Source organism: Micromys minutus (assembly GCF_963924665.1).
Source record: "Micromys minutus genome assembly, chromosome: 11".
Classification (NCBI taxonomy): Eukaryota; Metazoa; Chordata; class Mammalia; order Rodentia; family Muridae; genus Micromys; species Micromys minutus.
This window is the reverse complement of record NC_137980.1, coordinates 24,655,198-24,799,376: the sequence shown is the minus strand read 5'-3', so window position 1 is coordinate 24,799,376 and position 144,179 is coordinate 24,655,198. Positions and strand designations below refer to the sequence as shown.

The window sequence follows — 144,179 nt, the reverse complement described above, 5'->3', positions numbered from 1 at the left end:
GGCCGTCACTGATGCTTTTAAGTGTGAGCTGGTGGTGAAGGGGTTATCAAATCTCTGCATCAGCTGCTTTGATCTTCCAGCTACAGGAGAAAAACAGGAAGAGTTGTGGAAGACAGTGGGACGTTGTGGACAACCTGAAGTACAATCCAATCCAAGTCTGGACTCCAGTAGTAGTAGTGCAGTAGTAGGGGAGATTGAACTCTTCTGTCTGTCTGTCTGTCTGTGTGTCTGTCTGTTCATTATCAGCCACAGACACCCCCCTGCAGATGAGAGGGTCCCCACTTGGCTCTGTGTGGTCCACAGTGAGGATGCCACTCCAAAGGCTTTGAGAGATGCTGCTTTAGCAGAGATACCCCTCACCTCAGAGACTAGCACTATGTCAGTGTTTGAATTTATCATAGGATATAACGAGCAATAATTCTACTTGATTCTTCTCACAAATGTACAAAACCGACACCTTTCATTGCGGTGTGTAAAACAGAATCTGGACAGTGTGTACACACAATCACCGGTTATCCAGAGCGTGCTGCTGTGCTGACAGGCTGTGATGAGAAATAGACCTAGATTCTATCTCGAGGCAGGCAGATCCCCCTGCAACCAAGCTATAAATGTAGCTCACTACATGTGAACATGCTTAAAACATTATAACGTCTTCAGCAGGGATTTAAAAAACATCGCAGTTCTCAACTGGACTTTGTAGATGACACAGTTGTGTTGCAAGTGTAAACAGGTTAGACCTCCTGAAAGAGATGTCAACAGGTTAGACACCCCCCCCCTTGCCAAGTGCCATTTTATTTGAGGCTGAGGTACTCAGCCTAGAACTGAGATAAAGTTATGTGAACACGTAGAAAGGACTCACTGCCGAACCTTTTAACTGGTGGCTGGATAGTCTCTGCTACCCAAGTGTGCTCACATTGCTGCCCCCAGAGTCTGTGAATCATCACAGGGCAACTCAAATGGGTTCACTTTCTAGGAACACTGTGGCACAGCCCCACTGACTGGGTGGTTTATGGAGACACGGGAGTGTTACCTCTCTGCTCTAGGTTGAAGTCTAAAATCAAAGTGTTTGTGGTGCCAACTCCTTCTGAGGGCTTTGAGCAATGAACTCCACTCCCTGATCCTGGCTTGTACTACGGGCCTCCTCCTGGCTCTCTTTCCGTGTGTCTGTCTCTGTGGTTGTGTCTGAACTTTCCCCTTTCCTATGGACATGGGTCACACTGGCTCGGGACCTGTTTTAAGAGCCCACCCTAACTGCGTCTCAAAGCCTTATTTTCACAATACGATCACAATATGGCATGGGAGGTGAGAGATTGGTGGGGCTACAATTCAACCGCAAACAAATGACTCCGTAGGCATAGTTATTAAGAACTTGGAACCAGGGTGGTTACCCTGTCTACACTGATGAGACTCAAGACAGTCACGTGTCCCATCACTGGTCACCGAGAGAAAGCCTTGGTGACAGCAGCATCAGGAAAACATTATTCTCGGTTTTGAATAGGGAAGAGGGTGCCGGCATCCAAGGGCTATTGATGGAAAGGCCAAAGCAAAGATTCCCCTCTTGTGCCTCCAGCCTGTTAATACCACCATTCCAAGAGGCCTGGGCACACTCCTTTTATTTTGTTACAACCCATTAAGTCTGTGGCAGTTTGTTACAGCAGCAACAGGAAAAGAACATAGTCTCTCCCAGACTCTTAAACTAGTTTTGCAGTCCCTCACCTCCTGCAGCACTGATTCCTCTGCTGGGAAACTCCACAGAGCAGTCCACACCCTGAGCAGACACTAATCTCAACCAAATCCTGTTGAGTGGCAGATTCCTCCTGGGTTCCTGGTCTAGTCTGCTTTCTGGTCAGCATCAGGGCAAGCTTCAATAGCTGCACATACAGGATTCCCTCTGTCTTAGTTAGCATTTTACAGATACCAGGACCCAGGCAACTCTTCTAAAAGATATACTTGGGGCTGGCTTACAGGCTCAGAGGTTCAGTCCATTATCATCAAGGCAGGAGCATGGCAGCATCTCTGCAGGGATGGTGCAGGAGGAGCTGAGAACTCTACATCTTCATCTCAAGGCTGCTAAGAGGAGACTCACTTCCAGGCAGCCTGGATGAGGGTCTTAAAGCCACACACACAGTGACACACCTACTCCAACAAGGCCACACCTCCAAATAGTGCCACTCCCTAGGCTAAGCATCTACAAACCACCACACCCTCTGACCACAGCAAGTAGGATGAGTGACCCACACAGTGGGATGAAGGTTCGCTCTAGAACTTTGGGCTATGACGGTTTAGATCAGATGGGGCAGATTCCACTGCTGACTGAGGCCCAGCACAGGAGAAGACTGGTACTCACAACAGAACGAAGTGTCACAGTGACTCCCAGTCAGGGGACTGTGCTTTTTCTATAAAAACCAATAGCCAGTGTCAGAGGCCTTTCTTCCTCAGGAGAGCAGAACAGCACAGCTTGTCTTAAGTGGATGTTGGTTCTTACAAGCAGTTGCCTCTCTGCCTGTCTGCAGATTGGCTCAGTTTTGCTTTAACATGTTTGATTTTTTAAGCTGTTGAGCTCTAGACGGGAAGTTCACAGTCAGCTCTTCTTGATTCTCAGGACACAGACCTGGACCCACTTAACAAGGCTAGCATTTTCTGTGTTGATTCCACTCTATCGAGAACTGCAGCAGATAAAAGTGAATATCACAGAGGGTGGGGCATACGAAGAAGGCTCTCCCCACCAGGGGGACAGTGGCCGGCCTGGCGATGTCACTATACCATTCACCCCGGATTTAGCCCATTCACCTTTCTGCTCACTGCCTGTCTGGAATTCTTTCTCATATCAAGATGTTACTAATGGGACCTGGTTGGCCTGACTTTTGGGTTTTGTTGTTGTTTTGTTTTTGAGACAGTTTCTCAGTGTAATCAGCCCTGGCTGTCGTGGACTCAATTTGTAGACCAAGCAGGCCTTAAATTCACAGAGATCTGCCTGCTGAGTGCTGGGATTAAAGGTGTGCGCCACCAGGCTCAGCTTTGGTTGACCTGACTTTTGAGGTGACTTGTGAGAAAAGTGTTTTTAAAAAGGATGAAAGAAAGAAAAATGCAGGGAAGGAAAACACAAGGAGGGGAAGAAAGTGGATGGTGGGATGGTGTTACCAAAGTCCTCCTAGCTCCACACAAGCACTTGAGTGGTATGTGTGTGATGTGTGTGTATGTGTGTGGTGTGTGCTTATGTGATGATGTGTGTGTGGCTTGTGTGTGATATGTTTATGTGATGATGTGTGCGTGGCTTGTGTGTGATATGTATGTGTGTGTGATGTGTGTTGTGTGTATTATGTGTGTATGTGTGTGGTGTGTGTGATATGTGTGTGAGTGTGTGTATGGTATATGTGGTATATATGTGATATATGTATGTGTGGTGTGTGCATGCCTGTGAGTATGTGTGTGATGTGTATGTGATATGTCTGTTGGTATGTTTGTGGTATGTGTATGTGGTATGTAGGGTGGTATATGTGAGTCTATATGTATGTGGTGGTGAGAAGACAACTTCCGGTGTCACACTACAAAAGATGTTCACCTTAGATTTCAAGACACGGTGTTTCATTGGCCTGGAACTGAACTTGCAGAGTAAGCTAGCTGGTTAGAAACCTCCAGGGACCTGCCTGTCTCTACACTGAAGGCACTGGAATTGCAAACCCATGCCACTCTGCCTGGCTTTTAAAACGTGTTCTGGGGACTGAACTCAGGACAACATGCTTACACTGCAAACACTCGCTAGACTTCAGATCCATTTTAAGATGTGACAAGTGGTTGTGACAAGTTATTGTCGTTGATGGAATTTATGAGACAGGTTCTCTGCAAACCCTTGCCTGTCCTGGAGCTTAAACTCACAGGAATCCACCTCCCTCTGCCTCCTGAGTGCTGCACGCACCACCCACCACATAAGGTTCCGGATCAGCTTCTTCCAACTATTTATCTTCCTGCCTCAGCCTCCTGAGAGCTGGGGTTGCAAGCACAGTGCAGTAGCCTTGTCAGTGGGATAGATGACAGTGTGTCCTGGTTCTGTCAGACAGAAGTTGCTGGAGAACTGAGTGTCCACCATGCTAAGACAAAGACTTTGCAAAACCCTGAGGTGTGATTGACAGAAGACAAGAGTATCTTTTTAAAAAGATACATTTTTTTAAAAAAGTTGTTAAAAACATGTTTTGAGGCCGGGTACCACCATTGTGGTCCCGCCCCGTTTCTCTGCCAGTAGTCACTTCTGCACCTGTTCAGGGGCCACATGGAGTGTTGGGGGACAAGGGTCGTCTTTGGGAAAATGAGGGACCCTCTTTGCTCATGTCCACTGAGCCCTCTGGAGTTCACCAGTTCCTGATCCTGGCTGCCAGCGTGTAACCAGCGCCCGAATCCCAATGTTCAGGATGTGTGACATCATCATTACGCTCTGCTTGGAGACCTGCTGCCACTCCATGAGACTGCATCTAAAATCTGGGAGTTGATGAGTGCTGGGGGTGGGGGTGGGAGTGGGGTGTTCGGCGGGAGTCTACTCATGTGTCTATTGGACAGACAAACAGCACTAACAGACACTGGGCTTTAACAAAACAGAGCTCGTGAAGATGGGAGAGAAAAGCAGTGAGGAGATGGGAGAGGAGCTGGAGGCTGGGGGATGGGGACTGGATTTAATCAAATGCACATTGTATTCACTCGAGAAATTCTCAGTCCAACAGAAGAACTCTCAGTGAGTAGAGCAGGCACCTCCGGTCAGGTACCTCACACTAATGAGCCCTTGCTGTGTCTCAAGCACCATCCTAGGCCATGCGTACACTAAATTAAGGAAAACCAATTCCTGTTTTGAAGTGTAGCTTCTCTTCAGAAGGGAAGTAATTAATGTTGGGCACACATTGGGTTATTGTCGTAAGGAGTGTGGTGGCTCCCTGGCACCTTCTGGAATTGTTCTCTCTGCTGCCCTAGGGTTAGGTTACAACCATCAAGACCACTTTACAGAATGCCTGCGTGGTTCAGAGATGTGCAGTAACTCACTCCAGGCCACACAGTGCTAAGTGGAGAGGCCAGGTTTTGAACTCAGGCACGCTTAGTTTAGCCCACAAGCACAGTAAGACAGAAAGGCTGCACTCCCGATACACGTGTCTCCTTGTCCCAAATGCAGGGGCAGTTTCACCAAGAGCTGTTAATAATGGTTCCTAAAGGACCACAGGTGGACATTCTGGTCACAAAGGACAGAGAAGGGGGGTCACATGCATCGGTTCCCAGAGCTGAGTCTTAGTCAAGGTGCCATCACTGACGGGAGACAGCAGCTGTAGCAGAGGCAGCCCTGTCAGGTCTTGGGTATCTTCAAGGGACTTGGTGGCTTTCAAACACCTCAGGAACAAGTGGGAAAGCCAGGGTCTACATGGCGGCCGAGTGGGTAAAAGTGGGAAGGCTGGCGGGTAAGGGATGAGTTTGCCTACCCGCAGGGGTGAGGACAAACAGGAAATGCACTATAGATGGCCTGGGGCGGCTCCAGGCTACACACTCATAAGCACTGAGAAGTGAGGGTGAGCCTTGAAGGAAGAAGGGTTTCCCGGAATGGCTGAGAAGGACCACAGGGAGTTAGTTCTGCAGGGTGAATTTAAAGGATTGGCTGGCAGTTGGGAATGCACGGTTCGACCAAACCCGAGGCGCGCGCGTGACTCCTGCGCTCTGATGCTGAGTTGAACAGAGCAGAGCGAGGAGGGAATGTGTGGGTATCAGGCCTCCGTGAATTTCAGAGCTCACAGGGGCAGAAGCCAAAGCCGTGAAATAGACTTTTCTTTGGCGAGCTAAGAGCGGGGGCAGCGGGAGCCAGGGCTTGAGCAAGATGAGGGTCCCGCGTGGGCATCAGGCGCGGTCGGGGTGGAGAGCAGGCAACGCGGCGCCACCTGCCGGTAGGATCGTGCAATTGCGGTTATCCTGACGTGGTCTGCTGAAACCGAGGGACGCTGACATCATTTGCTATCAAGTCCTGACCTGCTCAGTTAGGGTTGAGGCATAAATTAACAGACCCCGAATTCCAAAGGGGCCGAAATTTCCGAGTACTGTCAAGAACAGGACATTCTGAAAACCCTTAAATGCTAGGTAAATTCAGAGAACTTCCAAAGAGAATTTTCAGAAATGTTCAATCCTATCCTTGTCAAGGTTGGAGGGAGGTCCGTGAGCCAAGAGACTCGAGGAGAAAATCTCCGTGGTTGCGGGGGGAAAAGAAGCCAGACGTTAATTAATGTACCTAAGAACACAGTGTTCCCTAAAGTGAATATTTTGATTGTTTTGTCTGATTATAAAGGTAGCCTATTAGCTGGCCGAGACAATGCTCAGAAGTAGGAGAAGTTCAAGGTCAGCCATAGCTGTGTAGCAGTTGGAAGCTAGTCTGGGTTAGGCTACATTAGACCTTGTTTCCAAGAAAATCCAATTAAAATGCAAACGTTCAGAATCACACGTTAACGGAGAGTGACTCTCCGCCTAGTTAATGCTGGTGACCCTGCATTCCCAGCATTCACCTTCAAGCAGCTTTCTGGGGCCTGTTTTGCTCTTCGGCCAGCAGGTGGCAGCGCGCCGCTATGTTTGGGGGACCCAGGGAGGACTCGTCCAGTCCGGTTTTGGTTTTTAATGATACCAGCTAGCCTCTTCGTGGTATTAAAAGGTATGTTTAGAAGCAGCAAGTCGGTTATTCCCTGTGAGTTTCTAAGCTCCTGTAACTGAAGTCAGAGGACTGCTGTGAAAGGGTCTGACTGCATCCAGGACCTGCCATCTAACGTTGCTATATTCTTCTCTCGAGTTCTGTTCTCTCACTTTCCCCTTCCGGCGTATAGGCCAGCTTCGTCCTGGGGCCAGCCTTTTCTCCTTATAAAGTAGCTGCAGCGTTCATTTCTCTCACTTTTCAGCTCCTTTGGTTTCAGTGGCCTGGATTGAATCTTTAGTTCTTCAGTTTGTTCTTCCTTCCCTCCTTCCTTCCTTCCTTCTTTCTTCCCTCCCTTCCTTTTTTCCTTTCTTCCTCCCCTTCCTTCATCCCTCCCCCCCCCCCTTATGAGACAGGGCTTGCCTGCATAGCCCTGGCTGTCCTGGAACTCACTCTGTAGACCAGGTTGCCCTCGAACTCAGAGACCCTTCAGCCCCTGCTTCCCAATTGCTAGGATTAAAGGCATGGGCCACCACCAGACTATCTTTCTTTAAATTTTTTTCTTTTCTTTGCCCTTTCCTCACTCCAAACCCGTCCGTATACTACTTATTATGGGGATCCCACCAGAGATGTCCACTCAGACATAGTTTATAGCCAACTGAAAGTCTTAATTCCAGTTGTTCAGGACTTACTCATGTGTCTGGGACCTATGTGCAGCCCTGGGCATTAGGAGTGAGGGGCTTTTAAAGCCACTTCCCTTGGTATCATGCTCAGCAGCTGCAGAGAGAGTTCTGCATGGGAGGCAGTTTAGTAAAAGCTAAATTAGCTGCAACATCTTGACCTTGGGTTCTTAGAACATAGTTGGGTAATTTTTCATGGGATTCTCCACCAGGGAGATAGATTAAATTCTAGTTAAGCCTGAAGTGGCCTTGGCAAGAATTCAAGATGGAGGAGCCTTTGCACTGCTCTTTTTAAAATTCATGGCCCCTTTTTTTATTAATTGTTCTTCAGTGTGTGCATGCACACACACACACACACACACATTTTACCAAATATAACCTGCTCAGTTTTATGTTACTTGTATATATGTTTTCAGGAATGGCCACTTGGTACTGGATAACCAATTGGTGCGCTCTTCCCTGGGGAAAATCATCTCTGCCATTCTCAGCATCCTTTAGTTCTTTGTGAATGGTTGAGCCCTTTTCCCATCTACTTAGGTTTGTCTATTGGTATCTCTGTTCAGCTCATATTTGAGCCATCTTGGTGAGACTTTATGTGTGTAGCCTCTGACATTATTCTCTGGCTCATGCAATCTTTCTGTTCCTTCTTCTGCAATGTTCCTCGAGGCTTGGATGTGGGAGCTTTTTGTACACGTATCCGTGTTTTGATTGGTTATGGTTTTCTGCAATGGTCTCTGTCTATTGCAAAGAGAAGGTTCCTTAATGAGGAGGGAGGACTACATTTATCTGTGGGTACATTTGGCTAACTGGAAGCTGTAAGTTTTCCTCCGAGGTCTGTGACTTCACCAGCCCTGGGTAATTTGTTAGGTCTTCAGCATTGGGCATAATTTCCAGTCTGTTGAGCAGGGCTTAAGTCAAATTAGAGAGCTGTTGGTCACTACCAAAGTGTGTGTGTGTTACCACTCCACCCTCAGAGTTACTGCCTATGCTGCCAGCCTGGCTCACAGGCGTGATCTCCGGGAATGACTGCTGGCTGCTTCCCTCCTTTGGAAGCTTGTATCATACCTTCTGGTACCATGCAAGCTGGTCCAGACCTGTTCTCCCAGCCCATCCTTTACCCGGCCTGACCCTGATCTGAAACCCTGCTCCTAATGCTTGCACAGTTTCTCACTCCTAATACTTGCACAGCTCCTCACTCCTAATGCTTGCACAGTTCCTCACTCCTAATGCTTGCACAGTTCCTCACTCCTAATGCTTGCACAGTCCCTCACTCCTAATGCTTGCACAGTTCCTCACTCCTAATGCTTGCACAGTTCCTCACTCCTAATGCTTGCACAGTTCCTCACTCCTAATGCTTGCACAGTCCCTCACTCCTAATGCTTGCACAGTTCCTCACTCCTAATGCTTGCACAGTTCCTCACTCCTAATGCTTGCACAGTTCCTCACTCCTAATGCTTGCACAGTCCCTCACTCCTAATGCTTGCACAGTCCCTCACTCCTAATGCTTGCACAGTTCCTCACTCCTAATGCTTGCACAGTTCCTCACTCCTAATGCTTGCACAGTTCCTCACTCCTAATGCTTGCACAGTTCCTCACTCCTAATGCTTGCACAGTTCCTCACCCCTAATGCTTGCACAGCTCCTCACCCCTAATGCTTGCACAGTTCCTCACTCCTAATGCTTGCACAGTTCCTCACCAATGCTTGCACAGCTCCTCACTCCTAATGCTTGCACAGTTCTTCAGTTGGAACTACCATTCATAGCTTCTCTTCTCCAAGTCTGGGTTCCGCTGGTACATCACAGACAACACTTCTGCCTCTGGCATCTCCAGGGTCATCTGCCTGGACTATTCCTGTCACACTAGCCTCTGGCCACACTGTCATTCCCACAAGGAATATCCTGCCCCCTTGTCTTCCCCTCCCCTCCTCCTGGTCTTCTTTCTCCCTTTAAACTTAACTCAAGGGTCACAGAGGCACATTCCACACATGCTTTCAGGCCTGGGTTCTCACAGAGCCACACACGGCTCTGCACCGTACGCCGAGATGATTTACCCAGTATGCACCCTTGACAGCACAAGACCAAGACCAGAGCTCCCAAGTATTTACACAATGCTGGAACCGGCAGCCATCTTCCAACTGTGCAGGGGACTGCTCTGCCAGCACCTGTGGTGAAGGGCTGATAAAGAGGGTGTTTCCCTCCTTATTCCCAGGCCTGTGGACTTCTACGGACCTTAGAGTCTGAAGTACTATCGAAGGTCAGGCCCTGACTTTACCATGTTCCCGAGAATCCATGGATGGATTCCTTAATGATGTGCTGGGAGGAGAGGGGACCAGAAGCTGATCTGAATTTTGTATGTAAGGAGCAATGATTAAATGCTGTTCAGTCAATCAACTGCCTAAAGAAAGGTCATTGGTGGGTAGGGGGTGGGGTGGGGCAAAACCAAAAACAGCACGAACCTTTTCCCTGTTACCGTAGCTGACAAGACCCCAGCAAACTACGTCATTGAGTAATAATCTCTCTAGCTCTGGCTTATTTACCTGATGGCCTGGCCTGTAGCTGGGACCCTTGGAGTCAATGATAAATAAGAGTTCACATTTTGGGAAGATCACTTTAATGACGATTCATTGATCTGTTGGTAGTGCAAGATATCCTTCTAAGTATAATATTGATATATAATAATTATAATAGTCTAGTCTATTCAGTATTCAAAATAGTATATGAGTAGGTATCATTATTGGCCATGTTTTATAGATAAAACCTGATATCTCTCCTAAGGCCAAGATACTGCTGTGAATAAGAGAAGCCAGGTGCCGAGAGACTGCCCTCCACCCTGTCTTCAGGCCTTCCACACACATTCACACACACATATACACACACATACATGCACACACATGCACAGACTTATGTAAACACTCATGCACATACTCACTCATACACACGCACATACACATGCACACACACTCACACATACATACTGGCACACATACACTCATACATACATACATACTTGTACACATACTTACACTCAAACACACACACACCTTCACACACTCTACACACATGCGTGCGCGCGCACACACACACACACACACACACACACACACACACACAAATAGAAAAGCAACAAGAGAAAAAGAAAAAAAAGAATGTCATTCTAGATGGGAGTGATATGTGCTAAAAAATGGAGCCAGAGAGACAGAGGGAGGAAGGGAGGGAGAAAGAGAGAGAGAGAGAGAGAGAGAGAGAGAGAGAGAGAGAGGAAGGGAGGGAGGAAGAGAGCGAGAGAGAGAGAGAGAGAGAGAGAGAGAGAGAGAGAGAGAGAGAGAGAGAGAGAGAAAGGAAGGGAGGGAGGAAGAGAGCGAGAGAGAGAGAGAGAGAGAGAAAGAGAGAGAGAGAGAGAGAGAGAGAGAAAGAGAGAGAGAGAGAAAGAGAGAGAGAGAGCGAGAGAGAGAGAGAGAGAGAGAGAGAAGAGGAGAGAGGGAGAGAGAGGAGGGAGAGAGGGAGAGAGAGGGAGGGAGAGAGGGAGAGAGAGGGAGGGAGAGAGGAAGAGAGAGAGAAAGGGAGAGAGGGAGAGACTTTCCTGGAAGTCCTCTCTCTGCTCTATAACCTTGCCTCACCCCTTCTGGTCTGGAAGGCCATGCAATCCACAAATAGCTGGGTCATGCCCAAGATTTTCAGCCAGTGGCCAAACTAACCCTTTCTGGGGAGATTTAGACGTGGGTGTTGGCGTGAGTCAGTTTCACCGGGACCTGCCATGGCATTGTCAGTCTGGCTCTCTGTGCTTTCTTAAAATGTGTGCGGTGGCTTCCTGATACTTTCCGTATGTCGTGAAATTTATGAGTCTGAGCTCACGGAACTGCCAGAAGGCTCAGAGGCACTTGGTGATGTATGTGAACGACCTGGCTCCTCTGAGAGACAATCCAATTGTTCCTCTTATGGTGCTCTAATCCTAAATCTTAGACTGAAGCAAGGAGAAAATGCAAATTTCCCATCCTTGTTTAAGGGCTTTGGTCGTTTCAAAAATAACCAAGCAGAGAGGAAACACACTTTGACAAATGTATCTTTCTGAAAAGTGTTGTTGCTTTGTCGAATTACAAAGCCAACCGAGTCAGGCACCACCCTGCCAACCTTTCTTTTCTTCAGTCAAGCATTTAAAATAATATTTCAAAGAGGTTTAACATCCATGATTGCATTATTTGATTATTGCACTTCCGAGATAATGGTTTTTTGAAATTGTATCTTGCAGCTAAAAATTAAGTAGTGACTTCTGGGTATGCACGGCATTCTTTAATAAAATGAGACCCAATATAATATTCTCAGAGGCTGAGCAGTAATATAGGAGAGATTTACTGCCGTCCAGGCAAGTGAGATCACTGATCCTATAGGATTCTTATTATTTTCTCAAGTTAAACTCCAGAGAATGCTGGGAATGGGCTCACAGACTCCACTGATGTCTGGCAGAATCTTGGATGGGCTTTCCATTCCCTTATGGATAACTGAAGAATTCCTGTCTATGTGCTGAAAGTATGTCTTGGGAGAGAGCTGGGGACAAAGCTGCTGTGTCCACTGTGACAATGTGCTTGACATTCAAGACATTAAGAATAGCCTCAGACACTGTTCTGTGTGATACTGTAATGGTAGGCACATTTCCCTATGCATTTATCCAAACCTGCACCAAGAGTGGTGTGTGTGTGTGTGTGTGTGTGTGTGTGTGTGTGTGTGTGTAAAAGGCTATGATTTTGAGAGGGGGCAGATGGGAAGGTAACACATGGGGGGGGGGAGTTGGAGGAAGAAGGAAAAAGAACACGATTAGTTTCAGGCATGTACCAATGTCCTGCAAATACATGTGTGAAAACATTGCCTCTTGTTCTCAGTAGTTTGAAGACACAAACAAGATGTTCTTGAGTGAAATACCACTTCAGTCCATCCTTGTAACTTCCTCTGGGCTTAGATGACTCCATCCTTTTGGCTTCTCGGCCCGCAGCACACTTGTTTCTCTTGGGATGGCTGTGTTCCCTGTGTGCAGCTCTGAGTGGTGACAGTCCGGAGCTCTGTTACCTTTCACATCTCGGAGTCTTCAGTCCATCCCGGATTCATTTCACAGCTGCACACAGTGGCCTCTCAGGACCTCCAAGCAGGAACTCCTGCCATATGCCTGGCCTTGGTGGCATGCCTTAACTGTGCAGGAAAATCCTACAGCGCTTCCCCTCCTTACTCTAAAGGCCAGTGAACCACACTGCCGAATTTGACCACCGACTCAGAGTGAAACTGCCCCTTGAGTTGCAGCAGCTTTGATTTGTTGTTGCTTTTTAGGCGCAAAAAATTTTTTCTTAGGAATTTTTCTTCCAATAAATTGGAGGTTTAACTGAGTGGGGGGTCTTGCCCAGAGGAACCCCTGGCCCTTTCTGATACAGAGCCCCGCCCCTTTCCAACGCAGAGCCCCGCCCCGTTCCAATGCAGAGCAGACCTTAGAGTCTCAACCCTTGGTTGTCACAGTCCATGCCCTGGTGCTTTCTTTCTCTTCAAGCTCATTTTGTATTTCTTTCTGCCCTACTTGCTTTTTTTCGATGTAGATACCCATAAGAGTGACTGCTAATAACGTGACACAGTCAATCTTAAGTAGTCTTAAAATCACCTCCACCAAAGAACTTGGTTCATTACCTTTCAGTTTGGCCTCATGCAGATTCTTAAGACAAGGATGAAAAGCATCCTCAGTCTTTGCCTAGTCGTTAATATCGTTCCCCTCCGAAACCTCTCGAGCTGGCTCCCATAGTCCACACAGCTCTACGTTGGCTCCTCATCTCCTGCTATGGCGGTGTGTTAGGCCCACTCACAGTTTTCAACTGATTTTTTAGTCCAAAGTCACAAAGTCTTTCACATTCTCTAAGAAACCACACGGTCAGGTTCCTGATATAAAAGACTGAGGTGTCTCTCGATAGCTGGGCCCCTGAAGTCACAAGCACAGCACCTGGGGTGGACTTGGGGAGAGCACAATAGTGCTCTCTGTGCTGAGTCACTCTGAGGATTCAGCCTCCTGTCCTTTGGTTCCCTCTGTTCTGAAGTAGGAACAAGATATACCCATCACTTGTGACGCTGTCACCCTGTCACGGCTCTCTGCCGTCTACTACACTGTACGTAATTTTTATTGTAGAAATATTCCAGGTGGAAATGCACACCAGACCTGCATGTAACTGGGGCCTGTGTGGGATCTGCCTCAAGGCTGGGTCTAAGCCAACGAAGGATTGGATCAAAGCTTGAATTGAGATTTAACCCAGCTGCACATACCTATCAGAACCGCCACAGAATCTGAAGGAGGGACACGCCACCCTGAGAGACAGGGTGAGGGCTGTGAGACCTGTATGTGCTGCGTGGCAGGGAAGAGCTGTGTGGTTACAGTGTGTCTGCTGTTCAGGAGCAAATGCCCACTTCTGGGGAGGATGCTGATCAGAGGCGAGCCTATGCAGTCTTGGAGATGCTTAACTGTGCTGCCCCGCCCCGGTATATATATAAACTTCCATCTGGATAGCAACCCTCACCAAGGTGGTGTGTCTCTTACAAGTGGCGAGCCTGGAACATTCCTGTCACCCAAAGTCCCTGCTTTACAGGAAGATGCTCTCACGGCGCCCATCATTACAGTATTATACAGAACAGTGTCTCTGCCTTAAATGTCAGGCACATTTGTCACAGTGGCTTTGTCCCTAGCTTTCTCCCGAGACATTCAGCACACAGCCAGGAGTTCTTCAGTTATCCAAACAGAGACGGGAAGCCCATCCAGACCTCAGTGGAGCGGTGAGTCCATCCCCTCCCCCACACCCCTGAATGTATAACCACAAACTGTTCACACCACTGGTGCTACTTTTGTGTATGTGGCTTCAGAGGTAACCCGTGGTACTCAGTAACCAATTGTGGAGGAGGTAGTGACTATCCCTCCCTCTTAGCATCCCTTAGCTGCCTGTAGTTCTTTGTCTCAGGGCGGGGCCCTGTGAGATTTCCCCCTTCTGTGTTGGCTGCTGTTCTGTCTGTTGCTGTAGGCAGCCATCCTGTTGAAGGACAGCACCGTGGGTCATTTCTCGGAGACACACTCTCACAGGATGCTTCCTCGTCCTTTGACTCTTTCTGCCTGCTTCTTCCTAGGTGTTCCCTGAGCTTAGGTCTAAGAATTGCAGGTATATCCGCTGGGGCTGGGTACCCGTGGCCACTTCGTCTCTGCCTTTGGGTCAGTTGTAGTTTCCTGTCATGGTCTCCATCTGTTGCAAAGAGAACATTTTTTGCTGAGGGGTGAGATCTGCGCTTACTCATGTTTGTAACGATGGACATTTATGATGCAGTTAGAGATTCTGCTGGTTTAAAGTTGGCCGCAGTTCTGCACTCAGATTCACAGCAACCTCACCACAGACCTGTGACCTCACCACAGACCTGTGACCTCACCACAGACCTGTGACCTCACCACAGACCTGTGACCTCACTATGGACCTGTGACCTCACCACAGATCTGTGACCTCACCACAGACCTGTGACCTCACTACAGACCTGTGACCTCACTATAGACCTGTGACCTCACCACAGACCTGTGACCTCACCACAGATCTGTGACCTCACCACAGACCTGTGACCTCACTACAGACCTGTGACCTCACTATAGACCTGTGACCTCACCACAGACCTGTGACCTCACCACAGACCTGTGACCTCACCACAGTCCTGTGACCTCACCACAGACCTGTGACCTCACTACAGACCTGTGACCTCACCATAGACCTGTGACCTCACTACAGACCTGTGACCTCACTATGGACCTGTGACCTCACCACAGATCTGTGACCTCACCACGGACCTGTGACCTCTCTACAGACCTGTGACCTCTCTACAGATCTGTGACCTCACTAGCTCCAGGTAGTAAGCTATCTTTCCTGACTCAGATCCGTAACCCCACCAGCCCCAGGTGGCAGGTGAGGCCTCCAGTCCTGAGTGCAGACTCCTTTCTGCTGAGCACGCCTTGAGTACATTTAGAGATCTGCTGGTAATCTCCAAACCCTGCTCTTATTAATGGTCTAGAATGTGCTCTAACAGTTATGATTTTTATGTACCTGGGGAAGGAGAAAATAACGGTATCCTTTGGGAGCCAGAGAAGAGCATCAGGGAATAGCTGAGCTCCTAAGAGGAAACAACAGCTCAAAAGCTTTAACAGGCTTAGTTAGAGTCAGGGCCAAAGGAAACTATTACTCATCAGTGTGTGAGGCTGGTCCCCTTCTACCAAAAGGAGCTATGTCCCTTATCACTGGTAGAAGAGAAAAATGGTTACTTATCCGTGGTGCCTGTTAGCATCCCAAAGTGCATCCTGGCCTCCAGGCTCTCTCTCAGTATCACCAGAACCTGTTACACATTTCAGAGTTCACCTTAGCATCCTCTCACCTTCTCTCTACCCTAAATGTCTCCAGCTCACAGGTTCCCCCTTCCCAGCCACTTGTTGTCCCTTATAACCCTGCCATTTTGGCTATGTGTCCCCTTCCGCACACACTGTACTCCATCCATTCTCCCTTCCTTCCCTCGCCCCCCCACATCCCCCCCACATCCCCCCCACACCCCCGAGATCTTGCTTCTCTCACGGCCAGGTCCAGTCCACTACTTTCTTTCTCTGCTCTGGGGTCTTCTGGATGTTTTTGGCTGTTCTCACCCTCATACCTGCAATAAAAACCTTCCCCTCAACCAGGCCACAGAGCAGTCATGTTCCCCATTTATACGGTTAGGTCAGTAATAGGGATGGATACGACTATCTGATGGGTAGCTCATCTGCTCTGGACATCTTGAGAGAGGGGTAACATGCAGACGTCCACCACAGGAAGGACCTGCTTCACAGAGGTGGAAGGGCTGCTCCGTGCTCATGCGTTCTAGTTTTCCAATTTAAAAAAAAAAAACAAAAAAACTCAGATAGTATATTTTAATTATGTCTTCCCTTCTTCTTTGCTGGAGATTATTACCAACTGCAGACTGCTTCCCGGCTAGGTGTCCGTGTTTCCCTCCTCAGCACCGACACCCTGTCTGTCTTGGATCTATGGAGGTCCTGTGTGTGCTGTCATGGCCTCCAGGTCTCCTGTGTTGGGAGGACCCTGCTTCCTGTGGTCATCCATCACCCCTGGCTCTTACAATCTTGCTGCCTCCTCTTCCACAGAACTCCCTGAGCCTTGAGGAGAGAGACTGGATGAAGACGTCCCACTGGGTGTTCCAAGGTCTCTCCCTCTCCACACATTGTCCTGTTGTGGGTCTCTGTATTAGATCCATCTACTGTATGGGGAGGCCTCTCTATTGGTATCAGGGACCACTTTTGCCTCCAGCAGAGATGTCGCCCATAGGTGACAGGGACCTGCACATCTGTTGCCATGGTAATGGTCGTACATTCCCAGCATACATTGGTTCAACTCCCACCTTCACCTGGGAGCAGTTACGTCATAGTTTAGATCAAAGGCAGACCCTCCTGTGCCCCATTTCTTCTTTCCTTTCTTCTTTCTCTCTTCCCTCCTCTTGTCTCCATCATCCCCAGTAAACCTCTCTCATGTGGGACTGTATTGTCCAGACGTGAGCCACAATTCTATCGCAACACTCTCTTAATAATGGCGGAGTGGGACACTGACCCATGTGCAGAACCGTGTTAGGGATCATTTTATTACTGTTACTTTAGCAGAACAACAGCCTTTGGTTTTCTCCTAGGACCATGGCCTATCTAGTTTCAGGTTTTTTGGCCACTTTATTGTCAAGTTCCATCTCAGGAGGGAGACTTAAATCCAACACAAAGCTGATTGGTTACTTCTACGATGTTTGCTCCACCGTCGCCCCAGCCTGTCCTGCCGACAGATCGCTACTGTTGATCGCAGGATCTGTAGCCAAGTGACAATGACTTTCCTCCTCTTGTGATACTGTGAATGTTAGTTCATTGATCCTTAATTATAAATGTCTTCCACATATGGAAATATATATTTCCTCAGAAAGGTTTTCATGAGGCAGCTCCTTCATTTGTTTGCTGGGGAAGGATTCATCCAGGAGAAAGAGTCTAGTTCAGCATCCGAGTCTCCTGGTCTCAGTGACAAACATCCAAGTCTTCTTGGAATATTGACAAATACTCCTCAGTGCAAAGAAGAATGCGTCTAGTCTCATAGACCAGCTAGGTCTAGATTTAGAACCAGGCACACACCAGGCACACACCAGGCAGACACCAGGCACACACCAGGCACACACCAGGCAGACACCAGGCAGACCCTAGGCAGACATATCAGTTCAGTGAGTATTTAACTCCAACTCTTATCATTAGACAGCTCCTGGTCATGGCTTGGATCTTACTTTGGGAGCCAAATGTACGAGACATGATACTTTTGAACATTTAGGCTTCCATTCCCATCTCTTCTCAGAAATAAGCAATCTTCTCCCAGTGGGGTCTGCAGGTCTTGAGCCTGTACTCGGTCTGGGCTGGTTCAGGCTAGCCCATGGGCATGCCATGTAAACAGTGACTCCACAGGTCAGATGAGCATCTCCTTTTATTCTCCAAGGAGGCTGGGGAGAGATCCCCTCATGTCAGAGGGTCATCTTTGGTTGGACGACAAGCTCTCTAATCTCTCCCCGTCTGGCCCAAGTTGTTCTACAGTTATGTCCAAGGATTTATCTTGTAACTATTACCCAGAAATTCTGGAGACAAAAAAAAAAAAAAAAAAAAAAACCGTCAGTTTTTACTGCAGTTCCTACGCAGAGCGATCATCACGGAACGTGGGTGAACAGCCCTTGAAAGATTCGCCGGGAGGTAAACATGAAAGCAAGTGAGGCTGGCAACAGCAGCTCTCTTCCAGCGCCTCTGTGAGGACAGTCTACTCTGTGCACATGTGTGTACACTCCTGGGATAAAGCCTTGACTAGTTAGTGCTTGTGTCTGCGTTGGATTTTTTTCTAATTGGCTCTATTCTAGAAACAGTGAGTCAGCTCCCTCTAACCAAGGAAGGCTGGCTTAGGCTGTGGATTTAAAATAATAGCTAAGAACTCTGGGAGCAGCTGACTGTACAAGGAGAGGAAGTTTTAGTACAGAACAGCAGAGGCCTGGTCAGTACTAGCACAATGGAGCAAGGAGAAATCTAACTCTCCAGAGTGTGTCTTGTTACAGAACCATTGGGTCAATGCCCAAACTCCTGGTACATTTAGGTTCCAAGAAGGCGACTTCCCCACCTTCCTGCCCCCAAAGACTCCGCACCTGCTATAAGCACTGTGGCTTTTGTATTTGAATAATCGGTGCGTGCAGGGTGTGTGGTGGCAACTTCTGTAGTGGGAGGAGAGAAAGAAGGGAAGGGGAAGGAGGAAGAAAGGAACAGAAGAGAGGAAGGAGGGGCAAAGGAAGAAGGAAGGAAGAAAGGATAGGAGCTACTGTGGGGGGGAGGTAAGGGAGGGATGGGAGGGAGGAGGACTGGAGGGAGGGAGTGGAGAACACAGGAATGGGGAGAGGAGGAAAGATGGCAAGAAGGAAGAATAGGGAGAAGGGGGAGGGAAAGGGGGAGGGGGAGGAGAGGACAGAGGTCATCTCTTTTTTGTGGACCTGATTAATACCACCCAGTGAAACTCTTTTTGTTAGGGGAATCTTTGAAAAGTAATCAGGATGCCACCTTACTGAATTTGGGGGAGGGGGAGATGACTGAGGAGACACCATGCTTCAGGCAGGAGGGGTGCGCTGAGTGCTCTCTGCAAATGGTTTTGGTTACTTCGGTGACCGTGAGCATCTTGTGAGAATAATGTTCTCTTAATAAGGACGCTTACTCAGATTTATCACCCCTCCGTGGTCTTGTTAAAGATCTAAGAAGAATCCTATTCAAATGGATAGGACAATAGGAGCTTTTTAACAGCGAGCACATTTTAATTAAGACCAGAGCTTGAGATTGTGAGATCGGTGCCCCTGTGGTCGGTTTGACAACTGGGTTAAGAGACAGAAAGAGCAGTAAGTGAGCGCGTCAGCGCTGCTGTGGGGGAGTGTATTCAGGTGAAGTGAATCCACAACGCATGCTCTTTCCTTTCATCCTTCGAGGGGGACCTTTGGAGCCATCTCCCTTTGCTTTTTCTATGGACTGTACTTTACAGTGTGGCAAGTTCTGTTTCCTGCTGGATACAACCCAAGACAGTGAGAGGATGAGCTCTGGGAACCCTGGGATGACCGTAGTAGCTTTATAGTGTTCTCAGTGAACAGGACGCAGAGCGCTCCTGCGGAAACACCGCCAGAGGCCGACCCGCAGGTCCGGAACTCTTCCTGCTTGGATAACACAGCAAGAGCTGTTCCGGAACCTCCATGTTTCCAGCCTCTGTGAAAATTTCCTTAAAAGAAGGAACATCAACGCATCCTCCAAACTAGCTGTAGAATGAGATCATTGAGCAGAGAAATATCAGATTTGTGTGTCCAGTCTGGAGTGTTCTTTGTCTGTGGCACCATTTGCTTAAATAAACAAATAACCAACAGCACCCAGGTGCATTCTGGGTGACAACGGCACACAGGAACTCGCCGCACCTAAACCAGAAGTATGTTCCCATTAAATTACAGGACTGAAAGGGATACAGGGGCAAGCCTGGTGAGCTGAGGGAGGAGGGACTTTTCCTTGGCTTATGGGATATGTTCTGGTTTTATGTCACCCTAGTGGTCAACAAATGTCATGTCAAGAACAGGTGAGCACTAAATGAATCTCTTCGTGTGACGACTATAACAAGACTGTACAACGGAACACAGTAAATATAACTCACGCTTATTAAGACTCCCTGGTATCTGCTTCCAACCAGAGCGCTTAACAAGAGAGTAAACAATACTTGGTCTCCTGTGATTGCTAATTAAAATGCAATAAATTATAGAATCAATTTAAATTCTGGATCAGCTCTTCAGTGGGTTCAATAAACCTCCCAAACTTTATTTCCCCCCGGGGGTCCCTTTTCCATGAGGTGGGCCGAGTGTACTGGGCCTCTCTTTTGTTTGAGCTTTAATTGATCTGGTAACTCTTCTCAGGAAAAATAACTGGTAACAGGCCACAGCCAGGGTCCTGAGTTATTTTCCAGTTCCAGCAATGCCAAGGCTTGGATTGGCCACCTAATCAGCTAGGCTGTGCTTCTTGAATTCTTCTTTGGTACCAACAGGAGCAAAGGGCATAGGCAGGCCTGGAATTTCAGCTACTCAGGAGGCCGAGACAGGAGGATGACAAGCTCAGCAGCTCCCTGGGCTGCAGAGTGAATTCGAGACTATCCTTGGGAATGTAGTAAGACAATCTCTCAAAGTAAAAAAAATCAAAAGAGCTTGGGATTGTCGCTGAATGATAGAGCCCTTGCCTAGCCTGGTCTGGGCCCTAGGTCCGGTCCTTAGTACTGCAAAACAAACAAACACACAAACGAACAACACACAAACAAACAACACACAGGTGGGGAGGAGATGAGCAAAACACATTGTATGAAATTCTCAAAGACAAATGAAATAAAATTAAAACAAACAACAATAACAACAAAAACAGAAAACAAGAGGAAGTAATCTTGAGGCAGAATGACAGAAAGCCCGGCAGGAAGCTGAGGCTTCTGTGTGTGTTTTGAAGCTATTTTAAGTCTAGTAGATTCCACAAGAAATAAAAAAATTCTAAGAATGTTTATTGTGAGAAGAGCAGTTTGCCTCAACTAATTGTGGCAGGGCTCGGTCAAGCTGTCATGGGGAAGGCGGAACAGCCTGGTGCCTTGTAATCCGAGCCCAGGCAGCAGGGTCTGCAGGCAGGATCCTGGGAGGATTTATTGACTGTTCCCAGTGTGCACTGGTGAGAAGAGGTGAGTATGAGAGAGAATGCATGTATGTATGTGTGTTGTACTTGTGTTATGTGTGTGAATGTGTGTACATGTATGTGCATGTGTGTTGTACTTGTGTGGTGTGTGTGTGCATATATGTATGTGTGCATGTATGTGTGAGTGTATGTATGTATGCATATATGTATATGTGTTGTACTTGTGTGTTATATGTATGTGTGTGCATGTATGTGATATACATGTATGTTGTGTGCTGTGTGTGTGAGTGCATGTATGTATGCATGTATGTTGTACTTGTGTGGTATGTGTATGTGTGTGTGTGAGTACAAGTATATATGTTGCATGTATGTGTGTGTTGTACTTGTGTGGTGTGTGTATATGTTTGTGTGTTGTGTGTGCATATATGTATGTGTGCATGTATGTGTGTATGCACATGTGTGCACGTGTATGTGTGTATGCACCAGGGATGGTAGAAATGGACCGTGAGGACTCACCCATACCAAGTTCATACTCTAGCTGGGGCCAAGCTATATCCTCTGCCCAGGCCACCTTTTTCTTTATTGTTTAAATAAAACTACCCCAAGTCCTGTGACCAATGCTACCTCAAGTCCAGCAGCTCAGTCAATTCCCAGGCTTGTGTCCCCTGACTTCCTCTCATTAGCTTCACAGGCCTAGGACCCTTCGTCAGACGTGGAGCAGCGAAGACTCAGGGCTGTTTGTCCTGCAACAGAGACCGCAGCTGGGCCCCGTTCTGCTGGTATCCTTCAGAGGTTTGAAGCTGGAACTCTACTGTCTTCACACTAGAACCTTTACATTGAAAACCCAGGGGCCAGAGAGATGACTTAGCGCTTAAGAGCACTGGTTGCTCTCCCAGAGAACCTGGGTTTGATTCCCAGCATCTGTAGCTCCAATTTCAGGGCATCTGACACCCTCTTCTGGCCTCTGTAGGAACAACACACATAAAGGCAAAACACCATACAATAAAGTTAAAAAATTAAAACAAACATTATCTCTGTTCCTAAAAAAGAGATCCGGGGTGCTGCTGTGGCTAGCCACTCTTGATATGACCATCTGCCAGGACTTCAGCAAAGAACATGCAATCGATGAAACAGGACCCAGGGGACCCGTCAGATGAGCTGTCAGACAGCCCCAGGGTCCTCTCAGAAATTATTCACTCGGGTGTAGTCTGCAGGCACTGACAGCTGCCACACTGGTGGGTGCCTCAGCCCTTAGGTGTCTCTCTGCTGGGAACACCGAGCCATCTCAGAAAGCCACGTGGGTGGGCACTTCTGTACTTATAAAAGTGCTAATAGTTTAAGGTATCCAGGTGGTGTGTGGTGGCTTTTTGGGGAGCAGCTTGGATCAGCAGGACTCACCAATCAACATCTGCTTCCCTCAGGTTAGAAGTGAGATTTGTAAGTCAACACAGGACAGGCAGCAGGGAAGGGCTATGCCAATTGGGGGAGGAGCTGCCTGAGGTCCGAGGAGGGTCTTGTAACATTCAGACCTTTTCAAGGAGGAAGATCAGGCTTCTTCAGCTGCACTCATAGGGAGCAAGTGTTATCAGAAAGGCTTGCATGCAAGAGCTACAAGCCATGGTTTAACAGAAAGATACAATGTTGCTATAAGATTCACTTTTTAGGGGAATGGATACTCTGTTTATTGACGGCTTAGATAAACAAGGCAGCACTACAACCTGCTATTGTTTAAGGGCCGAGTGAACTTTTAACAGTGTTTACTGTAACGCTGTCAAAGTGAAGGGTCTGGAGGATTCCTGTACTCCACCTGATGAACCAAGAGGTTTTGAGGCGGCTCCAATCCCTTCTTCCACATAGTCCAGCAGCTTCCTCGCAGACAGCCCCTTTGCACTTGACAGTTCCAGCACACCAGGCTAGTGCAGCGGGTGCCTCGATAGCGGTTTCAGCCTGCGTTGTTACCTCTCTGAGATTCCAGCCCCTCTCTCTCCAGCAACAGAGGATCAGCATAGTCAGCACTATACTGCAGAAGGTAGAAGGGTGCATGGGTGGCACTCATACTGGCGATGTCCCAGAGTCTGAGTCCCCTCTCTATTTCTAATAGTTGACTTTGACTACAAGCTAGGGTTTGTAGAAGACCATCTGATTGGCTAGAGAGGTCATAGCCTTTTCCTTCTAAAGACAGAGGCAGTCATTCCTCTTTTGAATTCTATTGCAAAAAGTACCCCTTTCCCAATACAGTGGAACTCCTTCCTAATAAAATGTATACCAGACCAAACTGAGTTGATGGGACATAATTTTTAATATGCAGTGGCCCAGAATCTGACAGATCCTGGCAGATTGGGTGCCCCTATCTTAAAAAGCTGAGCAGGGCTGACAGCCATCTTACTGGTTCTCCTGTCTGTGACAGTCAGCGCAAGGTTAGACAAATACATTCCCACCAGCACAGAACAGCAACCTTCCAAAATGTATGTCAGCGGTGTATTTACAGCCAAATCCAGACGGAGCCTACGCTCCGCATGCTGCTCCCATTAATGAGACAAATGTCAGCATCCATAAGCTATTTTTTTGTTCCTGCTTATCAAATCTTTCAAAAAATTGATAACTAGTCTTTATAGATTGTGAAAGTCAGATATAACTCTGAATGCATTACTGTACAGGACCCCAAGGGGTAAACTTATCACCTGAAAACCATTTTACATGGACGATTTGACTTTCATGCGGAGTGTCATAATGCGCCCTGGATGGAAATCGAAAATAAAGTATCTGGACTCCAACCCTCCCTTGGTGGGATTTATGATTCCCCCAGTACAATAATTTTCAAAATTGTATCCCTTAAGCTACAAGACTTGATATATTATTGACTGCTTGAATTGGAGAAGCCTAGGTGCTGTCTAGAGGCCTGGATTAATTTCTATGGAACAACAAGCTTATCTCAAAGTGTTTCTTGGAGATCTAAACTGCCTGCTCCATCTTCTCCCCAGAACAGAATGGAGGCTCATGCCATCTCAGGTGGCTCCGGGACACATGGCAGTTAGCAAAGCTCTTTCAGGGGACGATGGCTATTGACCAGCTTGGAAAGTGGCTGTGATCAGTCACACCCCAGAGAGACTGGCTTCTGCTTGTCAGCATGTCCCGGGTTCCATTCTGTGCTGTGAAACCAAGGTGCGGCTCGAAGGGAGAGGTTACAGCTTGGCTCCCGTGGAAAGAGGGAGGAAGGAGAATCATTTTGTTTTAATCAGTTTTCAGCTTGATTATTTATTGTGTGTGCATGTGTCTCCATACAAGGGGGCCAGAAGCCATCATCCAGTGGTGCTCCTTAGGAGCAACCTTCTTTATTTTTTTCAGGCAGGGTCTCTCATTAAGACCTGGGTGGGGATTGTGCACTGGGTTAGACTGGACAACATGACTGTGCCATGGACCTTCCTGTCTCTGATCCTGATTCTTATCACCATGATGAGCCACTTGCTGCTTGGTCCAGCTTTTCAGATGGGTGCTGGAGTTCACACGCAGGACCCAGGGCTTGCATAGGAAGCAGCTTACTCTCCAAGCCACATCCCACATGGTTACATTAATTGTAACCATGCTGCCTGGGGGCCTCTTCTTGAGTACCTACTTTTCCCATCCCTTCTTTGCATCTCGAAAATCTCACCCTTGCAGAACCAGCAATGACCAAGCAGGTGCAAAGAACCACTTGACCTCTCAAAGGCAGTCTGGTCATTCTTTTTGTTTTTTTCTTGGTGTGTTCACTTATTTTCCTACATGTGATGTGATTCTTTACCTTGCAAACCTGATCCTAAGAGAAGATTGGCAAGGGATAAGGAAAAACTATCTCACCTTTGCATGCCATGCATGGTGGTGAAACATTAAAGATCAAGGTCCTTTGCTGTGGGTTAGGTCATCCACCCCAGTGCTGCAGAGCACATGGAGTGACTCATCTCTGCACTATAAAATAGCCTCTGGTGGCTGCTCTGCAGTAAGGAGTTCCCATCACAGGTCACAGGGAGGTCTCTTGGACAACATAGGTGGGGCTGCATGGCTGATGGCCATCTGCTCATTCTTAAAAGATCTTTCTTCTTCACCTGCAGCAAACTTGAGTTTAAAATATATTCTTTTAGAAACACATTTAAATGGCAAATTAGCTCACAGAGGCATTGTGGCTATTCCAGAGATGGTGTTCAGAAATACAGCTTCTTTTTGATTCTTGTTTTTGTGAGATTTGTTTTTTGTTTATTATTTATACATATTCTGTATGCATGTATGTCTGCAGACCAGAGAAGGGCACCAGATCTCATTACAGATGGTTGGGAGCCACCATGTGGTTGCTGGGATTTGAACTCAGGACCTCTGGAAGAGCAGTCAGTGTTCTTAATTGCTGAGTCATCTCTCCAGCCCCAGAAAGACAGCTTCTAAGGCACCAAATACAAGGCCCAAAAGCACACTGTGGTAGAAAGCAAAGTGTCCCAGGTCCCTAGGCACCTTCAGAATGTGGCTCTATTTAGGATCAGCCACTGCACAGGAAACAGGTGGCAAGACACCAAGTTAGCCACTGGCAGTTGTGAAGGCAAGGAAATGTCTCTAAACTACTGATAACAGATGTAGTTTGTGCCTGTAGTCGGCTGTGCCTGCCTAGGGCTTTATTGACCTAGTGAAAGTGAGCCTACAGTTTAAAAACATTGAGAATTAGTTACCAGAGTTTTTTAATGCATAGTTGAATAATCAAATGTTCCATCAACATTACAGACTCTCTTTCTTCAAGAACAACAAGACACCAATTTCCTAAGAGAAAATCTGAAGTTGTCACAAGTAGCCATCACATTTCAGTCTAGATTTAAATTATTTTTATTTATTCTTCAAGAATTCAATACAATGTATTTTCATTGTATTCACCCAACTCCTCAGGTTTCTCTCAGAGTCCTATCTGTGTTCTCACAAGTGGGGGCCATCCACCCAAACATGGTGGACCTTCCAGGAGCTACAATCTTAAAGACAACTGACTCTGCTTCCCTGGAAGCCATCAACTGCCCAGAGCTCTTCAGTTAGGGGCTGGGGTCATGAACTCTACCTCACTCCATGATAAGAGTATCAACTGGCTTGATCTTGTAAGGCAACTAAGCTGCTGAGGTCATGAGTCAGCTCCTGGTCAGGTCCAGAAGACACTGTGTCGTTGTAGTCCTCTCTGACTGCTGGCTCTTACGATTTTACCATTCTCCTCTTCTGAGATGCTGCCTGAGTCTCAAGAGGAGGTGTGACAGTAGCGGCCCATTTGTGGCTGAGGAACCCATTTATTTCTCCTCACTTGGACCATTTGTGAGTTTCGTGCTTTAACCACTGTCAATGCACAAAGGAACTTCTCTATGGTAGTTGTACTGATCTGTGGGTAGAGAGATGTGAATTGAGAAGACATAATTTGATACTACATCCAGTTAGCAAAATGATAAAATTGGTTCACCCCTGGGAGTGTAAGCTGCTCAACCATGGGTTCTTGCCTAGATTTTCTATATTAGAAATGTATTTCCTCCTGTGGAGTGGGCCTTCAATCCTGTAGTTCCAGAAAGTGGTTGATTGCTCCCATAATATTCATGCCACTATTACTATATCCACAGGCCTATCTTATCATGCTGGTCATTATTGCAATTCAAATAATTCAAAGCTGAATAATGACTTTCTCCCCCAGCAGCCTGTACTATGAAGCTAGCCAGCAGGGCGAAAGATTCCAATCAATGCCAACTTGATTTCTTCATGCCCTGTGATCGACGTGTGAGGTGTCTTCAGCATTAGAGTGGAACTATCAAGCTCTGGTAAGCAATCAAGAACAAAGGAAATAAATAGTCTGTGTTGTTTTTGGTTTGTTTATTTGTTTGTTTTGAAGTAGCCATCATTAACAGGACCCCTTTCTCCATCAGAGAGCTGTGTGGGTATATCACATCTTCCAGATGGCGTACATACAGAAAGGATTTGGTAAGTCATCACCATCTTTGCAGATAGTTCCCAAGCCAAGACACAGCTTGTCTGATGCAGGATGAGATTCAGGGCATTTTTTTGGGGTGATAGCTGCTTTCTCTATGCAGTGTATGAATTTGGCATCATGTAGGGATTAGAAAAGTAGCCTCAGGGGTTACATGGCTCAAGCCACAGTGCACAGAGCAAGGAAGCCACAGGAGGTCCCAAGCTACACGATCTCCCTCTTGTTTCTTGAGTCAAGCTGTTAGAAAAGTTTTGTGATGAAACTAAGGATTGGAAACATAGTGTAGATAGTAAAGCACTTACCTTGTAAGCCAGAGACCGCAGTTTATGTCAAACTATCTATTGCAGGAACAACTTAAAATTTAAAAACCTAGACAGATGGCTCAGCAGTTAGGAGCACTGACTACTCTTCCAGAGGTCCTGAGTTCAATTCCCACCACCCACATGGTAGCTCACAACCATCTGTAATGGGATCTGATGCCCTCTTCTGGTGTGTCTGAAGATAGCTACAGTGTACTCATATACATAGAATAAATAAATTATTTTTAATGTAGAAGGCCAGGAGTACTCTGTTCTCAGCACCCCACTGTCTGTAGTTCTTTGTCTACAATAAGAGCCCCGTGATATTTCCCTCTTCCATGTTGGCATGTCTGTTGCTGCTGCCCATTGTTCGGGTTGATTTTAGGCAACTGTGCTGTTGAGGTATCACAGGTGAAGCTTCCCTGTCATTTCTTTCTTTCTTTTTTTTTAAGTTTATTTACTGTGTATGAGTACACAGTAGCTGTCTTCAGATACACCAGAAGAGGGCATCAGATCTCATTACAGATGGTTGTGAGCCAACATGTGGTTGCTGGGATTTGAACTCAGGACCTCTGGAAGAGCAGTTGGTGCTCTTAACAACTGAGCCATCTCACCAGCCTCTTCCCTGTCATTTCTAAGAGACACAATTTTACAGTAGATTTCCTGGGCCTCTGGCTCCAAGTCTTTTTTGCCTTCTTCCAAGAAAGAAGTAGTTGTGCTGCTGGTATATCCACTGGGACTGGGCACCCACAAGCAGCTGTTCTTCACATTTTGGCCAATTGTGATTTATGTAGGAGTCTATTACAAAGAGAAGCTTCTTTGGTAAGGGTTGGGAGCTATACTTACCTATGGATAAGTAAGTGTGTGAATAGGGATAAGTATGTGAGTAGGGATAAGTGTGTGAGTAGGGATAAGTATGTGAGTAGGGATAAGTATGTGAGTAGGGATAAGTATGTGAGTAGGGATAAGTGTGTGAGTAGGGATAAGTATGTGAGTAGGGATAAGTATGTGAGTAGGGATAAGTATGTGAGTAGGGATAAGTATGTGAGTAGGGATAAGTGTGTGAGTAGGGATAAGTATGTGAGTAGGGATAAGTGTGTGAGTGGGGATAAGTGTGTGAGTAGGGATAAGTGTGTGAGTAGGGATAAGTGTGTGAGTAGGGATAAGTATGTGAGTGGGGATAAGTATGTGAGTAGGGATAAGTATGTGAGTGGGGATAAGTGTGTGAGTGGGGATAAGTATGTGAGTAGGGATAAGTGTGTGAGTAGGGATAAGTATGTGAGTAGGGATAAGTGTGTGAGTAGGGATAAGTATGTGAGTAGGGATGTGTGTGAGTAGGGATAAGCGTGTGAGTAGGGATAAGTGTGTGAGTAGGGATAAGCATGTGAGTAGGGATAAGCGTGTGAGTAGGGATAAGTATGTGAGTAGGGATAAGCATGTGAGTAGGGATAAGTATGTGAGTAGGGATAAGTGTGTGAGTAGGGATAAGCGTGTGAGTAGGGATAAGTATGTGAGTAGGGATAAGCATGTGAGTAGGGATAAGTGTGTGAGTAGGGATAAGTATGTGAGTAGGGATAAGTATGTGAGTAGGAATAAGTATGTGAGTAGGGATAAGTATGTGAGTAGGAATAAGTATGTGAGTAGGGATAAGTATGTGAGTAGGGATAAGTGTGTGAGTAGGGATAAGTGTGTGAGTAGGGATAAGTGTGTGAATAGGGATAAGTATGTGAGTGGGGATAAGTATGTGAGTGGGGATAAGTATGTGAGTAGGGATAAGTGTGTGAGTAGGGATAAGTATGTGAGTAGGGATAAGTGTGTGAGTAGGGATAAGTATGTGAGTAGGGATGTGTGTGAGTAGGGATAAGTGTGTGAGTAGGGATAAGTGTGTGAGTAGGGATAAGTATGTGAGAAGGGATGTATGTGAGTGCAGTTAGGAATTATGCTAGTTTAGTAAAGTGTTTCTAGGAGGGCCTCCTCTAAGATCCTAGCCCTGTGTAATTGGCTCAGTTTAAAGTACCAGGCATAATTTCCCTCTGGCAGACTTCAAGTCTGGGCAGACCACTGCTGGTTACCAGGAAGAGGAGACTGCTACTGTTGCACCATCAGGGATACATTGCCATCTGACCATCATTGCGTGGTGCACAGGCTTCACAGATAGGCAATGCCATTGCTTGCTTAGCTCTCTTGTTAGCCTGGGGAGATTACAGTTTGTGGTGATTCTAGAAACTTCTGGGCCTAGAAAAGCCAGTTCCCTGACAGAAGGCTTTCACAGCAGATCTAGCTCATACAGTCTTTGAATGTCCTAGGTCTGAAATGCATGGTGTCTTCAGCAATGTGGACTTATCTTCAACCTCTGGGAGGCAACTAAAAACAATAGCAATAGCCTTTACTGCTTTGGGAGTAGTTTTCTCCACAGAAGAGCTTCTAAACTGGTTATTCAGTACCAAGTGGCCAGCCCTGAAACCATGAACATGCAAGACTGAATGGACTGAGCTGGTCATGTTTATAATTTATGCATGTGTATTTACATTGACAGTTAGGGACGAGGAGTCCAGACAATTGGGGGGAGGAAGAAGAAAAGGCAATGGAGGAAATGATGTAATTATATTTTAATCACAAACAACAACAACAACAAAACAGAAATGAAGGCTCTCACTTATAATCCAGGCCCCTGGGGCCTGGTGGCCATTCAACCTAGCCTACTGGGTAAGTTCCTGGCTAGTTAGAAGCCTGTCTTTCAAATTTAAGCAAAGAGGACTGGAGAGATGGCTTAGCAGTTAAGAGCACTGGCTGTTCTGCCAGAGGACCAGGGTTCAATTCTCAGTACCCACATGGCAGCCCAAGGCTGTCTGCAACTGCAGTCCAGGGGCTCTGATCCCTACATACAGACACACATGCAGGTGAACCACCAGTGCACATGGAAACAGATACAATTCTTTAAAGGAAGCAGTAGAAAGCTCATAGGGAATGGCACTTTGGTCCCATGTATGTATATATACATACCTGTGCATGTACACACATGGGAGTGTGTGCATACATGTACAAAGAATAAGAAAACAAAATTTCCTTGTTTCCTTGATGATTCAAAGGATGGCCATCCTTTCGGTTGACAGACCGACATAAAGGAAATCTCCATGTTCCCTTCTGTGAGCACCTGGGCACACAGCCCTCTGTTAGCTAGGAAGAAAACCAAGTCTAGAGTCAGTAACTTTGGCTACCACACAGCCTATGCATTTGTAGAGCATTTAGCTTGTTGACCTAAATGTTCTCATCTTTAGGGAGGAAAAAGTAGCTTAATTAATTCACAATAAAAATCCTCCATTTCATAGGAGATAAACCTAACATAACCCAAACAGAATTGAATGTGTGATAGAATCCAGCCATCAGCATGCAGCAGCTTTCAAAATTACAACATCTGACCTTAATATGTGTGAGTCTATCAAGATTCCATTGTCGACATGTATATTTTTTTGATATTCTTCTCTGAGCTGAAATCATGTCATTTATATGCAAATGGCCGCATCCTCAGCAGCTGCTGAGTCCCAGCTGAAGCTGAGGGACTTATTTGCACTTAATAAAGCCTCATAAATAGGTTTTGCTTCTAAGTGGGTGGGGGAGCAGGAGCCTGGTAGCCCTTCACAGTTACAAGCTTCCTTTTTTGTTTTGAAAGCAGACTGGGCACCTCTAACAGGATGGTTCTCAGTTGCCAAGAAACAAGATCATCATGCAACCTCCCCTTCCCGCCTCCACAGATGGCAGATGCTTGTCGTATTGGGAGAAGAAGCAACTCAGTCCACACTCCGTGACCCGCCACTGTCCAAACCCCCAGTGAGTGGCTGAAAGAGTCCATTTGGGAAGCCCCAGCCAGAGAGCCAAGTGGAGGGGTGGAAGGGGGGTCTGATTGGGTAGAAGAATCTGCCCTCAAGAGCAGAGGGTTTCTCCTCCGGAAACTGGCTGGGGGAAGCAGCCCTGTATGGGGAACATTTGTTTACCTGATTGTCCAAACAGTGTGCAATGCGCAGTTTGTAGGTTCCTCCTTTCCTGTCCTTCTTGTTGTGGCACAGAAGAGTAAACCCAGGGACCTACACGGGTGAGCAAGCACTCTCTAGTGAGCTCACACCAGTCGCCCCCACCCCAAACACAACTAAAGAAAGAAGAAATGATTATGCAGACTTGGGGGTGGGGCATAGGCCCTAAATTCTTTTCCAACCAGACTTCCCCACAACCAACCGCGCTTGTACTTCCGAGTCACCAGAAGCATCTCATTTCTGTTAAGACCATTTAGGACTTGTTTTATAAAAATGGAAAAAGATTATAGGCCACTGTCTTCCACTGTTAGATGCACAGCAGCCCCGAGATGGCCACGAATGACAGCGATTGGACACAGGGTCCCTTTTATGTTTTTAAGCACCAGATGCTGGTTTGGTGAAAATGACTATTATCCTTGTCCAGGTAGCAGACTGTTTCTGAGCTTCCCTCTCGGTGTGTAAGCATGTGGCTCAGCAGAGACAGTTACACAGTCTGACAAATGTGGATGTTCACGGCAGACACACAACAACATCATTACACTGTCACCAGCTCATGGCACGGCACCACAGCAGGGAGACAAACAGCCTGCCTGTCGACTGATCAGAGGTATTTATAACTGCAAAACGCACTAAAGCATCCAGGCAACATATTAATCTGAAAATAAAGCCTCTCTCTCCCTCTCCCTCTCTCTCTCTCCTTCTCCCTCTCCTTCCCCCCCTCTCCCTCTCCTTTTCCCCTCTCTCTCCCTCTCCTTCTCCCCCCTCTCTCCCTCCCCCTCCCCTCCTCTCCCTCCTCCTCCCCTTCCCTCTCTCTCCCCCTCCCTCCCCCTTTCCCCCTCCCCTCCCTTTCCCCCCCAAGGGAGAAAAATCTGCCTGGCCTCATATTCAGGGAGGGATCCAGGGATTCTTGTCTTATGTCTTGCACTTTGAAAACATTGCGACTGTCCTGTCATTTTGCACTAAGTCCTGTCTTAGAGTATTTTCGCTGCAGTGCAACACTGAGTAAAAAGCAAGCTGGGGATGATAAGGTTCATTTGGCTCACAGTTCCACATAAGTAGTTCGTCATTGAAGGAAGCCAGGACAGGAACTCACACAGGGCAGAAACCTGGAGGCAGGAGCTGGTGCACAGGTCATGGAGGGTGCTGCTTGCTGGCTTGCTCCTTGTGGCTTGCTCAGTCTGCTTTCTCATAGAACCCAGGACCAGAGTGGGCCCTCTCCATCAATCACTAATTAAGAAAATGGCTCACAACTGGATCTTATGGAGGCATTTTCTCAGCTGAGGTTCTCTCCTTTCAGATGACTTTAGCTTGTGTCAATTATCCAGGACAAATATAAAATATTTAACAGATCTCAAACAACAGGTCTATAATATCAATATATCTCATTCTCCTATTTTTAATTATGTACATACCAATCATGCAGGTGTGGCTAGATACCTAAGGACTGGAGTTACAGATGGTCACGAGTCACCATGTTAGTCCTAGGGAATTGAACTCAGGTCCTCTGGTAGAGCAGTCAGTGCTCTTAACCACTGAGCCATCTCTCCAGCCCTCGTCCTCCTTTTTATCACCCATGTGTGCCTGTCCAGGTGTGTATGAGCATTGGTCAGGGGGCAGCCTTTAGTGTGGTGTGTGTGTGTGTGTGTGTGTGTGTGTGTCAGAGAAAGAGAGAGAGAGAGAGAGAGAGAGAGAGAGAGAGAGAGAGAGAGTGCATTGGTCAGAGAGGCAGCCTCTGGTGTGTGTGTGTGTGTGTGTGTGTGTGTGTGTTTGTGTGTGTGTATATGTGTGTGTGTGTGTGAGCACGGGTCAGAGGGCAGCCTCTGGTGTGTGTGTGTGTGTGTGTGTGTGTGAGCACAGGTCAGAGGGCAGCCTCTGGTGTGTGTGTGTGTGTGTGTGTGTTTGTGTGTGTGTATGTGTGTGTGTGAGCATGGGTCAGAGGGCAGCCTCTGGTATCAGCTCTTACTTTCCACCTTGTTTTGACAGTTTCCCATTTGCTGTTGTATACCACAGCAGACTAGCAGGCCACGAGCTTCTCAGGATTTTTCTGTCTCTACCTCCCATCTCACACAGGGTGCTGGAAATATAGATGTGGTACCACACCCCCTTTCATGATGGCTCTGGGATCTGAACTCAGGTTCTCCATGACAATGAGCAAAGCACCCACCTTAGCCTTACCGTTCAATGTCACCCACTCCTGCTATGTCATCATCATCATCATCATCATCATCACCATCATCATTATCATCATAAAATATGTTTCATCAGGAGACACGAACAGACATCTGCTCACCACAGATAGGTACCATGACAGACTGAATATGTTCTGCCCACGTGTTCTTGGTGAACCGGCGTGAGCCGGAGGGCGCCTGGATGACTCAGGGCAGCTCTAGCACTAAGAAGCCCTTGGTGCTGATCCCAGTCACTGCCCCACACAGAGACTCCTCTGGGAAGTGTCCTCTCCCCAGGATTGACTTGCTGGTCTTGGGACCTTCTCAGCTTCGCCATGTTTCTTTGGATTCCTGAGTCTTGTTAGCCTCCCCCTTCCCTCTAGAAGCAAGCGTTTTAATTAGAGGCTACAGCTCCACAACACACAACACGACACTTATGATGTTAACCACTGTTTGTTTCTGTTTGAACCAACTCGATATTTCTTCTTCTTCTTTTTTAAATTGGATATTCTTTGTATTTACATTTCAAATGTTATCCCCTTTCCTCCCCCCTCCTCCCCCTCCCCTTGCCTCCACATGAAGGTGCTCCCTCTCCCAACCACCTTCTCCACCTCAGCACCTTGGCATTCCCCTACACTGGGAAAATGCTCCTTCACTGGACCAAAGGCCTCTCCTCCCATTGATGCCAGACAATGCTATCCTCTGCTGCATATGCACCTGGAGCCATGGGTCTCTCCATTCGAACTCTTTGGTTGGTGTTTTAGTCCCCAGGAGCTGTGGAGGGTTTGGTTGATTGATAATGTTGTTCTTCCCATGGGGTTCGATATTTCTTCTTTAGATGTTAAAAGTATTGATATCATTAGAACTGTAAGTAATGGCATTGTGTGGCTGGCACACATATCATAATTTGATAATATACAGATTTTAAAAAACACAATTTTGTGATGCTCAGAAAATAACCTGAGAATCAACTAAAATTTAGGTTTTCAATTTTGCTTCTTTTAGTTTCAATGTAATTAAAGACAGACAATTGAGGTAGTTTCCGAGAAAGTGATTATTAACTGTGTGCAACTCACTACTGATAATAATTTTAACATTATATCTCTGAACACCTTTGGCAAAAGGGCATTGGCAACTTATTTTTGGCTGAAGATGAGATGTATGAAAGCAGCATTCACAATGAGGAGAAAGGTAAGAACTCCATCTGCAAACATTACTTGACAATATGCTTGTTTACAGGGACTGTCTGCCCAGTGAAAGAAAATTAATTTTGAAGTAATTATTAAGAAATAAGTTAACCAGTCTTAAGAAGGGCTTCCATAACTGAAAGCAAATGGGGGAAGAAAGGGTCTTCATCTTACAACTCTCGGGTCACACAGCATCAGTGAGGGAAGTCAGGGCAGGAACCTGAGGGCAGGAACTAGAACAGAGGCCGTGGAGGAATGCTGCTTCCTGCCTGCCTGTCTGTCTGTCTGTATTTTTGAGTCTTTCCTCTGTTCCCGCTATAGTCTCTTTATGTAGCTCAGGCTGGCCTTGAATTTTTGATCTTCCTACCTCAGGCTCATTAGTGCTGGGATTAAAGATACATACTATGTGTATATGTGTGTCTGTACGTGGGCACGTGCATGCAGGTGCTCGTGGGAGCCAGAGACATTGGATCCCTTTGGATATCAGTGGCCCCGGCATGTGAGCTCCTGCTGGCCTGCGTAAGTGTTGGTTCTGTGCTTTTCAAAGCTCTGTCTTTTGGGTTCCCATCACCCCTGCCTGAGGGTTTAGAAGTTCAGAATCTCAGGCTCTACCCCAGACTTACTGTATCAGAATCTTCGTTTTGCAGAATGCATGGTAATACATAAAGGCACCGAAGCCTGAGATAGGCTCGGCGGCGGCGATGGAGTCAAGTTATTCTCTACCCACCGGTGGGGGCTAACTCCTTATATGAAAGAAGAGGCTTCTCTCAACCTTGTCCCAAGTGTATCTGGCAGCCATGATTATGTCTTCCCTAGGGTCTTCACGGGTGCAGTAGTTTTCCTTGCTCCATCCACACCCTGCAGCAGCTCACCAAACTCATGAGTCCACCTACCCAGCCTCAGCCACGAAACCCAGCTGTGACGGCATGAGCTCTGGCTGCCGTTCGGCCCTGCCCCTGCCCAGCTCCTTTCCTTAACGTGAAAGGTTCCACTTCTGACCTTTGGCCTCTCTTCAGGATTCATAATTCCCTCTTGTCCATGAGAGTTGTATCAAACACCTCAGGCTCAAGAGCAGTGATACCAGGCACCTTCAATATCCTGAAGCGGAAACAGCAGTAGCTACCAAGTACTGAGACCTCCCCACTTCCTTGGCCCACACAGGAGCTAATAGAGCACTGAGAGAGCGGAGGTCCCACTGTACCCTGCACGAGTCTTAATGGCATGTGCTGTCGCTTCTCCTGCCTGCTCACTGTCCAATGCTGAGGAATACAGAGGCTGCCAGGAAGCCTCACTGGAGGATTTCCTTGGCTCCCCGAGTTCTCCACTGCAGAACAAAAGAACTCTAGCCAACTGATTGGGAACAGTAGGGTTCAAATATTATCAGTCCCAGTTTGTATTCTTCAGTTAAATGGGAGAAATTGGCATTCAGAGAAGCCAAAGCTGATCAAATAAAAATCAGGTACCAGCATGTACTTTGTCACATCACCAAGAGTCAGAGCAGTCTGCCCATAGGTTTGGCTTCTCGTCAGGCTAAACTCTCTCTGCACTGTTATCAGAAAGAGCAGTGTTGTTATGAGACAATTTATGTGGTTACTCCCCCTGGGTGCTGAACAGAATGTTCCTTAGTAGCCTCAGAGAATTAGTTTCTGTATCTGATTTTATCCCGCCTGAGTCCTCCAACAGGGGAACTCCAGCAACATAGTATGTGTGTGAGAGAGACGAGCCAGATTCACCAAATTCAAGGATGTTTCACCTAAAGAAATTCCCTTTGGAGAATCTTTCTTGTTCTATTCTTCCTTTCTTTTTGGGTTATTTATGTACTATTTGGAGCCACTGGCCCACATTAGATTAATTAGGCCATTATTGGTCTCCGAAGAGCGGCTGGCGTTCAGATGGCTGGATATGCTACCCTCTCCGTGCAGACCACCTTGAAAAGAAATGAACAACTTCTGAAACTCACCGCTTGGCTCAGTTTCTATTTAAGCTTGTGGTGAGTCTCCTGCCTCAGTCTTCAGAGTGCTGAGATTATGGCGTGAGCTGCCATATAAAGTGATGGTGTGGCCTCTGCCATGGCCTAGAAAAGGGCTTTTACTGGACGTGAGAGAGAATGAACAGAAGTGTCTGGAGGAGTCCAAGGCAGAGAGAGAAAGAAGGCAGCTAACTGGACTGGGTCATAAGAGAGGCAGGAGCAGACCAGAGGGAAAGAGAGGGAGAGCTGCGGGGGGGAGGGGGAGACAGAGAGAGGAAGACAAAAAAGCCAGCAACACACACACACACACACACACACACACACAGTTGAATTAGCAGGGTGGTAAGGAGAATGAGAGAAGGTTATGTGTGAAAGGGCGGGAGACGGGCCAGCATGCACATCTGTGTACAGGAGATGGGCCAGCATGCACATCTGTGTACAGGAGACTGGGCCAGCATGCACATCTGTTTACAGGAGACTGGCCCAGCATGCACATCTGTTTACAGGAGACTGGCCCAGCATGCACATCTGTGTACAGGAGACAGGCCAGCATGCACATCTGTGTACAGGAGACAGGCCAGCATGCGCATCTGTGTACAGGAGACTGGCCCAGCATGCACATCTGTGTACAGGAGACAGGCCAGCATGCGCATCTGTGTACAGGAGACAGGCCAGCATGCACATCTGTGTACAGGAGACTGGCCCAGCATGCACATCTGTGTGCCAATAGGCATTACAGATGGAGACTGGTTCGGGAAGCACAGAAGCAATGAACATGGCAGCAGGTGTGACTCTAGAAAAGTAGCTAAGAGATACATCCTGATCTGTGAGAAGAGACAGAGAGACAAAGACAGAGAGACAGACAGAGAGAGACCCTGGATCTGGCATGGGTTTTTGAAACCTCAGAGCCTACCCCGAGTGACACACTTCCTCACACAGGGCGACAACTCCTAATCCTTCTAATCTTTTCTAACGGTTCTACTTCCTGATGGCTCAGCATGGAAATATATGAACTTACTAAGGCCATTCTTATTCAGACCACCACACCTACAAAAAGCAAAAAAAAAAGCAATGTGTATTTCCATCAAACAAAGAAATAAAGTTGTATTTGTAACAGTGTCTATAACACCACTGGGTATATAAAGATCTTGAGATAATTAGACACATGTCAGTAGGATGGTCATTAAGTAAATTATGCACACCCACAAAAATACTTGGTGGATACAATTACATATATAAATACATCCGTACTATATTGCTAAAGGAAGACTAAATGCTTGTATTACTTCATAATGTGTCTTGTGTACTCATCTTGCTGTGTGTGCATCTTGTTGTGTGTGAGACTTGTGTGTACAACTTGTTGTGTGCACATCTTGATGGATTATGATCATCACCAAGTCCTGGGATCAATACTGATTTTTAGCTCCTTTTCTGTATTACCTGAAAATTCTTCTATCCTGTTTTTACCCGCTCCCTATCTAGAGTACCCGACTGTCTCACACCTCCTCAAACATCCACATAGATGACACTGCTCAGACGTCTAGTGCAAACGTCATGGTTAGTCTGTATGTGATGTCCCCACGTCTTCCTCCCTGTCCCTCTGCCACCAGGCGGTTGCATAACACCACATCATGCCCAGAAGCCACAGAGCAAAAGGACCATGGAAAACACTCCTGAAACTGAGACAAAATTAATTCTCCCTCTCTAAAGCTGCTTTGTTGGTGAAAACAAACAAACAAACAAAACCAGAACAACAACAAAACCCAACCAAACAAAAACAAAAAAACAAAACAAAGAAATCCTATCGTAGTAAGTGTAGGAAATGCAAAGCAAAAGGCCAACATTTCTCCCATGTAAGCTCTGAAGTCTTTGCTGGATCCTAGGAGGCAAACAGTTCAAAAGACGAAGTTACTCTGAAAGTGAAAAGTACTGAGATGAACTTATTATAGTGTATTCTTGCTGTATATGAAAAATGAAATGAATATAATTTACAATAAAGGAAATGTGACATTATAATGCAAACAAAAATTAAGGGAAATTCCCAAAGAATAGGAAACGGTTGATAGACAGTGCAGGAAAATGAACAGACAGAGGAGCAATAAAACCAATTGGGAAAACCCTCAAAGTTTATATATTAAAGTTCATAATTTTAGATGTAAGAATTTAATAATAACTGCTAATCCTTTTCTTTTTAAAGTTTAATTTAAGGATAAAGTAGAAGTTCAGGAGTGACTTTATTCAGTCGTACTTTTTATAACATAGCTGTCAGACAGTAAAGATTTGTGTTTAACTTTCAAACTTTCCTTCAAGACAGTATCCCTCTACTAGATGAGCGGTCTAAAAGCCGCAGCTGTCTGCTGTGAGCAGAAGGTAGTGTAGGAGCCTTCTGTCAGAGCACCCGCTGCTGAGGAAACGTGACGGCAGAAAAGGCAGGCACCACTGTGATGTCTTTCCCTTCCTGCTTAAACACTTGCCCTGTCAAAGAGCATTTTGCTGGCCAGGCTTCCAATGTGGCAGGATGTCTCCATGTGGAAATGCACTTGCCACAAGTGCCTGGCAACCTCCGCTGACCCTGGGACCCCAGGGACCCCTGGGACCCCAGGGACCCCTGCTGTGGAAGGAGAGACCTGACTTCTGCTGGTTGATCTCTGCCTTGCACAGGGGTCACGTTTACCCCACTCAGACTGTTCTTCTTACACTGGAAACATTGTATCGTAAGTGCTGCTTCAAGTCTTCACCCCCATTCCCAAGTGTTGGGAAACAGCTTCAGCCAATTCAAGGCTCCCCAGCCTCTGCCAGTTTTGCCCTCCATGACATGATCCAGAGATGTTAAACCACTAAAATCCCAACCCCGGACATCCTAAAGACTACAATTCTTCTTGGGAAGAAAAAAAAAAAAAAAAAAAGAATGGCTATATAAGGGTTGAAGCCGAATCCAGGGATGGGATTGGTCATCTCTCTAATGTGAGAGAAACTTCCTTTGTCTGCACCACTGTTCCTATCTGCTGATGAAATTCCAGGAACTCTGAAGTAAATTACCATAACATTTGCCTGAAGAAGACAGCAAAGGGTGTTCCTATTTGGTCACAAGTTCAGTTCCTACCAACACTGTGGTCTGTGTTCTACTATGTGTTGAGCAGCGTCTTCACAGCCAAACAACGGTCTTATGCAGATGCCTGGCACAGATGGGAAACAACATGGAAGCTTCATTTGGTGCATATGGGATTCATTACAGGATTTCAAAGGAAAGAGGCACATAGAGAGAGCGAGTGTGCTGTGCAGGAGGTCACTCTGAGTGTAGGAAGGCAGGAACGCAAGGCTCCAAAGATGGCCGAACCTGACAGTTGACCAGCTCAAACAACCCCCTTTTAATTGCTCACAGTCTGTCCTTGTAACACAGTTTGTCTGTTTGCTTTGAGCCAGGGTCTCTCTATGTAGCCCTGGATGGCCTAAAGCTCAGGCTGCCCTCAAACTCACAGAGATCTGCCTGCCTACCCACCCCCCGTGCTGTGCGGGATTTAAGACACGCACCATCACACCAGCCACACATTTTCGTGTCAGATTTTCTTTACTCTTTTTCTTTTTAGTCTGTTTCCTTGATCTCTGCTTTGTCAGCATTCATTTTTTATAATGCGCTGTGGTCTGTATTTCCCTTTTATACATTTCTAATACTGGAAGAACACTTCCAGAGTTCAAAATCACTTTCTTTGCACATTTGACTCCACAAAAGTCTGTTGTCACATGAAGGCTCTGTGTGCAAACACTGTAACATACATAAGAAATGTAAAAAATGTAATAAATGAAGGAGTGTCTTTTTTGTTCTTGAGGGACAGAAACTTCCCTCCGCTCTGCATGTGCAGAGATGCCCATGTGTTTGAGGCATTTTGTCAGGACCCTTCAGCTCTTTCAGAGGGCCACAGAAAAGCTTTTCATAAAAGCTGGGTGCACAATTACCAAACACACTGCTATGCATATGTGTTTCATGTTTTGTCCGACTCCTTTATGCATACAGTAAATGTGTGCCTAACAGTTACATCTGTGTGACTATCACACACACGTCAGTGACACACCTGGAAGACTGTAACTACTATCGTTTCACTGTGTGAAGGTGTACCCCCTCACGTGTCTGTGTGTCAGGTAACACCTCTTCAAACATCCATCCTCACACGTCACTTAAATAACTTCAGACTGTTTTCTCCACAACTACGTTTTGAAGATTTTGGTATTTCTGGATTGTAGACACCTGAGATTTTGACCTTTGGGTTTCATTATCTTATGATTATGGTGTATAGGGCAGAATCTCTCCAGTGACAGCCTGAGCTGCCCCATCACACTGAGATGTCATGTGTTCTCCAGAGCAACCACCTGTGCTACTGAGGCACATGCTCTGGTCTATAGGTGTGCCAGCGTGCTCAACGTCAGGACAGGGAGCACTCCACAGGAGGACAGGGAGCACTCCACAGCAAGACACGGAGCACTCCACGGGACAGGGAGCACTCCACAGCAGGACAGGGAGCACTCCACAGCAGGACAGGGAGTGCTCTACTGGATGGAGCATTCCAGCCCTGCCCCTCAAACTCTGTACTGCATTGTTCCCGAGCCATGAGCACAGGGGGAACTCTGGGAGTTGCCACCATCCCACATTAAAGAGAAAAACCGATGTTCCTTCCTCTCTGAGATCTGCAGATTGGTGCAGATGGAAGTAATTTGTGATGCCTTACACCAACCACCCTGCTTGAAAATAAGTCCAGAAGAAAGCTGTGTATAAAGTCACTTCTCGGCACACAGCACGCTGTTCTTGTTTTTCCAGAACTGTCGTCTCCCGGAGAGGAATCCATGGTTTCCACTCATCAGATGGTTCCCAACTCTCTGTCCAAGCCTGAGGCTTGGCTTTTGAAATTTTTTAAAATAAAGGATTCAAACATTCTTCCTGCACGTATGCCTACTGCATAGTCTATAGCAGTAGAGCCGGAAAACAGAACCAGCCTGGCTAATTTGGGGATACAGGGCAGTGGAGAAAAGCAGGAAGGGACGTCTGGCTTTTTGCTTCACTGTCAAATCTACAGTTTTGGTTACTCTAAGTAAAATAGTTTAACTTTCCACAATAGTCTTCCAACTGTCTTCCTTTACTACAAATATAAAGGATATAAAGTGTTCTCTCTCTCTGGTCTCTCTTGTGCTGCAGCCTGCGTGGGCCCCTCCTCTCACCCCACCTCCAGGAGCAGACTCTTGGTCTCCATTTCTTCTTGCTGCCCCTCTCAGCCTTTCTTCTTAGCCTACCCCCATTCCATTGTATCACCCACTGTCTTGCAGGACCCTCTAACAGGGACCCCACAGCTACCATGCTCTTTTAGGATTCAGAATAGGCAACATCCAACGAAAGAACAGACCACCCACACAACAAAGACAAGGCCAGATATCTACCTCAGAAAATACTTCAGACACCTTAACTCCAGATCTCTGGATCCAATCATAAAAGCACAAACATGAACGGCCAGAACAATATGCCTCCCCCAGAAGCCAGCCACCCTGTTGTAATAGGCTCTGAGGAAGCAAGTCAGCTGACCTATAAGACAAGGACTTTGGTTGCATGTGGTAGCTGAAATCTCCCTGGAAAGTAAACGAACTGGAAGAATTGCCACACAGATTTCAAGCTGTATCACAGATCTGTACTAATAAGAACAACATGGAACTGGCATTAGACCAGACACATTCATTAAGGGCACAGAACTAAGGAAACAGACACGGCTTCACACACCTATAGACACCTGACTTTTTTTTTTTTTTTAAACAGAGAAACCAAAAATACACAGCAGAGAAATGGCAAGACCTTCAACAGACAGCGTTAGGCAGATGGCTGCATGTAGCACAGTGGAAGTCCGTATCTACCCTGCACAAAACTCAACTGCAAGTGGATCAAAGACCTCAACACAAGGCCAGACACCCTGAATCTGATAGAGAGTGGGGAATAGGCTCAAACTTGTTGGCACAGGAAAATAATTTCTCAATAGGACACAGCACAGGAGCTAAGGTCACCAATTGATTAGTGGAACCCCATGAAACTGAAATGCTTCTGTATGGCAAAGGACACCACTGTTTGGTCAAAGCAGCAGCCTATAGAGTGGGAAAAGATGATGCATCTGACAGATGATTAATATCTGAAATATGTAAATAACTAAAAACTAAACATTAAAAAAATAACCTAATTTAAAGATAGAGCACAGAACTAAGCAGGGCGTCCTCAACAGAGGACTCACAAATGTCTGAGTAGCACTTATAAAATGTTCAGCATCTTTAGTCAACGGGTAAATGTGAATCAAAACTACTTTGAGATTTCCAAATAGCCAAGATCAATTAAATAAATGACAGCTCGTGCTGGCGAGGATGTGGGGAAAGGTGGACCACTCATCCGTGGCTGCTGGGAGTGCAAATGTTTATAACCATGTGCAGAGCAGTGTGGCAGTTCCTCAGGAAGCTGAAGGAGATCCACCCGAAGGCTCTACATTCTACAGCAGACACACACGTTCATCCATGTTCGTTGCTGCTTGTGCAGGCTACTTTGGTTATGTTGACAGAAGCTAGAGTCATCTGAGAAGGAGAAAAATATTTCTAGGTGGAGAAAATACCTCCTTAACAAACTGCTTCAGGCAAGGCTGTAGCATTTTCTGTTAATCAGTGATGGATACTAGAGTGCCCAGTCCATTGTAGATGGTGTCATTCTTGGGCTGATTGTCCTGGGTTCTATAAGAAAGCAGACTGAGAGGTTAGAGAGATAGCTCAGCAGTCAGAGCACTGGCTGTCCCTCTAGAGTACCTGCGTTCAATCAATTCCTGGTACCCACATGGCAGCTCACAACTGTCTGTACCTCCTTCACAACTTGTTTTTGGTCCTGGTGTTTTATCACAGAAATAGTAACCCTCAGACAGAAATTAGTATCAGGCATGGGGCATTAAAGTGTCAGACCCGAGCATATTGTTTTGGGGAGGGTTATGAAAGGACTTTTTAGGACTTTGGGCTGTAAAAGTCATTTGTGTTGAGAGCTCAGTGGGCTGCTCTGTATAAGCTTAGAAGGCAAGAGTGCTGAGAACAGTTTGGATGAGGGCGGCCTGGCTTCAGAAGTTACAGAAGGAAGCAAAGACTCTCTTGGGTGATTTGTGTGATGAATCTGTGGTGCCTAGTCAGCTAGAGCTGAATAATCAGCTGTGTTTAACAGGAGATTAGAACCACAAAAGTCAAACCTTTGCTTTGCAGGGGCAGTGGATGCTGGTCATGAGGGGCTAAAGAACCAGATGTGATTAACAAGAGACCAGCCTCAATGAGGCGAAGTCTTCTGAAAAATGTTTTTCACCACACAGGAGCTGTGTTCCAGAGGTAGCCAAGATTGTTTCTTGTGCTGGCAGTGAAAGCTGGTAGTGTGAGAGTCACCATACCATCCACGACAGTGGTCATGGGAGAGTAGCTGTGGCTTGGCACTGTGCAAGGCCAGAAAGGCATTGGTGAAGGAGCATTGAAGGCCTAGAATTAAATGGGTCATGCGGAGAAGTTGACTTTTGGCATTACCAAGACAACCCAGGAGAAGCTACTGGTGAGAGTGCAGCTTCATTGCAGCAAAAGACCTGAACATTTTGGAGATGCCAGAACCATGGGATGGCCACTGAGGACAGCAGTGGGTGTGGAGCAGAACCTGCCTGAGCATAGAAGATAAGCTGTGTGTGGTGCAGAGGGCAGAGCTGGAGAAATGATGAACCAAGCCCCTTAGAGCAGCCCAGAAGATTATCTGTGGATCCCAGTTATGGGACACTGAGTTAGACTTTAGTTTTGGTTTGATTTGTTGGTAACTGTAACCCTGTTCATCCCTCTTGATAAGAAAGTAATTAACTTATTTTTGATTTTAGAAGAGTCCATGGTTGAACTGAATTTTTAAAGATCGAGAGACTATTAAGATTTAGAATGTTTAAAATATGATGTTGATATTAATGTGTGACCCTGGGGATAAACAAGAAAGAGAGGTTATGGCTTAACAGTGATGTGTTTGTGTGTCAAGTTGACAAGGAATCACTATATTCATCTGAGAAGAAATCTCAATTGGGAAAATGCCTCAGAAGAGTGGGCTGTAGGCAAGTCTTTAGAGCATTTTCTTAATTAGTTATTGGGAGGAAGCCCAGCCCTTTGTGGGTGGTGCCATCCCTGAGCTGTCTTTCTGTTTCTATAAGAAAGTAGGCTAAGCTAGCCCTGAGGAACAAGTAGCACCCTCCATGGCCTCTGCATCAGCTCCTGCCGCCAGCTTCCTGCCCTGTTTGAGTTCCTGGCCTGTCCTCCTTCAGTGATGAACTATGATGTGGAAATTGCAAGCCAAAGAAACCCCTTCCTCTACAACTTGCTTTTGATCATCATGTTTCAGCACAGCATTTGTAACCCTAACTAAGACACTGCTCTATTCCTAATTGCCAGAAACTGGAAACAACCTGGATGTTCATCAACTGCTGAAAAGATAATAAAGATGCAGTGCATTTACACAATGTTGTGAAAAAGAAAACCTCAGATAAAGGATGGAGCTAGACAATGTCATCCTGCGGTAACCCAGACTCTAAGAAGACAAATATATGTGTTTTTCTTATATGTGATGCTACATTTTAAGCTTTCTATAGGTGTGCTACAATCTGAGTAACCACAGAGGTTGGGAAACTAGTAATGGACCAGAGAGAAGGAGAGGCTCTTCCAAGGAAAGGGAAATAGAATATGTGTGTGTACACGTGTACAATGAAAACTATATTAGGAGGGTTAAAACTATAGTAGGAGGGTTAAATGGGGAGATGGAGAGAAAGGTAAAAGGGGGAATATGGGGAGGGAAGAATGCTAAAGGCAAAGGGCATTTGAAAAACCATATGGAAACTTATTACTGTGGAAGCTTCCTAAAGTGTATATACATGTACAACAGGAATCTATATGGGCTATCATATAATGGGGGAGACAACACATACCCAGATATCTCTGTCACCAAGCAAGACCTCCAGTACAAGAAATGGGTGATATTGTTGGCAAAAGGCATTCCAAAGAACCTCCTAAATGCCACAGGCTACTGACAAAGCTGTTAGTTTCTCTCTAAAATCTGATGGCAAGGTCTCCTTGCTTAGACAATACTTATATATATCACTGTACAAGAAGGTGAGTTAGTGCCTAACTCGAAGCTTCATCCCAGCTGTGTTCATGGTACTGTAATCATCAATACCACAAAATTCTGCAGCCTGTAGCAGCAACCTACCTGTAAGATGACCTGGTGCAATAGTGGCTCATATGGCCTATGAGAAACCTAATACCATTGTTCTGCTAAAGGAGCACAGCAATAAGACGATTCCTGATGATGTTCTGCTATGCTCATGGTGCCTCGCTCAGCCATCCTCAGAGAAGCTTCTTGTGCTTGTGGGAACCAGCACAGAGGTCCACAACCAGACAATGAAAGCAGATGGAGAGATTTTAGAACACTTAGTCCTAAGTGAGATTTTTTTCCCCATCAAAACCCTCCACTCAAGGTTCTGGAATCTGTGCAGAAGAGGAGGCAGAAATACTGTAAGAGCCAGAGGTGATGGGTGATGTTTCCAAGGAAACAGTATCTTCAAGACACAACATGGCTGATTGCTATCTGTAATAGATACCCACATGCAAAGAGAAAATCGGTTTCTCCCAGAGTGCCCCATGCCCGGGATTAGTTGGCCAGCACAAAAAGACCTCCTTGATTTGGGTTTTTGTTTTGTTTTGGTATTTTTGTCTCACTGGTTTTTTGCTTGTTTTTTTTGTTTTTTTGTTTTTTGTTTTTTCCTTTTAAAGAGAAAGTATGGGGAGAAATGGAGGGAGGGGAAGAGAAAGAGACAGAGATAGAGAGTCAGCACATACTTAGTTGGGGAGGAAAAGGGTGAGAGGTTTTTCACGGAGTTGAGGGAACAGGGAAAACATGATCAAAATATATTATATAAAAATTTTTAAATAAAAAATACAAATTTAATTTTTATAATAAATAAAACACTATTGAAATGTGATCTATTTATATAATTTTAGCTCAAAAATTACTAATCACTATATCTCCATGACATAATGCCAGCCTGTCAAATGAGGACATCCTTTTAGTCTTTAGTTGTCTGAGACCAGCTCGAACTCTCAAGAGGTCCACCTGGAACGGGAGCAATGACTGAAAGAAAAAGACAAGTTAGTTAAAGCTGCAATATGACTTCGGCCGGACTTGAGGCCTAAGCCTCATGGCCAAAGCAAAGCTTTTTTATTTGTCCCCTCTTTTTAAACCATTTTAATTACATGCAAAAATGGTAACAACTTGCTCAGAGACAGGGATCAAATGAGTTAACAATCTTGGAGGTCCGGTGAAAAGGTCAGAGACAAAAATGGATACTGCTGTGCCTACATTCCAAAATCCACCCTTCCTTAAGCTGCATTTCTAAGGATACTGCCTGGAGCATCCAATACGAATGTACTTCCCTATGCTGCCCTGCTCCGAACTTCAGATGTAGATGTACTTCCTTATTCTTGGTGCCTGTCTAGAGCTACAGATATAGATGTGCTTGATAATAGCCCTTACAAGGCATAGCACAGAGGCCAGATTCCTGCCTTGGCTAGCCCCAAAATATCCTGGGATAATATTAATATTACTCTGCCATCAACTGTTCAGAGGTGCCAAAATGGCTCTCCACATTTAGTCCCTTCCCTTATCTGTAATCTGTCCCTCAATGATCTCATTCCTTCTGTTTACTGTTTCTGATGCTCCTCCTTTTAAAATCCATTGTCCAAAGGATACACAGCTTTACTATGTGTAAAAAACCTGGGCATGCTCAGTCATGTTGTGGTTAGAAGACACTGTTTCCTTGGAAACATTACCCAACACCTCTGGCTCTTATAGTATTTCTGCCTCCTCTTCTGCACAGATCCCTGAGCCTTGAGGGGAGGGCTTTAATGAAAAAAAAAAAAGCCCATTTAGTACTGAGTGTGTTGGGCTGGAGAGATGGCTCACAGGCTAAGTGTACTGGCAGCTTTTCCAGAGGTCCTGAGTTCAATTCCCAGCAACCACATGGTGGCTCACAACCATCTGCAATGAGATCTGGTGCCCTCTTCTGTTCTGCAAGCACACATCAGGCAGAACATAAAATAATAAAATAATGATGATGATATAATAATAATAATAATAATAATAATAATAATAATAATAATACCACCTAGCCATGTCTGTATGGTGCCTTCTTAAGAAGTCTGGACATTATAACGCTTACACAGAATCTAGAACAGAAACCTTGAGTCAGAGAACTTTGGTAATAAAATTTGATAGGTGTGATGGTTTGTATATGTTTGGCCCAGGAAGTGATTAATTAGTAAGTGTGGTCCTGTTGGAGTAAGTGTGTCACTGTGGGCATGGGCTTAAGACCCTCACCCTAGATACCTAGAAGTCAGTCTTTTTTTTTTTTTTTTAAAGATTTATTTATTTCATGTGAGTACACTGTTGCTGTCCTCAGACACACCAGAAGAGGGCATCATATTCTACTACAGATGGTTGTGAGCCACCATGTGGTTGCTGGGAATTGAACTCAGGACCTCTGCAAGAGTAGCCAGTGCTTTAACCACTGAGCCATCTCTCCAGCCCAGTCTTCTACTAGCAGCCCACAGATGAAGATGTAGAACTCTCACCTCAGCCTGCACCATGCCTGCCTGGTTACTGCCATGCTTCCTTCTTGCTGATAATGGACTGAGCCTCTGAATCTGTAAGGCAGCCCCAATTAACTGTTGTCATTTATAAGACTAGCCTTGGTCACAGTGTCTGTTCACAGCAGTAAAACCCTAAGACAATGGGTATAGTGTTGAGTTTTAAAAAAACTCTTAACTTCTCCAATGCATCTTTATCACAATTTGATCAGTCACCTGTATTATCCAAGCCCTTAAAATACAACCAGGTCATAGTCATCTTTCTAGAACTTTGCAGAGATTCAGCTTGACATAAGTACAGCCATCTTGGTTATAAATATCATTTGACTGCCAGGTGATGCAGGCACTCACTCCAAACCCTGATACAAACTAAGTCATTAGGACAATCAGCCCAGTCTGGACTGTCTCTTAACTGATGTTTGACACATTAAAGGTTTTTGACAAAGCCAAGGTATGTTCTAGTTAGCCAAGTCCCAGCTTTGTCTACCTAGTAAATAGCAGTTGTTTGGTAATTTTTTACTGACTAAAGGAAGAGTAAGATATCTGACTCTTTGTTAACAATAAAGCACCACAAGTCCATTTGAATATGCAAATATTTATACAGAATAGATAATATGGATCACAAAGCTGCAAGCACAGCTTGGGTTACAGAAGGTTGTATGCAGAGTTGACGTAGTACAGCTTGCAGCTAGAACTAGAACATGATCCTTCATACCTTCAAGGACAATGGGGCAGCTGAGTTTGGTTTACATTTCAGACAAAGTTTATAAGTCTGAGCTCTGAGCTACAAGCTTTGGTGTTAGAAACTGAAGTTGGCTAAAGGTTTTCTTTTTGTTTTGTTTTAAGATTTATTTTATGTATATGAGCACACTGTAGTTGTCTTCAGACACACAGGAAGAAACATCAGATCACATTGTAGAAGGTTGTGAGCCACCTTGTGGTTGCTGGGATTTAAACTCAAAACCGTTGGAAGAGCAGCCAGTGCTCTAAACCAAGTTGGCTGAAGTTTAATGAATCAAAGTGAACCTGGCCTCCAGGTTCTCCCAGCATCCTTTAGCCCCTACCTGTTACAGGGTTCTTCTGGCTTGCATACTCTTCCCCCACCTTAAGCTCTCCAGCTCAGTGGTCTGGGCTGCTTTCCCCTGTATATCCAACCATTTTGGTTGCCCACTCCTTCTTTGTGCCTGTGTTTCCTGGCTGCTGTACCTCTTTCCCCTCCCTCTCCTCTCCCTCCCCCTCTCCAGGTCTTCATGCCCACCCTGGACTATCTCAAATGTCTGCCTCTGCCTACATTCTCCCTGCCATCTACAATTAACTTTCTCCTCCCCCATACCTACAATCAGTTGTATCTTTTATTTTTCTCATTCAGAACCAACCTGGGTTCTAGTTTTGGGCCTACTAGTTATTTGCTAACAATTCAGGGACAAATAATTTGGTGTCTGAAGGGTTTACTTTTTTTAAAAACCTAAACTGAAGCCTTGAACTAAAGTTTCTAGGCATCATTTAGTGCACCATTTGATTATTTCCCTTGTTTAAAAATGTATCAGCTAATGATAGAAAGAATACAAATATTTTTATAAGCAAAACTAATTGGAAATCAGTCATTTAAATTTTTGATAATTTTTTTAAATTAAATGATTATAGTAAAATCATTTGGGCTTAAGAATATGTCTGTGTGCTGGTGATGTTGCTCAGTGGTGCAGAACTCTTCTAGGTCTAAGCCCTGGATTAAACCCCAGGGTATTAGGTAAAGGTAAAGTTGTAACCTGTAAAAAGTGTTAATTCCAAACTGATCATTAGAGAAGCTCATAAAACAAACAAACAAACAAACAAACAAACCAAAGCCCAATGACTCTATTTATGTGCAGTTTTTAAAGAACTGAATCATTTACTATCAGAAAGAAATCACATCAACTTAACTGCAGTTCCTTTTTGTTATTAAAATCATTATTTTATGTGTTTGAGTGTTTTGCCTGCACTTATGTCTGACTACCCCATGTGTGCCTATAGAGGTCAGAGAGGCCACTGGATCCCTAAAACTGGAGTTATAGGTGGCTGTGAGCCATCATACCGGGAATAAAATCCAGGTCCTCTGGAAGAGAAGTCAGTTCATTTAATGGCTGAGCCATTTCTCTTCCCCCTAATTCCTTTTATTAAATACAAATTTTTATAGCTGTAACATACACATGCAAATGCAAGCTATGTACATTTTCCAAATCATTTGGAATGAACGGTATGGGGTTTTTGCTTGTTTCTGTGGGATTTTGCTGAAGTATGTAAGGCACTTTAAGGGATATAATAGACTAGGGAAAGGTTTTCAAACTGAAACAAAGATGATTCTTCTGAATTATTTACTTTATTATGTTAATTAAAACAGAACTCTAGAGTCCTCTAGAACTCTGAGTAACCCTTAAGCTGCATACTTAGCTGATGCACGAGAATTATAAACACAGTTACATCGCTGGTGAAGAATACCTACTCTGGAAGCTATGTCATATCATAAGTAGGAAGCATAAGCAGGACACAGTGGCACAGGCACTATTGCAGCACTCGGGAGGCAGAGACAGCTGGATCTCTGAGTGCAAGGCCAACCTTGTCTACAGAGTGAGGTCCAGGTAAACCAGAACTCCACAGAGAGACCCCGTCTCAAAATAACAATGACAGCAAAGTACACAACACAGAGAAAATAGGAATAGTTATCACTCTTAACTATGTCTTCTGGAATGGAGTCTCTTACCATTCTGATAATTGTTTCCTTTCCTTCCTTTCATGTAAAGGACTTTCTCATACTTTAATATGCATAAAATTGTCCCGAGCTACTGTCTCGCCTGCAAGAACGCACTCGGAACACCAGGATCCTTCTGCAGCAAAGTATTTATTGTATCTTGAAGAGGAAGACCCCGGGCAGGAAAAGGCACCCTAATTTATACCCCCAAGGGTGGCGTGTCACTGTGTGATTGGCTGCCCGCCAGTGGTCTGATCGTGATGCCCCGGGATGGGCAGTGACTTGCCTCACACCACTCTTCCCACATGCCCACACAGTTTGTTTACAGGGAGGGGCCAGGCTGCCGCAACGGAAGTCAGCGCCATCTTGTGATGGCAAATGCTATCGAGGCTTTCCTCATAAAATCACAGGAACTTTGTTAGCATACAGATCCTGACTCTGACTAGTCAGGCCTGCCATCTCCTACTCTATCTGCATGAGAAGCAAGGCCTTGAAGGATGTTTGTTTTGTCTGACTAGCTGACCAAGGTTTAGGTGAGGTTCCTAGCTGACTGCCCTGTTTGATGCTCAGCCTCACTCTTATTTGCCCTAATTTCTTCACTGGCACCATTGAAATTCCCCCAAAAGTAAATGTTCTTAAATGCAGACACCAGTTATAATCTACAATTCCACAGGTGAATATGACCCCTGTGACCCCAAGCTAAGGGTTCTCAAAGAGTGGTTTCTGAGGTACAGGAATTTGTATATAATATACTACCCATGTTTTTATAATAATGCAAAATTGAGAAACATTACTAATTAAAGTTTGGCTTTCACTTCAAGATCTTCACAGTCTGGCATTAAGTTATATTCTAAACCGCTATAGCATTAACCTGCATTAAAAACCATCTGTTCATTATTTCCCAAATAGATGCTTTCCTCCTTGGATCTCTGCTCAGGCTGGTATCTCTGTCTAACATATCCATTTCTTACATTTTTCCTCAACAAAGTGTTACTCTCTTTATCTATTTATTTTTAAGGATCAAGTTTTAACTTCTCTCTGTGTTTACAATGTGGAACCTGAACCTACAGCACAGGGTCTTTGGGCGATTTGCTGGGACTATAAACTGCTGAGGAACACTCCAGCCCTAAGTGAGAAGCACTGAGTATAGTCCAGAGCACTGCTGCAGTGACTCGGAACATCTCTCTGGTGCACCGTGTCCTGCACACTGACTCTACAGGTACCTCACCTATGTCCTTCAATTTATTGTCCTTTGCAGAAGCCGCACTGTGTGTAGAAGCTGAAGGTCATGCACCCCACAAGGAGCAGATTATGGGTGCCATTTCCCAACAGTTTGGATGACTGTTAGCATATTTTAGTAACAAACTATCTTTAAGACTATTTTAAAGATATACACATTGCTTTTTAAAGATATTAATACTATTGCATACATAAGAGGCCACAGCATAATAGAAACCTTATCCTCACCAGTAAATCAAACAATGAATACAGCAAATTAAACAATTAATTGCTTCCCATTGGAGTGACTTTATGCTAGAGGTCTGAGGCACGCCTGTACTTTATTACCTTTCTTACCGTCTCTACCAGCATGTAAACTCCTTAAGAACAGAAACAGTAGTCTGTCATCTGTAGGACCAAACTGTGCTTTTCACTTAACAGATCACACTGAATTAAATTCTTACTTTAGTGCCAAAGTTAAAGATAAAGGCATTTTAGTGCATTTTTTTTCATTTTAATGGATCTGAAGAACCTTTAATGGTTGTGTGATAGATTCAGGCACAGACACAAATCATAAAGACAAGCAGGGCTGCCCTTAACAGGAGACAGAATTCTTAGTTTTGCTCTAAGCTTTTGATGGAAGTGTAGCTCATATTCCTAATAATGTTCATTAGTAATGAAAATAATCATTTTACCCACAAGTTCCTCTTCTTTTCTTCTCTGGCCTCTACATATTTATGCTTAGAGGCAAAAACCCTCATTCTAAAATTTCTTAAGTTGTTTCAACTTCAGCTATTATTTATATAGTAAATTAGAAATGAGCCTAAACTTGAGATAAGACTTATGGTAAAAAATAGAAAAAATATTTTTGTTATAGTGTCTTAGTTAGGGTTTCTATTCCTTCACAAACATTATAACCAAGAAGCAAGTTGGGAGGAAAGGGTTTATTCAGCTTACACTTCCACATTGCTGTTCATCACCAAAGGAAGTCAGGGCTGGAACTCAAGCAGGTCAGGAAGCAGGAACTAATGCAGAGGCCATGGAGGGATGTCACTTACTGGCTTACTGGCTTACTCCCCCTGTCTTGCTCAGCCTGCTTTCTTATAGAACCCAGGTCTACCAGCCCAGGGATGGCACCACCCACACTGGGCTGGGCCCTCCCCTCCCCACCTTGATCACTAGTTGAGAAAATGCCTTACAGCTGGATCTCATGGAGGCATTTCCTCAACTGGAGCTCCTTTCTCTGTGGTAGCTCCAGCTTGTGTCAAGTTGACACAAAACCAGCCAGTAGATAAAGGTATCATAACAGTTTCAGATCTCATATCACTGGAAAATAAGGGAAATATGGCTTAATGGTTAAAAGTACTTCCTGCTCTTGCAGAGGATCCAGGTTCAGTTCCCAGTGCCCACAACAGCTTACAACCATCTGCATTTCCAGTTCTAGGGATGCAGTGTATTCCTCTGGCTTCTGTGAGCTCCTGCACTCACATGGGACAATGTACTCAAGGAAGACCACATGAACACATATAAATAAAGAAAATACATTAAAAAAGAAAAATAATGTAAACAAAACAACAATCATTTATTACTGCTCAAAATGAAAGAACAAATACAAAAGCTACTGGATCCTTAAAAATCCAGAAGAGCAAGCAACATAACAGGCCAAGACCAACACTAACAAACACACTGTGATTATACATGCCCACTGACAGATTATTTTGCTTTCTCAAACACCTTTCTTAAGAAAATATAAAAATTAAATATAAGTCACTATTAAAATTAGTTTAATAATCAATTATTTATGATAATTTAATTATCAGTTTACTGAGACAAAACCATTCTTCCAGAAGTTACAATAAAAATAAAAATGTATCAGCCTATATATATTTTGCTATAACAAAGTAAAGGAATGAATCAAACTTAAGAGAAAAATTCTGAACAATTATCAGTTATCTTTAAAAATAAAAAGCATTTTTAGTCATTACACATGTTCATACTTTGCCTTATTAACTATATTTTTATCTTTAGAAAATACCATTAAATATTCCCAGCATGGCCTTCATTTCTCCAGCTGCATCATCCGGATAATACTTTCTAGAGGGAAAAAGCAAATATAAAAGTGATTTTTTTATGTAAACCAACTTATTTTAAAAATACATGGTAAACAACTTAACATTACAGTATAGTTACACTTGGAAGTTAGTGTGAGGTTAGTACAGCAAACATGACATGATAAGCTTGTCAGTGGGTAAGCAACAGCAGACTGTGAGCTGTGAGGGTAAGGAGCAAATCTCTTTGTCATTCTTTAAACACACTGGGATGTAACAGTGTTCAGTAACAGCATAAGTAGGTTTCTGAGCTTGGCCTCTCTGAGGAGAGAAACTGGCAAACACACACACACACACACACACACACACATACATACATACACACACACACACACACACACACACACACACACACATCTTTAAAATTAATTTCTTTGTAAAAATTTTGCTAGTAAAGTCATTAAACGTATTTAAAGAGCTCTTACCTGAGATCAATTTCCTTTTTAGAGTCACTATTTCCAATAAAAATATCCACTTCCTTAAAACTGGGAGACTGTGGTATTTTCTTAGAGTGGGTAAAGCACATCCTCTCAATCACTGGTGAGAGAGTTGGCTGTCTTCTCTCTTGTAAATTGACCTATGTTTTAATTTAAAAGTAGCAATCACTGAAAGTTATGTATTCAATCAAACTTTGAAATAAAAACAAAAGTATGTGGCTTACAAGACTTGCATTTCCAGCTTGTTGAGGGAACTCTGCTACAGAGGTTGGCCCAAAGTTGTACATGGAATGGTCTGGTAAATAAACATCCGGCTTCTCAGGTGACGAAACAAAACTAAAAGTTAAAATTAATTATTTATGAAATACCACAAACATGAAAAACAAGCCATCACTGTTCTACATTAACAGTTACTCTGCAAAGGACACAAAGTTTAATATAAAGCTTATTAATAGTTACTCTGGACAATATAAGGAATAGTTATTACAAAAAGTTGATATTGTTTCTTATACTCATTAAGAACTTGGTATTTCTTCTTCCTCTTCCTCCTGCTTCTCTTCTTTTTCTTTTGAAACAAGAGTGTCACTATGTAGCTCTGGCTGTCTTGAGAATTACTGTAGGCTGACCTCAGCTCATACAAATCTGCCTGCCTGAGTGCTAGGATCACATCTGGTTATTTCCTTTCCTTAAGAATAAACCCAATTTACACATTCAGATTAGAGTCTTATTTAAGAAATTCAACAATTTCCTGTAAGATTCAGGGTTATGCTTGATTTTCTATAATCCAGAAATCTGTAAATCTTTTCTAAACTTTCACTGCTTAACCTTTATCCTCCTTTCTATATTCTGGACTCACATAGGTACCACAGTCGTTCATACAACTACATACAAGACTTCATAACTTTGTATTAAATTCATACACGAGAACACACTCACTATTCACTACTGTGTGCCATACATTATGCTAGGACCTAGATATGAAGTGGTAAACAAGCCATCAGTGAGGGATTATCTAACACAGGAACAGACCATTGTATGAAAATAGAAATCACAGCTGGGAAAAGCGCTTTGCTGATGAAGTGCTTGTGTTGTAAGTGCTTGGCTCTTTGGAGCTCTAGAGCCCAGGTGAAACATGATCCATGCATGGAACCCTGTGTGGGGAAATGGAGACAGGTGGTCCTGGCAGCCAGTGGGCCAGCCTGGTCTGAGATCAGACCAGTGAGAGATCCTGTCTCAAAACAAACAAACAAACAAACAAACAAGCAAACAAAAAACAAAACTAAACAAACCCCCAGACCAAAAGAACCAACCAACCAATTACCACCACCACCACTACTACCACAACCACCACAGACTAGAGAGACGGTTCAGCATTGAAGAGTGACTGTTGCACAAGCCCCACGACTAGAGTTAGGATTCCAGGACCCACATAACAAGCCAGGTGTCCCCCACACCTCTAGCTCCTGTTTTGAGTAAAGCTGTGGTAAGAGGATCACAGGTGCTTTTAGGTTTCCAGTGTAGCCAAGAAATCCTGAGGCTCAGGCTCAGGGACAGTAAGAGGACAGTGACAGTCTCTTCTGGCATGTGTGTTCTTAACATATTCCTTCCCATTGTGCATGTATGTTCACACAGGTACACAGACAAAAGAAAATAATGAAAGTAATATGAACTGTAACTGAGGAATGAGCCCAAGTTTGTCCTCTGGCTTCTATAGGTGTGTACAATATACACACATATACACTATAGATATGTTTATATGTTTACATACACAATTACAGGCTTTAAAGGCACACCAAGTCCTCAGCTCTCATGGTCCTTCTCCCACGGAGCAACTTCTAATAGTGTTTTCATGGGTTTTGTGTGAGCATGTGTTCTAAACAATCTATCTTCTAAACTATTCCAGAATTATTTGTAGTTTATTAAGTGCATGGTGCAGAAAATGGTTTTCATGCTGTTTTTGTCTTTCCCTACCCACAGCTTTGTTCTCTTTTGCTGCTTCTGTTCTTTCTATGTGACTCAAACTTAAAATCAATAAGTGGAAGGGGTAAGAAGGAACCTATCATGACCATCCTCCAAAAGACCCAACAAGCAGCTCAAAGAGTCAGATGCAATACTTACACCCAAGCAATGGACAGAAGCTGGTGATCCCTGTGGTTGAATTAGGGAAAAGCTGGAAGAAGCTGAGGAGGAGGGAGCCCTAGAGGAGGACCAGCAGTCTCAATTAACCTGGACCCCTGGGATCTCTCAGACACTGGATAACCAACCAGGCAGCATACACCAGCTGATATGAGGTCCCCAACACATACTGCTGCGTCTGGCTTCAGTGAGAAAAGATGCACCTAGCCATCAAGAGACTGGAGCCCCAGGGAGTGGGGAGGCCTGATGGGGGTGAGGGGTGGGCACATCCTCCTGGAGACGAGGTATGGGATGTTGACCAGTTAGAGGGTGGACCAGTAAGGGGATAAAGTCTAGACTGTAAAAAATGATCAAAAAATTTTTAAAAAGTAAAAGATCAACAAGGGAAAAAAGAAGAGAAAGAAAGAAAGAAAGAAAGGAAGAAAGAAAGAAAGAAAGGGATAAGAGGATAACTTTAAAAAGCTGCTAGATGGCTGAGGAGAGCGAACTCAGAGCACCTTAGGTGCAGGAGCTGCTGGTCAGTGGAGCTGCCTTGGCTGTGAGTGGCTTGCTAGTGAGAGAACAGTGCTCTTAGGCAGAGTAGTAGGAAACCAACAATGTGTGGGCAAGGAGCCAACATCTGCAGTTCTGTGGAGTCTGAAGTCCTGTGGGCCTAATGCTCAGCATCGCCAAGTGACCACTTATGTAGCCCCTGAATAGACGCTGGCAGCATTTTTTGTCTTCCGGCCAAAATTCCTCTTCCATCTTGATTTCTAATCAAGTCTGTTATTTTCAAATGCATTTTTCACTTTGGCAAAACTGTTTCAAATTGAACATTTCCAAGATGAATTTTTTTCTTTCCCAAATCTGTGGTTCCTGTATTCTCAGAAATAGCTCCATATATCTAGCTGCTATGTATTCTTTCTCCTTCTTCATTAGCATATTTCATTAATTGCCAAATTGCACAGGTTATCTTTAAGATATAAAAAATTCTCTCTCTCTTTCTGTATGTGTGTGTGTGTGTGTGTGTGTGTGTGTGTGTGTAGGATAAAGGACAATTTGTGGAAGTTGTCTCTTTCCTTCCAGAAGCTCAAACTCAGGTCATTTGGCTTAGTAACAAGTACTTTCACCCAGTCAGCCACCTCCCAGCCACATGTCTGAGATATGTGAAAAATCTGCCTCTAACCTCATTTCCCCATCACTTCTGGAATGACTCTTCAATGATTAAACTGAAAGTCTGCATCATTTGTCATGGAGGTGAACCATGGAGACCCTACACTAATCCTGGTCTACATGGTTGCTGTACTTTGATGGAGGTGATACCAACTATGTGGATTTCTTTGAACTAGATGTCAAAATGTAAAGACTGAGAAGCATCCCATAAAGTGTCACCTTCCTAACTTTCCTTGAATAATCACAGTATCTGCCAACACTAAACTATATTTTGTAGGTAGCACTAGTGTAGCAATAACTACAGCTGAGCAATGCTCTTCAGAGATAGTCTTCTAAAGGCTCTTGCATTTGAGAATGAAATGTAGTACTTATTGCAGCATTCCAGGCCCTGACACTCTGCAATTTCATCCTTACTCCCATAGCCACACACAGCATACATCAACGATCCTGTGCGTGGCCTGTCTTCTTAAGCCGACATCCTTTTCTTAAAAAAAGAAATGTAAACCTAGCATGCCTATTTGCCTGTTTCCCACTTGTTTGGAAACTATGAAGTTCCTGGGTTCTATACTAGAGACCATGATTCCATGGGTCTGATGTGGGACAAGAACTCAGACCTTAATGAGCACTGCTAGGTGGTTCTGATGCAAGCAGTTTGACAATAGCACTTCAGGAAAGAAACCTCCAATGCTAGCAAATTTCAGAGATTCTCTGACACCTAATGGCCTGAGCCCATCTCCAATTATGTTTCAAGAGGATATAAAGTTCTAGGAGTTACAGATTCAAGTTCTGAAGCTTGCCTGTTTGAGACGTCTCTTTGCAGTCTGCTGCTTGACTTTTGGAAGGGTAGCTTACTTCCGCCTAGACTGGAATCATGAGTGTCTCCACACCCTATGAGAGGAGAGAACATTTGAAGTGACATGCTAGTTGGCAGTTAATAGAAGTGCTGTCCAAGTTTCCCAAGGCATCTCTCTCAGCAGGACTGTTTAGAGAGAAGTGCAGGGCTGAGCAGGTGATTGGTAAAATGCTTTCTGTGCAGAGATGAGGACTGAGTTCAGCTTCCCTAGGACTCACAGAAAATTTGAGCATGAGTTTCTTAGTCAGCTGATAAAGCCATAACAAAAAAAAAAAAAAAAACAAAAAAAACAAAAAAAACAAAAAAAACAAAAAAAAAACAAAAAAAAACCCAAAAAAACAAAAACAAAAACAAAAAAAAAAACAGGAATTAGAAAAAAATTAAAGGAAGGAATATGTTCCTAATTTGCTTTTGCTTGCTGTGATAAAATACCATGACCAAAATAAATCCAGGGAGGAAAGGGTTTGTTTCAATTTACAGCTTATCATCATGAAGGGAAGTCAGGGCAGAAACCTGGAGGTGGGAACCAAAGTAAAGACTGAGAAGCAACAGTGCTACTGGGCTGCTCCCCATGGCCTACTCAGTTTGTTTCATACCCTGCCTCCAGCTACCTTCTCAGGAATGCCCACAGGGGACTGGGTCTTCCCAAATCAATCATTAAGAAAATGCCCCACAGACTTGTCTAGGGAGCAATCTGATGGAGGCCCTTTCTCAGTTGAGGCTTCCTCTTCCTAGATGACTCTGGCCTGTGTAAAGTTGACAAAGGGCTAGACCACACAATGGGCAATTCTTCTTATCAAAACTAATTTACACAGAAAACAAGATAAAAAGCTAAGAAAATAAACCATTAAACACATAGTTTATTAGCCACTATGTTTAAAGTTCTTCAACTCATCAGCATTGATTGAATTTGGTCATTCAGATAGCTATATGACTAAATTGAAATTTATTCAGCCTTTTTAATGGTCTGAAAGGAATTGTTTAAAATACTCTGCACATGGAGAAAAGGTTTTCTCAGTGACAAGCTATGACCGTACAGGATTATGTCACCCCAGAGGGTCAGCATATAGAGACACATCATAGCTTGTAGGACACATCAACAGTGTTCAGTTAGAGGTTAATAGTTGTTCAATGATGTAAGAAATGCTCCTAGTGACCTACACCATAGATTTCTAGATTTATTCTGTGTAAGTGACAAGTTCTGACCTTCCTGAGAAGAGTATGAGGTCTTTAGGATCCCATGACAATAGTACTTTAACTTCTAACTGGTTGTTGCCTTCTGTTCTGATGTGTTTCAGATGGTTGTGGGAGGAAGGGTGTTCTGCAGCTGAGGAACTGGTTTCTTTGTCCACTTGGCAAGAAGACTGCCATGTTTTTCCTCTACTCAAATGACTACTAAGAGTTTCAATTACCTGTTTTAGTAATCAGAGCAAATCTGTCTATAACTCATTATCTGTGTCATGGTTTTTGGTTTATGTCTAATTTAAACACACCTTCCAACACAGAAAGAACTAGCCTTCTTACTTACTTTTTTTTTTAATACCCAAAAAGTGAGCACTTCCACTAGAAATCAGGCTATTCTCTTCCCTTGAAAGCAAATGAATACAAACATAACACTTTTGTCCTCTGCAGAGATCCTATGTGAACTCAGAATGGAAACCAGGATAGTCTGTTTTTTGAGGAACAATTTAATACACAGCCTGGATGTAATAGGACTATTAACAAGAGACAGGAGGGATGGCTCAATGGTTAAGAGCACTGGCTGCTCTTTCAGAGAACCCTGGTTTGAATTCCAGCACCTACATGGCAGCTTGATCCATCCAATACACCAGTTCTGGGGGGGGAGGGGGTAAGATGCCCTCTTCTGGTCTATGTGTGCATTGCATGCATATGCTGCACAGCAAATAGGCAATACACTCATACAGATAAGAGAAAATAATTTTAAAAAATTAAAAAGAGAGGGGAAATAGGGTAAGAAAGAAAAACCCACCTTGTTTCTGATGCCACCAGCAGGAAGCAACCTTGGCCTTTGCCCACAGAGGGAAAAACACTCTTTGTGGAAGAGATATTTCTTTTTTTTTAGGGTTGTGAAAAATTAGAATCTTACTTCAACAAACATATACAAAAAGGAAAAAATATTAAAGAGTCTTGGGGACCAAAATAAACCTATTTAAAGCCTTTCTAATGAAATGTCTTTATGAAAACACACAGTTTACCTGATACAGCCTTCTTCTCAGTATCAGCTGAAAAGCTCATACCTTCTATTAAGCTTTCATCATCAAAGTCGTCCCAAACGTCATTTCCTAACTCCAAGTTCACATTCAGAATGTCTGAAGACTTGCTTTTATCTGAATCTGCAACACCGTGGTTTCCAGGGGTATTAGCATGGTGGCTGAACATCACTGTTTGAGGGGCCTTTTCGTTTGAAGTCGTACAATAGTCCCATCCAGGAAAATCTGTTATGTGTGTACAAGAGTGTAGGCATTGTTGAAGCACAACAGCACATATCATTTTAAGCTGATGTATGAGACATGTCCTTCAACTGCTGTGCAGAATTGAACAGCAATTTTCAAAAGCACATGTCAAGTACTGGTACATTGCTCAGTTCTACTTACTGGATTACAGGTACTGAGACGTTCAAGAAATTTAATTTTAGGTAGATTAATCTTAGGTAAGATTCACTTCTCTGTGTTGTGATGTGCCCACATGCCCCAGTGCATTGGTAGAGGACAGAGCACAACTTTGTGGAGCCAATTTTCTCCTTCTACTTTATGTATATCCTGAGGATTGAACTCAGCTCTCTAGATTTGCCACCACAAGTTCATTTACCCACTGAGCCATTTTACCAGCCCCACAATTTTAATGGATTTTAATTCCTACTATAAATAATTTTGTAGCAGCCCACTCCATAGTATTTTCCCATACTGAAAAATGTTAAGAACACAGATAATAGTAACATAGTATACCAAGAAGGTTAGTTTTTCAGCACTATCATCTGTTTTTAACATAGTTTATTTGACTGAAATTTATTTTAAATTATCATAAAATGCTTAGTATAAAATCTACACGGAGTTTAACAGTGTTTGAAGGACTTTGGAGATTTAACAAGCATTTCTCATAAGACAGTGTGAGCCTGAAGCACTGTTTTTCTGAGGCCTTCTCGCTCGAATGTGCTACCCTCTTCATCTGTCAGCTGAGCCTACAGTTACAGTTCCCACTTACACTTCTGTGTGTTGTCACACACAGTAGGACAACACTGCAAACAGAAATAGTGTGAGCGTCCATGGAAATGCAGTGAGAAGAACAGTTAGAGTGGAAGACTTCTCTAAGATTAAAGCCATGTGAAGAGTGGCTGCAGCTCTCTCGGCTTGACAGAGCTGTGGCTGGAGCTGGAGAGATTCCATGATGAACAGCCGCCTGAGAGGCCAGAGCAGGCAGAGCTAGGAGTCTTCAGGATTTCTGGGGCACAGAGTAAGAGAAAGAAGAACTCATTGGAGTTGTACAGACAGGCATGGGTCAGACATGCCAAAGGAATTGTTATCTTAAGATCTTTGTGTTCTGATCAGTAAAGACAACCACTGAAGGAAGATGCTCTCACATGACTGTAGACTGCCTGATCAGATGCTGTTTGAGTGCTTTGAATATTTATGGATTGTAGAATAATAGACTGATGCAGGCAACATGTAGGAAAGTTATTGAAACAACTGGAGGAGATGAAGGCTGTGTGTCAGTAAGAAGAGCAGATGAAAGTGAGTATGCAAGTGAGGTATGACACAGACACTTGGTTTGTTCTGAGTTAGGTGTAGAGTGAGAAATTTAGAAGCATCCTTTCTCTCTTATTAGCAGCTCAGAAGAGCCACACACTGATCTAGGGGAAGAGAGAAGCAGCAGAATGCAGCACAAAATGACCAGAGTTTAGGTGTGGACACTGCTAACTCTGAGGCAGCTATACCCAGGAGGGAGGTTACAGGCATGGATTTGTACTTAGAAAAAGACACACCTATCAGAAGTTAGCCGGTGATTTAAGATGTGGCTTAGGAGGTATTGTGTAGAAGTCTGCAGTAGAGAGAGAGGGAAAGAGAGAGAGAGAGAGAGAGAGAGAGAGAGAGAGAGAGAGAGAGAGAGAGAGAGAGAGAGAGAGAGAGAGAGAGAAAGAGAGAAAGAGAGGAAGTGGGAGATAGAAACAGAAAGCAGAGGGGGAGAAGGGAAGCAGGGAGACAAAAACAGAAGGGGATGGATCCATGTGAGACACCAGCAAGAAGATGAGCCCAACAAGAGTCTGTGATGTGAGCAACCAACTAGACCAGAGAGGCTTTCCACAGGCCACAACAGAAGCGTCAAGTCCTTCAGAGAGCTCTCACTGAATGGAGCAATTAAGACTTAAGTCATTCTAGGGCCCAAGAAGAACAGTCTCAAAGTAACATAGAACCTAAATTTTAGTGAGGGAATAGTGACCAAGATGGAAATAAGCAAATGTAAATTGTTCTCTCAATACTTTTTAGTTTGACAAGAAAGCAAGATACAGATACAGAGACCACAGGACTCTGATTTACCATCATCACCATCATCATCATCATTTTCTTTCTGGCACACTGGACTTTCTATCAGTAGAAGCATCTTTCCTTTCCTTTGGGGAAAAACATACCTTTGTCATCTTAGGTGTTCCCTGTAAGTTTCATTGTCACTGCTAAAGTGACAGAATGTTCACTCCCCAGCTATAGAGATTTATTCAGGTGGCTACATTACTCAATATACACTATTTAGAATGAATTCAAGTCTGTACAGCTACAAAAGAAAACTATCTTTTTCTACTGAGATTGTTAAACTGAAAAGACTAAAAAATGGGAGGGCTTGCCACGTAAGTAAGCCTATTTAATAAGTGAAGCAATTAACAAGAAACACAGCTAAAAGATTCAGAGAAATTCAGTGGTCTGATGAGATCATTTCCTGGAGTTGGCCAAGATTAAAGCCAGATGCCTACTTGGACTTCCAATTTAATGTGGATAACCACTTACCTTTTGTGTAAGTCTCCTTTTAGAATTTCTTTTTTTTTATATGTCTATTTTTATTTTTAATATAGTTTAAAATATTTTAAAAGGGTAAAAATTTTATTTTCTTTACTGTTTTTAAATTAAGTGATTTGTTTAATTTATATCCAGATAGCAACTTCCCTTCCCTCCTATCTTTTCAGTCTCTCCCTCTCTCCTCCATCCACCTCTTTTCCCCTTTCTGAAGAAAAGGGGAGCCCTCCCATGGATTTGGCATATCAAGCTGCAGTGGACTATCTGATCTTATTCTATTGTGGCTAGACAAGGCAGCCTAGTAGAGAGAAAGGAATCCTTAGACAGGCAATGGCATCAGAGACAGCTCCTGCTGCCATTTTAGGAGTCCTATATGGCAACCCAGCTGCACAACAATTAATTACATATGTGCCTAGGTCCATCTAAAAGGGTCTTTTTGTAGAATTTCAAGTCACTTATCACCCAGGTCATGGTTAGTGAGATGGAAGCTAGCTGTGGTTGAAAAAGGCAATGGCCTAAGTATGTTTATGCGCTCAGAGGGAACAGACAGCAGAGAGCAGGGAGTGAGGGAAGGGCACAGGGCAGCGGATGCACAGGAATAAGCTGGAAGGCACGTGGACAACAGCTCCAAGTGAGGCAGGGTGTGTAGAGAGACATTTTCTCACAAACAAAACAAAACAAAAACAACAAACAAAAACAAAAAAGTAGACAATGAAAATATGGGATAGAGAAGAGAAATAACTGGCCTTCTAAACTCCCAGAAAAAGCAAGACTACACAGAATTCAGGATAAGCCTTAATAGGAGAAAAAAAATCTTTTTGAGACTAATAGAGGGTTAATGGTAGATGCAAAAATGGGAAAAATACATGAGTTGGTGAGGTTGGACAGGATGGTGGAGATGTGACAGAGTTCATACAGTATAAGTTCAACACTCAATTTTCTACTGATAACTAAAAGTCAATTTCATTTTCTAGAAATGGCTTGGACTGGGAATCAGGAGATATGGAATCTATTTCTGGCCCTGCCATTAATTAGGTATGTGATTTTGGGCGAGTCATTTAATCTCTTGGAATCTTGGCTTTCTTTACTGTAAAATGAGAAACTGCACAAAGGTCCCTTCCAAATTAAATTTTATGATTCAAAATGCTGTCTCATATAATTTCTAATACTTTTTTTCTTTTTCACTTTCTGAAACTGGAATACAGATGATTAAATTGCTGTTTTTCTTAAAACATCCTCAAACTTAACATATGTTTTGACAATAGTCTAATGTGTGAAAATTATAGTAAACATATTAATTGCTACCATTAACTACATCAGATATTACTTTATGAATTTTATAAGCATTATTTAATTTCATCCTAACATGTCTAAAATGATCAGGTAGGAGAACGAAGTAGGTAAGTATAGCATGAGAGACAATGGTGAAAGGCAGACTTAGAAGACAGGCCCAGGAAGGCTGTTTCTAGGTCCTGTCAGCTTCACTATCATATGCATGGCTCTTTCCATAAGTGAAAGAAGAGAGACTTGTGCTCACAGTGGAGCAAGAGCACAGATGTCACTGGGGAAGGTGTCTAGACAAGGCTCTTGTGTCAGGGTTTAGGATGAGTGGAGAGGAAGTCAAGTGAGAGATTACAGACATGCAGGAAAGCAACGGGGGGGGGGGGGGGGGAGGAGGAGTCTAAGTGGTGTACAGGAAGAGCAGGGAGTAGTGTGGCACTGCAGGAAAGAAACAAGTCAGAGAGCCATGGGTTAAAAAAAAAAAAAAAAGATAAAGAAGAAAGGTTCAGAGTGTAACTTCCTGTGTGGTAATAATGAGTTGGATAAGTTCTCTGATTATCCCAGTGAGATTACAAAACCTCTCTGATCTCACATTGGGCCCAGTGGGCGTCATGAGAGGTAGTAGATGTTCTTGTTCATATTACCTATATAGTTACCTATCTATTTATTTATCTGTTCATTATTTCTTTTGCCATGTTGGGATAGAATCCAGGATGTCTCTAGGCAAGCACTGTACCACTGGGCTGCATATACAACTACCTAGGATCTTAAAGAACACTTAAAGCCTCAAACAAAGGCAATGCTGGTGTGAAGATGTCCTCAGGAAGCTCCAAAGCTCACAGTTCCATTTACATTACATGTATCCACCTGATCAATGGTTCACAGGTCAGGGCTACTTCTCATCACTTCAATACATCATGCTTTTAACACCATGAACCAGGGAAATGACACTAGTAACAAGAGTGCCTAAAATAATAATGCTAAAGAATTTGTATGTACTATTGCATCGTTAGTAACAGGTACAGATAATAAGCAAATCTAGACTATAAAGTTTCTATGCCTTCAAATTACTGTTGTGAATGTGTATGCACATGTTTCCTTGCATGTGTGTCACATGACACAGCATTTATGTGGAGGTCAAAGGACAACATGCAGGAGTGAATTCTCTCTTTCCACCAAGTAGATTCTGGAGATAGGTCATCAGGCTTGGGAACAAGCACTTTTACCTGTGAAGCCATTTTACTGGCCCCCAGTACTTTTATTTTAAAAATCAGGCTAAGACCCAAAGAGGCTAAACAATTTCCTCAAGGTCACACAAGTATTTTAGGAAAATGTAATTAATTTCAAATCCATAAAATTATTTAAATTACTGAAAATATTCATCTTAATATTTTGTTAACACAAGAATCTCCTTTTTAAAAAATTATTTATTTCATGTATGTGAGTACACTGTAGCTCTTCAGAAACACCAGAAGAGGGCATCAGATCCTATTACAGATGATTGTGAGCCACCATGTGGTTGCTGGGAATTGAACTCAGGACCTCTAGAAGAGTAGTCGGTGCACTTAACTGCTAAGCCATCTCTCTAGCCCCCAATACAAGAATTTCTAATTTTCTCAGTTCTTTCTCATACTATCTTTAAATAAAATAGTCAACACTTTCTATAGAAGATACTTTAAAAAAACTTTGGTATATAGCAAGACAATTTGAAATTATCTAAAATAATTTTTGAAATTGGTTCAATAACCCAAGAGAAAACTATTGCTAGTTAACATTCAGAATCCTTTTAGATGTTGGGTTTTCAGTTAAGCAACTTGTTAATCTTAGCAATATTGAACTCCCTCACAGCTTAGTAGCAACAGCAGCTTACCTTTGTCATGATATTCAGATGGTCCCTGTTGAACTTTTCCATAGATTACATGCTGATTCCTCTGCTCTAATATTGACAATTCAGGGATGTTTAAATATTCTGACCTTTATGAAGTAAACAAAATGATAAAAAAGGAAGTATAATGAATCTGGCCTTGGAAACTACTTACTTATATAAATAAAAAAGTATGGTATATTCACTTCACAATTCTGTGATGAACATAATTAGCTTGGGCAGCAAATGGTAAAAACAAGTGTTTGATGGAGAAGGCCAGTGCTGAGTCATCTTTACATGCCCCAGTGCTGAGTCATCTTTACATGCCCACTGGATACCTGCCAATATCCTACAGTCTTCAGAATCTACTGATAAAGCTATAGTCATTTTGATAGCAGAGTCAAGATCTCTGGAATAGTGCTGGGATCTAGACTTCTGATTGGTCAGCTCTTGCTCTATAATGGTTGGTAAATAAACAGAACGTGATCCTAACAGTTACAATTCCCCTATCAATTAATTGTCAATGAGAGATATTGACAATTAATGTTGACCAGAAGGAGGAAGATCACTTTCTTCAGTGAGGCAGGCACTGGTAAGTTCCAGTAAATAGCTCCTGCCCATGCTCATGCAAAGGATCCCAATTAAAGCAGCAGATCACACACAGATGTGAAAGTAGGGAGGGCATGTGGGAAGAAGCTTTTCAGTGGGAGAAGAGATGAAGATAGGAAGTGAAGGTACTGAAGTTCGTTCTAATGCAAAGTTAAACAGTCAAGAATAAAAGATAACTTTAAAATTCAGGAAAGAATACCCTAAGCTGAATAGGAAATTATATATACAATATTCTCTTCTTTGCATCATGATATAAGAAAAGAACAACAAATCATCTATCATCTGAGGTCTACCGGTTCCTAACTGGAAATATGAAGTCTAGATTTTTATTAATAAAATTAAATAAATATCATGTTTTGAAATATACAATTATAATCTTAGCACCTGATAAGTTAAGACAATAGGATGATGAGTGTGAGACAAGTTTAGACTATATAATTAATTCAAGGCCAGGGTGGGCTACATACCAAAATACTGTTTCAAAGCATCAATCAACCAGTAAAGAAACAATATAAAATAGCATAAGATAACATTAGTTTATGAGCTAGGTTGTTATGAGGGTCAAAAGATATATTGCACAAACAAAATTTCAAATTATAGAGTACTTTCAAGTTTAAGGTATTATTAGTATGGAATGAGACCTGCAGGGAAAAATTAGACTGGCTACACCAACATGGGCTTCTATGTAAAGTACCTCCTGTTTCTTAGAAAGCTGATAACCAGGGGATGACATAAGAAATGTGGGTTTCCTAGGATAAGGGAGATTCAAGAAATGGTAACATGAAATACTAAATCCCTATGATACTGTTGCTGTGTCATGAAACTAAATGATTACAGTGTTTTCATTGAGTAGGGAGTGGCTAGCTCTCCTTGAATAGGTGGCTATCTGGAACAGCAGCATTTAAATGACTACTTTACTTTAGATATTAACATTGTATTTGTACCTTGATATATTACTGGAAAGGGAAGGCCTTCCAGTAAAACCAAACTGTTTAAGGTCCACATTTTGAGATTTGTTCATCTGTATCTGTGAATAAAAAAATGCCATTCCAAGTTCAACTATCAGTTTCACAAATAAATCAAATAGTAAAGTTATTGCAGGTACAGAAATCCCAGAAATCAATGAATAAGGAGAGTCTAGGGCTAGTTCTCAACTCAAATATTCTTCTCAGACCCTTCTTAAAGACAGATGGTTTTCATGGTTTTGTTTGTTTTATGTATCCTTCTCTTCTCCCTCTATATGTGATACGATATACTGTCAGAAAGATCTTTTGACTTCCATGCCTTAAATTACCACATTTCTATGGATGACTCTCAAATTTAAATTTCTGTTCCCTTTCTCTTCTGATTTCCAGGCATAGCTAACTGCCTCTAGGACACCTTTATATGGATGTCTTGTTTTTCTGTGGTGGGGCATTTGAAAATTGAACCCAGAATTCAAATGAGAATGCCCGCAAGGCTCATGTATTTCAACACTTCTTCCTCAGCTGGTAGCATTGTTTGGGAAGGTTTACAAGGTGTGGCCCTTCTGGACAAAGTATGCCACTGGAGGTAGGCTTTGAGAGTTTACAGACTCCTGCCATTCCATGCTGTGCTCTCTGCTTCATATGCGCAGTTCAAGATGTGGACCCTTAGCTTCTGCTCCAGCTGCCATGCCAACTGTCTGATGCCACCTCCCCCACGTGAAACTCACCCTCTGGAGCCATAAACCCAACACATTCTTCCGTAAGTTGCCTTGGCCATGGGTTTTTTAGGACATCAACAGGAAAGTAACTAGTGCACATACTTTAGGCAAGCACTAAACCACTGAGCACTTTACTACTTCCAGCCCTAAATCCAGTATTTCCTAAATTGAGTCTATTCTGTCTCCCCCTATTTGACTGCGCTTACTCTCCCTGCTCTAGAGAGGCCCAGCTTTTCTCCCAGTTGATCCAGCCAGAAAGATGGACATTTACTTTGACTGCTTCTTTCATCTCACCCTCACAGCCAATGTTCAATTTTTAAAAATCTTTTATCTCCTTCTCTTCATTTCCAGCCAGAATGATCCAACTCTGAGCATGTCATTGATTAAAGCACCTCAGAAATAGTTTGAGGGTGAAATATAAATTTCTAAATTAACAAAATGGTTTGCATGATATTCCTATTCTCTTCTTTGGCCTCACTGCTTGCTACTTTTCCAGATACAGTATGTTATGTCAGCTACTTGGAAGATCTCTCTGCTACCACCAAATACTCCAGACCTTTAACATTTAGTCTACCAATCACCATCATCATTTTTGTTAGCATTCTCTGTACCTGAATTATCTTTCAATCTCACTCACTTCTTATAGGATCACTTCTAGTTCATCAAATATGCATTGAGTACACTCTTGATCTAAAATCAAGTACCTTACACTTCTGTCACAGAATCGCTGCTTATTTGTATTCTTTATTCAACCAGAAATGCAAACATTGAGACTAAATGTGTCTTAATTATCAATATACTTTGGCATACTGGCATATCCTCTATTCTTAAAGAGATGGAAAGAAATAAGAATATTTTTAAAAAAGTAGGAATGAAGGGAAAGAGAAAAGAGGGAAAACATAAGCCATCATAACTCCTTCCTTTTCTTTTTATTTATTTATTTTTGAGACAGGGTCTCTCTGTGTAGCCCTGGCTATTTCCTAGACTAGCTTTGTAGACCAAGAGAGGATATGTGTGACTAGCTACCAAGCAGCAGACTGCTTCACTACTTCATCACTTGGAAGGAAGACTCTTGTTCATTCACAGCCAAGAATCTAAATTTACTTCAGAATTTCCAACCCAGTCCAGCTCAAAGTCAAGACAGGACAACACTGCCTAGTTCCAACTGCTGGTGAACAAAGTCAAGCTGAGACTTCTTTTCTTGTTCTCTGGTTTAAATAGTCACTAGACTTGAGGAGAAAGGCTGCAGTTATGTTCCAAAAATAGATTTATCAATTGATTACAAATTATGATAACTCCTAGTTGTGTCTATAAAGACTTTTAAAGAACACTGTAGACATCTACTTTCCTAAGTGGCACACAGGACAAGTGACATCTGCATTTGGCTATCTGCAGAACAAAGGATGGATGCTATTAAAACTCACCTTGAGTCGCTTAGCTGGAGGAAGAGAAGAAACAGCGTCTCTGCTTTTTAAGTCAGACAGATATGAAGACATTGCTGACTCTTTAACTTCTAGCTTTTGTGCAACTCCAACTTTACCTATTAAAAGAGATCACAGATTCTTTTCTGGGTGCTTTTGTTTTCTTAAGGCAGGATCTTGTTATGCAGCTCAGTCTAGCTTTCAACTCACAATCTTCCTGCCTCAGCCTCCAAAGTACTGGATAACAGATTTGACAAGATGGCCAGTGAAATTTTAGATTGTATTACATTTTTTGGTAGTATTAAAAAACAAAACAAAACTAAATGTCTTTGAAATGTCAAATCTAACATTTAGTTTTTTCATGTTGTTTTCTCCTATCATGAAGGAAATCTATTAAAATTTTAAGTTGAATGTTATAAATATCATGCATAAAATTAGCATATGATTATTATTCACTAAATACACCTTTTTAATTTTGTTTTTATCCGTGTGTGTGTGTGTGTGTGCATGCACACATGCACACATGCACATATGAGAGCAGTCAGCCTTGGAGGCCAGAAGAAGGGGGGTCATAGGCCCTGGGACTGAAGTTGTAGACTACTACTGTGGGTGATTGGAACTGGACTCAGATCCTCTGCAAGGATTTTGAAATATCCTAACAACACTCACAGCAGTCATGTCCACATGCATGTTTATTTTTACAATGATGATTGCATTCTCGGTTCCCAGGTTTTTTGCTGGTAGCCATTCCTAAATTAAGGCAAGAAAAAAATCCATATGTTATAAATACTATTATGAATGTAATACACTTTCAGTCCATTCTCTGATACAAAGTATTAGCAAAAATATGACTTTCACATTTTTTCAAATATTAACCTATACAGTTTTTTAAAGAGGTATTTCTAACAACAGTCTCTGTCCCACTATCAAATTCATCCTAGCTTTTCATATGGAACATCTAGCCACCTATGAGCTGCTTTTATCTTCTCTAATGTAAGTACAGCCAAATACAGCAAAGTATCAACAATAAATTGCATCCTTATGGAAGTAAGAATGAAGACAGGGATTTTAAACTATGTTCTGTACTTAAGGCTGAGCATTTGAAAACAAGCAAATCTCACAGCATTTTGATGGAATCCTGACTGGTTAGTAATTAGGACATCATATAAACTTAGTGAACTATAAATAAATGCTCTAGGGACATAAAATTTGCTATAAAAATTCAAAGAAAGGAAAGAATACTTCCAATTTGGTGTCTCTAGGCTGTAACAAATGTATCCACATATATAATTTATTAATCACATATATTATATTGATACAAATTAATCTCTATATATAAGTATAGAAAATTAATATGTAACCATATGTGGGTTTTCTGATTATTATTATTATTATTATTATTATTGTACTAAGGATTGAGCTTAGGTTCTGTGCATGCTAAGTAAGCACTCTACCACCGAGCTGTACCCCAGCCTGCTTTTCCTACCTGTTGTTTTGAAAAAGCATCTAAGTTGCCTGTTCTGGCCTTAAAAGTCCTGCGCCTCCTGCTTCAGTTCCCCAACTAGAACTGCTACCAAGCCTGCTACATTTACTATGTTTTAAATATATTTAAATACATAAAAATATGTTTTTTTCTTGGTCTTAGTTATGACTAGTAACATTGAGGAGAAGAGAATATCTTAATTGTTCTTATAGGATAGAAGGGTCTGGACACAGGAAAGGGACAAGGACAAGATATTCTAGCTAGAGGTCACTGTTATGTGACCTGGAATATTGCAAAGCACTCAAGACCTTTACAGCCTTCCTTGGCCTTTTTGTTTTCAGTGTCCTTGTTCAATCCTTTCAAGTCATGGCACAACTAGACACAATCTATCTGTAGCAGTCTGGAGGAACGGATGAGGCTTCTCACTACAAAGTCTGGTCTCTTTGGGACTGAGACAGTTGGTATGATAGGTACTCTATAGTTTGGATACACAATTTCTCCCCAAGTCTCAGGTGTCGGTCCCTGACTGGTGTGTGTAATCACTGGGAGGTGACGGATACACACAGGCTCTTGCCATCCTCTGTATAAAATCATCCAGGGTTTATAACCCAGCACCATCAAGAGCGGTGCTAGGACTTGGGGTCCTGCTCTGTAAGCTTGCAGAGAAATTGCTTTGAAGGACTTACCTCCCTCCCTGGATCCTATTTGTTTCTTTCTGCTCCTAGAAGAGCAGTTCTACCCTACTTCAGCAGTTCTACACCCTGACCCCAGGGCTTACTACCTCACCACAGGCCCAGACCCACTGCAGCCGGCTAGTAGAAGCATTAACTGCTAAGCTAAAATAAATTCTTCAACAGTTAAATTGTTTCAGGTGTCACAGCAACAAAATCTGTGTAGCAGTGTGACAAAACATCTGACAATTGGAGACAGACAGCTCAGTGGTTAAGAGCATGCACTGCCTTTTAGAGGACCCAAGCTCACAGAAGCCAGAGTGACTCAAAACTGCCTGTAATTTACACTCCAAGGAGATTCAATGCCTCTGTCCTCTGTGTACACCTGCATTCTGTACACATATTCACATACAGAGCACATATACTTCCTGAAACCAGAAGTGTTTTTCCTATGTGATTGTAAATCCAGTCAAATTCATAGTGAAGATTAACCATCACATACAAGTGTCAATAAAGTATTAATAATAATAATAAATCCCTGGTATCTGAAAGTAAATAGTTGTTTAACAGTGTTATCAACCAAACATGACTTGGAAAATAAAACACTCAGATAAAGTCATTTTGTGACCATTGTAAAAGACAGAAAAAAATTCTGTGTAATTATTTCTGAAACTAGAGATAAAAAAAAAATCTCAAGAACTACAAAAGTAATGGAACAACCCCATCTTCTGGTTACTACAGATGTCTACTATATTGTAAAAAAAAATCTATTTTTAAAATAGAAAGTGTTAAGGCCATGCGTGGTGGTGCAGCACTCTGCAGCCAGAGACAGAAGGATCTCTGAGTTCAAGGCTAGCCTGGTCTACATAATAACTTCCAGGACACCTATTGCCACACACACACACACACACACACACACACACACACACACACCCTGTCTCGGAAAAAACAAATCTTTATTTGTGTGTGTATGTGTGGCCAAACAACTTGCTGGAGTTGTTTCTCTCCTACCACATGGATCCCAGGGATCATTTAGATTGTACTTTGTCTCCAGTGTGTGAATCTAATCACAAACTTGCCTTCTTTGTGACTATTCTTATCCTTTTCATCTATGGTTTATTATTACATTTTATAGTAGCAAATTAATGCTTAATTTCTAGGTGGCTGCTAGTATGTTTATTATATTCTGGGATCGTCCCATTGTTCTTTTATCCACTTTTGTTTCCTTTGAGGATTTTCCATGTTCCACATCTTCCTCAACTATCTGGTTATCCTTAGTTGTCTTCTACAGTGTACGTGAGAAACCTAACTCATAGCAGATGCAGAGTACATGCTCAGACTATGGGCTTGAAATATAGAAAATTGGGAGATTCAAATTTCTGTAGTCAACTTCCAGAGTCTTTTCTCCCAAGCATTCTGCCTCTAGTTATGGTAGCTGTGCGGATTCTACCCCAAAGCATTCATTTAACTTACTTAGAAAATCTACTATTTAAGAGAAGAGATAACTAGGAGAAAATGCCTTGTAAATTGTTCTTTTATCATAAAGCCTCTTTATCCAAGACTTTTGAGAGCTGTGTTTTGAAAAGTGGCCACAAGATGGTGCACCAGAACAGTGTATACACCTGTGCTCCTCTTAGCAGAAATTAACTGGGGTCTAGAAACTTGACAGGAATTCTGGGAATTCCTCAGTATTTCACAGCAGGATTCCAAGGTCTTGTCAGGAGTGAGGAGTACATGCTTTATCTATTGATGAAGTATTGTTTAGCTCTCTCTTATGTGCTGTTGACAGGTGGTATAATTTGTTCTGAAGCTCCTTGGCTGTCTTTTAGTTTGAAAGGCCTCTCTGACAATGAGGTAGGTAGTTAGTGAGTTGCCCACTATTCCTGTGTCAGGACCTATGAGACCTGTGACAGTGAGGTAGTTAAGTGAGTCTCCTACTATCACTGTGTCAGGACCCATGTGATCTTTAATGTTATTACTGTTTATTTCAGAAAACTGTGGTCCTCAAGATTCAGTACATGTTGGGGTACACTGCGTGAAAGTGTCTCTCTGTATACTCAATTGTTCATTCTGCTCCAGCAGAAAGAGAAATGCTGGCAGAATATTGGTATTGTTATTTCTATGGCCCAACACCTGTCTCATATTCTATAAATACTTGTTCTTCCTCACCTGCCTAAGACACTCTAGAATTGTATCTGATTGGCTGTAATAAAGATCTGATGGCCAATAGCTGGGCAGGAAGCAGAGGATGAATCTTCCAGGCAGAAAAATCAGAGGTTGGTGTGATGTTTGTATATGCTTGGCCCAAGAAGTAGCACTATTAGAAGGTTAGGCCCTGTTGGAGCAGGTGTGTCACTATGGGTGTGGGCTTTAAGACCCTTATCCTAGTTATTTGGAAGGCAGTATTCTACTAGCAAGCTTCAGATGAAGATGTAGAACTCTCAGCTCCTTCTGCACCATATCTGCCTGGATGTTGCCATGTTCTCATCTTGATGATACTGGACTGAACCTCTGAGCCTGTAAACCAGCCCCAATAAACTGTTGTACTTATAAGAGGTGCCTGGTCATGATGTCTGTTCACAGCAGTAAAATCCTAAGACAGTGGAAGATTCAGCCAGCAAACAGAGAAACCAAAGCAGAACACAAGAGGTATACCTGGCCACATGATGGGATGTAGTGCCAGGATTGGGTTAGAATAGTCAGGAGACTGCTCAGCAAAAGGCTAATCTTTAAAATATCAATTAGCTTCTGTGTCATCATATCACTGGCTGGTCCAAGAAAGTCCCCCCATAAATATATAAATATTTACAATGCTTATAACGTTTGGATGAATGGTTTCCCTTTACTAATATGTGGTATATGTTTTTTTTTTCTGAGTAGTTTTTATTTGAAGTCTACTTAGCAATGTGGGAATGATTATACCAGCCTACTTGTGGCTTCTATTTGCTTGGTGAGGAATAGACTGTAAATTTTTGGTTGTTTTTTTCTAGTTTATAGGAGTTTCTTGGGAGATGAGGGGTAATTAGATCTTGTTTTTTAATCTTGTTAATCCCTGTGATGGCTAATCTCAATTATCAACTTGACATAGCAAAGAAGAGATCATCTCAACAAAGAAACTGTCTCTATTTGAGTAGGCTGTGGCTGTGTTAGTGAGGACATTTTCTTGATTGTCAGTTGATATAATAGGGCCCAGCCCACTGTAGGCAGTACCATACATAGGCAGGTGGGGCTAAACATATAAAAAAAAGTAGCTGAGTGGGAATCTTGGAAGTGAGGCAGTAATCAGAGTTCCTCTATGGCTTTTGTTTTAGCTCATGTCTTCAGGTTCCTATCTCAATCTTCCGTCCTGTTCTCCAAGATTGTATGTAGCCTGTAAGCCAATAAAAACATCCATCACCCAGGTTGCTTTTGGTTAGTGTTTTATTACAGCAACAAAGAACTATTACAGGACATGTCGTTTCACTGATAAGTGAAGGGCATTTTTATTCAAAGTGCTGATGATGGCTTTTACTGTGCTTTATTTTGGTTTTGAGTCTTTCATTTCTACAAACTTTTTTGAAAGCAATTCAATTACTGAAGGGTTTGCGATTACCAATGATTCTATTAGTTGTTGTTATGGTTTGCTGGCTTGTTGTTAAATCTTTTCTTCTTCCCCTGGTAGTACTGGATGCTTGCTGGTTTGCTGTATTGAGCATGATTAAGTCCCTCTCAGTTCCCTGCCTTCATATAATGGGTATTCTTTCCTGTGTTCTAGTAGATGAGTCAGTCTTTCTTCTTTCTCTGTATCCATTATTCTTTTCAGAATTTTTCTGTATTTCTGGCTTAGTTAGCATAAGTTGCCTTAGCTTGTGCTTGGCTAAAATATTCCTATTTCTTCTCAATTTTAATAGCATACTTTTTTCAGTATAACCCTCTGGATAGTTATTTACTTTCAGGACTTGAAATGTATTGTTTTCTGCCTTCCTGGCTCAATAGTTAAGGTTGCAGATGACAGATCTGGATGTTATACTGATGTGTTTGCCTCTCTGTTTTCCCCCCTATAGCTGTTTGTATTGTTTACTTTTATTTTTGACATTGTGACTATGTTAAATCATAAGGTTCTTTTTTGATCAAATCTATTTGGGGTTCTAAATGCTTCCTTTGTTTAACTGTCTATTTTTTGTATATTCAAATTCTCAGCTATAATTTCATTAATAAATTGTCTAAACTATTTGACATGACTTATCCTGTAGATTCTTAGGTTTAGTCTCCTGAATGTTTCTTCAAGGTGTTGGTCATGTTCATTATAATTTCTCACTTTATGTATGTCTGTATTTGTTGTTTTTTTTTTTAATCCTTGTTCTCATCACTGTGGTTTGTTCTTCAGATTGGTCTTGTCTGGCTGGTGGATTCTGTTGGGTTTGTTTCCATTTCTAAAATGTATTTTAAGCATCTCAATTTCCTTGCTGGTTTTTCCTGTTATTGACTCTTTCATCTACTTTGGTAACTTTGTTGCCTAGGTATTAAGCTGATTTTAACTTTCTTGGTTAGGTCTTGAACTAAGTTCCTTTTCTGCTTATTTGAGTCCTCAGTCACTGATGTTCAGCTCCTCACCTTTCCTTTCTGGTACTGAGCAGCCATCACTGTGTAGGGTGTTATAATGGAATGCTACTTCACATTTTTAAAGTTTCTTTGTTCTACTTTTATCTTCTGGAGTGTATGTGTCCTCTCATTTGTGGTCCCCTTTCTTTGCATTTGTTTAAAGGGGACTATTCTTGGTTGGGTTATTTTCACTTGGATTTATGTTCAGGATAACACCTGACTGAAGCAGCAATTGTGATGGTTTGACAGCAGTCCTAGTGTTAGCTTAGTTCTGTTCATCAGGATATGGCAACGAGTTCTACCACCAACTTCCTGTGATGTGCATAACTCCTCTCGCCTGTGGCACTATGAGAGAACTGATGAAATGACTAGAGACAAGCCAAAAGGATTAAGGAGCCAATCTGGTACACCTCTGTAATGCCAAGATGTATAGAAGTATATACTTTATATAGCATGTGAACCAGTAATTCCAACATCAACTTAGTAATATATGACATTAGCTTATGTGTGTAAAGTATAGCTTTAAAAATATTTATTGTTTACAACTTACTTACAATTTTGTTTCAGAATATAAAAGGAAAAACACTGAAACAAGATATTGGGTACAGAGTAAAAGCTATGAGTTGATTCTTGTTTAAGGTAGCTAGCGAGTACGACTAGGTTCATTACACACTTCTACCTATATCAGTGTATGCTTAAAATCACTCATAATAGAAAGTTAAGTAAAAAGTTCACTTCTATTCTACTCTGCTTTATCAAGTCTGTGGGTTACCACACATCGCTGTTCTTCTCTAGACAATTGTCCTAGATGTGAAGTACACATGAAGAGAAATAATACATATAAAACTAATCAAATAATTTGTTGCCCAACTATCACCCTATTTTGAAATATATGAATCACAAGAGAGAATTCCTAGTATATTATTAGCATAATATGGTGCTGTTATTATTATATGAAACCTAAATATGTAATTCCAGAGAGCAACAATTTGAATGAAGTTTTCCTGTAGTAACAATCCTCCCTGGTCATACTGATGTTGAAAGCAGAGGTTAACAGTGCTATTTACCTTTATTGGATCCTGCTGCAGTAGCTCTATCTGAGTATTCAGAATGAGAAATACCTGTTTCTGAGCTTCTTTTCATAACTGTTTGATTTACAAACTTCCTCGGTCCTAAATAAAAGACTGTAAACTTCTGGTGAATATCAAGACCAACTGGAAAGAGAAAAAATATATGCAAATGCTTATTAAAATCCTTGCACAAAGCTATTTTTATATCTCATTTTTTATATCTTAGCACTAGAGCTAAGAAGTACAGAAAATTAAAATATGTTGAAAAGATTAAAACATAACCAATGAAAAGGAATGTATCTTAATAAAGTTTTAAATTCTATAGTTGTTATTTAACTGTCTTAAAAAAACAATGGTTTATAAGTAAACAAACAGAACTGAATTATGCGATCTTCATATGTGAAGTTATCCTCAATGTTTATTCATAGTAAGTACATCATTATTCTGTACCAGATAGCATAAAGGAAATAATTCTTAAATGCTGTCACATTTTTACATTGATATCTTCATTACTTCAACTAACTTACCATAATCAGAACTAATTAGATTTATGCTCAGATCTTCTGATATAAGAGCTCTCTTCACATCAATTTTTTTAAGCCAATTTCCACTTTTTAACAAGACAGAATCCCTGAAAAGCAGTAATGTATAATTTAAAATGATCCTAGCACTAGATGAACTAATATATTGATTTCAAAGACTATTTTTTCTTAAGACAGGTCCTGAATAGTAGTAGAAAATTACTGAAAACCACTTTCATCAAATCTGAGAAGAAAAATAATGTGTCAGTAGAGATTTTGTTTGTGTGTGTGTCTCCTCAAACTTGCTATGCAACTAATAATGACCTCAAACTCCTGAGCCTCCTGCCTCCACCTCTCAATTGCTGGGGTTACAGGCATGTTCTACTACAAATGACCGTGGAACTACCTTTGCCAAAATGATTTTTACCAATAATTGATCCCAAGTTACACCGACTCATTTGAGGCCAAATAGGAATATATAGTTGCTATCAGTAAGACATGAGTTGCTTCTGAATCAATACCACTTTAAGTATGATTATGTACAATCACTTCGACAGTCTTTTAAATTAAATTTGAAATAGTTTGTATCTGATATTGACACAAACAAGAAAAAACTTATTATTGAACTGAATTCTCATAGTCCCTAGAAATAAGGACTTATATATGGCATGTTCTCTCTAAATGTGCCAGGGTTAGTTTAAGAAGAGCAGTTACTATGAGAAGAACATCTGTTGTTCAGCTCCTTTAGAAATCTTGCTGGAACCTCTCTGCTTCTCCCTGTTCCAGAGACAGCTGCATCTTCTTATGCAGTGCCAGCCTTATCCCTTAGACAAGATGGTGAAGGTCAGTATGAACTAATTTGGCCATATTGGGCGCTGGTTACCAGGGCTGCCTTCTGCTCTGGATCTGGCAAAGTGGAGATTGTTGCCATCAACGACCCTTTCATTGACCTCAACTACATGGTCTACATGTTCCAGTGTGACTCTACCCATGGCAAGTTCAATGGCACAGTCAAGGCTGAGAATGGGAAGCTTGTCATCAATGGGAAGCCCATCACCATCTTCCAGGAGCGCGATCCTGCTAACATCAAATGGGGTGATGCTGGTGCTGAGTATGTTGTGGAGTCTACTGGCGTCTTCACCACCATGGAGAAGGCCAGGCCACTTGAAGGGTGGGGCCAAAAGGGTCATCATCTCTGACCCTTCAGTCAATGCCCCCATGTTTGTGATGGGTGTGAACCATGAGAAATATAACAACTCACTCAAGATTGTGAGCAATGTATCCTGTACCGCCAACTGCTTAGCCCCCCTAACTAAGGTTATCCATGATAACTTTGGCATTGTAGCAGGGCTCATGATCACATTCCATGCCATCACTGTCACTCAGAAGACTGTGGATGGCACCTCTGGAAAGCTGTGGTGTGATGACCATGGGGCAGCCTAGAACATCATCCCTGCATTCTCTGGTGCTTTCAAGGCTGTGGGCAAGGTCATCCCAGAGCTGAATGGGAAGCTCACTGGCATAGCCTTCTGTGTTCCTACCCACAATGTATCTGTTGTGGCTCTGACATGCCGCCTGGAGAAACCTGCCAAGTATGATGACATCAAGAAGATGGTGAAGCAGGAAGCCAAGGGTCCACTAAAGGGCATCCTGGGCTACACTGAGGACCAGATTGTCTCCTGTGACTTCAACAGCAACTCCCACTCTTCCACCTTTGATGCTGGTGCTGGCATTGCTCTCAATGACAACTTTGTGAAGCTCATTTCCTGGTATGACAATGAATACAGCTACAGCAACAGGGTGGTGGACCTCATGGCCTACATGGCCTCTAAGGAGTAAGAAACCCTGAACCACCCACCCCCAGCAAGGACACTGAAAGCAAGAGAGAGGCCCTCAGTTGCTGAGGAGTCCATCTCAACTCGGCCCCCAACACTGAGCATCTCCCTCACAATTTCCATCTCAGACCCCCATAATAATAGGAGGGGCCTAGGGAGCCCTCCTACTCTCTTGAATACTATCTATAAAGTTCCACTGCAACCCCCCCAAAAATAGAAGAAATCTTGCAGGCATCCTCCTGTATCCTGACAATTAGAATCTGTATTTAGTCTCTGCCATTCCTGAACTAGTGCTACAGCAGCAGTAAGTGCAGGCTCTGGCATGAGGACTCTGAAAGTCAATCTAGACTTTGTTATCAACTAGCTACAAGACGCTGGCATATGCGAGTAAAGCCTTTGCATCAACGTTCTCCTCTAAAAAATGCGAATTATGATGCACCTATCTCACACAAATGCTAAGCAATTCAGTATTTGGAGCCTATTTAGCACTGAAAGAGGACTAGCTACCATAGAAACTATTATCTTTAGTTTATTTATGACATTCGGAGGAAAAAAAACAGTATCTAAAAACAGCTGAAAAGAAAATTATGAAATGGCACACTAGAAAACTAGGCATATGGAAGGGTCTTTCCTATATGTTTGATCTGATTACGTGTCGTCTGTAATGAAGTAATGCTGTAATTGAGTTATAGTAGCTATTTCCATGTATTATATTCTGAGTTGAGCAGAAGACTATATTCAAAGAATAGTAAAACCATAAAGGAAAAAGAAGCAGCAGAGTCCATCTGTTCTCTTGCTACAAATCCTCCATGGTAACAGACTTTATAACATCTTCATTTAATTCTAAATAGAATGACCTAAAGCAACACACCCAGAATTAATCTTCTTCTTCTTTCTCTTGGGAAAAACCTGTCCCACTGTTACATCAGAAATCTGTAATTTAATTAATGATTTAGTGATCTAATTACTGTATGTTCTAGTAATAACTTCATTCACAATATATTTAAAAATAAAATCAAATAGCTATTTCATAATTACTCACATAATTTTGTGCTTACAAACGACTTGGTTATCTGCATCACCTATGATTAAGGTAGTATAGTGAAAGTTGGGCGCTGTTCTTTTAGTTTGCAGCTGCTCAAAGTTTCTTAATATAATGGTCACCAGTATTTCTGCCTCAGTATCACTGTATCTTGAAATCTTCAAAAAACAGAATAAGTATTAAATGCTTTAAGTAATCTCACTATTCATACTGGACTTCAATTGTAGTAATGAAAAGCTTTACTTTTAAAAAGACAGTCAAAATGCTTAGGAAGAGAATATTCACCTGCTCTACCTCAAGCTCATACTTTGGCAGATACATCACAGCTTCTTTTATCTGGGTCCCAAATGGCGGGTGTCTATTTAAAATCTAAACATATTCACATCATTATACGCTTATCACAAACACTTAAAACTCTTACAAAAATATTTCTTAAACTTCACATGTTAATAAGGTTTCTCACCCCAAACCTCTGTAATTGAAATACTTATGACTATGAAGAAGATATTTTTGTGTGTGCTGTATATGGTCATGTATGTAAGTATGTAAGTGATAGTACATGGTGAGGAGACCAGAGATCAAAGGTGGTGAGGAAGAAGTTTTCTTAGTTGCTCACCACCTTTGTTCTTAGGAGACAGGCTGCAGCCGGTGCTCAGTGACTGCACTGAACCCCATGACCACCATGCCCAGATCTTCCTGTTTTCACCTCCCAAGAGCTGGAGTCCTGGGCATAGGACTCTGGGTTTAGTTTCCAACATGGGTGCTGGGCTCTGAACTCAGATCCTCAGGCTGGCGTAGAATGGACTTTACTGACTGACCCACATCCTACATCCAAACATTTTAATAGGAATGAAGACTTTATACACTGGGGTTTGAAATTTAAAAAGAATTCAGTAATGCTGGGAGCACAGAACACTACATACCAGTTCAAGTTCTCTTGCATTTGCTTCTTCTATTTTTTTAAAAGAAGTCAAGCCTGCATTTACCATGGTATTTGACAATGATATGCCTGAGGAAAATTAATCAAAGGGCAGTTTTTAAGCTATTTTAAATGAAATCTAAACAAAGATTTAGCAACTACATTAGTTAATACTTTTTTAGCTGGAGATTTAGGTTGGTGGTAGAATCCTTACCTAGTGTCTTAGGGTTTTACTGCTGTGAAAAGACACCATAACCAAGGCAACTCTTATAAAGGCAACAATTAATTGGGGCTGGCCTACAGGTTCAGAGGTTCAGTCCATTATCATCAAGGTGGAAATACGGCAGCAACGAGGCAGGCATGGTGCAGGAGGAGCTGAGAACTCTACATCCCTATCTGAAGGCTGCTAGCAGAATGCTGACTTCCAAGCAGCTAGGGTCTTAAACACATTCTCACAGTGACACACCTATTCTAACAATGCCACACCTCTAAATAGTGACACTCCCTTGGCCAAGCATATTCAAACCAGGCCACATAGCACATATAAGAGCCTAGTGTCAACCTCCAGGGTTGTAAATATTAGTTGTAAATCAACCCATTTAGAAAGATTCAATCAGACATCTAACAGCTGTGGTTTGTACATTGTGGAAATGTCCTCCAAAGACTGTGTCTGAAGTCACTGCCCCTCTCTGTGCAGTGCTGAGCAGGTAGAGGACTTGGAGAGTAGGTTCTGTGGGAAATGACTAGGACTCTTGGGTTTTGCTTTCCTAAGTGGATTAATGCTACTGTACTGGAATTGCCTGGGGCTGCCCAAAGTAAGCAGGCTATTGCATAGAGAGCAATCCAGGCATCTCCCCAGACCTTTGCTTCTGTCTCTCCATGCCATCTCCAAGAAGACCTTCGCTAGTGAAAACCCGATGGCAGTACTATGCCCTTGAAAGTGTAAAAAGCAAAATAAATTATGTCATTCCTTTAAAAGTTTTCAGCGTCCAATGTCTTGTTATAGTGACATAAAACTAACAAATTAATTTAGAATTCAGACTTTTAATAGAATCTATGTGTTTTATAAAAGAAACAAAAATCTCCTGCATCTACATAATGATTCAACCCTTAGTTTTACTACATGTAAAGTATGACACTCCTATTTCTTTACTCAAATTTCCAACTACTCTTGGAAAATTCTCATACTCATTCTTAAGACACAGTCATATCAGTAGCGAAAGGTACCACCAAGCTTGATAACCAAAGTTTGATCCCCAGGTCTCACGTGGTAGAAGGAGAGAACCAACTACATCAAGGTGCCCTCTGGCCTCAAAATACTCAGTGTGACAAGTAAACACACTCACATACACACTTAAATAAAAAATGTAATAATTTTAAAAAATGCTGCCCCTAGTATTTATAACACCATAACATTCATTTCTATACACTGTAAGCATAAATAGACAAGTATATTTATACCTGAATTTTAAACAAAGGTGAAATTCACAACTCAAGATAGGTCTATTCATGAAGCTATGGCTTTCTGAGACTTTGTCTGAAATAAAGCTGGCTATTTCTGTACCTAGCCTAGACATCCATGGTTTATGTTTCTGCCTAGTACTTCCCATGCATTTACAAAGAAGTGGCAACTTTGTTTCAGTAGCTGAATTCTCTTAACTGTATGAATTGACCCACATAACTGCTTCTACTTAGTGACCTGCCCCTGGCCTCTTATTGAGTGTTCCTTAGTCACGTTTGCTATTCTTTTGTTTCTTTTATTTTATTTTGTTCATTTTCCCTTTGTATTAGTTTTTTGTTTATGCTTTCAGAAACTATAATTTAAAATTCATTCCCTCTTATGATAAATTTATGCAAATCTTGCTTAAAGAATATTTTAAGAATTATGTGATTCCAAAACATGACCTACTTTTCTAAGATATGCATTACTGATGAAGGTGTGACAGACATCTGGTTCTTTACCTCTTGGGGATTCTCTTTTATTCACTCTTGAATCATACCTTCTAGTATAAATAATTGCTTAATATTCCTTTGTTTCCTTCAAACCTATTTCCAATTTTTATTTTATTTTGTTTAAATCACAATAGAAGTCAAGTTTTATTATCTTATGGTTTTTGTAGTTCTTGGTATGAACTTAGAATTTTATCTTCTGCTTAGACTCTCTCAAGTTTGTGTTTTAGACCTACTTCTTTTATGTTCAGTGATTCTGAGTACTGTGTGAAAGCTGATTGGTGTTTCATAAATCTAGGAAAGAAAGAATACAACAGATACCAAAGCTAAAACTACTCTAGAAAGCCAAAAAGCAACCTGAGCAGAAGAAAACTTATCATGCCTTTTAACTAACTTCACATCTTTATGCAAGATGCTGTTTTCTAAATGATATGGAACTTCCTTTTCAAATCTAGAGTCCTTGCCATTATAGATGATAGGGCATTTAGTTTGCTAGGCCTTCAGTGTGATGGCTAATCTTCACTGTTAATTTGACTAGATTAAGAATCACCTAGGAGGAGCTGAGCAACAAACACCCTGTTGGGTGAGAACAGAGCACTGCCTGCTCTTCCAGAGGACTGGGTTGGTTCAAACCCCAGCACCCACTTGGCTGCTCACAACCATCTCTTACTCCAGGCCCAGGGTAGCCAACACTCTCTCTACCTCCAGGGGGCACTACATGCATGTGGTACACAGACACAGACAGACAAAACACTCCAAGCACACAAAATAATATAAAAACCAAAACCAAAACAAAACACCTAGGAAACACATTTATGAGTATGTCCTTGACCGTAATTCCAGAGAGGCTTAACTAAAGAAGGAAGACCCACTTTGAATGCAGGTAGTACTGTCATACAGGCCAGGGTCCTCCTACACCGAATAGAAATGAGAAAGGAAGGAAAGAAGGAAGGAAGGAAGGAAGGAAGGAAGGAAGGAAGGAAGGAAGGAAGGAAGGAAAGAAGGAAAGAAGCAAGGAAGCAAGCAAGCTAGGCATCAGCATTCATCTTTCTCGTTTCCTGATTGCAGATGCCATGTGGGCAGCCACACCGCACTCTGCTGCCATACCTTGCCTACTACAAAGGTTTATCCATCAAATTATGAGCCACAGTAAAGTCTCCTTTTTTTCCTTTCCTCCACCGCCTGGTACAAACATGACTTACAACCATTAACTTATCAACCAGGTTTATAGGTTAAATTCTCAATCCACAAACCCTCTACACAATAAGCTTACAACCAGTGGACAAAGATACAAACTGCCCATCAAGTAAAGATAAAGTAGGCCTACAGAAACCCTTAGAAATAATCCTAACAACCTCATCAAGCTAGAGATGTGCTGAGCGGAACATGCACATCTGCCTCCATCTCCTCCTCTGTCAGTCTCCATCTACTGCCTCCTCTTCTGCTCCCCCAGCCTCTTTCCCCACCTACCTCTCCACTGTCCAGTCATACATCGCCATAACAAAACCTACAGTAGCTGCCATAGTGAACCTTTCCGAAAAGAATTTTACTTGATTTTCATCTTACTAGCTAATCCCACCATCATCCCAGCTCCCAGAACTTTTGGCAAGCTCTGTTTCTCCTACTGACTTTGAATTTCACAGAAATTAAAAAGTAGGACTTCTGGAGCATGGCAGGTCAGAGGTTTAATCCCAGTACTGATGAGGCAGGAGGATCTATGTGAGTTTGAGGCCAGCCTGGTCTATAGAGTGAGGAATAAGCCAGCCAGACAAAAGGACAGAGAGAGACACAAAGACTTTAAAAATCTGCTTGAGATCTTTGTTCAAAAATAAGAAAGCTATGGTTAAAGGGATGGCTCAGTGGCTAAGAGCAAGTACTGCTCTTCAAAGGATCTGAGTTTCCCAGAACCCATGCTGGGTAGCTCATAGTTTCCTCTAACTCCAGTTCTAGGGCACCTAACTCTTCTGTAATCCATGGGCACCTGCACATACCTGGCATGCATATATTAAAAATATTAGTTTTTAAAAGCCTGTGATAGCGAATGCTTGTGATTTCAACCCCCCAGGAGACTGAGGCAGGAGGAACACAATTCCAAAAAGCAGACTTAGCTACATAGCTAGATCCTATGATAAAAACAGAAGAGACAAAAGGGTTACAGAATACTCAGTACAGCTTGTCTCCACCCGAGTCTTATCTTTAGCACTTAAAAACAAACAAACCCAAAGCAACCAAATGGTAATCCCTAAATTACCATAGCATAATTTTTTTGCTTGCTTAGGTGTTTTTTTTTTTTGTTGTTTTGTTTTTTTTGTTTTTCTGGTTTTGTTTTTTGAGATCTTTTGAGACAAGGCAACTCTGTGTAGCCCTGGCTGTCCTGGAACTCACTTTGTACATCAAGATAGCCTCAAACTCAGAGATCTGCCTATATGTGCCTCTAAGTGCTAGGATTAAAGGCATGTGCCACAATACACAGCTGTTTGACTAATTTTGAGACAGAATTTCATGTATTAATAGTTTATGTTGTCCTTAAACTTACTGCCATAATAAATATTGGCCTTGAACTCTGGTCCTTAGGTATCCTTAGTGCTGGGATTATAGGAGTGCATCATTATAACCAGCTTCCATTACAGATACTTTCTAATGTTCCCAAGACACATATAAAACAGAACCAACAAGGCTATCGATCTTAGCATTATTTAGGAAGTAAGGTCACAGAGTCAAGATAAGGAACTGGGAGTATTCAGTCTGGGTCCAGCTTCTATGGCATGTTGCAGTACTTTAGGGCATACCCTGCACTGTGTCCTAACAAACAGTAGTCAGGAGCAGCCTTCTGCCCGCAGAAGTCCTTTCACGGACACTAACATCCTGCTATTTCTGAAAACAGAAATCATTAAGATATAAATAAACGAATTAATTTTCCAATGTACACAAGACAACATTAATGTTCTTAATAGTTTTATATCTAGTCATTAAGGATGCAGTAAATTATTAGTTACAGAAGTACAAGATGATAATCCGCAGTCATCTAATTACTAAAACAAAATTCATTGTCAATGTAAAAATGTTTCAAAACACAAATTTTAAAATTAGATTTCTCATGTATTTTTGTATTTAGTTTAATCATTCAGTTGATGCATACATAATACATGATTGTTTTGCATTCGCTTATATATTTGTGTGTGCATGTGTGTGGAACACACATGTGGAGGTCAGAGGAGCAGGTTCTCTTTGTAGCATGTGGCTCTGAAGAACTAAACTCAGGTCATAAGGCATGGCAGCAACTACCTTTACCAACACAGCCACCTCGCCAGCTCTCTCTCACTGGTAATCATGCAAATAAGAGCAAATAAATTCCCAGTTCTCAAATATAAGCACCGTACTTTAAAAAGGCTCATTTTCCTTAAAAATATACAATCATCATAAAATATTACTAGTGAAATATAAAAGAAACTGCAGGCAATGACAAACAGCCTGTCTATCTTGATACCTACCAATTTTATCCAGCTGTTTAGATACATGTTTAGAGTTTTCCCAGAGTTTACACTTAAAACATTTAGCTAAAATCACACTGTTTAAAAGCACAGCAAACTTCTTTTCCTGAGCAGCCACAAAATCTGACAACCCTAAAAAAAAGTTTTCAATATTAAATATAGTATATTAATTTACTGGAAAATATTGAAAGTCCATTAGTGATTTAACATACATCTTGCAATTCGTGAGCCATTTCTGAAAATCTTCGCGGTATCTTGTGTCAAAGCAAAATCTTGTATGGGAATGCATCCTAGCTGAGCCTGAATAAGACTGGAAAAACACGGTTCATTATTTCCTTTTAAGGATTACAGTCACACAGGACTTGACATGGACTGACTAAGTATTCCTTAGGATTTCTCATCTTGCTTTGTACAGAGCTATGAGAGTCTGTTGGTTTCACTACTGTTGCAGGTCACTTTTGACTTCCCTTCCCCAATCACAAAAAATAAGTTCTCATTATCTTCTTATACTTTTTTATTAAGTCAGTTTCTCTCTGTCTCAGAAATCTCAAAATCTTTAGCAAAGAACTGAAGTACTGGGTGGGGTGCTTTTGAATGCTGTATGAAGGTAGTTGGGATATCTGTTAAATTACTGGAGCATTTTAGAATAACATTTACACTTAATAATAATGCTTTATTAGTAAGTAGAACACTTTTCAAAATCATGTTTTCCTGTTGGAAACTATATCTTAACCAGTAGCAATAAAGCAGGGTGGGAGAGAGGCAGAGAAAGGTGGATCTCAATGAGTTTGAGGCCAGCCTGGTCTATGCAGTGAGTTCAAAAGATATCCAGAGCTACACAAAGAGACCTTAACTCAAAATAAATAAATAAATAAATAAACTGTAATGCACTGTGAGTTTACTTTATGGTTTTGTCTTCAGTAGAAAAAGAAATGTCATACTCTCAGGAGAAGTGCATGACAGGTGAGTAAGGACTGGCTGGGGTGAGTGTTTGCAATGATTGGGATAAAGTACTGATTCAGAGAGGACTGGTTTTAACCTGCCAAACCACACTGGAGTCAATACAAATGGTTATAGAATTAGTCCACATATGGCTCCCCACCATATCCTAGCAGTCCACTGAACAAACACCTGTTACAGACAGTGGTGAGTGTTGAAGAAGGAAGACTTAGTAACTAAAGCTGTGACACACAGTGGGATTAAAAGCTTACAATTTATAGTACATTTCAAAGATAACAGGATTAACATCTACTTAGTGATTAGATGTGAAGTTCAGCAAAGCAAGGGATTTAAGAGAGATGTGAAAGTTGAACAGTTAGATACCAGCACGTACTTATCACCTGTGTATAACCTTTGAATTAGGACAGGACATATACACACATGCACACCATCTTTTCTTGGCTACACTCAAGTAAGATGCACATATGCATGTATACACACACACACACACACACAAATATAAAATGTGTGAAACTAACTGTAAAGTCACCAACTTTTAAATGCATTGCCTTAAGCAAAAGATTATATTACCTAATTTAAGGTAGGCTTGGTGAAAATGCCTCAGATACAATAAAGTATTAAGATGTCTGTGAAAAAAAAATCTTGACCTGATTTGACATAGAAATTGATGCAATGGTGTATACAGGAAAAACACCAAGTCAAGAGCTCTAACTCTAGCTTATTTCTCACATAGAACACCCTTGGCCAAGCCATTGCACATCTGAATGCTACTTCATCTGTGCAGTAACAAGATTGGGCTATGTGATCTACAGTTTGTGGGTTGATGTTAATACATGATTGGACAGTGGAGAGGTAGGCAGGGAATAGTCTAGGAAAACAGAAGAGGAGGAGAGAGAAGAGAGGAATTCTGGGAGGAACGGAGATGGAGGCAGATGTGTATGTTTCTCTCGACACATCTCTAGCTCGATGAGGTTATTATTATTTCTAAGGGTTTCTATGGGCCTTTCTTATCTCATATAGAAGGGCAGTTTATATGTTTGTCTATTGGTTTTAAGCTGATTGTGTAGAGTTTGTGGATGGAGAATTTAATATATAAACCTGCTTTATAAGTTAGCAGGCTGTGGAGTCATGTTTGTACCGGGCGGTGGAGAAAAGGAACATGGCAGGGCCGTCATATCCACCCGGGACAGAATCAGCAAAGGGGCAGTAGAGTGAACCGTGTCAGAGTTCTAAGTTAGAGATCCCAGCAGTGACAGATGGCCGAGCAGGAACCGGTAGCCAGAGTTCCAGACTAAAAGAGAGACAGCTGAGAGAGGGTAGTATGGGGACTGAAAGTGTGTGCTCTGCTCTGCACTAGAGTGGCACTGGGGAGTGAGACCATAGGGGCCGGTAAAATGGTTGAGCCATTCTCTTAACATTTAGTTCAAGAACAGTTTCTGAAGTTGTTTAAATCACTTCAGAAATATAACTAAGAAAGATCATTAAGTTCTGTTCCACACTACAGATTTGCATGAAGAATTGCAGTGAGAAGACTTTTTTGTTAAGATATATTTATTTGTCATGTATACAGCTTTCTGCCTGCATGCATCTCTGCAGACCAGAAGAGGGCATCAGATCTCATTATAGATGGTTAAGAGCTACCATGTGGTTGCTGGGAATCAAACTCGGGACCTCTGGAAGAGCAGACAGCTCTCTTAACCTCTGAGCCATCTCTCCAGCTCAAGAGAAGACTTTTATTATTATCTGGAGCATAAAATTGACTAAGAGGTTGAAAATATCTTAAAGAAAAAATGAACTTCCCTAGCTAAAAAGGAAAAAGTTCCTGAGTTAACTGGCTTTACTTGGCTACATTAAGAAATCAATTTACTGGTCAGGCATGGTAGCCCACCCCTATAGTTCTAGAACTTGGGGTGCTGAGGCAGGCAGATGTCTACAGAGCATGTTACAGGACAGTCAAGTCTACACAAAGAGACCTATTCTTGAAACAAAACAAACAAACAAAACTCCCTTTTACTTTGAATCACATCACTTAGATCAAAAGACCTAAATACCCAGAAAATCAACACCTCATAGCAGAAAAGCATACTGTTGCATTTTTAATTACGAACTGGGCAAAAGTCACAGGCAACTATGTGCCTTAGGTTGTAAGTCCAGTTGTTCCCTGTGAACTCCTGACTCTTGACACACTATCCACTCAAATATACATGCTCTTGGGGGTTCTCTTGCTGTTTGTCTTCTAGATCCATTACTGTTGAATTCACCTGTTATTTTCATGTGCACGCTGCCATCTACGCTAACTCCAGATCCCAATTAGCATAAACATTTTCTTCTAATCATCTACTTTGCCTCAACAGAATATACTGTCGACAAGTGACTTTTTAGTTAATTTTTTTGTTTTGTTTCTGTCTTTGCTTGTCTGATCTTCCTCCTCCAACTCTTCCTTCCCCTTTCCTTCCCTTTAATAGTAGCGGGGCTGAAGGTGGGGCCTGGCATACACCAAGTAAGCAAACTACCAGACTCACACTTTATTAAAGTCTGAAAGTTCTCAGAAATTGATTTAACATATAATTCAGATTCCTTATTTTTCTGTAAACATATTACTTTTTAAAATTAAAGTAAAGAAAATATATTTTAAAACTGAAGTGGAAGCTGGGCATGGTAGCCCAGCAATGTCAGCAGGAGCAGAGAAAGTATGAATTTTGAGACTAGCTGGAACCCTTATACATACAAACCACAAACCAGTATGCAGTAGTTCATCAGAAAATAAATTTTCATTACCAGTTTACTTTCATATCTCTTGTTTTAATTTTCCCTTCCATTGGAAATCTGTAAATAAACCACACAAAAAGCTTTTTATTATTTAACTAATAAAACCTGTCAAGTTCTATAAAGTATTTGTAATTTCTGTACCTGATTGTTATCCGGTTTGGGTCTTTATTTAAGGTATTCAGTGTTCTCTTTTCATTTATCCTCAGCTGCACATCTAGAAACTCATTGCAGCTGGATATCATTGAAATCTATAAAATTTAAACATTTGTCATTTAACAAATCATTTAAACTTTTTTCTTACTTTCTTTCTCTGAATGTACTTATTTTTCATGCTGACTAGGGACACCCTGGCTTGCTTTGTTAGCAATGCAGAATTTGAAGCTGGCTTTATACATTTTACTTCTTTTAAGATTCATTCACTAATAAATACTTAGAAACAGCTTCTATATGGACATTGTGATGAATAATGTGATCAGCTATCAGAATGCTATCACTCAGATTGCAACAATGGCCAAAATCAAATGTTTCTGTCAGTGCAGCGAGAGGCACAGTGCACGCTGCTCTTCTTCCTGCCTGTCACGGTTGCTGCTGTTTATTCTTCTGTAGTGTGCAAATCACCATCCCAATGATTCAGCAATGGAAAAATGCTTTAAAAACTAAGAAAATTGATTTGTGGTAACTCTGGGAGATGGAACTAGGTGTAGTACATCTCTCACATGATGAACTCACTGAGATAGTACTGACATTGAATGTGTTAATTCATTTCTCAGAAAAGAACAATATTTACATGGAAATACAAATCTTTTACTTTATCAAAGTTTGCTCACATGACTCCTTAACAATAACCAGAATTTTACTGTGTAGTCTTTAATAAAATAAATACTCTGTGTTGCGGTAAATATTAAAAAGTGATAACCTTTTATCCCGCACTAATGCCAGCAACTGCAGGGCCACGTGGCACTACGGGGTATCTTTATCTTAGTGGCTCTATGCTGCCTCTAAGTACTCACAGACCCCAGCTTCCTTTGACCCAGGCGTGACCCACTCCGCCCGCCCCGGCTGCTTCTGTCCCAGATGTTCCATGACCGCCATAGGGATTGTTTTCACTCACTTTCCCTTGTCGTGTTGTTGCCAAGCCTTACACACACATCTCAACTCCATGGCGAGCTTTGTGCATCCCACTACTTCGAACTCAACTAAGTCACCTCATCAAAAAATACACCAAAATACTCTGATCCAATTTGCCTAGATAAGCCAAATGATTATGTACAATTCCATCCCTTATAAAATATTCATAACAACCTTTTCTATATAGAGATGCGCTGAGAGAAACATCCACGTCTGCTTCCATGTTGCCTCCTCTTGAATCTCCCCTTTCTCCTTGCTCTCCCTTCCCAGACTTTTCCCTGCCTACCTTTCCTTTTCATCCAATGATAGGCTTGGCCTCCCTTGTTGTGTAATGACATCATTCTACAACTCTGGTAACTGATATTTAAAGTTAAAGGGTATGGCTCAAAATTGAGAATAAATACTTTCTCCCAGTCTCTTCTTTATACTCATATTTCCAGCATTAGCCTGTGGTCTGTTCATCACAGCAGTTGCAGATCTGTCCCCAATCTTGATCCATAAGTACAACCTATTTATTGGTTCTATTTTCTCCAGAATCAGCTTTCCCCAACCTGGGCTATCACAACACTATTTCCACGGTTACTGCTATGCTTAGGCAAATAACTTAGGAAGGGATGTAGGCGCAGGGAACCACAGCAACATGCTGTCATGTTGTACATGTATGTGAATGAATGTCCTGTCATTCATTCAGGGCAGACTCTGCTAATATATTATGCTATACTCAAGTAGTTGTCATTACCAAATAAATTGTAAGATCGTAATCACACCTATTTGTATATACATTTTCTTAGCTTTGGTGAGAAACACAATGAAAATATATTATATTCTTAGAAGTTAAATTCTCTGCCTCATGATCCGAAGGAGACATAAGCATTCAAATGATTTTTCCTTTCTGCTCATTCAATTTTAAGTTATAGGAGATAGATAAATGAGTTGTCTCTCCAATATTATTTTATTCTATAATTATTAATTTTCAATGAAACTTACCAAATTTGATAAAGTTTCTTCTCCACTGATTCCACAAAATTTCTTCACTGTCTCAAATGTTATATAATACCATGCCATTAGTTTTCCTGCCTCTGTTAGAAAAGATGGAAAAAGAAACATTGTCCACATTAGCTGATACAACTTGGTTTTTAAAAATAAGTTTAACAAGCATTTTCTTAACACCAACTTAATGTGCAGTGTGTACTTGTAATGACCCCCACAGAACATCCCCCAGAATGTAGAAAGCACAATGTATGGAATTTACAGTTGGCTGAAGATAACCACAGGAAGATAGAAAACAGAATCTACTGAATGACAATATTTACATACAAGCTGAAGTTGAGAAGAAATTCACCTAAGAGAGTGGTCAGTATGGGATGACCTAATAGAAAAAAATGAGTTTTAAGTAAGATTTTAAATGTGGCTAATATGACTTGGTAGACAGGAAACAAAATTATAATGACTTTGGAGAGAATCAAGATTTATTTATGAAAACGGGAAAATAAAGACAACAGACTGCTTTTAGAACAGTTTAGAAAGGGATGTAGCTTGATGATCATGAGCTCTCCTCTGCCTATATGCTATGAACCCCACTTACTACTTACATGATCATGTGTATATTTCTCAATGTACTGGGAATTAAAAGTACATACCCAAAACTTGTCTGTGGTGCCCAATACTTAGTAAATGTTGCTTAATTTTTAAAATTAAGAAATGGTGAGTGATAAGCTACAGCAGCCTCAAGAAGCTTTTATGAAAAGGAGCTCAGAACTTGGATCTGATTTGTAAGGTTTATAGGATCACATAACTCTTGAGCATAGCAGGGTGGCTGGAAGAGGAGATGGGTGAAGATGGGTGAGGAACAGATGGAATGAGTTCACTTCAGAGGCTGCTGGGTCTAAGTAGTACTTATCCAAAAGCTCCAAAATATTCCAGTCCTAACAAAAATCACAGAAAACAACCAGGAAAAGTGAAGTGGCATACTGGGTCTCAAGAAAGAAGTTGGGATTTATGCATGAACCATGGTTTTCTTGAAGAAGAAACTATGTCTGGCATGCAACAGAGTGAACAGCAATAAGGATGGTCTAGAATGGACAGATTTAACTAGAAGAGCCTGGAAGGGAGCAAGGTCAGCTCAAGTCACTGCCTAAGCAGGAGCCTGCTGAGTGTGTCCAATGAGAATGCAGTAATGCAGAGTGTCAGCTTCTGAAAGAACAATGTGCAATGTAAAACCACAAGAATATTGTTACTTGGGGAATATATTTAAAAATGGTCCTTTCACCATCTGTTTAAAAATTAATATAGAGTATTTCAATACTCCACAAAATATTTAAAAATTTAAGAAAACACTTAGTATTTGTTGATTTATTAATGGGAATAAAATTTCTTAGGAAAGAAAAATATTCTAGTCAACAAAACCATAAAGAAAATGATCCAAAGTTTGGAACCAAAAGCAGGTGGGGGGGTGGGGGGACTTACAAGTAAACAGGAATGCAAAGCAACGTGCTGCCAATAGAGTTATCAACTGACAAATCCAGAGTATTTCAACTGGAAGGCCATTAAAGCAGTTTGCAGGGCAAAGACATGGAAGCTGTGAGAAGGCACCTCTCAGACTTCTACTGTAAGACACATCACAGCCATGGCTCCATTTGACTTACTCCAAATCAATCCATCACCATGAAATCAACACAAAACCACACTTTCATAAGCCTCTCCCAACCAGTAAAATGGCAGTAAGCTAGTGTAGGCACGCCAGGTAAAAAGCCTGCCCAACAGATAACTTTATCTCCGACTTACTCCCCATTACTTTTGTCAGATGCACCTAGGCTTACAGTGGATGGTCAAATTTGCCCTCCTCCATCCTTCCCTCTTCCTTCCTTCACTGATGATCTACATCCTAATTTAATGACTGCCAAGCTTCTTACAGAACCAGCTGTTTTTAGATGATTAATCCTTTCTAAAATAGAAAAAATATTGATAAGCTCATAGATAAAACTAGCCAAATATTTGAGTATTGTTATAACAAATTAAAAATTTTAAATGATATGAAGCATAAATATTGGTATATATAGGTATAATTTATATACAAAATAATAAACTCTAGAAGATAAAATATTAGTAACCTGAAAGAACAAGAAAGTCATAAAAAACAATTAATTGAGGTGTGACAGCGTACACCTGTAACTCCAGCACCCTGAAGAGTAAGGCAGGAGGATCGTCTTTAGTGTGAGACCAGCAATGGGTACAGAGTGAGACTTGTCTCAAAGCAAAACAAAATAAAAAATTTAAAACCCAAAGAATTGGAAATATCATTTAGAAATTGCTATCTGCTGGAGAGATGGCTCAGTGGTTAAGAGCACTGACTGCTCTTCCAGAGGTCCTGAGTTCAATTCCCAACACCCACATGGTGGCTCATAATTTGTAATGGAATCTGATGACCTCTTCCGGTATCTGAAGAGAGCAACAGTGTACTCACATTACATAAAATAAATAAATCTTTAAAAAAAAAGGAAGGAAAAAAAAGTGACTGCCTCTTATACTTGTGAAGATTAAGAGAGATAATTGATGGGATGAAAATAAAGGCTGGGTGCCTAACACACTGGATGGGATTCATAGAAACTGCTACCTACATCAATGGCAGTCTATATAATTATAAAATAGCATTCTACTAAAGTCAATCAAAATAGTTAACAGCTATCATGTATAAATCCTCAAAGAGCTGGCTGGTGGTGGTACAGGCTTTTGATCCAGCACCCAGGAGGCAGAAGTAAGCAGATCTCCATCCATTCAAGGCCAGAATGGTCTATAGAGTAAGTCCACTATATAGAGAAATCCTGTTTTGGAAAGAACTAGACAGACAGACAGACTGACTGACCCTCAAAGAACTAACAGGATATTTTACTTGGACACAGCTGAAATCCAAAGGATTCTCTTGACACTTGTGACCCTATGGAACAACCCTATCATCTAGCTTACCAAAAGAAAGAAAAATGGGAGAAAACGTTCCTTAGAAATATTTTGAACAAAGTAGCTTCAGAAGCCATGAAAATCATACATGTGACTCCTAAGAAGACACTAATGTGTGCCTCTCTTGAGAACCACACACCAACACATGCACATTATCCTTTCCTAAGTACCTGTTTCTTTCCTTAATGCCCATGCCTAAGCTTCTATAAAGGCTGTTTTCTTGATTACTTTCGTTTTATCCTGACTCATCCTGATACTCTATTCTAGAGTAAAAGTCAACAATACTGCTTCACCTGAACAGAGGCTTCTGAGGGAACATGAGCTGCTACATCTGGCAGCACGAAGCCATGCTTCCTTTTCAGCTTTGCTGCTGCCAACACACAAGACTGTAATCCTTAATGAATTTACGTGTTTATAGCTGAGTCTGTAAAGCTAAACTCTATTTCCTAAGAAGCAAAACTGGAAACAGAGATCCAAAGTCTAAAACCCACACTAAGAAGAAAGGTCAAGGAGGCTCCCATCTAACAGCAGAACTAACACATCAGAAGAGAAAGCCAGGCAGCACCCACTGATGGTGAGAAAGAAAACATGTTACCTGATCATTTATTAGATGTGTTTAATAGTAAAGGAACCAATGCCTTATAGCTATAAATGATAATACTCTATTGAAAACAAAATCAAAACTTTCTTTTACCATTGCTTGAATTTTAGAAAAACAAAATTTTAGCCTTATTAGGCAAGTGTTAAACTCAGTGACACTATAAGGAAAAATACCTGTTGGTTTAAAATTAATGTCTTCATCCATCTTTATCAGGTCTAGTGATGATAAATCTTTCAGATTCTTCAAACATAATTCTGTTCAATTATAGAAGACACATTTTTAAGTTTAGTAAAATAAGAAATCAATGAAAATAAAAATTTACTATTAAGTATATTAAAGATATCTGCTATATCATGATTGTTCTGGAAGAACTGGAGTCTTTTAAAAAGCAAAAAAAAAACTCGAAATAAAACATCCAGTTAATATGTTAAATACCATTCAGCACTTGGGACATTTGAAATGATATATATGTATTACTTTAATTAATTCTCAAAAATAATAAAACATGCAAAATATTACTTACATGTACACACATTGGGAAACTAAAAAATTGAGACTGAATTGTTCCAGGTCTAAGGAACTGTTTTGTTATCTGTTCTCCATTGTGACATTTTTTCTTTTAAACTTTTATCAAACATATAATAGCACAAAATGATACTGGCTGACAGCAGAATTCAAAGGGTAGCTCCAGATGGGTCCAGATAAGGAGATGCACAGACATGTAGATAGGATCCAGAAAAGTGACAGAATGTATTCAGTAAAGATACACTCCCAAGGAGGAAACAGGCTGGGGTGGGAAGGAAGGAAGTTTAACAGTTCCACTGCCTGGCTTTACAGGGGGGACAGGGCCTCTCCCTCATGTGCATAGGGGAACCCATGGCAGGCTCTATCTGTTGCATGTAGTTCCACATACGTGTGTCACTAACATCTTAACTCTCCACTCAGCAGTGTGTACTTCAGCATCATACTGAGCCATTTGCTGCTCTCTATACTTCTGTGTGGTTTGAGGGGCCGCAGATGCCCTCAGCAGAAGGGCTTCCTCTTTGCTACCCTAATTTTTCATACTCGCCTTAATTTAGTTTTTACTTCTATTTCTCTGGAGAGGCTGCCATGTGTGCCTTCAGAAACCGCTGAACAGGAAGCAATACTAATTCATGCAAGTAGCTGGCAGGAACTAGAGAACGCCTTAAAAGTTTTTTTTTTTTTTTTTTTAAATAATAGTCTTTAAGCATTTAACTCAGGTTTGTGTGCATTTCTAATTTAGTCATATAACTTCGGTATAAAATATGGATATACCTAATTTTCACAATAAAGGTGTTTTTCCAAGAACAAGAAAAATAGTAACCACAACGTGAAAATCAATACATCTGTAAGTGAAGATAGATTTAAATAAAACAGCAAGGAAGAGCTCTCTGAAAGGTTGGCATTTGAACAGAGATTTAGATGAAATAAAGGGGTAAGCCATGTAAAATACTTGAGAATGTTCCAAGAGCAAGGAGCAGACAATGACAAGACCCTGAGTGACAGTGTGCGGGATGTAACTAACACGGTGACAGTGGGCACGCTGTAACTAACAGAGTGACTATGGCACACTGTAACTAACACGGTGACAGTGGCATGCTGTAACAAACAGAGTGACAGTGGCACACTGTAACTAACATGGTGACAGTGGCACGCTGTAACTAACACGAAGACAATGGCACGCTGTAACTAACACGGTGACAGTGGCATGCTGTAACTAACATGGTGACAGTGGCATGCTGTAACTAACAGAGTGACTATGGCACACTGTAACTAACACGGTGACAGTGGCATGCTGTAACTAACACGGTTACAGTGGGCAGGCTGTAAATATCACAGTGACAATGGGTACATTGTTAATAACCTACAAGGGCCAATTTGGAGATAAGAAAATGAAATGGAGAAAGGAATAAGAAATGAAGTCAGAGACAGAGGCAGGACCTATCATGAGGTATCTTGTAGGCATTGTGGACTCTGAATTTTATTCTCAGTGCTACTGTGCAGCTCTTAGAGGCTACCAAACAAGAAGCACAATCAGGTTTGGAACAGCACGCTCTGTGCTGCTGTCCTTCCTCCAAGGAAAAAAATCACGGCTCACAAAACAGTGGGCCCAGCACACTTGGACCTGAAGAAGCTGAGAGCGTCGGAATGGTGAGACAGAGATCGTTCATTACTTTGTGCTCATTTCTGTATTTTCATTTGCCACATATAACTATTAACTAAAATTAATAGTTACTGGATCTGAAATTCTTTATTTCTTACTGAAAGTCTCAACACAATGAAGTCACAGCAATGTTTAATTCTAATAAGTGCTTTTTGAATTTTTATAGTTTAAAAGATATATAATAAAGTATTAAAGTTGAAGTTTGAAAGGGAAATATTACACAGATTTGAATGAGAACCCACAATATATCCAGGACTATATTTTCAATTAAAATTAGTCTTAAAAATGAAAATAAAGTGTTTTTAATTTATTGGAAATATTTTCAGAGATCAAATTCACTTAAAAAACAGAACCAAAATAAGCCAAGTTAACGTTTTACACAAAAGCAGATATTCTGACAGAATTAACCAATAAATATAGAAAGACTATACCTGCCTAGTTTTGTGCATGAAAAAAAACTATTTTTCTGGACAAGTTTAGTTTTAAAAATAATTTAAAAAATCATATTCTTATTTCTTTAGTAACTGATATTTTCATTACAATTTATAAAATATATACATATATATTAAAAGGAAATTCATCTAACCTTGTAATTTTGCTTCAATTCCATCTTTGTTCAATCCAGATACAAAACCTGTGTAAGTGATGAAACTTTTATTTTAAAAAAATAATGTATTTAATTAGTCTTTATAGGTTCAATTTAAATCTCTCATAAATTGCATCTGTATTACATATAGGTTAATATCAGTTCAATGTGCTCAAAAAGGCTTAACTATTCATAGAACATAACCACTATTTTGAAATCTTTTCAATATCAACTGGGTATATTTTGTTTTCTTAAACTGTATTAAGTAATCTGCAACTGTTGAGCAAGAAGCACATAGACTCAAACTAAAGGTCTTTTTGACTATGTTTACTTATGTCTCTGTGTCTGTGTGGTAAGTGCACTTGAACACAGGTGAACACAGACTTTGGAAGTGATCTGTAAATCCATCCATAGAACAACTGATTGGAATGTGTCGTATTGATACATCTGGGTCTAGAGTGTAATAACAAAAGGAATCAGAAGCAATTCCACGAACTCTAGTTCAAGAAATATAACAGAACATGAACATCCTTGTGAAAAACCTTCTATATACTGAATTGTGGTATGTGGGTATTTGTGTTTTTGTGTATATATTTAATTTAACTTTTATACCTAAGATTTCTGTCATTTACTGTGTTGACACAATATAAAAAATTCACTACAAAATAATTACTCAGAGGGAGAAAGAATTGCAAAGTGAGACAGATGAATTTTCACAACACTGATAAAAAGAGACAAATACATACCCCACAGGTATATGTGAATACAGTACTCTCAACCATGTTAGCCACTAAGGACAATAATTTAGCAACAAACACTACATTTCAAAATGATGTACCCTCTTCCCTAGAAACTTTCTTTCTAACAATTTAGCATGAAGATGAATTTACATACGTGCAGATATATTGTTGATAATAGTGGGAGATATTTAAATGAGCACACTCATCAACTGAAACTGCTTAGCCATGATAGGTGGGGCTGGTTAAGAGGTCACCATCTCTTGCAGAGGGGCTGAGTTTGGTTCTCAGCACCCATGTCAGCAGTTCACACTGCCTGAAACTCACTCTAGCTCTGAGGGAGGTGGAGACAGGAGGATAACTAGGTGAGAAAGCTCAAGACGTGAGTTCAGTTAGAAACCCTCCTTCAAAGGGGTACACGAAGTGACAGAGGAGGACATGTGTTGCTTTCTTCTCGACTCCACTCACCGCTACCTAGGTATATATGTACACTCACACAGACATATATACACACAAATACACACGTAAAATTAACCCTTAAGTATATATTTTAAAAACAGAATTATGTTATGACAAAGTATTACCACTCCTAGGTAAATAACCAAGGGACACTTAGTCAACATACTCCACAGAAATGCATGGCCATCCATTCATTCATTTTTCACAACAGAAGGAAACCAAGATGAATAGATAAAGAAATGGACATATGGATACAATGATTTTTTTCTAGCCATAAGGAAAAATGAAATCATGAGGATATGCAGGAAAATAAATGGTAATGAAGATCATTATGTTACTAGAAACAAACCAAACTCATGTATGTAATCCAGATTTAAGTGTGTACATGTGCTTGTGTGTGATGTGATGAAAGCAGACTGTGAGAAAGGGAGACCTTAAGGATGATGGAGAGAGAACTGGATCAGGTGACATAAAGCAGAAGGGAGCAATTTGTGGGGATCTGAAGCTTGTCACAGGGGCTGTGGAGGGAGGGAGAGCACAACAGACATGCTGAACTTTATTTTCTAGCCTAAAACTTAAACAGAAAGTCTCCAAAATATATTGGAAGCTACAAAGAAAAGTGCAGAACAAGAAAACAGCAGCAGCTTAAGATGCAGTAGTGGGCCACAGCTTTGACTGCTGAGAAGCTAGGGCAGGAGATTTCTGTGATTCATTGTTTGCCAAGGCCACATAGCAAATCCTTATCTTTAAAAAAACCTCATAACAATTTTGATATTCTTCCCTATGAAAACTGAACTCAGTTCCTCTCCTCTGCAGGTGACCAGGACTAGTAACTTGTTTTAAAATAAGTGGTGATGTGTGACTACAGTTACAAATAAGGAAAAGTCTACAGTGAAAACAATAAGCCTCAGCCAAGAGTTCTATGCTACAGCCTCTGGCAAGTCGGCAAACCTGTCACTGCAGCTTGACTGACAGGCTGCTGGCACCTCAAGACTCTGATCCAGGCATACCAGCTGAGACTCTTGACCTCATAAACTGCGTGAGATAATAAATGTCGGTTGTTCCAAAATGTTGTGTTTTAAGTAATTTGTTAGAAAATGAATACAATGGAACATTGTGTGCATAAAAATGAAAAATTACACCTTATTTGCTTTTATTTTATTATTTGCTTTGTGTTCTTATAAGTTGGAAGTTGAACAGCTACAAATTTAGAATGAGAGAGCAGCTAAATGATAAATATGAGAGTCAAAACTTTAAAGCTTTAACTTATGTTAAATTAGTTTATGTACTTCACTTTTTTCTTCCACTGAGTCCATTTTTAACAGTGTTGATTTTTCAGCTTATTAAAGAACCAGGAGTAGAGCAGACAGTATGTTCTCATTTTGCCTACTCTTATCTCTGAATATATTGGTGACTGGTACTATTTTTTTCTGTTGCTTATTAGTTTCTGTAAACTATTCTATAACAGTACAAATAGAAACCCTGATGATTTGAAAACCAATCACTATATTTCCAGGTCAAAGTAACAAACCATAATGAGATGGGTTTTTCAGAGCCCTGATATACAGCAGGGTCGATCGGATCCAGTCCAGAGCAATGTTCACGTCCGTGATGGTGTGCAGCACGATCTCAGCATTTAAATGTTCAATAAGATGTCTGTGCAAACTAATGGGGAAAAACTCTGCACAATTAATGTGAATTTCAAGAGCATAATAAGCTTTAATAATACACATATGTGTGTGTTAGTTGCTACTTTAATAATCAATGAAAAGTTTTTCAAAAATAAAAAAGAAAATCTTAAAAAGGCAGCTCAAGATCTTAGAAAATTGAGGTTTCTCCTAACTTCACAGATCTAAACGGCACATTTTTATAAAGGTCAGTTTTATGACAGTAGTGTGGATTATGTTCTATTTTCCCAAAGAGGAGTACTCACTCACTCACTGCACACTGAAAACCAACTCAGACATTCTCTCTAATAAAATAAAGTTCACGGTGCGAAAATATTTCTCTTACTACAAGTATATTTAAAATCACAAATTTAATTCTCGTAAGTTATAGTATACTAATAAGACCTTATTAGCATTTTAGGATTTTATGACAAAGATATGTATTATTGTGTGCTAACAATCACCACTAGATAACTGTTGTCTTTAAATAAATCTATTTAGTTCCTAAAATTACATAAGTTTTATCGTTAGACTATTTCAAGAAAATGGCCTTAGGAAATACCCAAACCAAATTTCCTTTCCATCCATTAAGAAAAAAACAAGTTATACTAGTTTAATTTTCTTCTGGAACTGCTGTGTTACCTGCTTTCTACAGTGTCGTTACAAGCTAGCATCTGAACGTACTTCTCTCTTGTACTTAATCGAGTCATAATAACTGCAGTGGCCGTGGTGTCAAACTGCAACAGAGCAGAAATTGGAAAGATTAGAGCACACATAGGGCAGAGCCTTCTCCTCAGAACTTTCATCTCATACAGAAAAGAAAGAACTGAAATCAGCTTCTGAATTTTAATATTAACAAAAACTTTAATTAAAAAAATCTCCCAAGTATAACTGTAAATATCACTTTTGTTTCAATATAACTTAATTTTGACAATGTTAAAGTCAAAGTAAATATTTGTAGACTGAATTAAAAATTTAAGATTTAATGTAGCTGTCATATATGCTGATAAGCTAAAGTCATCTGAAAGGAGGGAATCTCACTTAAGAAAAGGGATGAAGAACTATTGGAGGGTGGACCGGATAACAACTGGACGGTAAAAAAGATTAAAGATAATTAAAAAAAAATGCATAACATCACAATTAAAGGTGTTCCAGTAGATAAGTTCTCTTTCATCCCTCAACTAAATGAAGTAAACTAAAAAACAAACAAACAAAGGACAGGACTGCAGGCAAGCCTGCAGGGTATTTTCTTAAGTATTAATAACTAAGGGGGGCAGGGAGGACCCAGCCCATTGTGGGCGGTGCCTTCCCTGGGCTGTGATCCTGGGCTCTATAAGAAAACTGGTGAGCAAACCATGGGGTGTAAGCCAGTAAGCAGCACCCTCCATGGCCTCTGCACCAGCTTCCACCTTGAGGTTCCTGCCCTGTTTGAGTTCATGTCTTGATTTCCATTAATGATAGACTGATGTGGAAGTATAAGCCAAATAAACCCTTTCCTCCTCAACTTGCTTTTAATCAAAATGGTGTTTCATCACAGAAGTAATAACCCTATCTACAACACTGCATAATTTGATATATTTAATTTATCCCCTAAATTTAAAAACTTGTGTGACATAACATTTTTATACTGCGAAAATGATTTTCTTTCAGGATGTTCTCTTAGTATCTATATGAATGACTTCCTTATTCAAATACTTGTCAGACATATTTTGAGATAGTATAAATTGACTTTTAATTATAACATTTAATGCTACAACATGAGATGTTACATGTTCTTTAATGCACAACAACCCCTTGAAATGAAAAGCTGCCTGCCTAACATGCCAAGCCTACCCGACATGTGGCAAATGCCTATAATCTTAGTACTTAAGAGGCAAATAGAAAGATAGCAAGTTTGAGTTCAGTCTCGGCTACATATAGAGAGTCAGTTTCTAAAAGAAACATAAAAATGACAAAACATCTTCATTCAAATAAAAAAAATGAGATGAAAAGGCCCTTTAAAATTCCTTTAACACTACTCCCATTCACAGAGAGCAGCTTAGACAAAGCTGGAATATGAAGTGTACCTAAAGTCTTTCTATGTTTATTCTGCCATTAAGGTTGATTCTTAAATTGCATTATTTGTCAACCTTATCTAATTTAAAATGCAAATTAAAACCACACAACCCCCCTTCTTTGCTATATTTAGAATGAAAAAAGGAAGAGAGAAGCTATTGTCCCTTACCTGGGGTCTGCCCGCTCTTCCAATCATCTGCAGGATGTCTGTCTCGCTGTACTCTTCAAACACACCTCCAGTGTAGTGCATGGTAGACTTTATAACCACCAGGTGAGCCGGCAAGTTCACGCCCATAGCTAGAGTGCTGGTGGTGACTATCAGATTGAATGGTAATCAAGCCTTATAGCTTTATTGTCCTGGGAGGAGCTTTGCTTATAAAACATGTACTGATAAAAATGGACTAAAATCTCTAAGAAACTTAGCAAAAGGCATAATGTGCCCAAAAAACAAAACAGCTAATAAGTTCTCTTCAAACTGCCCTAAGTTCAATAAAGTGATAAAGAATTAAACATTGCCCAAAAACTTACTGTAATACACATGCACAATTCTTTTTAAGTTCTTGAAAGAAATATAATTTTTTTCTCTCAAAATAATTTTCAAAATATTTTAATATCTGTAAGAAATACATTTTACTTACAAAGAACTGGTAGATCTCCAGAAGTAAACAAGCTTTCAACCAATTTTCTGTCTGACAGCTCCATTCCAGCATGATGGTAACCAACACCATACACCAAGGTATCTGCAGGAGGAATACACACCTGTCAGCCTCAGCTACCATGCCACCAGTGCGGACCCCTCTGTCTGCATTAAACATATTCAAAAGTCATCTCTAGGCTGGAGACATGTCTGAGCCTCCAGGTTCAGTTTCCAGAACAAAAAAAGAAAACCTGTCAGTAAACCTACCTTTTAGCTTTGAATCCCTTATAGAATATGCGGACTTCTGCAACCTATTAAAATATAAAATTAACGTTATTCTCTGTAACATCAGGAAATTCTGAAATAGTTTATTATTTTAAAAAGAGATTTTCACAACACCATCACCTGAAAGCTATCTTTTAAAAACAAAATGAACAATCCACAAGCTCTGACAAGTTTTAGTAAAGGAAAAACTTTCTTCATATACTTTTTACGGGTCTGTCTTGGCGTGCTTCCAACAGTATGGTAATCCCCTGGACAGTGGCAGCCAGGGCTCATCTGTAACAGGAGGAGGAACAGAAGCAAAGCGCACTGTATATGCAACAGGGCATCATGAAGCACTTAGCTTTCCTATTGAGAATGGCAGCTGTAACATCGAAACCAAAAATTTAGAAAAAAAAATGCAAATACCTATTATGTGCATGGGGTCAGAACAAGAAACCAACCCCATAATTTTCCTAATAATGTTTGTAAGAAATAAGTTCCAGGCCTGCCATGGTGACAGCACAGAGGTGGAGGCAGAGGGACTGAGCACAAGCTATGCAAAGACAGGCTGGGGAGAGGTCAGCGGTGCACAGGGCCCTTCCTCAGTTCCCAGTGCCACAGTGTTGGAAGAAAGGACAATGTTTAAAACTCGACTAGTTCATTAGTAAGTGAAACAAACAAACAAACAAAAAATAAGCATAGCTTTTTATTCCATTCTGTACTTCTCCCTGCATTGGCATATATTCATAAGGACATTTCCTTTATGTAAAACAAAACAAAAAAAAAAACAAGGAGAGGAGAAATTTATGAAAGAGTTTTGATAATTTTACAAAGGAATTCTGGGTGGACTTAAGTATATCTAAGAAACCCTGTGTTGTTGTTTTCTGTGTCGTTTATTGCAGCTATGAAACTATGAGGTATAATTTTCTCACAGACACAATTTTCTTTAAGGTAAAGAGACATGCCATGTCACTAATATCATAAGCTGTGCTGCACACAGGGATGTTAGAAATGTTGCCTTGTGTAATTATCACATTATTATGATAGGTTAGTTTATTCTCGTACTTTGAGACTGATTATTGAAGATATTGAAGGTCACTGATGCTAAATATGCTGATGCTCTCCTGTAATCCCAGCGCTCAGGAGGCTGAGACAAGAATGCAAATTTGAGGTCAAGCCTTAGCCATCCACCAAGACCCTGTTTCAAAATTAAGTAAAACAAACAACTGAAGCTGGAAGACTGAGCATGTAACCCCTGAGAGCCCGACTGTAGACGTAATGAAGCTCTGGGTTTCATCTATAGTACTAAAAAGAAATTGATGCACAAAAGAAAATAAAAAAAGTTATGGGGCTGGAGAGATGGCTCAGAGGTCCTGAGTTCAATTCCCAGCAACCACATGTTGGCTACAACCATCTGTAATGGGATCTGACACCCTTTTCTGGTGTGTCTGAAGACAGCTTCACTGTACTGATACATAAAGTAAATAAACAAATCTTAAAAAAATAGAAAAGAAAGTTACACAAGTTGAAGCTGAGAGAAACATGACTGGCACATGGGTGATAAATGTGGAGTGCTATAATTTAAATCTGTGTCTTTAATGTTGCACCATTTCCAATACTGGCATCTCATTGCTGAAATTATAAATAAGTTAAGGATAAAAAAGCAGTGGGAAGAATGAAGAAGCAGCTTTCCTTGAGTAATGAGGTCAGAAGGGAATGGGAAGGGAGATAAAGCACTGCACATGCTTCTGTTCAAGAAAATGGCTGTGAAACAAACACCTGCACTGTGCAGCGGGGCTGGGAGGGGAGGAGTGGTGTTTGTCCTGGCTCTAAGGGAGCCACAGCCTGTATATCTCCGTCTCTTCCGGATAAGTTCAGCATAGTATCAAGTATTTGTCTGAGAAGACAGAGAGTCTATGCAAATAAACCTACAGCACAAAGAATTCCACACACCTTTCAAACTGCCTTCATTGTTAGTCTGTGAGTGAGGAGACACACACTTGGTGTTACTTCTTATTCTGACTAAAGGTGAAAGCACAACCTGACCACTGTGTTCACCCCCAGCAAGCTGAGGTTCTGAGTTATTTACAATCACCCAGGTCCTCTTCTCCTATACCTGCATTTGGTTTTTAAGTACACTTTTACATTTCTCACTCAACCCATAAACCCACTATTATTTTTATTGTACACATAAGAAACCTAGGCTTGAAGACAAGGCTAAGGGGACCAGCCAAGTCCTCATTTCGCCCACGTGATCCCCAAAAGTCCTTCCCTTTCATACACACCGTAGTTTCTGCTCCGCAGTGATGATGAACTTAGCATCCTTCACAAGAACAGAAGCAGCCTGCTGCACACCTTTCCTTGTTGCACAAAACTGAAAATACACCAGAGAATTATATATCAATCAGGTTAAAAACTGAACACCACTCCCCAATCCAACAACTAAGAATCCGTACCACAAGTGTGGGCTTCTGATTGGAGTATGTTCGTATAACACTGTATACTTTATAGTTGAGGGCTAAATCAAACTTAAATTCAGTTTGGTTACTACTACAGGGAAATCCCAGAACCACTTTCTGAAGTTTCACAGGTCTATGGCTCTCATCCAGTTTTAGACATACAGCAGGTCTCTCACCCTCTGAAAGCCATTCTGCGATCTGAAAAAATAAAAAATAAAAAAATAAAAACCTTAGAAGCATATATATTACATTTTTCTAGTAAAATTCTATAGCTAAAAATAGCACAAGTATAGACAGATATCACTTTAAAGTCAAGGAGTAAATGCTACCAATATCAGTGTCTCAAGACTGTAAGTTTTTTCAGATGGTAGAGTTCTGACTAGTCATTAGTATTTTGTTTTACATTCCCTCATAAGAGTCCAATCTAGAATTAAAATCATTTTGATCATAAAAAAATCAAAGTTTAACCCCATAGGAAGAACAACAATATCAACCAACCAGACCCCCCAGAGTCCCCAGGGACTAAACCACCAAACAAAGAATACCCGTGGAGGGACCAATGGCTCCAGCTGCATATATGTAGCATAGGATGGCCTTTTCGGGCATCAAGAAGAGGAGAGGCCCTTTGTCCTGTGAGGGCTCAATGCCCCACTGTATTGGAATGCCAGGGTGGGGAGGTAGGAGGGAGTGGGTGAGTGGGTGGAGGAACACTCTCAAAGAGGCAAGGGGAGGGATGGGATAGGGGGTTTCCAGAGGAAAAACAGGGAAAGGGGATAACATTTGAAATGTGTAAAGAAAATATTTTTTTTAAAAAAAAATCAAAGTTCCTGTGGCACTGTAAGTCCTGGTTACTATTTCTGAAAATGCCTGAAACCTTTGACTGTCCCTAAACATTAGTAACACGGTAGCAAAGCAATGACTGCCTTATGTTGGACTTCTAATCAAAGAACAAATAAGCTTTTTAAAAATACGTACCCATTTTTGTATGTTTGGGTGTGCACCCGAGTGTGTGTGTGTGTGTGTGTGTGTGTGTGTGTGTGTGTGTGTGTTTGTGCACCTTCACTATGCATGTGCGGGGGTCCGAGGGTCCAGAAGAGTGCATCAGCTCCCTCAGACCTGGAGTTACAGAAGTTTTCGGTCCTGTTTTACATATGCTGACAATGAACTTCCCGAGCTCTGATCCAGGTGGATGAAGTCAATGTCAGCTAAGCTCTCATTCTCCCCTTTGTGGATCACTGCCAGCACGGACTCCTGCAGGGTCCCCACAAGCAACAAACTTAAGACGCGTTTACATCGAAATTCTTTACAAAGGGAGAATGAGTGAGGTAACACAATGCCTGTAGGCATTAGGACTGGCCTGGCCTAAGAAACACAGAGGTCACTTAGGCTGCTGTGAAGCACAAGTGACACCTCTCATGAGGATGGGTTTCCATGGCCTAGAACCAAGTCCCAAGATTTAGGTGGAAAGCATCTAATAAAGAAAAACACAAATTCTGGGGGATTTGGGTGGAGTCCGACTCTACAGAGAGTAAAGCATCAGCAGGTTATAAGGTACATTCTTCCCCAGCATTCGAAAGAAAACACCCAAGCACCTCATTCCTTTGAAAAGATAATCCATGTGTTTGACTTTTTCTGGCTTGTCCATGTGCTCTCTATACCCTATCTACCCATTTAAACTAATAAATATTCCACATTGTTCTTGACCATGAACAAAACAGAATAAAAAGTCTAAAGATAAAAACAAAAATTGCCATTGGAAGAGACAATATAGCAACTATCTACAAAAATAATTTCTAAGTATTACCAAAACCATAATAGGCTGGGAAGTATATGGAGTGAGAAAAGGTAAGACTGTATACTAACTTATCAGAAGTTTGCTTAAGAGCCTGGAGAGATGGCTCACAGGTTAGGAGCACACGCTGCTCGTCCAGAGGACCTACACTCAATTCCCAACACTAGCTTGGCAGCTCATAAGCATCTGTAACTCCAGTTCTAGAGGATCCGACACCTTCTTCTGGCCTCCACGAGCACCAAGCAAGTACAAACATACATGCATGCAAAACATATAATATACATATAATAAAATTAAAAGTCTGCTTAGTAATTAAAGGAGATGTCATATACGATTATAGAAAGTATAATAGTGCAAGTAACTATTATCTTTTATTCTCCTGTAGTAATTGTTACTGCCTCTGTCTGCTAACCTAGGCCTAGTCCTGGGAGCTTCTTCCCTCCATATAATCTAATCCAGGTCTAGAATGTTTTCAGCCTCTGAGACTCATTGCTGAATAAGCTCACCCTTTCTTGTTCTTTCTGGCTGGCTGGTTAAACTCAGCTGTTCTGGCTCAAACTCCTCTCCAGGGTGACTGATTCAAACTCACTTCTCTCAGTTTCTGACTGAATTGCTCTGTTGGCCTTAAACTAACTCTGGCTATCTTGTTTTAATCTTCTGGCTCCCTCTCATTCTCTGGCTCATTCTGTCTTCACCTGTGTCTAGCTTGTTCCCTCTGCAACCTGTCTCTGTAAAAACTCTCCTGGTAAAACTGCCTCCTTTCTTTCTTTCTCTCTCTCTCTCTCTCTCTCTCTCTCTCTCTCTCTCTCTCTCTCTCTCTCTCTCTCTCTCTCTCTCTCTCTCCCTCTCTCTCTCTCTCCTGTATGTTTTCATGAGAGTTGGACATATCTTACTCTATCAAAGCACACATAACACATTATTAGTCAAGTTATAAGGTGCCTGAAATAGGTAAAACCATGAATTTTAGGTAAAAGCAAATAACTGATTTGTATTGAAAATATTTTGTTAAATTTTATCAAAATTTATGGCTGTAACTTTATTACATCAATGAAATCTGGCACTAACTTTCTCATACACTTTCCTACTAAATTTATTAAATGACCAGGAGAAAATATCATCTTCTCTGAGATCGAATTGACTAAATATTCTACAAACAATAAAAAGGTGAAGATTCTGACTTACATCCTCTGCATTGGGAATTGTTGCAGATACGGCTACAAATCTCACTGGAACAGGGCTGGCATTTTCTAAGGCCCTAGATAAAGACTGTACAGTTTTCATTCTGCTTACTACAACCTCAAGAGTTGGACCACGGTTTTCATCTTTAATAACATGCACCTAAGCAAGAAATCAAGAGAGAATCATTAGGTATAAAACTAAAAATTTAGTTAATCAATTAAAATAAACAATAACATTAATATCTTTCCTTGAAAACTAAGCATTTTCCATTTTAAGGGGCTAAATACATTATTTTACTAAAATGTCTTTTCTTTCTGTTTTAAATATCATCTTATGTTCATCTCTGAAAGTATTTACTACCTCATCAATAAGAAACAGCCGAACCAGTTGGATGAAAGAGTTGTCTCTCCACTTCCTAGTCATACTGTCCCACTTCTCCTAGAGAAAAGAACACACGTAGTCTAATCTAACAAGAAACTGCAAGTATTTAAAGTATTTATTAAGACACTGATACATTTTATCAGTCATATTACAAACCAAGGGTAATGTTTTGGTTGATTCTTTAACTCCCCAAAGAGATAAGGGTTAAAAAGTTATTGAATGGTTTTGAAAGTCTTAAAACACCAGGTCTTCAGTCTTTGGAAAATTATTTAACCATATGTTTATTTATTTAACCACAAGTCACACTCTTTTCATATTTTATGTGTGTGGATACTCTGCTTGAGTGTATGTCTATGCCACATATGCATGTATGCCAGTGAAGACCAGGAAAGGACATCAGACATCCTGATCTGGAGTTACAGGTGGCTTTGAGCCACCCTGTCAGTGCTGGTACTCAAACTCAGGTTCTCTGGAAGAGCAGAAGTGCTCGCAACCACTGAGCTCTCTCTCCAGGCTGCTAATTATGGCTTGTTAGTTCTCCTTCTACAAGACATAGTTGGACAAATGAATATAATGAATAAACATGACTATAAATTATCCACACTTACAAACTGGTTTGTTTTACTTGTTGTTCACATGTGTCCTCATTTCTCATCCACCTTTTCAGTTATGGACATTCTCGCCATTTCCTGAATTCTAGTACTTTTATGGTAACTTGTTTACATTAAAAATACATGTTATGCTTTGTATTTCATTTTAATGATTTTTTTAATGAAGATAAATTTTCCAAGTAATAATGAAATATAAATAATACTTACTGGAGTTGTCACAATTATATCAGCATGCTGAATCTCAAACAGGTCATCCACTGCTGTATCTCCAGTGAGTTCTTTACAATTCAAGCCTATTGGTCCAAATTTTTCTTTCCAGTCATCAAACCGCTGACTACAAAGAGCTTTTATTGGTGCCACTAAAATAATATATTTATTTTTAATACCAGTATAATTTTAAATGTCTAATTAATAAAATTTTAAAGTCTAATTAATAAAATTAAGCTAAAACACACATCTATTGCTGTGTGATATTGATAAAGTAAAAACTAATAATACAAACTTAGTAAGCTATAAAAGTAATCACCAAGAAGAACTAAAATTTGAAACAGAAGTGATTGCTCAGGCAATCTAAATACAGGGCAAGATGGAGCAAGTGATTACTGCTTTTCATGAGAAGTCTTTTGTGATTAATTATTTCTTTAAATTGTGTACATATACTATTTGGAGACATTTATAAAATACACATCTAAAAAAGAGAATAGATGTTTCTATGTAAATTTCTAAAATTGTACAACATATTATTTTTCATTTTAGCTATCCCCTTTTAATAAATGTAAATTTCAAATCCACAATCCAAATAATATTTTTATGTACAACTTTAGAAAAATGTTTCAAATTTAATGTAAGAGTTGAAACCATTGTGTCTTTATTAAAATTTACAGAGGGCTGGAGTTATAGCTGAGTGGTAGAGCTTTTACTGAGATGTGTAGAGCTCAATGTCTAGCACCACATACACATGAAGAAAAAACAAAGATGTGGGGAAGATTTGTTGGCTAGTAGTGCTCAGTGATAAAGTGCTGTCTACTGCTTAAAAAAAAAAAAAAAAAAAAAGAATGTTTTTAATGTCTATGCCCAGAATTAACTTTGTTTCTGCTCCATTTTTTTTATTGTAACTAATCATAACTTTTACAATATGTACTCACTGTAAACAATTTTCATGTTCAGCCATGGCAGTGGTACTTCCATTAACAATCTTGTTATTGCTAGCTCAAACACTACAGTTTTCCCAGAACCAGTGGGGGCACAAATCACAAAATTCTTATCTGTATAAAGAAGCTGAGGTAAAATTGGACAAATTATTAATATATAGAATTATTATATACATTCTCAATTTTCTAGAAAACATGCTTTAAGAAGATTAGGAATATTGCTTCAAGCATGTTTACCTCTGTGATTCCTAAGTGTGACCCTGCTCTCGACATTTCAACCTCAAGAACAACACAATTTCTCATATTGTCCTATTCTGTCAAAAGGATATGCTGGTCCTATGTCAAAGTCACTCCTTTACCCTTTAGTGAAATTCTTGTAAACTTAGTAAATACAAACCAATCTCCCTTTATGACTCATATGCACTCACTTAACAAGTATTTTCTAATCTCTCAAGACAACTAGTGAGAAGAGGAAGATAATTAGTGTAAGATACTTACATCATCAAAAGCTTTGGATTGTATATAGTTGAAGTAAGGGAAATCTTTGAATATACTTCTAAATTTTGCAGCTTAGAATAACATTAAGGAGTTAAATATTTCAGAAATTAAGTGTTTTTTTTATTTAAAATTTCAGTTTTTGTGCTATTGACTCTCATAGTATCCAATAGTATGGCATCTTACTCATTAAATATCTTAGAATATTGGACGGGAGCTGGAGAGATGGCTGGGCAGCTAAGTGCATCTGTTCTTGCAGAGAACCTGGGTTTGATTCCTAGTATCCACATAGTGGCTCAAGTTACATGGGATCTGATACCTCTCCTGACCTACCTCTTCAGGTGCAAGGTATACATGTGGTACAACATGCAGGCAAAACACGCATACAAATAAGATTTTTTAAAATAAAAAATGAAAATGGTTCTACTCTGCTTCCACATTCCTTATTCTAAAAATAACTTGTAAAATCCCTATAGGTAAACAAAGGATTACATAAGGGATGTAACTTGAGTTAAATATAATGAAGGAAATCTGTGTATATGGAGACATGCCCATCAGAACTATTTTCAGTTTGCTCTTTTCTTGTCATGGCTAAGACACTAGATTTTTATATTTTCTTTAGTGCTCAAATTTTCACTCATTAGTTGCTGATTTTGCTGTATTTCATTAGTGGAGGTGTCTTTCTGGTCAGTTAATCTTGAATCCCTTGATTTTTGTACTCTTTGTTTTGTTTAACTGTAATCAGCATATTTGCTTAATAAGATGAACTTGGATCACCCTTCCCCTGTTAGAGAGTTTAAAGATAGTAATAAGATATAAGAAGTAATTAGTTATCCCATTCTCTATAGCAATGGCTCTCAACCTGTGCGTTGTAACCCCTTTGGGGTGAGCTGTCCATAGACCTTTTCATAGGGTTGCTTAAGACCATTGGAAAACACAGATATTTACATTATGATTTATAACAGAAGCAAAATTACAGATATGAAGTGGCAATAAACAGTTTTATGGTTGGGAGTCAGAACAGAAGGGTCCAGCATTAGGAAGGTTTCAAGCTACTGCTCTAAGGTGAGACTCTGCTGCGAGCCCCAGGGATTTTTTTAATAGCAGTCTTCTTATGAAGTTGCAATTAATCACCTACATTCATTACCACTATATGCAAAATTTATTACTAGACCTAGAAATCTACAAAAAAAAAAAAATAGTGAGTTTCTATCATTGAGGCCTTTAGAGCTTATGAGAGGGTGAAAAGATAGTTTTGTACTTAATGAATACTTGTTTTCTTACAGAGAACCCACATTCTGTCCTAGCACCAACAGTGGGCAGCTCACACTTTCTAGTTCCAGTGACCCACTGCCCTCTTTTGGTCTCTATGAACTCCTGCAGGCATATATATATATATGTATATATATAGTACATATATAGGCACACACATACAATGAAAGTACATTCAAATTTTTAAAATACATTTGAAAGAACAGTTGTCTAACAACTATTTTGTAAGGTATTTAAGCACTCAAGTGTTGTTATAGTAATGCTTTTAAAACTTTCACACTATATTTATGACTTCTCTGTCTAAATTCCCCCTTTCCCTCCAAGAAAATGCTTACAAGGCCCTATATCCTATTTCCCAACTCTTTCCCTTCAGTCTCCTATGAGCCTTTCTTGCTCTGATTTCAGATCCCCTGATCTTTAACCCCATACTCTTCTCCTCTAGTTACAATGGACTGTACTGTTCAGAAACATTGGTCACGTACCTGCCATGACATCTCTCCTCAGCCCTTATGCTTCATTATTCTCTTGATTTCCTTCTCTTTCACCTTATTGCTTATGCCTCACCATATTAAGAATGCCTTCCCTGTTTATTTTATTAAATTATCTTGAGCCTTCAATTCCAACTGTCCCTATTTCATTCTCCTTTACATTTTCTTACAGTTATTCAGATCTAACTCACCCTTTCCTTCCATTGCAAGAACAATAACTCACGAACAAGAATTCACTTTTCTTAATTGGCATATTCCACAAGCTTACAACAGTGCCTAAATTAATGTAGGGTTGCACTTATTAAACCAAATAATTTCTAAATTATTACTTCATTTTACTTTCAGCATGTCATAATATTGTCATAATATATACATTTAAGCAGGCAGGCATATGCACACAAATAAAAATAAAAACTTAAAAATATATTTGAAACCTTATATGAAAGTATATGTGTGAAAAAATAAAATTTAGTTTGTCAGTTAATCAGCTTTTGAAAGAATAACAGTTTCTCTCAATGAATGTTTTCTATATAAAATATTTATTTATAACAAGCCTAGAAGAGGCCTTTCATGCTGGCTTTTCTCTCATTAGATAGTTCTACATCAATTTATATTCACAAAAATGAATCTTTGATATAGAGTAAACATAGATTCAGTCTCCAAGTGCAAAATAAACCTCAGTCAGCAGATGCATCGTCTCTCATCACTGTGAACACTCAGAACCAAATGTCTTTTGTTCCATAAGCTTTCAGCAGTGTGCTGCATGTCTCTGTTACCCTGGAGGATGTCTGCACAATTGCCAACTGCAGCTCTGCAGCCAGAGAGGTCTGACGAGAGTTGTTGTCCTGAGGATTTAATTAGAGTCAAATAGGAAGAAAGAATCTGCAAACATGTGTAAAGAAAATCTCTTGTGTACTGTGTCAAAGTATCACCTGTCAATAAAAAAAAAAAAAAAAATGATGGCCTATTAGCAAAAGACAGGAAATAGAAGGTAGTAGATCCGGCAGAGAGAGGAATTCTGGGAAATAGTGATACTTGCCCAGACTCTGAGGAGGCAGATGTTCTTTGGTTCCTGTGCAGGCTCCTCATGCCAGTGCTTGTTTACGGTGTAGCTCTGACCCACTAGGCTCATGCTAGCAGGCTGCCCTTGCCAGTTTTTGGGCTGGAGCTGCTGTTTGTCCTTCTGTGAGAGCTGAGCCTCATGCTGTGGGCACCTGCTGGAAGCTGAACCTATCGGGTCCAGTTCTGGGAAGTCTTTTAGCCTGCTAGCATGTTTTGAGGCTCTGGTTCCCCACTTAAAGGGATTTAGTCTCCTGCTTGGCTAGGAAAGTGATCCAGAGGTGTTTGTCTATGCCTTTCACTCAGGGATTTTCTAATACCTGAATCTTTTGTACTAAGCTTGGATTTTTAAGCTAAATTTGGATTACCTACCTAGCACCATGGGCACTGTTTGTAACTGCACTCCTTTCTACCTCTGCCCAAGTTCCATAAAATATCTACTCTGAGACTTAACTATTTATGAAAAAAAATGCCTATACCATAAGCTTAGGCTTATTCCCTGACTAGCTTATAACTTACATAATCCATTTATTCTGTTCTATATATGCAACATGCCACATGAAGTTCTTTTCTCCAAAGCTGCTAAGTGGATAGGTACTGGACATTGTGAATCTAATTCTTACCTGATAGCTTCCATAATTGTTTTTATTGTATGTAGTTTATTAATGTTAGAGAAAGAGTCTTTTATTGGACTAAAAGGGGAAGACATAGAGAGAATCTCTTGGATATTGTGTGGAAGCATCATCTGTTAATAAAAAACTGATGGTCTATTAGCAAAAGGCAGGAGATAGAAGGTGGGAGTTCCAGCAGAGGGAGAGAGGAATTCCAGGAGATAGTAATATGCAAGAGATGTGCCCAGACTCCGAGGAGACAGACAGACATATGAAACTGAGGAGAGGTAGCCAACCATGTGGCACACATAGAACAGAATAAATGGGTTACATAAGTTACGAGCTAGTCAGTGACAGGCCCAAGCTTGTAACCCAGGCATTCATTCACATATAATCAAGTCTCAGAGTCTTTATTCAGGAACTGAACCACCGGAAGAAAAAACCTTGGTTACATAAATGTAATCCACAAACTCTTCTTTGACTCTGAATACGTACTTTTAAATAACAAAGTACAGAAGAGCAGTGAATTTGGCAACATACTAAATCGTTAAAGAAAACAACTATAGACAGTAGTCTTGTTTAACAATGACATCTAAACAACAGAGCCACATCAGTGTGCTACTGTAACATGAAAAATCCTTAAAAATCTCCAAAGGATAGCATTAAACTATCAAAATGCTTCCAACAAAAGAACACTCCATCATACAGATAACCAGACAACATTTTAATTATATTTTTGAGATATAATTCTATTTCTCCTTTCCTTCTTTGTTCCTCTAACTCTTCATATAATTCTCCCTGTCCCCCTTCAAATTCATGACCTCTTTTTCACTAATTGTTCTTACATACATATGTTTAGGAATATAATATATACATTATATAATATGATATGTTTTATATTATGGTATATAGTAATATATAATATACATATTATATTCTAAACTATAACCTACTCAGTCCATATAATGCTACTCGCATATGTATTTTCAGGGCTGATGTTTGACAGAGCACAACCATTTGGTGTGCTCTTCCCTGGGGAAGACCATCTCTCCTATTCCCAGCTTTCTTCAGTTGTCTACAGTTCTTTCTGTAGGGTTGAAGCCTCCTGGACTTTTCCTTATCCACTGTGACATGCTCATTGATGTCAAAGCTTAGGCATGGGACTATCTTACAGTGTATTCATTGGGATTGAACTCCACTAATTTGCATTTTGATTGGTTATGGTTTTCTGTAATGGACTCTATTACAAAAATGTTTCCTTGTTAAGGGTAAAAACTACACTTATCTGTAGGTGAAAAGACAAATGTTTAGAATGTTGTCAGGGATTCTGTTGGCTTAGTAAATCTAAGATCCATGATTCATAAGCATTGAGCAGTTAGTTATCGTTAAGTCCAGTTAGGAAGCTGTTGTGGCTCTAAGGTATAGATGCCACTACCGCACCCTTATGATTATCATATCACACTGGCTGTTGATTTGGTTCATAGGCATCATGGCTAATAATGGTCAGCTGCCTCCCTCTTTCAGAAGCTTGTGTAGTACTTTCTGGTACTACAGAAGCTAATCCTTAGAGATGGGGATTTAGGTCTAATTAGATAATAGTCAATTGCCTATTAGTGAACTATTTCTTATGTTTCTCTTCTATGAGTGCAAATACATATGTGTGCATATGCATGTGGTACCCCAAATGTTGACCTCAGGTATCTTCCCTTAGCTCTGTATTTCATATATTGAAGCAGGTTCTCTTGCTAAAACTGGAGCTTGTTGAGAACAGAGCTCGGCCCATCTGCCACCCGGACCAGCAGTTCCTAAAGGTTTAAAGACCGGTGAGTAGGAGATCTAGGCAGCCAGGGAGCAGAGAGATCTCTGCGGAGTGCACACGGAAAGCGCACCCCCTGCCCTGCCTGATCCAGGGACCAGAAACACAACTTTGGAACTTCTGTTTCCACCCGGCGACTCTGAGGCGCAGAACAGGGCTCGGACCATCTGCCACCTGGAACAGTGGAGATCCAGGGACACAGACCAGATACAAGGGAAAGGCGAGAACATATCACTGACAACGAAATGGCAAGAGGAAAGCAAAAGAGTATATCCCAAGGAAACCAAGACAACCTGGCAACACCAGAACCCAGCTCTCCCATAACAGCAAACATTGGAATGCCAAACACTCTAGAAAAAGAAGACGCAGACCTGAAATCATACCTCAAAATTCTGATAGAGATACTTAAACAAGAATGGGAGGAAAAGCAAAAAGACTCAGAAGCTTTTAAAGAGGAAACAAGAAAAACACTCAAAGAACTAGAGGGAAACAGAACCAAAGAGATGAAGGAATGGAAGAGGGAATTTAAAACAGAAATTGACACAATAAAGAAAACACTAAAAGAGATAACCCTAGAGGTAGAACACCTAAAAAAGAAATCAGGAGTCACAGAAGCAAGCATTTCCAATAGATTACAAGAGATGGAAGAGAGAATCTCGGGGGCAGAGAGAACATTGTAAACATAGACAAAACAGCCAGAGAAGATGCAAAAAACAAAAAGCTCCTAACCCAAAATGTCCAGGAAATCCAGGACACAATGAGAAGACCAAACCTAAGGATAATAGGAATAGAAGAGGGAGAAGAGTATCAACTAAGAGGCACAGTAAATATCTTCAACAAAATCATAGAAGAAAACTTCCCTACCCTCAAGAATGAGATGACCACGAGCATAAAAGAAGCCTTCAGAACTCCAAATAGGTTGGACCAGAAAAGAAATACCTCCCGACACATAATAGTCAAAACACCAAGTGCGCAAAGCAAAAAAAGAATACTAAAAGCAGTAAGGGAAAAAGGTCAGGTAACATATAAAGGCAGACCAATCAGAATCACACCCGATTTCTCAACAGAGACTATGAAAGCTAGAAGAGCCTGGACAGACATCATGCACACCCTAAGAGAGCACAAGTGCCAGCCCAAGCTGCTATACCCAGCAAAACTATCAATCACCATAGATAGAGAGATGAAGATATTTCAAGAAAAATCAAAATTTACACAATATCTGACCACAAACCCAGCACTACAATGAATTATAGGTGGAAAACCCAATACAATGAGAGAAAATACATCCTAGTAAAAATAAGAAAACTCCTAAACAAGAAAACCAAAAGAAGAAAAAGACACAGACACAACTCAACCCACAAAAGCAATAATAGCAGGAAACAGAAACAACTATTCCTTGATATCTATTAACACAAATGGACTCAACTCCCCAATAAAGAGACATAGGCTATCAGACTGGATACATAAACAAAATCCAGCATTTTGCTGCATACAGGAAACTCATCTCAGAGGCAAAGACAGACACTATCTCAGAGTAAAAGGGTGGGAAAAAAACTTCCAAGCAAACAGCCCCAAGAAGCAAGCTGGAGTGGTTATTCTAATATCGAATAAAGTACATTTCTAACCAAAAGTTATCAAAAAAGATAAGGAAGGACACTTTTTACTCATTACCGGGGAAATCTGTAAGGAGGAACTCTCAATCCTTAACATATATGCTCCAAATAAAAAAGCACCCACATTCATAAAAGAAACCCTACTAAAGCTCAAAAAATACATTTCACCCCACACAATAGTAGTGGGAGACTTTAATACCCCACTCTCACCAATGAACAGATCATGGAAACAGAAACTGAACAAGGACACTGCAAAACTAGCAGAGACTTTGAACCAACTAGAATTAATAGATATCTACAGAACATATCATCCTAAAGTAAAAGAATACACCTTCTTCTCATCACCCCATGGCACCTTCTCGAAAATTGACCACATAATTGGACACAGAACGAGCCTCAATCGATATAAGAAGATTGAAATACTCCCATGCATCCTCTCAGATCACCATGGTCTACCGCTGGTCTTTAACAACAACAAAGACAACAAAAAGCCTACGTACACATGGAAACTAAACAACGCTCTGTTAAACGATAGCAGGGCCAAAAAAGAAATAAAGAAAGAAATTAAGGACTTTCTAGAATTCAACGAAAACAAAAACACAACATACCCAAACCTATGGGATGCAATGAAAGCAGTACTGAGAGGAAAACTCATAGCCCTAAGTGCTTCCAAAAATAAATTGGAGAGAGCTTATATCAGCAACTTGACAGCACAGCTAAAAGCCCTAGAACAAAAAGAAGCAGATATACCCAAGAAGAGTAGACGGCAAGAAATAATCAAAATTAGGGCAGAAATAGACCAAATAGAAACAAAAAGAACCATTGAAAAAATTAACAAAACCAAGAGTTGGTTCTTTGAGAAAATCAACAAGATTGATAAACCACTAGCCAGACTAACTAGAGGGCAAAGAGAGAGTATCCAAATTAACAAAATCAGAAAGGAAAGTGGAGACATAACAACTGAAACTGAGGAAATTCAAGAAATCATCAGATCCTACTACAAAAACTTATACTCCACAAAATTGGAAAATCTGGAGGAAATGGACAAATTCCTAGACAGATACAAGATCCCAAAGTTAAACCAGGACCAAGTAAACCATCTAAATAACCCTATAACACCTAAAGAAATAGAAGAAGTCATCAAAAGCCTCCCAACCAAAAAAAGCCCAGGTCCAGAAGGGTTCAGTGCAGAATTTTATCAGACATTTATTGTGGATATAACACCAATACTCTCCAAACTATTCCAAAAGATAGAATCAGATGGAATATTACCCAACTCATTTTTTGAGGCTACAATAACCCTAGTGCCTAAACCACACAAAGACCCTACAAGGAAAAAGAACTTCAGACCAATCTCACTTATGAACATTGATGCAAAAATACTCAACAAAATCCTTGCAAACCGAATCCAAGAACACATCAAAACAATCATTCATCATGACCAAGTAGGCTTCATCCTTGTGATGCAGGGATGGTTTAATATAAGGAAATCCATCAATGTAATCCACCATATAAACAAACTCAAAGAACAAAATCACATGGTCACCTCACTAGATGCTGAGAAAGCATTTGACAAAATTCAACACCCCTTCATGTTAAAAGTCTTGGAAAGAACAGGAATCCAAGGTCCATCCTTAAACATAATAAAAGCAATATACAGCAAACCAACAGCCAACATCAAACTTAACTGTGGAAACTTGAAGCAATCCCACTAAAATCAGGGACTCGACAAGGCTGCCCACTCTCCCCCTACCTATTCAACATAGTACTGGAAGTCCTGGCTGGAGCAATTAGACAGCAAAAGGAGATCAAGGGGATACAAATCGGAAAGGAAGAGATAAAAACATCACTCTTTGCCGATGACATGATAGTGTACTTAAGTGACCCCAAAAATTCCACCAGAGAACTCCTACAGCTGATAAACAAGTTCAGCAAAGTGGCTGGATACAAAATTAACTCAAACAAATCAGTAGCCTTCCTACACTCAAAGGACAAACATGTGGAGAAAGAAATTAGGGAAAAGGTACCCTTCACAATCGTCACAAAAACTATGAAATACCTTGGTGTGACGCGAACTAAGCAAGTGAAGGACCTGTATGACAAGAACTTCAAACCTCTAAAGAAGAAAATTGAGGAGGATCTCAGAAAATGGAAAGATCTCCCATGCTCATGGATTGGAAGGATCAACATTTTTAAAATGACCATCTTACCAAAAGCAATCTACAGATTCAATGCAATCCCCAACAAAATTCCAACCCAGTTCTTCATGGAATTGGAAAGATCAATGTGCAATTTCATATGGAATAACAAAAGACCTAGAATAGCGAAATCCATCCTCAACAACAAGAAAACATCTGCGAGAATCACTATCACTGACCTCAAGCTATATTACAAGGCAATTGTACTGAAAACTGCATGGTACTGGTACAGAAATAGGCATGTGGATCAATGGAATATAATAGAAGATCCAGAAATGAGCCCTCATGTATATGGTCACCTGATCTTTGACAAAGGAGCCGTAAACATTCAATGGAAAAAGGACAGCCTATTCAACAAATGGTGCTGGTCCAAATGGCACTCAGCATGCAAAAGAATGAAAATAGACCCTTTCTTATCTCCTTGTACAAAGCTCAAGTGTAAGTGGATCAAAGATCTCCACATTAAACCAGATACACTGAAACTATTAGATGAGAAAGTAGGGAAAACCTTAGAACTCATAGGCACAGGAGAAAATTTTCTGAACAAAACACCAATGGCTCAAGCTCTAAGGTCAAAGATTAACAAATGGGACTTAATGAGATTGCAAAGTTTCTGTAAGGCTAAGGACACTGTCAAGAAAACAAAACGGCAGCCAAAAGAATGGGAAAAGATCTTTACCAACTCCACATCAGAGAGAGGCCTAATATCCAAGGTATACAAAGAACTCAAAAAGCTAGACACCAGAGAATCAAATAACCCTATTAAAAAATGGGGTACAGAGCTAAACAAAACGTTCTCAGTTGAGGAATATCGAATGGCTGAGAAACATCTGAGGAAGTGCTCGACATCCTCAGCCATCAGGGAAATGCAAATCAAAACAACCCTGAGATTCCACCTCACACCAGTCATAATGGCTAAGATCCAAAACTCAGATGACAACAGATGCTGGCGAGGTTGTGGAGAAAGAGGAACACTTCTCCACTGTTGGTGGGGTTGCAAACTAATACAACCACTCTGGAAATCAGTCTGGCAATACTTCAGAAAATTGGACACAGTACTACCTGAAGACCCAGCTATTCCACTTCTGGGCATATACCCCAGAGACACTTTAGTACACAACAAAGATATATGCACCACAATATTCATTGCAGCTCTATTTATAATAGCCAGAAGCTGGAAAGAACCCAGATGTCCTTCAGAAGATGAATGGATACAAAAATTGTGGTACATTTACACAATGGAATACTACTCAGCCACCAGAAACAATGACTTAACCAAATTCTTAAGAAAATGGCTGCATCTAGAGAATATCATCCTGAGTGAGATAACCCAGTCACAAAAGAACAGACATAATATGCAGTCACTGATAGTGGGATGCTAACCCCAGAGGCTTGCACTCCCCCAGAAACAACTCACAGACTGTATGAAGTCCAAGATAAAAAGAAAACAAAACAAAGTCATGCTCAATCCTTACCCACCAAGAACACACTGACAAATTCCGGGTTGTACCCTGTTTTACATGTACAGTCTGCTCATTGTAAAAAAAAAAAAAAATCTTTACACACCAAGAAAACTTTGACTATTTCCAGGTTGCATCTTGTTTTACATGAACTTTATGCTCACTGTTACTGGTGGGATCTTTATCACACTATCAAACCTTTAAAAAAAAAAAAAAACCAAGTACTGACAAAAATGTATTGTATAATTTTATGCAAAAAATGCTTAAAATCTGTACATTGATCTTTGTTTTGTAAAATAAAGTTGTTTAAAAAAAAACCTGGAGCTTGTTGTTTCAGGCTGTTCTGGCTAGTCACCTTGCTCTGGTGACTCCATCTTCACTCTTTAGCTCCATGACACTATCATGCCAGCCCAGCTTTTACGGATTCTAACATTGGTTCCCTGTTTATGGCACCATTTGGGAGGGATTAGGAAATGTGGAGGAAGTATGTCACTGGGAGTAGGCTTTGAGGTTTCAAAAGACTGCTGCTGTTCTCAGGCTTTCTGCCTTCTACTTGCAGATCAAAAGGTGAGCTCTCAGCTAGCTGCTCCAGCCAACAAGCTTGCTGCGATTCTGCCCTTACATGATAGACTCTTAACCCTCTGAAACCTTAAGCAAAAGCAAATACATTCTCTTGTAAATTGCTTTGGTTATGGTGTTTTATCACAATAGAAAAATATCTAAGACACTACTCAGTAATCTGAAATTCATTTTCTGCTTTGCAGATATAAAAGGAGTATTCTGAATACATTCAAGTAGTTACATTAGAAATGCCTAGGTATACAAACTTGATTTTCATAAATTTCAAATGAGGTTCCATCGAAAATGTTAATTAGTAAATTGCCCTCAAATCCACAAAAAGCTGCATTTGCTTGGCATTCCCTTATTTGGTTTATATCTATATTTACTCTACCAAAAGAAATGATCTGTATTTATATGTAAGTCAATATATCAAAGTTCTTCCAAGGCTACACATCTGATTTCTGTGTTTATATTATCACAACCTGAAAACAGTCCATAAGCTAGAACAGCCTGCAGACCATACTTGGAATAGCTCTGATGTTCATAGTGTAACTCTTACATAGTCAAAACAACTTATCTTTTTCAATGATACCCAAAATAAACACGAGTACAATGAAACAACATACTTTAAATATGATTTCATAAATGTAAAGTGGCTATTGTCAAATAAAGGATACGGATTTCTGTGACAGCCTTCAATGAACCTAAGCCATTTGGAGTTATGCCTAAAAAAACACATAATTATATGGATTTTTAATCAATTTGCATAAAACAGCTCCAATAAAATTTGTATAACATTTACTAAGAGGCAAGTTAAAAATGTTAAGATAGAGCTAAAAAATAATAAAACATGGGGAAATGCATAAACTGCACATGACAAGAGAACTTATTTACTCTATTTTGCATTCTATTTTATGCCAACAATTCAAATTAGTCTGTATTTTCATAAAAAGCAACTGAATAGGCAAAGAAATAAGAACTCACCTTGAATGTCATGAGGCTGAGATGTAGCAGAAAACGACGGTGCTTTGAATATGTCTTTTTCAATTCCAGAAGCAGAAAAAGCATCATTTGCTTTGAGTTTGTTTGTAGAATATTGAAGTTTCTGCTTACTATTACTACAGTTCCATGATTTGTTTTTGCTGATTTTTGTTTGAGTAAGTGTCACTGGGCTAATATGAGAATTCAAGTTTAAACTTCCATCAGCATAGTCACATTCCTGAACATTGTCACATGTTCTAGATAATCTGAAACAAATAAACCACCACATTTTCTGTTTCTAACATTTGCTTAAAAACTAGTGTAAAAAATATTCTCTTAAAAATACCCATAATAGATCTGGAGAGATGGCTCAGTGGTTAAGAGCACTGACTGCTCTTCTAGAGGTCCTGAGTTTAATTCCCAGCACCCACATGGTGGCTCACAACCATCTGTAATGGGATCCGATGCTTTCGTCTGGTGTGTCTGAACACAGTGACAGTGCACTCATATATAATAAATAAATACATTTAAAAAATACCCATAATATAGTTTATCATTTTCCTGAAACTCATATAAGTTTTATATGAGTTGTCTTAGTCAGGGTTTCTTTTCCTGCACAAACATCATGACCAAGTAGCAAGTTGGGGAGAAAGAGGTTTATTCAGCTTACACTTCCATATCGCTGTCTATCACCAGAGGAAGTCAGGACTGGAACCCAAGCAGGTCAGGAAGCAGGAGCTGATGCAGAGGCCATGGAGGGATGTCACTTACTGGCTTGCTTCCCATGGCTTGCTCAGCCTGCTTTCTTATAGAACCCAGGTCTACTAGCCCAGGGATGGCACCACACACAATGGGCTGGGCCCTCCCCCCTTGATCACTAGTTGAGAAAATGCTTTACATCTGGATCTCATGGAGGCATTTCCTCAACTGAGGCTCCTTTCTCTGTGATAACTCCAGCTTGTGTCAAGTTGACACAAAACCAGCCAGCACATGTGTCTTGGTAGTCACAGTCATCAATGATCTATAAACTGAGTCATTAGGCCAGAACTGACCTGTGTTCTACTAATTAACTTGCTCCTAAAACATAAAAACCATTAAAACTAACAAAAAACTGTTGTTTTAGGCCAGTTAGCTTTGGAGTAATCACAGCAACAGACATCTAATTAAACTGATGAAAGTCAGCTAAGTGCTGAGCTATTTATTTATTTCACTATATAAATCTTAACAGTAGTTTCTTAGGATGCAGAGTCCCCTTTGTAGGGTCCTGGCCTTGTAGATGAATTCAAAAGGAGCAAAGAAGGCAATCTGAGGGTGAATCACTATAGTTAGGGAGAGAAAAGGCAGCCATGCATGTAATCCCCACAGTTGTGAGAAAGAAACTAGAAAAAGGTGGGAAAGGAAGTAACATTTTCTGAATTTGAAGTTAGGAAGTAGAAAGTTCACTGGAAGTCTATAAACAACTACATGGAGGGAGGGTCATCAGTCTTCCTAATGCTGTGACCCTGCAGTACAGCTCCTCATGCTGTGGGGACCTCCAACTATAACATTATTTTTGTTACTACTTCATAACTGCAATGTTACTACTGTTGTGAATTGTGATGCAGAGATCTGTGTTTTCCTGTGGTCTTAGGTGACCCCTATGAAAGGGTCATTCAACCCCTATAAAGGGTTTCAACCCACAGGTTGGGAACTGACACTCTAAGGGACAGTTTTCCTGCCATTTTCATATCTTGCCTTCAACTGTGTAATATTTATTTTCATTTTCAGCTTGAGCTTGGTTTTTAGGTTACAAAACCAGATTTTTGTCTTTAAAACAGTTTTGTGCATGTGTGCATGTGTGTGTTTGCCTTTTGTAAAAGGTATTACTAACCAGAAAAACTAGTCATTGGTAAAGCATACTATCAAGCATGCCATTTGTGCTAGAAGATGCTGACACACCTACATTCATATGTATCGTTCCCAGTCAGCCCAATCTTCCTTGGCCCTAAGGTTTACCACTGTTTACTTGAAATCTAGTTTTCATGGTAATTTTGAGATGTAGTAGTAGTCTCCCCGTGTAGCCCCGGTTAGCCTACAACATATATGCCTTGTAACCCAGCCTGGCCTTGAACGTCTAATGATCCTTTTGCTTTTGCCTCTGAGTACTGAGGTTATAGGCTATCTGTTTTTGTTTATTTTGTTTTATGTAGGCATCTGAAGCTATAAGCCTCCCTCTCGTGGGCACTGTCACTGAGTCACACAGGCCTGGGTGTGCTGTGCTTTCATTTCATTTGCTTTTAGGGGTGTTTTGTTTTCATTTGACTCAAGACTATTTTGTGTGTTGTTCGGTCTCTATGAATTTTGTGTGTGTTCTTTAGTTTTTCTTGCTGTTGACTTGCAATTATTCTATTGTGGTCAAACATAATATAAGAAATTATTTAAATTTTTATACATTTGTTCCATTGGCTGCTGAAAATGTATATTCTGCAGTGTTTGCATGGAATTTCTGTAGATGTTTGTGAGGTCTCTGATCTTTGATGGCATTTAACTCAGATGAGTCTTTGTCCATATTTCATTAGAAGGACATATTTCTTGGTGAGAGTGGAATACTGAAGTCACACACATATTATAAATCTGTGACACACCTACTCCAACAAGGCCATACCTCCTAACAGTGCCATTCCCTGGCCCAAGCATATACAAACCACAGGAGGGGTATATGGGAAGGTTTAGAGGGAGAAAAGGAAGGAGAAGTGACATTATTATAATCTCAAAAAATAAGAGAAGAAATTAAAAAAAAAAATACAAACAGAAATGTAGCCTAAAATAATCCCAGCTCTCAGGAGGCTAAAGCATAGAAACTCCCAAAACCAGAAGTTTGGCTTGCTAAAGTAAGGTGTTTGTTTGTTTGTTTGTTTTCAAGTTGTTTTCCTCAGGTATGTTAACAGCTAACACATGTGAGAACATACAATATACATACTTTGTTTCTGCCCCTTGCTTGTCACTTTACTATTAATCTACTCATCCTCTGATTTATGAAAAGGGCCATTTTGGAGTGTAGCAAAAATATATCATTTAGAACCAAGCATGCCAGAATACGACTTTAAGGCCACTAATGAGGAGGTGAAGGCAAGAAGATTTCTGTACTTTTGAGCTCAAGCTGGTCTACACAGCAAGTTCTAGTTTACCTAGGCACACTTAATGAGATCTGTCTCAAAATCAAACCACCAGTGTATGTATGTACGTATGTACGAACATGTGTATGTGTGCATATGTATGTATGTATGTATGTATGCATGCATGCATGCATGTGTACACACACTTAGGGCTAACTAGAAGTGGGTTTAGCCTTTTATTTTAGATTTCAGCTTTAACTTTCAGTATGGCTAAGTATTAGTAGACATAACCCACCTAAACAAAAACTGAGATTCCTCAGTAAATTTTAAGTATTAAAGGTTATTGATAAGAAAAGCTTGAAAATCTTTGCTATACTAATAATTGGTGCTAAAAATAACTGTCATATTACAAAACATTTAATGAGTTTTAGATATTCACTCCATGCCTTCACAGTAAGGGGTGAATTTTAAGCTCCTGAAGGGCAAGAACCTATGGTTCCTATGAGTGGAATCCCCAGTCTGATACTCCATATAAACATCTGTTGTTACTGTTCCTCTCATCCACCATCTATTATATTTCTTTTCAGTGGAACCCAACATTTTGCTTCAATTACTGAGTATTATTTAAGTTGTTAGTTACCTGTTTTTGAATGCTAATGTACCCTCTCTGTCTTCTGCGGTATTATGTAATTCTGTATCACCAGGACCAATCTTTGCAGATAGACTCTCATCGCCCATGTGATTTTTATATTTCTGAGAAGAACCATACACCAGCTTGCCAGTTATATGTGACATGTCACTGTTACTTAATCTTCCTAAACTTAGGTAATCTTGTTCATGTATATTACAGGGAAAATGAAATTTTTGCGTTGGTGAAATACAATTTGAGTCTTCATTAATGATTTTCAAGTTTGATGTTAACATTTTTGGCATCTTTCCTTCTCCTAGGGGAAAAGAAATATACCAATTATTAGTTATTATGTTTTTCATGGAAACAAACTTTCTAAATAATGATAAAAAATTTTCAATTACAAGTTTCTAAAAAGGGCAGTGACATTGCTTAGTGGGTAAAATATTTGTTGTCAAGCCTGAAAGCCTGAGTTCTATCCCCAGGAACTACATAGTAAAGAAGAGAGTTGATTCCTACAAGTTCTCTGACCCCCACACACATGGTGACAGTACCCACCTCGTACATAGACATACTAAGTGTAATGAAGTTAAAATATGCAAACATACATAATGCATGAGTTATAATAAAATATTAAAGTTTTGAATATTACAAGAACCATACACTGAGCATGCTTGTCTTGGGAGGGGGAATGATGCAGGCCCTCCTATATGCTAAGCACATGCTCTGTGACATCATTAACCTGACAATGCTTAACAAAATTCCAAACTATATATAATCTTCTGAATCTTGGCTTTTTCACTGAATGCTGATCTGGTTGTCTGAAAACTTTACCTATGCAAAGAACAAGGCACATGTGTGGTAGTGATTATGCACTACATAAATGTATACAAGCAAGTGTGTGGTAGTTAATATGTTCTCGGTAAATGTGTACAAAGAAGTGTGTGGCAGTGAATATGCACTAGTTAAATGTGTACAAACAAGTGTGTGGTAGTGAATATGCACTAGGTAAATGTGTATGTTTGTAGAGAAGTGAATGTTTTAGATCTTGAGATTTGATGAACATGTACCAATCTTTGACTTTTACTCTATTAAAAAGGAATTAATAGTTTAATATGTTGGATTTGTTTATGCACGCATAAGTCGCATGAGTTTGGTTTCACAAGAAACATGACAATTTACCTAATAGCTTATAACTTTCAATTTCTGCCTCTAATTCTTGAATATCTGGAATTTCTGAAATCAGTGGAGCTGGGGGGAGAAACCAATCCAGTGATTTTTCCTTAACTGGAAAGCTGTATAAAACACAAAATGTGAGTTTATGTTATAAGGAAGGGCTATCACAAACCATTTATTTATTTATTAACATTACGCAAACACAAATGCTTAGACAAACATCCCATAGACATCTTTCTGTCCTGGATTTGCTTTACCCCTGAGTCAAAGCTCTCCATATCCTTCCCTGTGTCATAGGACTGATAATACCTATGTAGAGGAACACCCGAGATGATGGCTAAAACTCCTCGTCCTCTTCTCAAACTGTAGGATTTAAAGTGCTGTATAAAACAGACCGCTTGTGACACACCTCTCCTATAACCCTGGGTCATCGGCATATAAATGTCAGTACTGCTGTGTTCGAGATTATCCCTTTAACTATCACAAAGTAATGCTCTAACAGAGATATTTTTGGTTTAGAACTATCCATAAATCAAAAAGAATCCAAGACAATCACAGAAACTGGCATTTTCTTAAAGGCTACAGTAACTTGTGGCCCCAAGTTTACCCTCCTTGTCCTTTAGCTGTGACCCTGTTAAAAGATACTGCTTAAGGTTCTCCTTTCCAATCAAAGTGTCTTCTTTTTATTATTACTACAAAAAAAAAAAAAAAAAAAAAAAGATATAGGGTGGCAGGAAATGTAATTGAGAAGAGAGAGCACCATACATCATTGCTGCCATATTTCCCAATAAAAACTATGGCATATTATCTATGTTTGACCAACTGCCTAACAATAGGCAGAACATTTGAAAATAAGGATGATTTCAAAGACTCTTGGAAATATATGTCAGAATAAGTCATAAGATTCAGTACATAGCCCTACTTGTAGGTACAGGATCAACTTCTGAGGAACCCATACACACGTTTCCAAAGGACCTCTCCTACTACAGTCCCTCAGGCATATTAAAGTCCCTAAGTCATGGCCTGAGACAAGATACATGAAGTGTGGCCAAGGAATTAGGAATTCAGTGCACAGGGTTTTAATTGAAGACTAATCATATAAGTACCCCTAACTGACATATGAATTTCAGATCTACAGAAGAAGGTTTTCAGCCTGAGTCATGTTACTGGAGTAAACACTATGTATAGTGAGCCACTATTATATTTAATGGTGCGGAACTTCATGAAGGCTGAGCTCTTGAACTCTGGTCAGACCTTTGTAAGCATAGTCCCTGCTTTGTTAGCTCTTTTTGCACAGAAACTATTTCAGAAAAATCTAAGAAGGTAATGAGTTACAGGCAGACATATAGCTCTACTATTCAGGCTCCTCAAAATTAAATTACTCTTATGATTTTTCCCCCAGAGGTACTATCTCCTAACCAGCAAAACCTAAACAATAGTACAATATTTTCTACTTACTACATATGGAAACATATCAGGACTTTCCAAATCTTTTTTATAATAACTCTTAAATTAATCATTTCTTTACATTTCCAATGTTACTGTTCTAACCAAAGCTTCTTTTCAATCAGTCTAGGCCCTGGCCCAGATACAGTGTTGCCCTCACTCAGGGTGGGTCTTACTACCTCAACGAAGTCTTATGACTTGAAGGCTTCTAATCAATCCAATCTAATCTAGATATTTGCTCAATAAGTTTCCGTTCTCATACAATTCAAAACTGTGTCAAGCTGACAAAACTAATCATCCCAGTGTCCACAGAGGCCCATATGTTAAAGGCTTGCTTTGGTTGGGAGACTGTGGAACTTTCATTGGTAAGAGTCCACAGGTGTAAGTAGCTCACTAAGGTATGGATCTGAAGAAATACTGAGATGCTGGTCTCTTCCTGTCCCTTTGTATTCCTTCTGTCCCAAGGTGAAGTTTACTCTATTATATCATCCCACCAGGACAAACTATCTTTCCAGAAGTCCTAAAGCAATAGATCAATAGACCATAGCTTCCAATTGTGAGTCAATTATCTCTTTCAGTTTTACAAATTGTTACCTAAGGTGTTTTCCAATAGTGGTGAATGTAAATAAAGAATACATTCTGGGCCTCTTTCTTTCTGTACAAAGATATTTCCTTTAGTTTGTTTGGAACTTTGTCCTGCCTCACTCCCATATCTACATATGGATGTACTACTATTCATTCATTAATCAATTTTTAATTTTTATTGATACCATATACCAAATGCTGTTTCAGTCAATAGGCTTTACATTCATTTAACACCCAAAACAAATCCTACACTTCCTATGATATTTCCATAGGTCCTTAAAGATGGTCTTCTTTCTTTCTTTGTACAGACTCCATAATATTTCTCATGGCCCTTGTAAAAAATGTATATGTAGACAGTAGATAAAAACAAAGATATAACAGAGATATAGATAAACCTAATAATCCATCTTGAATGTAAACATCTACAGGCTTTATTTCTACTTAAATCAGCAGGGCTTAGCACAATGCTTCAAACACTTAAACATGTTGCTCAAGAAAGGCTCAGTAATTTAATTCCTTAGTTTTTAAAATATAAGCACATCCAATATTCTTATTCAAATATTTAACATACAAAACAATATACTCACCATTAACTTATCTGATTATACCTCACTGCTTCTGTTTTATAAATCTAATACTACAGTATGTAACTCTACATACTGTTTCCTACAAAAACTCCAAACTGTCCTATCTCCATGCTTTTTTGTTTTCTGTAATATTCTGGCATCAACACTTCCTTTCTTACTGCTGAAAGGATGATTGAATCCCTGGAAGCATCAGCCTAGGTGATCTCCCACGTCTGAAAGTTCACTGCATGGGATGCAACTTCATTTCCCTTGAACACATTTTGACTTTGTATCCTTAGAAGGATGCATATAAACTTTGCCTAGGCCAGACCTGATTCACTCCTCTTGACCTGCTGAATACACTCATTCACTCTCAAGGTGTCCCAGGCCGAATAAGAAATTAGTCACATTATTAACTGGTGGCTTTTTCAAATACACACGTATTCAATCTCTACCACAGCTTAAGTAGTATAAGAAAATGAGCTTTTCAGTCTTTTTCTATCCTTTTTAGTACCCAAACAATATTTAAATTAGAATAAGTAAAAAAAAAAAAAAAAAAAAGACCCCAATTAAATGCTTTAACAAGATGGAATAATAACACTAAAGAACACACAGGGAAAGTTTGGAGGGTGATCCAGGCATGAGAAACTCTGACTTGCACTCCCTGCTGCAGCCTTTTGCTCTAAGCCTCCTTCCACCACCCTGACTTATTCTGTCTCCTCCTCAACCTGAACTATTTCATTATTACTTATCTTAGCCTTCATCTGACAAATCATATGGAAGCCAATAAAACAAAATCTAATCTCCAACTATAACATTTCAAATTATAAACTTTAGTTACTCCATTATATCAGAATTCTAAACATAAAACTGAGATCTTAATCTGCTCACTTTTTATTTAGCAGAGAGAAAAATTAAAAGATCCTAAAATTATAAAACTGAAAATTATACATTAGATACGCTTTTTAAGGCACACTTACTTTTCAGTTTCATCTGGGTTACTGAAAAACAAATTATCCATGGAAAAAAAGCAACCCGATTTTGGCATTGTTGAAAAACAGGCTTTGTCTGAAATCTATAAGATACAAAAAAGGTGGTTTATATTTATGTATGGGAACCTAAAAAATAATTTCTGGAGAAGTATATCAAAATCATTAATTCCCTTGTATGCTTTCTTAAATATAGTCACCGATACGTCTTTGAACTTTGTCTTCTGTAAATTCCTAAACACATTAACAATGGAGCACACTATTCTCTACGTGTTTACCAGTGCTTAGAATGTACTTCCCTTCCTCACCTAGCAAATTCTGCTACATCCTTCAGTGTGTGTCACCATATTAAGGCATGTCTTGCTCCTCTTTCATTTCAATTATCCAACCCTGCTGGACATTAAAACTATTACCGAATTTTTCTAAATTCTGAAACATAATGAATGTTCTGTAGGTCAAAGAATGCAATTAGATGGACAAATCATAAAACAAAAAATACATTTCCATTTCTTATATGATAGATGACACACTGCAAATTTGTCCTCAGGACAGAAATCAAAAGTTTAAAAGCACATAAGTGGGGCTGGAGAGATGGTTCAGCGGTTAAGAGCACTGACTGCTCTTCCAGAGGTCCTGAGTTCAGTTCCCAGCAACCACATAGTGGCTCACAACCAACTGTAATGAGATCTGATGCCCTCTTCTGGTGTGTACTTATTATATATAAGTACAGCTACAGTGTACTTATATATAATAAATAAATCTTTAAAAACAAAAAACAAAAAACGTACAAGAGCACCATCTCATGGCAAAAAGCCAATTACCAAGTTAGAATATGCAACCAGTATTAGAGACTTCTCTAATAAAGACAAAAAACACATGCAGGAGTTATTTGGGTAGAAAGGCTACTTCGATGTACATCTTGATAAGATGCACAGGAGGATAAATCCTGTGTGCACTTTGGGATGCTTCCTATGAACCAGAATATTGTAGGCATTTCACTGTTTTAGTTATTTGGTCTACCACCCCATGTTTATTTATTTTTCTCTTCTCGATTTCTTTCTTTCTAATCTACCCATCCTCCTTCTCCACAAGCACCTTCCTATCTCCCTTCCCCTTTGCTCCCCTACCCATTCCCACCTCACCCCTCTAGCATCCCCCTTCTCTAGAGCATCAAGCCTCCACAGAATCAAGTACCTCCCCTTGTACTGATGCCAGATAAGGCAATTATCTACTTCATGTGTAGCAGGGCTTAGTCCCTGGGGCTCTTGAGGGGCTCTGGTTAGTTGATATTGTTGTTCTCAATTTCTTAAGCACTCACTCACCAACAAAAATAAATAGCAAAAAACAAAAAACAACAACAAAAAAACAAGTAAATATGATTCTATAAATGTCTAAACAGAAGCCCAGAAAATAGAGCAGAAAGTAAAAGGGAATCACTCAGCAATACACTAGCAGATCTTTACACCTATTTATTCAAATAATTTCAGAACTTGAAAATGTTATCTGAAAAAAAAACCATGCTAATCAACCTTGTATTTATTGTCCAAGAAGTTGCAAATTGCTTTCTGTCTAGACTGAGAACTACATTTTAACCAACATAAAGTCATCAAACTCTATTTCTGTAGCTTTGCTACCTCAGGATATAAGTAGATCTCAATACTGACATGTACGATCTAATTCTTTTTTTCTAAAAGAAAGTAGAAACCAGACATAAAACAACAAATTAAAATTAATTTTCAATGTTACACCAAACAAAAAGATCTCCTATACACACAGTAACAAGAATGTTTTTTTTCTGTTTCTAGTATAACAGTCAGTGTAACTTTAGTTCAGAATAAAACCATCAGATATATATTTTTTAATTCCGATATACTCCAATAAACAAAAAACAAAGGCTTTATCTAAAATTGTACATCTCCCAGTCTTGTTTTTTTTTGGGGGGGAAGGGGTGCATGGAACATTATTGATGATATTCAAGAGAGGGGTCTGGGGTGGAAATTGTGAGGGAGATGCTCAGTGTTGGGGGCCGAGTTGGGATATCTCCCACTCTTGTACTCTTACTTTTCTTTACAACATTTATCTGCAATTGTTACCGTTTGTTTAGTTGTTTATCTTTCTCCCTGGAAAGCAAAAAGAGACTTCTTCCTTCTCAATGTGTTTCAATAACCTGGAACAGTTCCTGGCACAGAGGAGATGATCAATAAAAATTCATTTTGGAATGAATGCGCTAGCAAACGACTTATAAAATAATTCTAAATAAAACACTGTCAGTCCACTGATTTCCCCCTATTGTTAAGTTTACATTTTTGATTTTTTTTTTCTAGCTGAAGATTCATGTTAGTCAGTCATAACTGAGTTTGAACTTTCATGGTGTAAATAAATCACTTAAAAAAACCCATAGTCCTGCCCCACCCCCATCCTCACTGTGGCTCCGAGGGCCTCAGTCCTAGCTACCTGACAGGAATGACAGGAATGCATGGGAGCGCCCGCCCTCCTGCGAGGGTGCCCAAGGCCCAGCTGCCCCCAAGCACTCCATGCGCCCTCCCTCCAACATGTTTCTCCATAACGCGCCCCCTCCACTCATGTGACCATACCCCGGTGCCCATCCCTCCCCTGACCCTTCCCCCACCTCACCTCAGTCCCTCATCCGCCCCTTCCTCACCTCACACCTCCCTCCCTCATGTGCCCATCCCCCCCACCTCACACCTCCCTCCCTCACGTGCCTGTTCCCTCCCTCACGTGCCTGTTCCCGTACCTCACACCTCCCTCCCTCATGTGCCCATCCCCCCACCTCACACCTCCCTCCCTCACGTGCCCATCCCCCCACCTCACACCTCCCTCCCTCACGTGCCTGTTCCCGCACCTCACACCTCCCTCCCAGCCCGTTCCCCCTACCCCCATGCCTCCCGGGCCCCACCACCGCTCACCAAGCCCCCCAGGCGCCCATGCGAGGCGCGCACGACGAGCCCAGGCCTCTGCCACCAGACCCAGGGCGCTGAGTCGAGTGCCGATTTACGGGCCCTTCGAATGCCCCCCAAGCCCTGCTTAGTCAAACGCCTAGGAAAGGATCAGCAGCCCCTAGTCTGCTTTTCAGGCCAACTGTTTCCTTCAGAGATGGGTGGATTGGTTTTGAACAACGTTTCGCTAATCATTGAATCAGTATCTTACCCTCGGGGTTCAGGGGTGCCTGGGAGCTCCTCTACTGGACGGCATTAGTTAGGCCGCAGCCCTGGGACCTCCATTTTCTTATTACCTCCATATACTTATTAATAAGTGTCTTATTTAAAATGGCACCCATTAGGTCACTGGTAAGCGACGCGACTGATTTTAAACATTTTATCCAGAGGTAGGTCAGGAAACACATCTGATATAAATACTTGATACAGAACATCACATTATTTCCAGAGTGTGCCTGTGCCTGGTCCCCAGCTTTTCTTTCGACACTTTATTTCCCTTAAGCAGACACTGGCGTTGTGTTTCGTTGTTTAATGGTACAGTTAGAAATGTATGTTTAAAGACTTTAAACAGACCTCCGCTGTATTTGAAATATCTATTGTTATTTAGCGAGCTATAAAAAGTATACAAAGTGCTTTTTTTTCTATTGACTTTACTATCAAGTGGCAGCTTTGCCCGCCATACAAGTCATTCACACAGATAGCGTAAAACACAGAAGCCTCCGGGCAGTTAATGTTTTATTTTCCACAGCTGAACATCCAAGTCACCATATGCTCAGAATTTTTCCTTCCACGGAGATTGCCTGGCACACTAGCTTCTAGGCCTCTGACAAGTGCTGCTGGGGAAGTCTAGCTCTAAGAGGCAGGAATTGTGATGCAAATGTGCTTGCCTCTTTACACAAAGCAGAGGGAGGGCTAAACAACCCTCAAAACTGACATTCAGGCCTCACTTATAAACAACTCATCTCTACTTTGTACTTCCTAAATAAGAAGAGTCCTCTGAACTTTCTTACCTATTTTCATTTCTGAGTTCTAAAAGAGTCAAATCTTAAGCCAAGTAAATAATGTAAACTCTTTTGTTATACTGCGAATTCTATAACTGTCAATTTTCTGAAGAGTAAAAAAATGGGAGCTGGAGAGATGGCTCAGTAGTTAGGGGCATTGACTTGCACTTCCAGAGAGCTCCGGTTTGATTCCCAACACCTGTGGGAGGGCTCACAACCGGCTGTGACTTCACTTCAGAGAATCCCAAGCCCCTTTCTGGTCTCTGCACACGATACACAGTCATACATGTAGGCAGAAAGCCCATGACATAAAATAATAAAATGAAGGTGTGGCCCTGGGCAGAGCCAGAGGATCTGCACCGTTCATCTGCTCCTACTCTTGCTGCTTCCTTGAGCAAAACCCAGCAGGTAATACCTTCCATTTTGGGTGAGCCATGCTATAAGGACTGGTGACAAACTACCACAGGAAAATAGAAAAGCTAGGGAGCGTAAGACTTACAGATTATTTAAAGACTCAGGCTGGGGGAAGGGAACCCAGCAGTATATAATACAGAGAAGAAAGACTCAGGAAATAGCTGCCTCGATTCAAATCCTTAAGGGATTCTTGAGCAGTATGAATTATTCTTTGGCTGTGCTTTCAAACACATGGTTTCAGAAGGCAGACGCAGAGTCAGGGTCAATACCTCTGCTGGATGAGGAGAGATTGCAGCCAGGAAGGGTAAGGAACAAGGCCTTTCTAGTGTTTTTATTATGAAATTTATGGATACATAATTTATGTACCCAAAACTGTATCCAGTTAAAATATACAACTCAATCAGTTTTAGCAGGTGTGTGTGTGTGTGTGTGTGTGTGTGTGTGTGTGTGTGTGTGTGTGTGGTGTATTCCAGAAGTTATCACTGTAAAAGAAAACAGCACAGAACATTTCCGGGACTTTCACCACCTGACCCCACCCACTCCCACTCCTCCTCACTTCCCTGCCCCAGATCCTCCTTTCCTTTAGTCAATAGCCCTGTCTGCCCTCAGCCCCAGGCAAAGGCTGATCTGTTCTTTATCTGTAAAGAGCACTTCACACTCTCAATTGGTGGAACCTGTATCTTGAGTCTGCTTTCTTTCACACTCAGCACCTAGATTTTCAGCTTTGTCCCTATTGTCTTGGTATCTTATTTCTTTGGATGAGAGCTGTTATTTCATTTGCTACTACTGTTGACTATTCAACAGTATGTCATTCATCTCTATTGTCCTTGGATGGATACATTGCAGTGTGCTTGTCCAGTCACTGTTCGAAATGTGTTTAGGTTTCCAGTTTGGACTTATTATGACTTATTACAAGGGACTTATGTTACTATGAACTATTTTGAGAGACTTACTTATAAAGCTATAGAAGGTTCTTTTTCTTTTTCTTTTTAAGATTTATTTATTTAATGAATGTGAATACATTGTTGCTCTCTTCAGACACACCAGATCCCATTAGAGATGGTTGAGCCACCATGTGGGTGCTGGGAACTGAACTCAGGACCTCTGGAAGAGCAGTCAGTGCTCTTAACTGTTGAGCTATCTCTCCAGCCCTAGAAGGTTCTTTATTTGTAACATTTCTATATATCTATTTTGGGCATGAACAGGCAGGGAGGGATGGATACATGTGCACTGCATATATGCAAAGATCAGAGAAGAGCTTGTGGGAGACTGTTCTCTCCTTCCACTGTGTGAGTCTGACTGAAGCTTGATGGCCGGTGTCTGCCCACTGAGCCATCCCCCATGTAAAATACTGATATGTCCGTATCTTTTCATTTTCCTCGTATGTATATCATAGTAGAATGAATGATTAGAGAATAAATAATTTATGGTAGTGTTTACTTCACTTTTGATAAAAGTTCTACACTGTTTTCCAAAACAGCCTTATAATTTTACCCCCCTGCCACAAGTGCAAATGTTTCAGTTGATTTTCTACTATGGGATGGTTTGAATGAGAATGTCCCCCTTGGGATCATGTATTTGAATGCTTAGCTCCTAGTTGACAAATTGGGAAAGATTAGGAGTCATGGCCTTCTTGGATGAGGTGGTAGGGAGTGGGCAATCAAGGGGGTGAGTTTCGAGGTTTCAAAAGCTCAATAGCAGGCCCAGGGTTGTAGAGAAAAATTCTTGTGTACTGTATGGAAGCATCACCTATCAGTGAAAAGCTGACTAGCCAATAAGCTGAGGCAGGAAGGAGGGGGTTCCAGCAGAGAGAGAACTCTGAAACAGAGTTGGCCTTGGGAAGAGAAATTCTGAGGAGACAGACTAGTGAAACTGAGCAGAGATAACCAGCCATGTGCCACTCAGAATAAAATAAACAGGCTACCTAAGTTAGGAGCCAGAGAATGAGAACAAGCTTATAGGCTAGGCATTTATGCATATATAATTAAGTAATTAAGTCCCAGAGTCATTATTTCAGGAACTGTGGTGTATGCGGGTAGAAAAGCCTGCAGTGACACAGGGTCTCTCTCCCCCCTCCGTCTCCCTCTCTCTCTCCCTTTCTCCCTCCCTCCCTCCTCCCCCCACCTCTGCCTGCTGTCTATGGATCAAGATATAAAGCTCTCAGCTAATGCTCCAATTCCATGCCTGTCTGCCTACAGACCACCGTGCTCCCTGGAGAAATGATAATGGAAGCAGTAAGCAAGCCCCCAAATAAATGCTTTCTTCTATAAGAGTAGCCTTGGTTGTGCTGTCGCTTTACAGCAATGGAATAGTAACCAAGACAAACTGATACCATTTCCTAGTGTCAGGATTTCTCCTCTCATCTTTTCTAATGGTTGAAATGGCGTCTTTTCAGGCCTCAGATTTAATTAATGAAATTAAAGATCACTTACTCAGCATACCCTAGTGAGCTGTAACCTTGTTGGATCTTGAGTGAGTCCTTTGATACATGACTATGCTATACAATATTTTAACCTACACCGTAGCTTCATCATTTTCCTTTTTAAAAAATGATTTGTTTTATGAGTACACTGTAGCTGTTTTAGATACATCAGAAGATCTTATTATAGATAGTTGTGAGCCACCATGTAGTTGCTGAGATTTGAACTCAGGACCTCTAGAAGAGCAGATGGTGCTCTTAACCACTGAGCCATCTCTCCATCCCCTTCCTTTTTTCCTTTTTAAAACAGAAAATATTTTATTTTGGGAAAGTTCAGTTCATGATTGTTTAACTTTATGATTTGTAGTTTTTGTCAAGTACAAGTTGGCAGACATTTCCTACATTATTTTCTGGCAGATTTATATGTAAAAGTTTATCTTTAGATCTTTCACACATTTAGTTAATTTTATGCACTCTGTGAAGTGAAAGTAAATTGTGTTTATTGTTGTTTTCATACAAATAGCACACATTTCTAGAAGTGTTTATTTCCTTTCCCCATCAAATTTCTGAAGAAACTTTGTTGAAGATAAATAGGCTATTTGTGGTTCATTTGGGGACCTAATTCTATTAATGTATCTACATATTTATCTTATACCCAATCCAAAGTATATCTTTGCAGTTAAAGTATACTTCTTATAGTCAGCAGATGGTTAGTTCTGCTTTTTAACTTCTTGTGATCATCTTCATTTTTTTGTTGGGGTATTTAATCCATTTATACCTAATGTAATAATTGGTATGGCCATACTCATGTCTACTACTTTGTGAGTTTCTATATATCATCTCAAATCTTTGTTTCTGTGTTTCTTTCAGATTAAAAAAATCTTAGATTTGGGGTTTTGATTAATATATTCGCTCTCTAATAATTACTTTAGTAGTTGCTTTAGACATTTTGATATGCATTCTTAAATTTTATACAGTGTGTTTAGTATTAATATAGTAACTTGCAGCCACTTAGGTCCCTTTACCACCATCTCTGCCAGTCTTCATGTTACAGATATTGTACTGCTCCTCCTGTGTTTTCATTGTCAAGTGTATGCAGTGTATGGGCACACATGCACTAGTGTGCAGTGTGTGTGAAGGTCCAGGGTTGACTCTGGATTCATTTTTGATCATCCTTACACAGAAATGACTGGCTCACTAGCCCCCTGACTTGGGGATTTCCTGTCTCTGACTTCCAAGGCTTGAATAATAGGTGAGACACCCAGCAGGCCTGTCCTGGAGCTAGCTATGTAGACCAGGTTGGTCTCTAACTCATAGGGATCCACCTGCCTCTACATCTCAAGTGCTTTGATTAAAGGCACAGGCCACCATTCTCTTTTAAAATATATATATTTAAAACTCTTTATACAATGTTCTCATTTTTGCTTGTCAAAAATTATGTATGTTTTAGAGGAACTAACAGATGACTTAGTTTTCTAATTTTTCCCAATATTTAGCATTTCTCCTGTTCCTCATTCCTTTCCCATAGTAAAGTTTTGAGCTGATATTCTTCAACTTCACATGTCCTTTAGCAGTTCTGATACTGGTGGGATGAGGACAATTTTCCTTGGGGTTCTTCAATCTGAAAGACCCTTCACCTTATTCTACCTTCTTTTTGAACTATTGTTTTTTGAGACAGAGTCTCTCTGTAGCTCTCCTTGAATTCATTGTAGTCCTGACTCAGCCTCCAAGGTATTTTTCCTGAATATAGACTTCTCTCAGTTAGATTTTGTTCTCTTTGGGAGATGTTTCTGCTGATTAGTTTTATATCGACTTGACATAAGGTAGAGTCATCTGAGAGGAGGGAACCTCAATTGAGAAAACGCCTTCATAAAATTGGACTTTAGGCATTTTCTTAATTACTGATTGACTTGGGAGGGCCCAGACCAATTTATTTGGCTTGTGCCTTTCCTCGACTGTGGTCCTGGGTTCTATAAGAAAGCAGGCTGAAGGGACAAGCCATGAGGAACAAGCCAGTAAGCAGCACCCTCCATGGCCTCTGCCTCAGTCCTGCTTCCAGGTTCTGCCTTGTGTGAGTTTCTGCTCTGACTCCATTCAGTGATAGATTACAATGTAAACCAAATAAACCCCCTCCTCCCTAACTGGCTTTTGGCCATTGTGTTTTAACTCAGCCACAATAACACTAAGACAGTGTTATGACAAGAAGTCTTTAGTGTCTGAACCATTGTTCCTGTGCTAACAACTGGGCCTGGAGTTATAGCCAGTTGTGCACTGCCATATGGGTACTGGGAACCAAGCCTGCATCCTCTGCAGG

At 40.8% G+C, this 144,179-nt stretch overlaps 1 protein-coding gene across 3 annotated transcripts; it reads right to left on the bottom strand.

Annotated features, from left to right (window-relative positions):
- Positions 1-54,355: 54,355 nt before the first annotated feature.
- On the bottom strand, positions 54,356-135,133 carry HFM1 (helicase for meiosis 1; the record flags this gene model as incomplete). 3 transcript variants are annotated; one of them, XM_080925597.1, is made up of 38 exons in its annotated part: positions 54,356-54,425; positions 54,865-55,016; positions 55,101-55,212; positions 58,962-59,052; positions 61,234-61,473; positions 67,190-67,293; positions 68,737-68,819; positions 70,901-71,016; positions 71,567-71,647; positions 78,700-78,846; positions 79,230-79,333; positions 82,101-82,258; positions 82,386-82,469; positions 83,024-83,109; positions 88,461-88,592; positions 88,673-88,770; positions 92,199-92,246; positions 92,331-92,437; positions 94,305-94,396; positions 98,046-98,126; positions 100,644-100,691; positions 103,371-103,504; positions 104,149-104,243; positions 105,731-105,876; positions 106,200-106,301; positions 106,466-106,509; positions 108,748-108,836; positions 108,919-109,119; positions 111,896-112,051; positions 112,253-112,330; positions 113,092-113,243; positions 114,030-114,162; positions 114,534-114,604; positions 126,286-126,333; positions 126,593-126,855; positions 130,325-130,628; positions 131,495-131,607; positions 135,066-135,133. In XM_080925597.1, the coding sequence occupies 38 exons, from the start codon at positions 135,131-135,133 to the stop codon at positions 54,356-54,358; spliced, it is 4,431 nt and encodes a 1,476-aa protein (XP_080781723.1). The 3 variants fall into 3 exon arrangements, with proteins under 3 accessions (XP_080781723.1, XP_080781725.1, XP_080781724.1); XM_080925599.1 differs by having other exon boundaries at positions 61,234-61,347; XM_080925598.1 differs by having other exon boundaries at positions 126,593-126,780.
- Between the last annotated feature and the right edge of the window lie 9,046 nt (positions 135,134-144,179).